This window comes from Sylvia atricapilla, chromosome 1 (assembly GCF_009819655.1).
Source record: "Sylvia atricapilla isolate bSylAtr1 chromosome 1, bSylAtr1.pri, whole genome shotgun sequence".
Lineage (NCBI taxonomy): Eukaryota > Metazoa > Chordata > Aves > Passeriformes > Sylviidae > Sylvia > Sylvia atricapilla.
This window is the reverse complement of record NC_089140.1, coordinates 118116366-118259889: the sequence shown is the minus strand read 5'-3', so window position 1 is coordinate 118259889 and position 143524 is coordinate 118116366. Positions and strand designations below refer to the sequence as shown.

Below are 143524 nucleotides of genomic sequence, written 5' to 3'. Positions count from 1 at the left end.
AAGCTCACAGAATGGCTGAGGTGGGAAGGGACCTGGAGGACACCAGTTCAAACTCTTGTTAAAGCAGGGTCACCACATTGCCCAGGACTGTGTCCAGATGGCTTTTGAATATCTCCAAGGATGAAGACTCCACAACCTTCCTGGGCAACCTGTGCTATAAGCTGTAGTCACCCTCCTTCAGAGTGAAAAGGTTTTTCCTGATGTTCAGAGGGAGCATCCTGTTTTTCAGTTTGTGCCATTGCCTCTTGTTCTAGCACTGGGCACCACTGAAAAGAGCCTGTCTCTGTCCTTGTTACACCCTCCACCTTTTTATCACTTCATGCCAAGATATTGTGTTGTTGTATTAATCACCTTAACAAACTTCCAGGCCTGATTAGTGGGGGTGGGTGATGCAGAGAGCAGGAAGAAATATTTCAATAGCCTTTTGATGAGTTGATGTATAAAGAGGCAAATGAATGATGTAATTTCTACTAATTTTTCACTGGAATCCATAGATACTTGGGGTTTAAAAACAAGAACAAAGAACTTTGATACCACAAATCTCTGTGCCAATTAATGTTTGTGGTTTATATCAGGCAGGCATTTGATGAAATAAATAATAGCTGATGCAGAAACTGAAGTGCTAATTTCTCCTCTCTCGACTGAGTGCTCTACACATCTGATTAGATGCTCTCATGTATTCTTTCTGTCTATACTTGCTTCTCTCTGCCTTCGGAAAGGGCTCTGGAGAAATGGTGTGTAGAGCTGAGAGTGGGTCACTGAGCCCAAGTCTCCCACCTGCTGACTGATTGTTGCTTGAACTAAATTACTGGGAAAAAATGAGGAAAACGCTCCTCTTTTCTGTTTTTGTGGGGTCCTTTATGTATTAGGTCACACAGAGATTTTCTTCTTGAATGATTCAAGTGCTCTTGAGAAAACAGACAGCTGTTGTAGTTCCCAGGAGGATGCAGACAGGAGCCAAGGAGCTGGGAATTAATTTTGCTGGGGCTGGATGACCTCTGAGAAGACCCAGATGCAGATTTTACACTGTAGGTGTATGTTCAGTGTAGCTGCCCTCAGTGTTAGTCCTTACACTAGGAACTTGCACTAGGATCATGGCTGTAGTTTTTAGTCCTCTCTGGCACAGCCACATCTCTGAAAACAAATGCTGGGACAAATCCCATCCTACTTTAGATGGTTATTAGATAACCGTTTTGGGGTTGAGACCAGTTGTATGGGGTTCAACAAGGTAAACTGCAAGGTCCTGCATGTGGATCACAACAATGCTATGCAATGCTATAGGTTTGGGGCAGAGTGGCTGGAAGGTTGCCCAGAGGAAAAGGACCTGGAAGTGCTGGTCAATAGCAGCTGCATGTCAGCCAGCATATGCCCAGGTGGCCAAGAAGTCCACTGCATCTTGGCTTATATCAGGAATAGTGTGGCCAGCAGGACCAAGGCAGCAATTGTCCCCCCATACTCAGCACTGGTGTGGCTGAATCTTGAATCTTGTGTTCAGTTTTGGGCACCTCGCTGCAAGAAGGACACTGAGGGGCTGGAGCATGTCCAGAGAAGGGCAATGGAGCAGGTGAATGATCTGGAGCACATCTGATGAGGAGCAGCTGAGGGGGCTGGGATTGTTTAGCCTGGATAAAAGAAGGCTTGGAGGGACCTTCTAACCCTCTTCAGTGAAAGGAGTTTATAGTGAGGCAGGAGTTGGTCTCTTCCCCCAGGTAACGAGTGACAAGACAAGAGGAAATGTCCTCAATTTGTGCCAGGGGAGGTCTAGATATGGCACATGGAGATGCGGTTTAGCTTTAGCTTGGATGCGAGTGTTGGGTTAACTGCTGGGCTCAATGGTTTCAGAGGGCTTTTCCAACCTTAATGATTCCATGATTCTATCTAGGTTCCTCTACAAAAGATGGAAGGCACCTCTACAGAGACATTTGTCCAATTCACGTAAAATGAGCTGAACTGCCTCTGGAGCTTCTCTCTCACCACTGCTGGCAGAGGGAGTGCAGACAGGTAACCTGCTGAGCAGGTCACCTGGAGTGAGATTTAGGTTTGATTATAACCAAGTGCCTACAAGTAGGACACTGTGGTGCTGCCTGGTGCCTAAACTCCCTCAGAGATGAAATTCCTCAGAGAATCAAATGCATTTGCCCAGGGCTGGTAGATGTGCTATAGGACCTACAGCAGACACAAACCCTTCTGAAGCAGCAGGTGGTCAGGAGGGGTACACTAGGACATCCTGAAAGCATAACAAGATGTCCATCCTTAGAGGAATCAACCCTCTACTCAGAGCAGACGGTGTGGTGTACTGTCAGGGATCTGTGTAAATCCTTCTGAATTCTGGGGGTTTGGCAGCCTGGGCTCAGGACCAGCTTAGATGTGGTTAATCCTGTGGGATCACAGGCCTCTTGGCTAATGCTTGTTTCCATTGCCATGCATGCTCAGCTCCTGTTTCCTAGATGCTCCCGAAAAGTGCCCAGTGTCAGCAAGGCTTCCACCCTGCCTATCTTGCCGCTACCTTTAGATCCCAGCTTCTCTTCCAAAGCAGACCCGCTCTTGCTATTCTCTGACACTCAAGGTAGTGATTTAGCCCACCAAAATGTAAACAAATTCTGTCTGGGCAGATCTTTACCTCCCCTGACTGTATTGATTAAAGCTCTGCTGGCAGTGATGGGAGGTTCAGGCACTTGTCTCCCATGGCAACATCTGTCACAGCTAAATTTAAGTGTCTGAAACCAAAGATGAATTTCACTGGGGGCAGCCCTGGGCTTGAGGCACTTCTCTGTGGATAGCTTGAGGCTGGGACAGTGTGTTAGTCCATAGTGGGGTCGGGGTCAGGATATGGGGGTCAGTGGGGGAAACTGTAAACATGGCCTAGGATGGCCAGGGTGTGTTCTGGCCATGTTCTCCTATGGACATTGGAGATCCTGTGTTTGCTGTGCTGGCACTGAGCTGGCCTGATGGCAGCACCCAGAGCAGGGCAGGCTTGCTGCTGTCACTGCAATTCTCTGTAGCTCTACAGCTCCTTTCCCAACCATCCGTGTGTGCCCACTTTAAAGCATCTGAGCAGCAAATTTCTGCCCCAAAAATGCATCTACTGTTCCTTTTGAATACAGTGAAGATCAGAGCAAAATCACAGAATCTGCTTTCTCAAATGATAAACTTGTTTCAGACATATTTTGTTGTTACTGACATAAATGACAGTATGTCATAAGGGCATGTACTTGTTTGATGCCCTGTGTGTGTATAGCAGTGCATAAAATTGGAATTCTACTGCATGAGGATTTTTGCAAAAGAAGTACAAAACCTACCATCAGTCTGCATAATTTCCAGTTGTATATTTCTGCATCATTAGTGAGATTTTGCAACAGTTCTCTGATGAAGATGTTCCTAAAATAACGGTATGGATCCTGCATCTTATCCACAGCTGCTTCAGGGGATGTGTGGGAAGTGTCAACAAAGACACTAGGTGGATTTGAATGTCTAATTAGTGGAGTGGAAATTTTGTTAATTGTTTGCAAGAGTGCAACTATTCTAAAAAATGTTTAAGATAAATCTTCCATATTTAGGGGTTTTTTTTTTTGTGTGTCTTGTATTATAGACAAGAAAATGGTAGTGAGGAAATTGGCTGGACATCCACCAAAGGCACTTGCTTGACTATGAGTGGATCATCTTACTCATTCTTGTGTATAGAAGAGTATGTTGCTTTTGATTTTGTATTAAAACATTTACTCTACCTCAGGGTCCTGCTGTCCTTCCTTGGAAAGGAAAATAAAGGCAGCCATAATTCAAGAAATAAGACAAATGAATCAAAATATGTGGGTATTTGGTCAAAAGATAATTCCAACATTTTATGTAGGTGTATAAGCCTCAGTTTGTATCTGTAACATAGTGTCATTCTCTTTTCCTTCCAGATGTAGATGCTGAAAGACCTGACATTTAGCTCTTTTTCAGAATAGGGCAGTTTTGTAAGACAAGTGAGGTAATTTTTGTGGGTTTAGGTCAGGAAAAATGATAAAAGTCTTCACAGCTAACTTTTCCCAGTGAATGGGGTTTTGCTTAAATGATTCAATGATGTAATGATTTTTCATATTTTTTAAGCAGTATTTACAATTTTTTTATATTGAAGAATGTGCAGTATCTTTTGAACTTTTTTGATTCCAATCGCATCAAAACTAGTCTTCAAAAGTGGTTTAAATTAATGTTTTCTGCTGGGGGGTTGCGGAAGACCTATTTTTTAATGCAATTTTGTTCTTAATTGCTAGTTTAAATAGAACTTTTTCAGGTTGATAATCTCTCCAGTTTGGGTGCAAGTCTTCATTTAGGCTTGGTTGGGTTCACATTTTCTGTTAGGTCTTGTGCAAAGTTTTATGAAAAGATTTGCAAGATGGCAATAAGTGAAATGATGAAGTGTTAGAATCAAGGTAAAAAAATAAGATGCCTGGATTTTGGGGGTGATGGCGACATGGGTGAGCTAAGGGTAGAAGAAATCAGAACATAGGTTACTTAACTGGCCTCTGGCCAGTGTTTCCCTGCACCTCCAGGAAATCCATGAAAAAGGAGTGACCCCAACTAATGTCTGAGATAGACCTGAGTTCTATCTCCCACTTTGGGAGAATGTGACAGACAGCGAGAGCTCACATTTTTTAAAAGAATTAGAAGATTAGTAAGTGCCAGAAAATCTGGAGAGACCTGAGAGCACTACCTGCAGTTTCAGGTGAATGAGAATTTATCACTTCCCAAGTGTGGTGTTTCCTCTTTGTTGGTATTGGCTGCATTTAAAAAAAGTTAATTTTCATGGCATACTTGGCACTGTTATGTAGCAGTCATGTTCAGTCATGCTGCCTAAGTTTAATTCAAATTGAATTTTCTCTAGCTGGTCTTGAGTATAGTTTTATGTGTTTGCTCTTCCTATTCCCTAGGGTGAATTTGTTTCCACATCTCTTGGGTGAATGGAATTAGATCCATGCTGCATCTCTTCATTGAAACAGCAGTTTATATCCAGTTGCCTATTATACCTCACATGTAATTACTTGTCTAGGGTAAGAGGGAGGGTGTGGAAAGACAGTATTACTTGTACAGTATTACTTATGAGTGAGTCTCCAAAATGAGTTTTTCCTAGCCTTTTCATTTCTTGATTTCTAGTTCTCTTCTGCAGTTTGAGCACAACCTTTGACGAACTGCTGACACTGCTGACAGTGTGACCATTCATTGCTCTGACAGGTCCTTTGCCTCCTGGTTACTTCTCTGTATTCTTTGCTTGTGGAAACCCCCTTCTTTTCCTTTGCAAAAAGACCTTTCTGGTTGTCTTGCTGTGTTTGGCTGGAATTTGAACAATAATCAAAAAGGTATTTATTCCTAACCAAACTTCTAATTATTCAGTTAAGAACTGCCAGCTCTGCCCCCCCCCCCCCCAAAAAAAAAAAAACCCCAACAAACCAAATAAAAAACACCACTAAACAAAACCCCAAATCCCCACAAATTTTAACCCCCCCTATACTCAAAGCAGGAAATGTATTTCAACAGTCACATAAGCTAAGGGAAGGTTAGAATAAAGTAGGGGCCAGGTAAAATATACGTTGGCTTTGAACAGAGGTGCTGTGTGGAAGGTCTTGTGGGCTTCATGCAGTGGCAGTTTTTCTGTCATATAATCCAGCATACTCTGTCCCATGAACAAAATTGACAAGAGCATGCATGTGCAAGAGGTCAAGAGATTGGATGTAGCAGGAAGGAGCTGCAGTACTTCAGGAAAGGGAGGCAGCAGGTCATGGACTGCTAGAAAAGTTTCTCTGGTTTCCAATCTGACCCTGCCAACATTTCTATGTCTTTTGTAGAAGATGGATTAGTCTTGAGGCTGCCTGGCTCTAACCCAAACATTCTAGGCCAAGTGCCCCTTGCTATACATCATCTGCAGGGATATTCAGAAGGTCAGTGAGGCAGGCAGTTTGATACCTGTAGTAGCCTCTGGTCCCTGATTGCAGGCTCCCAAGTTGAGAATCCCAAGGATACTTGCTGTGATGTCATGTCAGGGTAAGGAAAGCACAGATCACTAATACTTGGGATTGTCTTTGCAGGTGGTTAGGGTTAGCAGAACTGTGCTGATTTACAGTACAGTACTTGATAATCTGATGCCTAATAAACTAGAAAAAGACTTGCATTGTGACAGGACAAGACATTACAGACAAGTTATTTCAGGGGAAATTCTGTTTGGATACACAAAAACAAAAATCATGATGAGAACAGTTAAACATTGGAAGAGGATGCACAGAGAAGTGGTGGCATCTCCCTCACTACAAGTGAGTTCCTCAAGCCTTGACTTGGTGGAAACTTTGGAAACCTAATCTGAAGCCTTGCTTTTGAAAGGAAGTAGGATCAGATCTCCAGACACCCGTTCCCGCCTTGGTTTCTGTATGTTTTGCAGGCATAATATACAGAAACATTTGTCCCTCTTTTGAAAGAGGGACAAAACTTTTAAAAATAGAAGGAACAGACCAGGAGTAAATCAGACCAGTGAAATGAAAAGAACAATATTGCTGTGTGACTATAAGCGTGGAATGAACTGTAGGTAAAAACAGACATAACTGCAAAGAGTAGGATTCAGAATTAAATATGACACTTCCCTGGTTGTAATAAAAATTATTACCCGAAATTAAAGCAAAAGCTGCTTGATAGACTTGAGACTCCTGCATCATCTAAATAGTCTTTATAATCTTCTGCTCTTTAGATGCTGATTCTGTCATGGCTTATACTTGCAGTTGAAGCAAGAACAGATGAAAAATTGAAGAATGAAAGGGATGCACAGAGAAAAACTGCCTTCTTCCCATAAAGACTATGTATCATGGAAGCCACTTTTGATTATATTGTCCTATCGAGCATGTTGAGTCCTGTATTTAAAAATAGAAATCCCATTAATAAAGATAAATAAGTGGCATGTTTAACACAAGCAAATTAAATGTATAAGTCTTAAGCAAAGATCCTGGTAACAATGTTAATTCATTAAACTACAGGTGGTCTCTCTCTCAGGACATTATATGAAAGTGTCACTCATTAATAATCTTTTCCTGTCACTTTTGAATTGAATAATTTATAGAGCTCCTGTGCATTTCCTCTGCTGATTAACCAACTTGCTATTACATACTACTGCAGGAGGTAGAAGTCCTCAATATTATCAAACCTGAAGCAATTTCTGATTTACCTGGATTGCATCCTGTTCTTCATGTTTCATATTACCTTACTAGTAAACTACAGCTGATACAGGCTTAGATTTAGAACACAAAGACACTTTCATTTTAAAATACAAATGATTTTAGAATTAACGCTTTCTTCATCTAACTGACAAATTTGCAGAGTAGGATCTCAGGTAGGTATAAACCTAAGCAACTGCTGTTTAATCTAGTAGATCAATGACAGCTTATTCCTGCTGAGTGACTATCCATGGTTAGCTTACAGCTATAGTCACAGGCACAGCATGAGAAAAGAGTGGGAAGTGAGTTGTTAGTGGAGGCCAAAGGCAATTTGTTATTTAAAAGTTCAAATGCATTTGTAAAAGCCCTGAAGTTCCACCCTCCTCCTGCTGATGGACCTACAACAGTTTAGAGCTCTAGAGTGAAGTCAATGGCAAAACCACTGTGGGTTTCACCCATGACCTAATCACTGAATTACAGTTTAAATGGTGCCAGCCATTGTTCTGTTGCCCTCCTCCCAGTTGTTTGTTCCATTTCCACTTCCATGTGCAGTTGGCTCCAGTTTCTCTTTCTGTAGCTTCCTCATGCCAATTTGAGACTCACTGTCTGTAGGTCTAAACAACTTCACAGCATCTACTAAATAAAATGTTTTATTCTACCACATCCCCAGGCATTCTGTTCCAATGCTTTACAACCTTTGCTGTGAAAAAAAACCCCAACAACCAAACAAAAAACCCACCCACCCAACCACAAAACCCCCCAACCCAACCAAAAAACCCTCATATCTAATCTAAACCTTCCTTGTTTCAACTTGACAAAATTTCCTCTTGTGCTATCATGTGTTACCTGGGAGACCCTCACCTGGCTACAGCCTCTTCTCAGGTAGCTGTAGAGAACAACAGGGTCCCTTCTGAACCTCTTTCGGTTAAGCTTAAACAGCCCCAGCTCCCTCAGCTGCTCCTCATGAGACTTGTGTTCCAGACCCTTCACCAGCTTTGCTGCCCTTCTTTGGACCCACTCCAGCATCTCAAATGTACTCCCTGTAGTGAGAGGCCTAAAAGTGAACACAGGATTCGAGGTGGCCTTGCCATTGCCAAGCACACAGAGGTGAAGATGTCCCAACAGCTTACCTGTTTTCTCCAGCTCTCACAAACCCATCTCATGAGAATTTTATCTTTCCAGCCTTCCAGGGCCCTGAGCACATTCCCTGATCCAGTGCTGGTAAACCCAAGGGCAGTTCCTAGCCCTGTGGTCATGGAGATGATGTGACCAGAACTGAACTGCTCTGGGCATGTCTGACCCTGTTTACGCTCCCTGGATCTGATCTTGACCCTTACCTGTGGGCTGACATCCTCTCCCAATGTTGGCCCATCCCCAGGGAGGTGCCCAATGCCTGGAGCTGAGGCTACCACAGTGTCCCCTGACTGCCCTGATCTTGTCTGGGGCTGGACAGGATGGGCTGCCAGGGTCTGTGCTGCTGTGCACTCCCACTGATTCCCAAGGAGAGCCCAGATTTCTAGTGCCCTGGCAGTCCCCAGTTGTTATCTTCTATGAGCTCCATTGCAGATAGACGGGAGTGGGGACCATGTACATCATCCTCCAGGCCCACCTGTATAGTTAGGAGCAAACAGAATACAGTACATAATAGTGGTTATTATGCAGCCTGAGCACCCTGGACCTTCCTCTTCCCTCATCAGCCCTGCTCAGCTTGGCAGAGACCCTGAAGTACCACTGTCAAACTCGTGAGTCCACTTGTGACCGAAAGTAGATGGGGAAAGATCATCCCCGTCACCTCTTTATCAACAGCAATGACACATTGTAGGAAACTGCTGTCTGTCTCCAGCAAGGTGGCAAAGAAACTCATGAATTATTTATAAGCTCAATTAGTTGACATGGGCAAAGAGTGGTGAGGGCTGTAAAATAATTACTTATTGATTTCTCTTTTCTTCTTCAAACTGCCTCATGATTTTGGTGTGAGACAGCAAAAGCACGAGGGCTTGGGAGCCTGGTTGCTGTCCCTTCTGGTTACAGTGCAGCTGGCATTACAAATAATGAGTCTTCAGCTCTGGGCATATCCAAATATTGGTGCTGGCATAACAGACAGAATAACTTTATTTCCTACAGCACAGATGCTGTTACCCCATTATTTTCTACAGGCATGTTAAGCAACAATCAATAGCTCTCTGTCAGCTTATGGCATTTGGAAATCTCTGGGGACTACTTATGACACTCATTTGTTTTTCACACTTGCCATTAAATCGTATCCAAAATGCCCCAGACCTTCAAAAGGTGGCTACATCCTGGCAGCATATTAAAAGGGATTTTTGGTGTGTATTTAAGAGGTGACTAATTCTTGTGCATATTGATACTAATAAAAATATCTACCCAACTTCAGAATATGACAGACTATGACACCCTTACAAAGAACAAGGAGGGGCCAGTAGCATACTTTAAGATCATTCAGGATTCTGCACAACTTCAGTAGACTTCTATAGCCACTTAATTTTTGTTGCTATATGTAGAGGTTTTGTTGTTGTAGCTAGTTAGCAGTGTTGGTTATGGTTTGTATCAATCCCTAATTCATGAGGTCATCATATAGGAGACAGTCTGAGAGTGATCCCTGCTACTTGCTGGTGATGGTAGAGATATCACAAACACTCTTTTGTTAATTTGTCACCATAGGCCACTGCACTTGGCTGTGGGAACTCTTCACCGAATCCTTTAATTAGCTCTTTTGAAATTTAAAGTAAATTGCAAAACAAATAAAGACTAAATTATGAGCTATTTCAAATAAATCTGAAGTTTTAAGAACATTATTAGAAGTAAAAAAATCAAATAATCTTGTTAAATCCTGTTAGAAACTCATGTCCTAGGGTAATGGTGTGACTAAGAATTTGTATTATGGCTCAGGACTTCCTGCGTTTTGAAGCACAACAGTTCTTGAATGTTTTGACTGTTGTCAAACTACAAGTTAGAAAATGACATTAGTCATCATAGTCTATGGTCAGGAAAACGTCAGGTCCACTGAAAATCATTTCTAAGCACAGAAGAATATAGAGACATTTCTACCACAGGACTAGCCTGGTGGGCAAAAGTGGACGTGAAAAGCACTGACATTTAAACCTTGAATCAAAGTTATAGGTTTGAAGAGAGGAGCAAGATTTACTTTGGCTGGTGACTACCACCTCTTCTACAACCTTTTTGCTGGTTACTCAACTCCTAGATTCGAGTAGCATAGGGAAGTTTGCTCTTCTGTACTGGTCAAAGAAGTGTCCTGATCAGATTCTGCAACTTGTTTGAGTAAAAGCCAGCAAGGTGGACTCTCCCCACTGGCTTTACAGCACCAACTGTGCCATTTTTCTTGATGCTATGGTTGGTGTGGTGCAATGAGGAATGACCACCTTGTATCTAGCTCTTGCACTAACTAACCACTGACAACAACAGGAAAACCAAGCTTAGGACCTTCTGTGTTTGGTTGATCCTGATTAGCAATTAAGTCCCCACCCAGCCATTCACTCTCTCCTCTCCTTCACTGGGATAGGAGAGAGAACAAAAAATGTAAAAGCTGCTAGGTTGAGATAAATACAGTTTAGTCAGTGAAAGGATGAGAGAGATAGAGAGAGGAAAAAAAAATAATGTGAAGGATAATCATCCCAAATGTGCCAAGTCAGTCTCTGAGCAATGGCTACTTTGGAAAGTAGCCATTTGAAAACTGGTCTTTCCAGGTTTTATTGCTGAGCATGAAGTTACATGGTGTGGAAAATCCCTTTGGGTAATTCAGGCCAGCTGTCCCAGCTGTTCCACCACCAAGCCTCTTGCCCACCCCTAGCCTGCTCCCCAGGGGGCAGAGGCAGGAACAGAGAAAGCAATTCTCAGCAATAGCTTAAAGACTGATGTGTTACCAACACTGTTTTAGCCACAAATTCAAACCACAGTGCCATGTAAAATTCTATGAAGAAAGCTAAATCTATCCCATATCAATCCAGCAGAATTTCATACCCGCACTTGCCTGTGAAATGCCTGGACTGAGATTCTCGTTCACCTTTAGCTCTCTTGTTCTCATCCTGCAGGGTGAAGTCACAGCTGGACCAGAAGCTGGAGCTATGGTGGGTCTGGATATGAGCTTCCTAGAAATCACATTTATTCTTGTCTTGTCTGGTGACTTGGTAGTGTCTGTGATCTCTCTGGACTCCCACAGTGGTCCTGCTGATGGTGAGTGTCACTGGGAAACAACCCTGGAGAATTTCCAGCATTTCTACCAAAGATAGAAAATGACATATTAAAAAAAGAGCAGAGTACTCTGGTAGAAGCCTCAAATATCAAATGATTACAAAATTACATGATTAGACTGCCCATACAATCCCTGTATGGAGGATTATCACAGTCTTCTTGTTTGCCCTATGATTGTCTTCTGTTTCAGGGTCATACACCTCTTTTATCATGGACAACTTTAATTCAAGCATTTTCTTAAGTGCTTGCCTGTGCAACATTAATGTTCTCAGCAGTTTGTATTTAATGTGATGTGGGTAAGCTCTGGATATTTGCAAGAGATTTTTACACTTTTTGTTTCTTTCTTTTCAATAAAACATGTTTTCAGGAAGCAGAATTGAAAAGCATTGTGTTAAGTGGGGTCAGAATGAGAAATGTCAAGATCTTATTAAAAAAGCATTCATGGTCTGGCCATTCAGCTCAGCCAGTAGGTCTAGTTTTTCTTGCAATATGTTTGGGAAGTGAGCTTCTTCAGAAAGTAAATGTTAGCAGGAAATTAGGGGAAAGTTTCCAGCAGTTAAGGACTCTTATGTTCAAGTGTTATTTTGAAAATATTTCTGGCTAAGTGCTAACACATTTTCAAGTGTCATTTAACAGGTATGATGGCATTTCATGTGGGAGGTGAGCGTACACCAACAACAGCACTACTCCCTCAGCATGACACATATGTTCATTTTGTGTGCTGGAACAGTATGGTTTTATGGGCACCTTGTCAATACCTACATTGGCATAGTTTACAGAGTAATCCTATGAGGATTGTAAATTTAATTACTGTCAGAGTGCTTACAGGAATTTTTGCACGTCAAATCAAAATAGATAAATAAAACAGTAAGACAAACTTTTCAGTAGAGGCACTTTCTTACCAGCAGTGGCTCCAAGTTCTACTGTTGACTGCCTATCAGCTACGCAGCCCCCATCTGTGGACCTGGATGCAGAAGTAAAGCCCAACCACACCAGTGGACAGGCCAGTTTTTGCCAAGTTGCAGGAACGAGGTAAACATAGCTGCTAGTAGATATGTCTGGTCTGGAAGGGGAGTTCTGGCTGGCTGAGGGAAAAGGTCAGAGCCTTCAACATGACTGTCCACCAGGTGCTCTGTGGTGGGTGTTTGACAAAGCTTAGTGTACCCCTGAGAGGGATTACGTGGCTTTTGGAGGAGAGCTTTCCCTGGGGTCCTTCCTTTGTTTTTCCTGCAGTGGCAAAGGACAATCTTTACATCATTCTGCCCACTACCTTTTTTCCTCAGTCCTTATGTTTACATCATGGCCTTTTTCTTCTTGGCAATTCTTATGCAGTTTAGCAGCTCGTAGTAGCAAGGTGTCAAAGGGCACAGCAAATACGTAAATTTTACTTTCTTCTGTTCTGGCTGTAGGATTTATCCTCTTAGCATTGGCCTCTCTGGAACACCAAAGACGCAGTAAGTTTATCCATTGACTGGTAAGTTTATGTACTTTTATCTGTACCAGAATTCTGCTGCTGTTTAGGTAGTTATAAACCACGAGAGGCTTTATTAAGTTAGTATAAACACAGCACTTCGAACAAGCAAACCTTTGTAATAGTTAATGCTTCTAGCACACTGTATAAAGTAATATCAAAAGTGACACTGCATAAATATTTTTCCTCCTTTCTTGCTTCTAAATGTCTTTGTAATTTTCTGTGAAGTCAGAGTTCTTGAATAAAGATGCTGTAAAAATAGAGGTGTTTGCTAATGTTCAAAATTAGGGCTGCATGACAGCTGGCAAAATGGGGAACAAATTGTGTTCAGGTTGAACCGCGTGTAATTGTCCTCCTTTGCTTTTCGTGGAACTGAAAATCCTAAACATGTGGGTGGCTGTGGCTCCTGTTTAGGCCAGTAACTGAAGGGCAAGAGCATTCCCTACCACAGGGTGGGAAATGCTGGGTCAGCTTTAGCCTCTTCAATGCAGTTTTGATAGCCACATTTCTAAGTGTCTCAGAGATTGTTTTAATGTGTGGATTTTTAAGGTGGAGAAGCAGGTGGGAGATGGTGGGAAGAGATAAGTTTCCCAGTCACTCTTGTCCTTGTTATCCCCTTGTGTACGAATAATGAAATACCAACACAAACAGGAGACAAACCCAGATGCCCTGTCACACTGTTGGGATAACTTGTCACTTGGCTGCCCACCATAGAAGACTTTGCCAATCAGGCTGCAGCCTTTATCTCTCCAATCACTTACTGCAAAAACAGACCAGCCTGAAAAGAAAAAACTGCATGGATATCCTTTGCCTTCTTTTTTTAGGCCATTTGAGAAAAGTACAGCTGAAGGATGTTCATGTCCAGTGGTGGCCTTATTAAGGGTAAGAATTTCAAGAAAAGCTCCTCTATTCCCTTGTGGGCACTCCAGCTACCTCCAGTAGACTGCTCTTGGATAGTGCAATCCCAGCTGGGAGCTGTACAGGACACTGGGCAAACATATGCAGAAAGTGACTGATGTGCCTCATGTTTAGGCTCATAAGAAAGATGAAAATGGAAGGGTTTTCTTTCCCTCTCAAAAAAACCAAACCAAACCAAAAAACTCACAAAACCCCCAAAACAACAACCAACCAAACAAAAACAACCCAAAAACCCCAACAACCCCCAAAATACCAAACTACCCACTAAAAAAAAAAAGTAGTACTAAGCAGTTAAGTTATATTAGGACTTTTCTTGCCCTCTCCATTCTCAATTTCTTTCAAGGGAAGCCTCATATTTAGGACAGTCTTTGGATTCACCTTCTGTCAGACAAAGAAGATAACTGCAACTCGGGTGTTTCATATCCGAAGAAGAATCTTTAGAGATCTCAGTCTAATTGATTATACACCAGTGTGCAAGCACTATTAATAATTTTAATTTAAAATAGTTGGGCTGATTGACCCTTTCTCTCTCAGAAGTGCCAGTCCTCACCGTATTTTTTGCTGTCTGAGAGGTCTCACAGACTTCTGCTGAAAGGGAGCACCACACCATTGTATGAAAGGAAAGAAAACCAATGACCTTGAGATCAAGAAAGTATTTTTATCTGTTTCAATGGATTTTGCACAAAGCTTCATGGTAAGTGATGTTTATGTATCACATTTATGAATGTTTCACCATGTGATTTATGCCTGAAATAAATATGCTTAAACCCTGGCTGTTATACAGAATGAAAAGTATACCACACTGATTTTTGTCTCTCTTAACATAAATTCTTGCTGATTATAAGCCTAGCGATATCACTGGTACTATACAATACCGCAGAAGATGCAGAAGAATGAAGAATGAAACTCATGGACTGATTTATATTAGCTGAGGACAAAACTGGCATGTTTTATTTTAACAGTTCAGATGCAGGAGTTCTCCTCATCTTTAATTAATAAGTGACTTGCATTGAAACATTCACCAGATGAAGCCCCAGAGGAAAATTTGAATAAATCTGTTATTGTTTCTATATCTTTGCCGCATAAACATTTGATGATATAATATCTTCTGTCAATTAACATTTAATACAGAGAGTGCTAGTATATTTTCTTTAAATAAAAATTTGCTGTTATCTTTTAAGGATTAACCCATTTAATTTTCTTTCTCATCATACACTACCTTATTTCAGGTTATCTTTTTTTAAATTTTTATTTTTACCATATATTCATTAGCATCAGAAGATACAAGGCATAAACTAAAACATTTCACTTACATTTGGTAAAATAAAAAAGGAATTATAAATATTTATCAGCATATTTCAATATCTTTCCAAACAAAAATGTAGAAGTTCATTTTTTAAAGGGCATAGTAGTGAAATGCTTGTATAACAGCATGAATGCTGCTGGCCTAAGTCTACATTTCATGACTTAATGTCTCTGGCTTTGTTTTCCTTCTCCTTGCTTTCCCCCCCAAGATCTGGTCTCTTTTCTGCATGGTGATCCGCAAATGAACTGTTCTAGAGTGAGATACCCAAAAGATGCAGGTGTTTGAAAATTCAATATCTTGGAACTGACAGGCAACATCAGCAGAATTCTGTATGCTTGACCTCAGGGCAACAGGGGCTCCTAGTTTGAACTTTGTAGGTGTTAAGACAATAATAGTCAGCAAGCACAAATGTAAGGAGGGGAGTAGTAGAGTCGTGAGGAGTGAATAGGCATGCTAAAAGATCTAGGCAAGAGGATTTTAGGAAGGTTCAACTCAATGTGACTCAGAAAAGCTCACAAGGTAAGTTAGTATTCCTGATGAGAAGACATGAAATACAATCTAAAGAGGCATTCATTGACTTACAGTTTCTACATGGCAATGAAAATTTGGATACCATCCTTCTTTGCAAAACCCAGTTTCTGGTCATTTCTTTGGCAAGCTTGGAAAAATCCTGGTGTTTGGAGTAATTTTAATTGAGCATACTAATAACCTTTGACACGTGAACAGAAACTAGCCCCTGTGAGTAAGGATGTTTGGCTCTGATGTTCAACAAGGCAAAATTTTTTGAATGCTTTGCTTTTTCCCTTGTATACTTTGAAAAAGCTGGTGAGGCCTTTTGTAAACACTGCATATCCTAATACTGGTCAGGGACCCGTCAAATAATCTGAATAAGTTGCAGACCTATTTTTTTGTAAAGTGCTGTATGCTGGAAGTCTGTTAATACCATACTGTTGTTCAAATATCAAGATTCCTGAATGTCGTGATGATGGGTCAGGAAGAAATGGGACACTGGGTCTGAATAAAGAGTCAGCTAGGGAGGGAGTCCTAGAGGATTTATTCACTTCAGGATATGCTGAGTCACCTGCTTGATTTCTGTGTGTATAAGTGAGAACAAAGTCTTCCCAGTATCTTAAAAGGCAGATCAGTGCTGAATGTGCCCAAGGAAGCTGAGAACCTTTGTGTTTGGGTTGGAAGAAAAACAGCAAGGATTTGCACAGACCGCAACAGATAGGTAAGTTCTTCATCCCTCTAACCCTAGATGGGAAAGAGAAAACCATTAGACCACTGGAAGATGTGACAGATATATTTAAAGTAAAGGTCACTGATTTGATTTATTTCTGTTGGGGACTGAGAGCCCTTCCTTTCAGAAGTAGGTACTGTAAAAGTCAGCCTCAGCCTTTCAGGTATAGGTGTAGCGCATCATTCTGAGAAAGGTCAGAGCAAGCAACAGTTCCTCTCCTTGAAAGGTATCAAGAAAGAAATAGGCTTCTATTAAACTTGTTCAGCAAAGTTTTGCCTAGAATTTGAGAAGAGTATGTTCAGATGTAAACAGGAAGTTTTCCTCAAGGGAAAATTCTCAGTCTTTCAGGTGTTCTTAGGTGTGGGGAACCAATCTGTTAGACAAGAGCTGTCTAATGATAAACCAGAGCTAAACCATTTAAAAATGAGAACTTAATAGTATTACTAAAGTTACATTTATTTTTCCACCAGTAAATGAGTGTGAAACATTTTTAAATTTTTTAAAATTAAGATGGAGCCATGAAAATTAAGAATTAACTGTGCAGAATATTGTCAATTTGATGGAGCTGGAAGAGTTTTTTACTCCTGCTGTAAACTAAATATATATTTAGTAGTGCAAGTCATTAAGTATGGAGTACTTTCTATGTCAGTGGTTAGTCTGTTTATTTAAAGTCATAATTCAACTACTGCCATTTTGTAACATTAAAAGTAATGAATGATATTAAAATGGTAGTCTGGAAATGTGCCCACAATCTAGTATAAGCACGAAAAAAAAGTTATGAGCATATGATTCAGAGGTACAAAAATCAGTTTAAGAAAAGTGTATCTGTCAACGAATAAGTGCTTTTTTAATATATAGATTTTTAAATATTGTACACAACATACAGAACCATTATGAATTGGTTGTTGTTAATTAGATTTCTATGTTAAATACAAATGACATTCAAAAGCAGATTAAGAATCTTTCAGGGACATAATTTGTAACCATACACCAGTAGGTTTTGAGTGCATCAGACTTCATTTGCTGGCTAACTGTGGAGTCTATTGCAAATCCAAGAATAATTTAAGGGATAGAGTGAAAGATTCCAACTAACTTATATTTTACAGATATTTACATCAGACAGAATATTTATATCTGTATTTATAAATATAAATAGAAAATTCTGGCCCAATAGTCTCCTGTTATTGTTCACCATTAAGGAGTAAAATCACATGCTGTCACTGGACTGTTGAGACAGAGAATCTAGCATTTTTTCTGTTTGCTTTTCAAACTCAGCATTTCTGGCAGTATGAACCATAATGTTTCTATGATTTGCTGATGATCAGATTATGTCAGAATTAACTTAGAACTAGACTTTTAACTGGAAGAGGAGCAAGAAATCCATGGAAGCATGTTTGTCTGCTTGATGGTCAATCTCTTGTCTCAGTGGAGTTGATTTTAGTAAAGCTGAACTTCTCTTTTGTCACATCCTTCTTTTTGCTTCAGACCAACACACATTCTGAATGAATGATGTCCAGAGGTGCTATCCAAGCCTGCCCAAAGCCAGTTGTTTTGGTGCAAGATTTTTTCTGGTGAGAACTCATCCACCACAGAAAACTGCAGCTCCTGAGCCATCGTGGTAGAGTTACTTGTCATCTTATTAATGACAAGATGATCCTGGCGTAGTTGCAGGTGCGCTGATGGAGATGTGCAGGTGACTGGAGAGGTGGTCCTGAATCTGGAACAGAAGTAGGTAGCGCTTGGGCCAGGTACCTTGCATAAGGCCAGCATGTATCTGGTCACTTAATGGGTGTCCCAGGATTTGCTGCTGAGCTCTTCCGCCTCCCCAGGTCTTTGGCACCTTGTTTCATCACTTACAGCTTGTCTGAGGGGTTGGGTTAATTCAATCAATTTACTTTGCAATCAGTGGGCACGGGATCTGAAGGAGCTTCAAGATACCGAAATCCTACAGAATTTCTTTGGAGGTTGGGCATCTGCCTCCCACAGGCTCTTTTGAATATCACTTCCATAACTTCTCAGGCAGATATAAGGGTGGAGGGAGCGGAGCCCAGAATTGGCTAAGAATTGCAATAATAACTTAAGTAACTTCAAGTGAGGTAAATACTAAATATAAATTTCCAGTTTGACACAGAATCCACTGACAGCACCATAATCTCAGATCCTTCCATCATGCATGATTATAAGCACTCATTGGCATGAGGCACCTATCTGTCACATTTATAGTTAGAAGCAGTGGAGGCAGCTGACATCTGACAGGGATGAGGCAGACCTGACAGGCACCCCCATCTTGGCTTGCTGCTCCTCTTCCTTTCATTCCTGTCTTTCAGAGGCTGGTACAGCATCTCCTCCCTATGGCACAGGCTCTGCTTGCCCAGGTCTCACTACCACTAGAGGGAAATGTGCCTTTACAGGGTTGTTTCACAGCCTTGCTGCTTTTCTCATGGCAGCCATCAGGGCATGGGTCTTTGAGAGGGGCAAGTGAGTTCTGCCCACATTCTGTCTACTCATGGTCAGAGACTTCTCTGTTTTCCCTTTAAGAACTCAGTAGAAGGGGAGTTTTTTTTTTTTCTGAGCACAAGATTGGGAATGGAGATTGCTGCAGCCTTGTATATTTACCAGTTCAAGAATACCATAATCCTTCCAGACCATGCTTGGTGCTAGATCTCTGGTAAGAGGAGCATGTAGTCTCTGAGCTGGTTAGCACTAAAAAAATCAGTCCCACACTATTGTAGGAGAAGAATAGCTGAATAATGACTAAAGAAGTGTTTTAGACTCTGTTTCTTGTTTCCTTCCTTGAAGAGGATTATATCTGCCTGCTCTTTTCCTGGCAAAGCTCACCTCTTTCCTCACACTTGTTTACTGCTTTGAAGTATCACCTTGGTGGAGGTCATTGTCCATCCACACCCACTCTCATGATTCACAAAATTCTGATCAGCAAACAGAGAAAAGAATCAATCCAGAAACTGGTGGTATCCTGTTCCCTGAACACAATTAATAACATTATAAGAGTTTCTAACTTTGCTCAATATACATATAAAATCATCTATAAAAATACTTCAACAAACCAAAGGAGGACAGTGAATACAGTCAGTAGTGGGTGGATGAATGAATGATCAAATCAACATTCATCTTATTTCTAGGATGTCCTCTAATTTTTTTGATAAAATCTGCTGTGAAGATGACTAGGAATTTGTAAGAGTTGGTATCACTCTATTAGACTGGAATCTAAAGCTGAGAATTGTCAATAAATTTTGTCTTTGATACCTAGCAGGCAACTGTCTTATTTATTCTCTGAGCTATGCTGTAACCATGACACTTTTATGGTCTTCCCATTGCTGAAACAAGGAAACAGATTCCTCTTATTTTCTTATACCAGCATAAATCTAAAATTACATTACTGTTGAAACCAGTGGCAGAATCTGGCCTGTCAACATTTTAAAAACGGCAAGGAATAGAAAAGAAATCTGTTGCTTCTAACTTTAGCAGAAGAACTTTATCTATCAGGCAGCTTCTGTAGTCTACCTGCAGTTGATTGATGTTAGCTTAATAATGATGATCGATTAGATCATCAGTGTCATCCTTAGAAAGAATGTACTTTAGCTAATGACATCAGTTGACTAATAGATTCCTGTTTAAATGTCAAGGGGCCAGAGAAAGACACTCTGCTAAGTACTTACATTATACCTTTTGAAAAAAATCACAAGAGTCTGCCTTGCAAAGGACTTTTGTGCCATAGTTATAAGCCTTGTATTTCCTCTACTACCCTCAAGCAAATGCTGCTCTTAGTTACTACAGTGTAAAGCTGAGGGTTACTCCATTTGTCTTCAAGGTTTGGATCAGTCTTTCTAGACACCACAAGGTATAAATCACTAAGCTGTCACCTGAATGTTTCTTTCCCTGCTGTCATTACAGAGGGCACATATCCAGCCCTGAAAGCAGAGGTGTGGAATCTGGCTCCTTTGCCCACTGTTGCCTCAGAAAAAAAATATTCTGGCATAAATTTTTCTCTTCTAGTCTGCTTTTGGATAAATTCAAATTCCCTTCTTCAAATTGTATTCACTTCCTGTGAGCATTTGGAGGCTATCTTCCATCACTCTTGCTGTAAACAAACTGATTTTCACCTTTGCCTCAAGCAGGAGATTCCAGATAGATTTTACATTCATGTTACACACCAGTTAATGACTCTAATCAGCTATATTATGCAATGAAATATCCAAACATAACATCCAATTGATTTTAAAATTAGCATTCAAGGAAATACTTGCTTCATGTGGATTTAGAATAGGTAAATATGAATGGGAATGCCATTCAATTACTACGTAATTTATGGATTCCTTATGGAGAGGTACAATTTATGACAAGATATGGCTAACCTTCAGCTAATACTAGGAGGTGGTTGAATTAAGGGCACACTATTCTACATGAAGATGTGTAATTGCACAATAGAAAAAAATCTGTGCTTTGAACCCAAAACAAAATCTACTGAACTGTGAACAACCCATTTTATTTTAATGGTAAGCCTAAAAACCTTTTTATGCTGAAATTTAATTAGCAGACAAATTTATTATTTTTTCAGAAAATCATTGCAACTGTAAAAGTAAGGTGCAAAGCTGATAGAGGCAGCATTACAGATACATATGTTGATTTCATTGTTCCCAAACATGTATGCATTAAATTTAGTTGCCCACTTGGCAACAGTCGTATTTTTATAACTGGAATTTGAATGTACTCAAGTGAATGTATTATTTTCACAGCTCTGGCTCACTTGAGTCAAAAAACTTCATCAGAAGTTGACTACAGCTGCTTCCTGAGAAAAACAAACAAACCAAAATTACTGAGCAAGGATATTTGCTTAGAGATCATCACAAATTTAATTGCTGCTGACATTCAGCTCGCTTGACCATGCTCCTTCTAGAGCAGGCTGATCTGAGAGGAATGTTGCAGGCAGTGGCAAGGAAAAAGTGAATTAGCAGTGATGATTCCCCAGGGAATCAGAGGAGAGTCTCTACCCAAAGCATAATCTTTAGCTGCCACTGAGCTCTCAAGGAGGGGGAGAAGGGTTGAGAACTTTGTGAAGAGGAGACACTCTTCCCTGTTTATCACTGACCAGGGCAGGAGAGAAAGGAATCCAGGGAAATAAATATGCAGGACAATATTCCATCATGCCAGCAAAAATCAGGAGGATGAAACACAGAGGACGGTGTGAGTATTCATAGCATTTAATTTTACCTAAATAACCTTTTAATACCTTAAGTTGATAAGGAGATTCAATGCAGGCTCACCCCAAAAGACTTTAATTGGACTGGACCCTCACTGGCAATGCACAATCTGCAAATGCCTGAATTAACTCCAAGGTTTTTCAACTGGCTTCTTTGGCCCTCAGTCATCCTCCATCACAATTTATGATCATTACAGACTGGTGCTAACTTTTCTTTCATCAAACCATCTTGCATAGCTGGGAAGGCAAAGACAAAGACAATCCAGGGCTGTGACCTTCTTGGATGCTGAGGAGGATATTTTTGTGGAGGCATGTGCTCTTTACAGTGCTATGTAACCTGGAGAGACCTGAGAAAGTTTTGAATGAACTAGAAAAGCTCATTTCTACTCCCAGAAAAGCTTAGGTACAGCAGTAAGACAGTAAAAGGAGGTGTGGGAATTTTGTCCTGTGTGTGACTCTGCCAGTAGAAGATGTATTGCTGCAGGTTTTCAGTGCTACCCACTCTTGGGGGCTATGGCTCTGATCTGCTTACCCAACTACCTGTGCAAGTGCTCCTACTTCAGGGAAAATGAGCAAAATAAATCCAATCTGATGTTTAAATTTAGTGAGGATTGTTTGGTGGTGTTTTTTTTTTTTTTTTTTTTTTTTTTTTTTTAATTGACTTGGCTAACACAAGCAGCTCTGTGGGCAGCAATAGAGAAACCATTTCCGTGACCTCCCAGTCTGTAAGCTGGGTAGTCATGGAAAGTGCTGAGCTGTACCCACAGGAATGGACTGCAAGGAGCTTTGTGTCTCTGACTCCAGCATCCCCACATACACAGACACTCTGTGCTTTCTATTAGAGAAGGGCTGCATCTCTCTAAAGATTCTTCATGGTAGGTTGGAAGAGTTCAAACCTTATTTGTAAGAGTATGACGTATGGCTCATGTGTGTCTGACTTCAGTGGACATTGAGCTGAACCCAAATCCAGCTAGTTTGGATTCAAAGATGCTGAGATTCTCCACAACACCAAACTGCAAGAAAAAACAGCTCTGTACTTGATGTTGCTCAGGCTCTGCTGTGACCCAATAGAGTTCAGAGAGGAGACAAATTACCGCTGTGAAGGTAACAACTCAGTAAGTGGTGTGAGTTTGAAATTCAACCAGCTATCATTATGAAAGCGATTACAATGTAGCTTAAAAGACCTGGCAAAGAGCTATTATCTTTGTAATTTCAGGATAAGGAGATGCATTCATTGGTTCATTGCATGTTTAACTGTTTGCTCAATTTCACCTTTATCTCGCCTAGGAAATAAAAACAGACTGAGAATGTCCTTTTGCATAAAGAAAAACAACTAGAAAAGATAATTTCTATTGCTGTCTATCAAACTGTTTGTTAATTTAAGTCTTTAATAGAAAATCATACATTGCAACCACCAATCTAGACCTATATAATATATGAAGAGAATTTGGTATTTTTAGAATGCTTTTCCAATTATAACTATTTTTTAGCATTTTATTTCCGAAGATGAAAAATTAACTCTTAATAGTGGATTTTGTAGAAGCATTATTTTCAAATTTCCTGCTCAGTGCCTCATGCTGTGACTCACAGTGTGCAGTTGTATAGGTCACATTAGACTCCTTTCTTTAAGGAAAACATGATGTTACATGTGTGGCCCAGTGGGATGTGTCAGAGCACATGAGGGGTCATGCCTGAAATGTGACAGAAATAGTTCTCAAATTCACTTAAAATCTAGGGGCAAGCAGCAAAGTGCTAGACAAAGCTGTCGCATTATGTTAATGGTACTAATTCTTATGCTTTTCTATAGCACCTTTAATCCTGAAATGGGACCAGCTCTGAACAAAGTAATAGTTTTCTGTTTTAGGCATGGTATAACAGGATTTTTTTCCCCTGTAGAAATAATTAGTGAAATTGAATCTCTATTTAGTGACCTATCTTCATTTGGTCTAAATCAGAAAAACTTGTGAGCTTATGAGACTCTTATGTTTATGATTTTCATTTCACTTGATGTGGTACTGTCACGGTGAGTTTTGCTTCAGTAATAACATGAAAAGGAAGGTACCACCTATGAATCTCTCTCCCTGAAGAAGTTCAAAAGTTGTCAGGACACATTACTGGGCAACTGACTCTAAGTGGCCCTCCTGAGCAGAATGGTTGGACAAGATGTCTTCCAGAGGCTCCTTCCAGCCTCCATTCTCTGCTTCTGTGAAATCAGCAGCAGTACATTGATCCACAGCTGTATGTATCCTGAATCTACAACTAAAGGTACTTTGAATTTATTTTTACGTTTAGATTCTCTTTGATGACCACCAGCCCTGTGCAATTCTTGGGTTAGGTATTAAATACCTATTACTGTGGCTTCCCAAGCACTTTGAGCAATGTGTTTGACTGCTTGCAAGTTGATTTTCTAGAGAGTAGCACCAGTGACAAGAAAAAGATTTGGGTTAAAATAGACTGACAATAACCGTATTTAAATTATTCTCCCTCTGAAACTATGAGCACATGTATATACATGCATTTCATGAATTAATAAAAAATGTACTTTTATTTTCCTAAGCATAAACACATATTTCTCCATAATATGCTTTATGCAAGTGGTTGCTGTCATCATCTCAATGAGACTTTATGGTTAATATTTAATCCCAAAGTTTCTTACAAAAGAAAGGAACCCATTTTACAATATTGCATTCTGATAAATCTTTGACCAAATCTGCTTAAAAGTCTGGACAAAATTTGTCTTTACTTGAGTCCAGGCCTGCCCTGTTCCATGCATGCTATAGATTAGTTTCTGTATGGGATAATTAACTGTTTCTAATTACTTGTCTAGATAAACCATTACAGGTCTTTTTTCTCTCAGTTGTGTTGCAATATTTTTTTCCTCTTTACTTGCACTGTGACAACAAAATTATGTACTGTGCTTGTGTCGTGAGTCTGTCCAACAATATAAGCATTATTGTCTTTATATTTAAAAATTTCACTCAGGATTTCTAAATACTCCTTAACACAGCAACTCTTAATGGGAACAGTTGTCAGATGAAGATTATTATCCCTAAGTTCTGTGCTTATTAGCATTTAGCAGCCTCTTTGGAGTAATTAATTGTCCTTTCCTTTTGAAAATCTCCATTGTTTGGTAAAACTGCCAGGTTTTTTGAAGTGTGGGACCAAAATTCATTTGATCTTGTTGCCTAAAAAAAAAAAAAAATCTTTAATTTCCTGACTCTTCTGTGAGAACAAGCGTGGTTAAAAAGGGCTGATTGCTCTTTTCTAGTACTGCCATTGGAACTACGTTCAGGGAGATGCAAGTCATCATTTCTTCTTCTCCTAAGCTCTTCTAAAATGTCACTCTTGACATATACTGTATATACACTGCAAAGTGTGCCCAGACCCCAGATCTAGGCTTTTATCCAAACCTCTGGTCTGGCCAAGTTTTTGGGGTTTATTGCACACAATCCACGCACATTCTTTGCTTCTATTCTGGAGCATTAGTTCAGAGAGTTTGGTGCAAAGGAGTTATGGAAATGTATCCCAGAGTCCTTAATACCCCTTCAGTAGAGCCACTTGAAGGACTGGCTCATGGCAGAACCTGTCTGCCTGTCAGCCACCTCAGCCTGAGCCTGCCTCTGGTGTGTCCCAGGCTGAACTTGGGCAGGCATGTGTGTCCCAAGGGAGGTAACTGGCTTTACTGGGCTCCCAGCTGTCTCCTTGCTGAGACGAGGAGATGGAAGCATTGTGTGCTGCATTAAAATTATTTATGTGTTAGCAAATAGATGTGTTCATACAGCACAGGCTCAGTGGGAAACCACCTGGGCCCATGCCCAAGGAGCAGCAGCCAGAGCTGTACCCCAGTTTATAGGTGAGAAAGGACCAGTGCAGGCACATCTGGCCAGGAGGCAGGGAGTTCTTGGGCTACAGACTGAGTCACCAAGAGGCTCCTGTCTGACCAGTCTGGCTGCCATGGGCTTTGTAGTTTTATAAAGCCAGGTTACAGAGTCAAGAAAGGTTAAATCCCAAGCAGAATACATTCACTCCTTTTCAGAAGCACAACAGGCTTTGTGAATAACACTCCATCCCAAACCCTTGTTTCTGTTTGTTCCCTACTCCTATCTATATTCAGAAGAAAAGGGAAGCTAGCTCCTTAAAATATTTATAAAGCATTTTGTGCAACTAGTCTAAGTTCTAAATTTAACTTTCCCCCTAAAGCCACAAGACACTTTTGGTAATAAATTCACTCTTTTTTTCCTATTTGGGAAGGAAAAAAATTGTTTATTTTTAACTGTTCAGTTCAGAGGAAAAATTATAGCATAGTGAATAGCAAGTAAATTAGCTATTCTCTCTATTATCCAAACCAGCAGGTCTTCTATTAACAAGGGCGATTTGTGGCCCCTGGATTACAAAATCAATCAGGCAGTTCATTTTTCTTTAATTTCAGGGAATTAAGTAATTATAAATGAGTGAAAAGCTGCATGTAGGACTTGTATTTACCTGTGCTGCATTAATTTAGCTGATTTAATACCACTTTCTTGCTCTTTATAATTTATTTTTTGAAGCTGGGGTTGCTGGTTTTGTGTAATTTATCCCAGATTAAGGACAGTTATTAAAGACTCTTTCCAGCAAATCTGATCCAGACAACACCTTCATTCTTGCTTTAAGAAATGTGCTTAGACAGCCTGACACTCAGCCAAATTGGGAACACAGGCTGGGAACTACTGCATCTATTCTGTTTTGTCTGCAAATTTAGTGGAAGATTTTGATTTTTTGATTGGGCGTGTATGTTAGCATATGGAACAGCGAGTGGGTCAGCTGGACAGGGAAGCTCAAATGAAACCTAACACGTTAGGTTTAAGGAGTAAAGGAGTTAACGTGTCCCCTTTCTGAGTCTGGGTTTTATTCAGTTGTAGTGGAAAAGTTTTAGTAGTACACAGCAGAGGCTACAATTGTGCACCAGGTGGGACTGAAGAGAAAACATCCATCTCCATATTTTGCCTTTCTAAAAAAAAAAGACATAATTGAATTTTTCTTTACCAGTAAGTTTTGACTATCTGATGGCCATACACAGGAAGCAGGAAACCTTGCATTTGATTTCTTCTAGGCCTCTTGACTGCCAATAAATATTTTCTGCATGTCAACCTCCAGGTTTGTGATCCCAAGACAGGAGCAGCTACATGTGTGTGTGCACATTGAGCTCATTTTTAGAGTGAGTGCTCTTAAGTGGTGTCAGATCCAAACCGGTCAATGCAGGGAAGACAAGAGCCTGAGCCTGGGAAAAGAGGAGTGTGAAGAAATGATACTACAACCATTGGCTTTACCAGCTCCTGCAGCCCTAGAGGCACATGGAGTTCTGCAGAATTCAAAATTGGTTTGAACTGTGCCCTAGTCGAAACCAGTTTCTTGGAGAAGGGGAAAACTGAATATCTGTGAAGGCATGTTGGTAAGCTCTAGGGTAATTGAGGGTCTGTTTTATGACATAGGTGCAGGACTAGAACTCTTCTTCATAAATTCAAGCAACAGTCAACCAGCACCGCTGGATTTTATTGTTCTTGCTTTGAAGATTAAAAGAATTGGGTGGCTGAGATTAAAGTATACTTTTACTGTGTGAAGGCATACAATCCACCTACTCAAAGAATTAGATGAGTCATTCAAAAATTCAGTGCATCCATACATTACTTTTTAAACACAAACAAATTCTGAATTAACCATGGCAGCGAGTTCAAAAAGACTCTAAGTGGGCACACACTTATGAGCATTTGGTTGAAAACATTTATGGTGAAGCTGACTCGGTACCATCAAGGGCAAAAAAATTATGAAGATAGGTGTTAAAATGCATAATGAAGATGGTTTAACAAAGATGATAGGAAAATAGGTTTGAAGATTTAAAGCCAGAAAACATCTTTGGATCATCTAGCCTGAAACCCTTTGGCATCACATGCAGGCGCAGGACACGCAGATCATCCTCATCTCTACGTTGAATTCAGCAACATGTTTAATGAAGGACCTCCCAGAGATACATTGAGTCCTGTTTTGAAAGCACTTGAGAATTGGAGTGCCTTGATCTTGGCAAATCAGTCTAGGACAATGGATGCCTGGTTTCCTGATAAAAAGGGCGTGTCTGCTCTGACTGGGAGCTGTGTGGCCCATGTTTTCCTGCAGTGCCAGCTCTCAGCAAGGTGAGAGTACCAGGGGGCTGCATACCCTCAACGAAGTGTCTAAATCAGGATGTGCAAAAACCTGTGCTCAAGATTTTGGTCTTGTTAATGTCAGCAGCCTGTTGTCTCTGTGATGAGATACAATGTGGTTGATGATTTGGAGACCTTTACTACCCTGTTCACACTGTTCTCTTTAAGACAGTGCATACATGGACTGTACTGCCTGGGCCTCATCTGGAAAAGAAGAAATTTGGTTGCACACGTTCCAGCGCTCTTTCAGCTCTGCTGCTTCATCCTCAGGATGACACATGTTGCAGGTGATACAATGTTTTCTTCCAGACCTCAGGAGCAGACTTGTTAGTCACTGGAGAACTCAGCACAACTCAATTAAATTTCTTCCACTACTTAATTGACATTTAGTCAGCAGGGAAGCAAACAACACCAGCAGAAAACAGTCCTTCCCTTCAGTTAAGATCTTATGAAACTTCATAACATTCCAACTGGCCAAATGTGGGGAAGAAATGAGGAAAATCTAATTAGACATTGCATGGCCTTTCCTTCAAGATTAAATGTAATGAATTTGTGGTTACAGCTTCCCTTGAGGATCCTCCTACTCATGTCAGGCCCGCAGAAGTGTTAAAACATCTGTGACAGAATGGTGCATAACATAATATGTAATCTGTGTCACAAGATTGGGGTTTACTCTTTCAGCCAAAGAAGGCAATGTGTCTGCTGAAGGCTTGAGGCTCTGAGCATCTGCAATAACCTTAATCTGTGAAAGTGAGATGGGCATTGGACAGCCATTGCCACAGCAATGTGAGGCCCTCCTCAGCTTTGGATGTCATAGGAGATTGGTCTTGAGAGCGATGCAGGACAGCGTGCCTGTCTTTGGGAACACCACCTTCTTACAAACACTTTCCAGCACTTACCAAATAGCACCATTCTTCGAGCCATTGTGGTTTATTTCCAAACAATCCCTGAAATGATGCAAACTTAAGAAAGTATATAGCTGTCAGAATCCTACTGCCTCTTAGCCAAAGTACTGGGATGTTGGGACACCAAATGTATGAAATCTCCCTTTTCTCCAGCATACAGAGGGAGTTAATCAAGAAACAATAGATGAAACTTGACTCTAACACCGCTCTCAGGGATATTTGGCTTAAGCATTGTATGGGAAGTTGGTCTAGTGCAAGTTTCTTTCTGGTAGACTGTGCACTGATAACCTACCAGAGGTGAATTGCAAAATGGATGCTAACAACAGTTAAAAAGAAATGTGTGCACACTCCTTGTTTGTTGGGAATGTAACATGAGGAAGGAGAAGGAAAGAGCTTTCACCTAGTTTTCACCATACCTAAATCTCATATGGTGTCATTGCACAAGATGGTCCATGGATTTTTATTTTATTTTTCAGATGGATTGACTGGTTCTTGGTAAGTAAGTTTGAAGAAGATTGCTCTAAATGAAAATGCAACACATAGTGCAAATCTGGTTTTAAAAATCTTGTTCAAAGAGATGTTATGATTACCTTTTCAAATGAGGAGATGCATTCAAGGATTTATAACTTGGGCTTGATATTGAGTGTTTCATTAATGGTTTGGATGATGGAATAGAGAATATACCTGCTAAACCTGCATATGACTCCTATCTGGGAGAGGCAGCGTGAACAACAAAGAATTGAAGTGTTCTTAACAAAATTTTAACAAAAGCTTCACACTGGGCTAAAAAGCTACACCCCTATAAGCAAACCTTTATTTTTAGGAAGAAAAAGACACAAACAGAAAATGAGAGTCTTCAGTAGGCATATTTCTACAGAAAGAAGCCTAGGAATTGCAACAGATCTCTACAGAACTTGTGTGACATTTTTTTTTGGATTAAAAAAAAGGCAGATAACATGTTGGAATATGTGTCAGTGTGTTTTACTCACTCATGATATGTCTTGTGTCCAGTCTCGTGTCCACCATCCTGAAAGAGAGATGTAGAGTCTGGAGGAAAATAGTATGGGGGATGCAGTCCTAGGAAACAAGGTGTCTGTGGGTAGATGAAAGCAACTTAGAGGGGTTAATACAAAGAAGATGGAATGGAACACAGTCACAGTCTGCAGCTAATGTTTTGATAGGATGAAAACTCATGGGCTGTGTTGATATTGTGGTTAGGTCTTAGGAAACCTTGGTGATGGTTAGGAAAGATTAATGTGAGAGGCTGCTGAGTTTCTGATCCTTCCTTGATGCAAGAAAATGATGTGGTGTTTCTCAGCCAGAACCATCAGACAGGTGAGGCTGTGTGGATGCGCAGCTGGCAGCAGCATAGGTGTCCTACTCACCTTCTGCTCCGCCACAGTCCACAAGGAATAATTTGTGGTGTGTTTCATATATTCTACCTTCCATTTTCACTTGGATTGAGCTTCCAATATCCAGGGTCCTAAGTTTTCCATCTTACACTTCCACTGCTTGCCTCTATTTTAACTGCTAACAATTTGTTTGAGAATACTTTTCTGTAAGAGTTCATTATGGTTTCATACCAAATAGGAGTTTTTAACTCAGTTTCTGAGGATGAATTAGCAGCAAGGAAAAAAAAATTCTATCTTTTACCACATTGTTTAGAAAACACAGTAGGGGAAGGCCTCTAGCATTCAGATAAGAGAGAGCATAGTAAGCATTGGTGCCAAAACTGATGTTCACAGTGCCTGTAAAGCAGGTAGGGCTGCTGAGTGTGTAGGAATCAATAATGGAGCCAAGTTGCACTATGCAGAAAGTGGCAGTTAAGAGTAGTCCCTTGAGATAAGGACATTTATGGTGAAAGCCAGGTCTGGCTGAGGGGAAAAACAAGCCTGAAGAAACTTGACTCATCTTACATTATCATAACTTCAGCCCCAATGGTCTTCAGCTTCTCACAGTGATACTGATTAAACTCTTGTCACACAAAATATTGATTTCAACTGAATTATTGCTGTTCAGACAATACAAAGGAGGCGGTCTGTCCCTATGAGTGTAGAAGGTCTGCATGTCCTCCAGAACATATATAGATGTAGCCTGTCCTTGCAGCATTGATTATTGTTTCAATACATGCAGGAACAGGAAAGCATTATGCATGTGCATTTCCCAATGGCTAGTTTCAGCACTAAAGGGAGAAGTAACATTTGCATTCCTTAAAGAACTGATTGAGATTCTAAAAACAGATTGGAAACTTAATGGTAAGAAAGGCACAGCTTGAAAGTCTTTACTTTTTGGCATGAAAGTGTGGACCAGATTGACACAATCTGTGACGTAGTTTCTAATGAAGCATTTGTAATGAGACATTTAAAGCAACTCAAGAGGCCTCTCTATCCTGTTAGGGAAAGAACACAAGGAGCACATATTTGAAATTCATTCAGCAGTGAATACATAAGCTGATCTTGACATGAATTTAGAGTAGAATTCAATTGTAGATAGGTGCTTGGGGAAGAAGTTGCTTGTAGAAAAAAAATGGGGAAGAAAAGAGAGAGAGAGAGAGATATAAATTAAGAGCTAAAACAGTTGGAGGAAACTCTTGGGAAAATTACCAAGAAGGGAGAGAGAGGAGTTTCTGCTTATTGAACTGTTGAATCATGGAAGTGATTTCAGTTGGAAAACTTTGTGCTGAAATTTCATGCAAAGACAAATTTGGTTTTCTTAGTAGGTAGGTGGGAAGGGTGAGACCTTCTGATTTCTGTTTCTAATTCACATCTTGTTTATCCCAGGGAGGGAGGTGTTTTTCATGCTCACTAACACACTGTAACAAGCCCTTTTACAACTTCTGATGTAGCTGGGGTGAGTATGAGCTACAGATTTTTTCCTTGGTGTTTAAATGTTTATTAATTAGGCAACTCAAAGCGTCTCCCTAGGTCTGACCTTGACCCACTAACATCTGTTAAAATCATAGCTTACCTTATTTCCCTGCTGAAAAACACCTGTTTCCCTACAGAACATCAAAACAAATGAATGGCTGTGCTTTAGTGGTCTGACCTTGATTCTGTAGCTCTGTTCTCTGATCCTAAAATATTGTTATTCCTTGCTTCCTTTGTTAATTAGTTAGGAATTAATTTTCCACCTAATCCGCTTCTGTAGCTTTTTGAATATAAAGTGTTTATTAGTGCCAAATATTGCTGTTACTGCTGATCAGGTTGTTAGGTAATAATCAGTAGCTGAAATAGGACTTCCCAGAATGAGAAGCAAGCATGGCAGTCTTCCATCTTCTCTCCCATCTGTGGAATGGCTGAACGGCCCTGAAGCACCCACACAATACTCTTGTGAACACCTTGCTGAGGTGTCTACAGCTAAGTGGCACAGATTAATTCACAGATGCATTTTAATACCCCATCACAAAATTAACTTTTGGATGCAGTAACAGCTATGGCTTTCAGTAGCGTGAGTCACATGTGCCACTCCACAGCTGTCCTTTAGGACCATAATCCAGACATGTGAGAACCTGAAAAGACTAATGCTTTGGTCCACATGGCCTGACTTTTGACCCAGTTTCTAATATTTCCTCTTGGCTGGCTGTTGGCCTTCAGAGGTGCTAATTGAAAACACCAGGCAGGAGGAATTAGGTGGAAGCTGGGCCGAGTGAACCTGGGCATGGGCTGTCTCCTGCAGCATGTGAACGTCAGAGAAATGTCTGACTATGAAAGCTGTCATCTTCCTCAGTAGTGATGGGCTGACAACTAGCATGGGCACGAGGGAAATTCTTGTTCTGGATACACTTTTGGATTGATTTTGCTGTCAGGATCTAAGTCAGGAGGGCATTCCCAACTCTACCCTTCAAGACTGGGTCTGCAGCATCTTTTGTGTCTGGGCTGATGTTACTCTGCTGAGCTGTGTGAGGGAAGGAGCTGGCTTTATGTTGTCAAGTGTAATAAACCCAAATGTTAGTATGAATTTGCTAACAAATGAAGGTAATTGGGCTCTTTAGGCGGGAATGAGATGACAGCTTTTACTGTACTTCAAATATCAGTCCCAATTACTGTAAATACGATCATGATGCAAAACATTAATTAGGAAAATCTGAACTGTTTGAAAAGTAGAGTCCCATATGAATGATTAACTACATGCAAAATATTGTGCCTGATTAGAGGCATTCTACTGAGACATCCATCTGTGAGCTCAGAAAAACCTGGTAGAAGGCAAGGAGAGATCACAGTGCTGAGGGACTGGCACGGCTGAGACAACCTGGAAAGGGAGTGTGCCACGTGTATTTCACATAGGGTCATAGGATTTCTGAGACAGGAACATCTATTTACCCTCTATTCTTCACTGTAAGCATTTTCAAAACTAATATTTCAGGTTTAAAAAAGTCAGGCACCAAAACACTACATGGCTTGCTCACAGCCACTGAGGACAACAGGACCAGAGAGGAAATGACCTCGAGTCTTCTAAGTCTAAACCTTAATCTAGTTCTTATTCCTTACCCAAGAGTGGAAGTGGCTGTCCAAGAAAAGGTGGGAAATAAAACTTCTCGAAAAACACAATGGTGAGCAGGAAGCCCAGGAACTACAACATTTTCCCTAGGTCACCCCAAGTGCTATTTCTGGAGCTGGTGGTTCTTTTGATCCAGCATTAACAAGCGTGCATTAATTGCTAGTTAAGGACTCACATGAAAACACTAGCTCAGGTATTTCTGAGAGAATAAACACATCCACCAGTTGTCTCCACTCAGTCGTGGGCAAACCCTAAATGGTGAAGAACATTCTACTGTAATAATACATACATACATACATACATATATATATATATGGCTTTTCAGACATAATTCAGTAGCAGAATTAATTTAGGCAAAAAAAAACAAAAGAAATAATCTCCTAATCTTATGACTTAGTTTTATTCATGTGTTCTTTGGCAGAGAGAGGGACCATGAGAGCTCAAAACACTTTATCTGTTGTTTTGTGTCTTATTTGAAATGCATTGGTCTTCTCAGTTAATTAAAAATACTAAATAACTATGCTATTGCTGTTTTATTATGAAACTTGGGTATATGTTGCCAAAGGGGCTATTTTAAGCAAAATACTCTGTTGTAGTCTAAATGTACTATTGTTCCCCGTTTGGACAAGTGTCCACAGCAAATGAAAGAGAAAAGCTCACAAAATTGTGTTTCTTTGTCAAAACCTTGGTGAAAGAATAAAATGACAAAGGATAATTGTTCGTACTTTGGACTCCTTTTTCAGGAAGTTCTCAGTCTGAAAGCCCCCTCTCTTTTTTTGGTGGTGATGCCACATTCATTGCTGGTAGAGCTGCTCACCACCAGATCACCCACTGATCCAGCTGGAGCATGAATATACGCTCCCATTTCTGTCAAATTACTCACATCACGTGCCTTGGTATTTATACTGCCTCCATCTTCTGTGCCAGCTTTTGGGGGAACAGATGATACCCAGAGCAGCACAAACCCCGCTGGTACAAAATTAACTTGCTTTTGAAGAATTTTGATCCAGCAGCACTTTGCACCAGGTGGCTGCAGCACTTTTGATCCAATACTGGCAGGCGCCAGGTCAGATTTGCAGTTCTTGGAGCTGTGTGCCCAAAGCTTGCTCTGATCATGGCATGAGCTTTTCTGCTTTTCTTTCTGAGCAGCTTTAGTCTTCTCAGCCTCTTTCAGAATGATAGCCTTCCAAAGCCAATGTCCAATAAACTTCCCCTGCTTGTTATACTGGTATATGGCATTATTGGTGAACATTTTGTGCACAGAAAATAGTATTGCTTATTGTCTGATTCCCTAGAGTACTACAATTGATGCTTACATTTATCCCAAAATGGAAGGTGGCCATTTGTCCCAAAGGAAATGGGTCTAGTGCATAACAATGCAATATTGTACAAATGATATAGGACTATAACAATGACAAACTGTGTAATGTCCTAGCATTTGAATTTGTTATCTCAGTATGCTTTTTTTATGGCGAAATGAAATCAGGCTTATTCATGAGCAACTTATGAAAATTTTACTTCAAGTGTTCAATCAGCTAATTGTTTAGGAGCTCTTGAAGAAATTCCCCAACCATTGACCATGACACTACATTTTATTAGCTACCTCTTGTTGATTCAGAATTAATAGTCTTTCATGATCTATTTTCATAGATTAAAGTTGATGAAGGAGGTGCAATTGCCCAGACTTTAATGGAGTTTAATGTGGAAAACGCACTGTGAGCTTCTAGAGGAGGGTTCTTTTGGAGGCCTTTTAAAATCAGTTGCTAAAGGGTGGTGCAGGTAACAAGTCATAAGCCCTCTTAGTTGATCATTGAAATGGCAATTCACTGCTCTTGTGGTCTCTTCTTTGTTTGATTTGGATATGTCTGTACTGCAAACCTGCCACTGAAACCTTATTCTGAGTTTCTTTCAGCCAAGATGTAACTGCTTTTCCTATCATTGCTCAAGTTTCCACTGCAGCATGGAAGTTTCCCTTTGAGGATGGTGCATAGAGGGAACAATACCAAGAGGATTGATTTCTTAGTTCAGTCATTCACCAGCAGGTCAAGAAAAGCCTCAGCTATGGCAGGTGCTTCTGTTGATGGTGCTGTAACTCACTCTGGCATTGTTCTTGCTGTCTTACTCAAGGTCCTTAACCTGAAATGCAGTGCAGTTCACTGTCACTGAAAGAGCTTCTGGTACTTCATCCCTGAAGCAGGACATTGTCACTGATGAAAGGCATGGTGTTGTGTTCGTTTTAAGCATTATTTGACCCATGCATATTTAGTAGTGTGTGGCCCTAGTGCTCAGTTTAGGGACCATGAGATGAGATTAACTCATGAATATTTGCATTTGAGGTAGTTGTTCTCGTTATATTGATAATGAGTGCTTCTGGATGTACGGTTTCAAGAACTTTAAGAAATGAGCAGGAGGAATTGAGGATGATTGCTTTCCAGAACAGCTAGCTCTTAAAACTACAAAATTAGGTTTCAGTCTTCCTAAAAGCAGAGAGCTGAGAGAGAGTAAAGCACAAGGAGTGCAGCCATCTTTTACCTGAAAACCAGATGGAATAGATGTTTGCTGGGTGCAAGACAGCTGACTTCTAGCACCACCTCTTGGCTCCCACTTGTAGGTATGGGAAGATTCCAGCCAAATAAATGAATATTGGGAAATCACAAAGCTTGACCCTTTTTTTTTTTTGGATAAAAATCCTTCTGTTCTTCTCTTTTTGGAAAGATGTTATTTCCTTAGCTAGGGGCACAAAGCAAACAACCTGCCAGACTTACAAAGCACTGTTAGAATTTCTGGTATTTCCACTGGAAATCTGAGCTGTGGATGATTGTATTGTTTGTTATGTAGAATCAGGGCTTCTACAGTCCTTTATAAAATCAATTCTTTCCTTTTTCAGTGTAAGAGCAGCAATGTCAGATCAAAGATATCTTTCATAGGAGAAAAGGGATCTTGCCAGTTTTACAGATGGGTTGTATAGCTGCAGTTCTCTTTTTCCTATCACAGTCATGTACATGTTAGGATCCGTTAAGGGGCTTGTTTATTTCTAATGCAGATGTCATTCACAGACAGAGCACTTCTCAATCAATCTTTGTCCAGACAGGTTCACAAAATAAAATTCTATTAAAATTCTATTTCATTAATCACAAAACCTGTCTCTGGATTGCCAAGTCCCTAAGCCACAGACTGCTTGCCATCAGAGCCTCTGAGCACAGAGCTGCATGATCAGGCCCTGGGACATGGAGTAGAAGGCAGAGAGAGATGTTTGATGGGAGGCTCTGGCAAGTGAATGACAGACCCGAGATAGGGTAAGCACTGTAAAAGTTGTTACTTCTTCAGCACTCAGAAGCATGATACAATTGAAGGCACATTTAGTTTATGGCTAGTAACTGAAGCATCTGCTAGTTCCTGAGGGAAAATCCAGTTGAGAGAGACAGTCTGAGATTGGTGTCCTCGGTAGTGAGGGGCATGATACTGATGTAAATTGCAGAAGGCCAGGTTATTTAGAGTGTAAAATATGTATATGCTCTATCTGAAACTGTGCTATCAAAACATTCCTTTATTTCACCAAAAAGATGTCCAAACCTTGGAGGTCTGAAATCAAACTGAATAGAACCTCTAGAATGCTGTGGTGGAAGTGTATATTCAGATGGGAAACTTATTTCTTGTGGCTTCAGTCATAACGACCGATAGTGTGTAAAGATATTTAAGCTGTGGCATTCATTCTTTGGAGCATGAGGCAGCTCTGCTTCAAGCTCTGTGTGTTATCTCAAGCAGAGTCATGTAGAGAGACAAGGTTGCACTTCAGGATGGGGTTCAAGATTTAAAATCTGGCCTTGATCCCAAACTGGACTTTATTTTCACTCTCCACAAAAGAAGAGTCAGATAACGCCTTGTTTTCCACCAGCAGATTTGACTCTGCTTGGTATTGACTTTAATGGATTTATTAAGGGATTATCAGGTACCTAATTTTTGGAATGAAGACCTGTTTTGAGGGCACAAAACTGGGATACCTACCCCTTAGCTAGGTATGTAGGACATGTTTTTTATTAAAGTTTGTCCCCACATGTCACTAAACAGCTGAAGGAGGGAGGATATGTGTCTGTAGCAAGAGACACAGTACCCAGTTACAACACCAAAAAAACACCCTGTTGGCTCAATTCCTTCTGTCTCACAGTGGACAAGTACCTTCTTTCCTTGCCCCTTGGAGGACCTCCTTGATTGTTTCCTGGGTCTAAATAGAGCCCTGCTGGAAACGTTTGGTTGGTTGTGAATCTCTCAATTCCTTCTTGTTCATTTCTTCAATTTGAGATTTATTTGTTGGTAGAAATAGCAAAAGGATCCAGAGAGAAATCCTGCCTTTTAGGCACAGTCACTGCGGTGATGAAATTGGAGGGTATCTTGAGTCACAGATATGTGCCTACTGCATTGTTCCTGCTGACATGATAAAGACATGATTGTGCTGTTCAATCACCTGTTGCCATTTAGAAGAAGCCAGTTCATTCACTGATGTCCTTATTTTCCAGTTCACCAGTTTCTTCTTATTGGCATCTCCTTCCTATTGCTATTCTGCACAAGTCAGCCAGCCTCCATCACACAGCTCTGCCAAAAGATCTGCCAAGACAAATAGGAGGAGAGCGTGTGCTTTTCACTTTGAGGCCAAAAAAAGTTTAATTACAGTCAGTGTCAAACCCCTAGATTTCTGGATGCAAAATTTCATCCCCTCTGAGTCAAAATTAGTGCCTTTTCCCATTCAGGATCATGAATACAGATAGGACAAACAAGGAACTGAGATGTACTCCCTACACTATACCCAGGGATCCTATTCCTTCCCCTAGTAGCAGAGAGACCTTTCTCGCTTTCATGCCTAGGAGCAATTCTGACTAAGCTCCAAGTGTTTTTTGACAACACCTCTACTGGGTGTGTTTCCAGGTCCCTTGGAATCCAAATCCCATGGCAGAGGCATTGCTGAGCCCTTGTCCTGAGGTGGCATCCCTTGGAGAGTCAGATGAGCTGTCTGGTTGAGCCACAAATTTTTATATCTTCCCTAGGGACAAGATACTTGTAGAAAACTGAGGAGAGACAACCTTAGGGAGTTTATTATCATTATTCACACTGCTGTTTTACAGCAACACTCAAAGGTCAATTGCACTCACTGTTAACACCTTAAATTTGGCTCCTCTAAAATTATTTTTCACATAACTTTCACTGAAGGAACTGGAAAAGCCTTATAGGGACATTCCCAACCTTTGTATGCCCATATATGGGGCTGACTAAAAAGATACACTATCAAATCAAGTATTGCTTAAAATGAAACCTTATTTACTGATTACAGTTCTGATGTTATTTTTTAAGGTTAAAAAAAGCTTTGGCTGCTGTGGTAGCAGCTATCTTCTCCTGTTTGAAAGCACCCTAGGAGGAGTTGTAGCCTTGAGGCCAACTGTTGTAAAGAGGCAACTGTGATTCCCCACTTCAGTAACTAACTCAAAGATTTCATCCTTTCTCTGTCCTTTACAATGATCTAGGTTATGTCAGAGATGGCTGTTGAAGAGCTCTTGGCATTTACCCAGATAGTTTAGCCAAGTTTCAGTTTTACTGGTGATCCCAAGGCATGTACAGCAGCACACAGTGACAGAGTGCTGAGCCTCTGCTGCTCCAAACCCATGTACTTGCTCTTGCACAGAGATATGAGCAGCAACCAGCCTCCAGTAAGACTCTTACATGAGATGTAACTGCATTGTCAGAGCAGTGTGAAACAAACTTAGATAGTCCAAGCATCTCTGTGCCCATTACCTTGCCTGTAACACCCCCATCCTTCATCCTTGCTTGGATCCAGCATTCAAATATGTCCTGGTGCTGTTTTAGCCCAGTCTGTGGGCCTTGATTCTGGGTAGTGTTGGGCTATCTCAGTACAGAAGGCATTTCAGTGCTAAACAAAATCTGTTGTATAAAGTTATTCATTAACTTCTGTGGTAGTATTTGCTAAGTGGTTTGAGATCTGCTTCCTATCAAGTGGCCTGGTATCAGACCTGATGTCAGACCACTGGCACCACTGTATTCTGGTGAAGAAGAAGTCAAAAACATAGTGCTTAGGAATATTAATAACCTATATTACTTTATTTTCATATCCACGAGGCTAGAACAGAAGGGTTCTTCATGACATCCTCAGGCCAAAGATATACCTGCTTCTAAGCTTCTTGGAAGGTCCTAGCAGTAAAGAGGCAACTAAAATACTTCATTGCTACATGCCTTTGCTCTTCCAGTATCAGGAGTTATGAGTAAAGTCATAACTTCAGATTAAAATTTTCTTATGATACTGACAAAATAATATGTGGTGATGTATGTGTGGCAGTGCCATCCATAGCCCCTGTCGTGACATCTGTAATGATGAAGAAGCAGAAGAGAGAAGGAAACCATGCAGTGAATCAATTCATTAAATGCATGCCTTGCAATTACAGAAACCCACAGTGATGTGGGGAATGGGTGAGAAATATTGGTATTTTGTCTGGTGGAGACTCATAAATTCTTCATTTATTGGCTGGCAAGATTTATGTTTTTATTCTATTACTTTCATTCCTTCACCCAGTCTTTCATCTTGGCTGTATCAAAACCTACTCCAGACACTGCAGCCCTGAATTAGGAGGACCAGAGAAAAAGTCCTGCCAAAATCCTACGAATAAACTGTAGTTTTGTATTAGCATTGTCTTCTCACAAAACCGAAGTGTTTTCAAATAAAACACCATTGGCCTCTGGCTTAGAGAAATGTTTGTTGATCTTGTACACCAGAGATGCTGATGAAAACCAACTTGATGTTCCCAGCTAATTTAATACTACTATTTACTATAATGTACTGCTTGAATTGCAGCAGCACTTAGGATTCCTAGTCACAGACTATGGCATTGCTGCGCTAGACACCAGGCAGGCATGGTACAAAAAAGAAAGTACCTTCCCTAAAGAATTTGCAGTCCCCGGCATGAGTATGGTCATTACAAAGACAACAATCCTTTTTTCCAAGAAACGCCTCATCTTGTTCATTATCCCTTGCAATTAATCTCATGGGGCTCTACTTCCAGCAACATGCACCTGTTAAGTACAGCCTAGTTGGAGCTTAGAGAGACTTTGATTCTTCTATTTTTTAATGAACAACAAATGGTGCATTAGAGATGTTTGCTACTTCAAATATTCAGACATCTGAATTTCTAATTGTTTAGTATTAGTCATAACTTAAGTAGGACAGAGCAGGTTCTATATATAGCTCGTTGCCCAGCCATTCAAGATAGATTGTGTTTGCATTTCTTCCCATATTTCCTCACTTGAAAGGAGTGAGAAGGCAGTTGCCACATCTCAAGTACTCCAAATTGTTCTTCCTTCATCTCCTTTTCCCCCAGATTTTGAGACTTTTTTCAAAATCATAATATTTTTGAAGATTAGTTCTCAGTTCTTATGGTGTATTTGGGGATTCTCAACTCTGATGATACAGCTGGATGATGTCTTTAAGCTTGAAAATTAATTTTATTTTTTTAGCAACAGTTGAAATCATAACAAGATTCCGGGAGCAGGAGTTGCCCTTGGTATCACAGAAGTCCTTTAATTTCACTGATCACTTTCCCTCTCCAGTCAAGTTTTCATTTTTCAGTCTCCTTCCCATGTCGTATACACTCCCACAAGTGAATATATCATGTGTTTTACATTACTGCTTCCAGCTCTGGGGTCCTCAGCACAGGAAAGACATGGACCAGTCGGAGTGAATCCAGAGGAGGACCACTATGATGATCAAAGAGCTGGAACACCCCTCCTGATGAGGAAAGGCTGAGACAGTTGGGGGCATTCAGCCTGGAGAAGAGAAGGCTGTGGGGAAACATCAGGGTGCTTTCCAGTATCTAAAGCGGGCTGATGAGAAAAATGGGGAAAAACTTCTTAGCAGGGCCTGTTGCAATAGGATGAGGGATAATGGTTTTAAATTAAAAGAGGGTTGATTTAATTTAGCTACAAGGAAGAATTTTTTTTATGATGAAGGTAGTAAAACTGGACAGGTTGCCCTGAGAGGCAATAGAATGCCCCCTCCCCGGAAACCTTCAAGATCAGTTTGGATAGAGCTCTGATTGAGTGCAAGGTGTCTCTGCTTATTGCAAGGGAGTTGGACTAGATGACCTTTAAAGGTACATTCCAACCCAAACTATTCTGTAATTCTGTGATTATGAAGAAAATCCTGGCTCACAACAAGCACACATGGTGGAAGTTGTGCAATTGAATGAGGGTTTCACTTCCTGAAAATTCAGACTCTAGCATTTACTCCATTACCTTCTTCTCCAACAGGAGAACAGTGGGCTGGCCATTGAAAATAACATAGATCCAGAAGTTTGCTCAAATCTCTTCTGCCTGGATGCTGGAAAATGCCACAACAGCTCAACTGTGCTAAAATATTTATCTTGAATTTTCTATTTTCTAATGGTGCTCAGATCCATTACCCAGGCTGCCTGGTTCCCCCATGCTTTGTGACATGGCTACAATGTCAGAGCAAAATGCACTAAATCTTGCTGCTGACACTAATGGCTGATGACAGGCCTGGTGCTGCACATGATAAGATCAAGGCAGGGTCCCTGGTGCCAGGGGTGTGTTTGAAGGCTGAAGCCATGGCTTTCCCATGGGGATGTCCCAGCTGGAAGACATGCTCTCATGGCTCCTGGTCTTTTGTGGACAGTTCTTCACAGGCTTCCTGGAACAAGCCTGCCAACAGCCATCCATTACACGGTTACAGCATTGTGGGCTCCCCTCTGTGCCCCTCTCCCAGCCCCAAGTTAAGGGTCAGTTCTGGGCTCTAACCTCCTGGGACAGAGATGTTCCCAGGGAGAGGCACTGTGGAATTCCCCCCCCCCTGCTCTCCCTGAAGGTTCACCCTGGTTTCCTCTACTTCCCCTTGGCCAGTGGTTGTCGCCAGTGCTGTGCCCAGTGCCTGCCCTCCCCTGGCTTAGCAGCCCCTGTTTCGCTCACTGCTGTCCATCATATCTGTGCCTGTCCATAACTCTGCCACTCTGAACTGAACCTGGCTCTCTTGGTGCCTTGTTCCAGATGCATGCCAGATGCAAACCCAAATCCTTGTCCTTGCCTCAGCCTGTAGGAAGGACAGACAGACAAATTGGGTACTCAGCTAACCAGCAAAATTTCTCTCACAGCCAAATGTACCCAGACACCAAGACAACCAGGAATATCAGTTGCTTGGCACTCCTGGGTCATGCCTGTTGATGGATTTCCTTCTTGCTACCAAGAACTGTGAGATTAGTTCCTGCAGCATTATCATTAAGAGCATAGAAGGCTCACACATGTGCCTGTGCAGCCTTCTCCAGCCCTTGTTTGAGAATAAGAATAGCAGCTGACAAGTCTTGCGAGGTAAATATAAAGGTCAGCTGTTGCCTCCCTGGATGAGGGCTGTCAGGAGGAGAGAGGCACAGCACTTTCCCGCCTGAACATTTCTCACAGCTTCTGCAAGTCCTTTCCCTGCTCAGAAGAAGAGAGCAATGCTGTGAGGCCTCCAGAAGTGCTTTCTGGTGCTGTCCAAGAGGGTATGGGAGCAGCTCCTCCCCGTGTTACCCTCGCTGGTGGGAATATCTCCCTGAACAGGCAGGACTTTGGGTGAAAGGAAGGCTCTGGCTGGGGCAGTAGGTTCATGCTTGGGATTCCTGAGCAGTGCACACTGCCCCTTCTCTGCTGGGGGTCAGGCCATCCCTGCAAATCCACTCGTGTGTGAGCTGCTGGGAACGGCTGTGCTCCTCCCAGACATGGTGGAACCAAGAGGATATTCCTGAGGAATTTTTCCTCCTGCTGGGATCCCCAAACCCCTAATATTATGTCTTGTGAGCAGCCATCTAGGATCAAGAATATGAATTCGTGGATGAAAATAGTCCTCTGGTTGAGTTAATGAAGTTGGTCTCAGATAATGCAAGATTCGCTCTTGCTTTTTACACAATTCCTGGACAGATATCTGATAAACTTCTTCACCCTCTAATGCTGTTTTTCCCACTGGGAATTTTGGGAAATTAAAGTGCTTTCCTCTCTCTCACACAAGACTGTAGGAAAATCTGATACAAGTTATAGGTGGAGCTCTGCTGTAAGATTGAGGTGCACCACAGAAAATCTCTGTGACAGGAGCATGTGACTTCCTTCCTGAAGCAAGGTGATTGAAAAATGAAAGAGAAATTAGAAGTGAAGGACAGAATTTTGAAGGCTTCTGGGGTCAGAAGCAAGGGCAGATAGCTGAAATCCTTATCAGTTTCATTCTTCATCCTGATCTACAACACAACTTTTTGTATTTAATCGATTTATTTTGATTGATTTTTATAACTCACTTTAATTGAGGTTCTCTATGATTATTCTAGCAAATTCAGTCTGTTGAGGAATAATAGGCAAATGCATTTTGTTCTTAAAGTGACTTATCACCTTCAGGCATAGTAAGATACTCTGAATTTTTCTTTTCTTTTTCTCTCAGTTGTCCTAGAATCCATAATATTTATAACTATCAGATATAGATTTCTTTGTATCAAGACTAGCAAAAGGTGAAATGGAAGTGTAATGTACACATGTGTCAGTACATGATTGCTGCCATCTCAGAGTGGATGAGATGAGCTGAGTTCACCTGAAATAGTCAGACTGTAAGATCATATGTCTGATCACAGGGATCAAGAATGATGGGGATCACATGAAGGAGTATTGTGAGATGTGGAAATGTTTGCTGAACTCAGCAATGCAAAAAATCCTCACTGCCTTCTGACAACGTGGTAATGAAATATTGCTCTGTGGTAGAAAGCTGATCTACACCTAGTGTGTGTCCTTCCATGTTTGTAGTTGGACATCTTCAAAAATACCTGGAGTAAGAGCCATACCCTCAGTTTAACACCATTCCCTCTGTATGACCGTATTTAGAGCTGTGTGATCTCTCTGCTATGGTCAATCAGTGAGGAGGGATTCTTCTCGCCTCACATTGCTGTCTAAGAATTCAGTGACCAGGCAAAGGTGGTTGTCTGCACTCCCTTTATAGACAAGGGAACAAGGTGAATGTCTCCAGAGACCTGAAGGTTCTCTATTGCAGTGGGGTGCATCATGCTCTGGGCATGCTTTTGCTTTCCCCTAGCTACATCAGAGTAGCTGTAATTGCTTTTCAGTAGGTGCCTGAATTTGAGATCACCAAGGCTAAAGGGAAAGAGCACTCAGCCCAAGTCAGGGGAGAGGAAATGGGCCTCAATAGTGCTTTTTATTTCTAGACAATGTTATTTTGTGATTCACTAAAATTTCTGTTTGCTCCTGATGTTTGCAGAGTGAGTCAAATATGAACACTTTTCTTACAAAAGGTATGCTAATCTCAAACTATATCACTAAACAAAAATCTCTAATCCAGGTATACCTGATAGCCTCCTTGTCTTGCTTTTTCACCCCTCTGGTGAGAAGCCAAGATTTCTTCTGTTGCAATCTCCTTCAGGAGTGACAGCTGACATTTCACTCAGAAACTAGTGACTCTGGAGAAAGGACTTTTATATTCCTAGGCAGTCAGTTCTGCATTTGAAGTGCTGAGGGAAGTACTTTTTTGGTTTATGTATCTGTGATATTTTATATTCCTCATTATCAAGGCATCCGACTGTCTCACAGTGTTCCCTGCATTGCTGCAAGCCCTCTCACACATCACTCAGGATCTAGGAGGAAAGTGGAGTAATAAGACCATGCTGGCTTAGAAACAAGCTTTTGTGAGACGCTGCAGACCATGCTCAGAGCCAGGGGTGAGGAAAAAATGGAGGAGAAGAACCTGGCAGGTTGTACAGCTCTTGTGAAAACTTGAGGACGCCAGCCTGCTTCAATGTTGCTATACCTGGATTTTTCCAAGAGACTGTCTGCCTAAAGACAAAGAGACCTAAGTAATACTGTAAATTATAAAAAACATAACATAACCTGTGCCATTTCTCACTGGCATCAATCTTTTGGAGAAATGCAGCTCCGTCTTATCCAGATCTCACCCCTAGCACCAAAAAAATATATTATTTGGATCAAAATTTTTTCTTTACATTTATGGTCACATTATTTTAAGAGGTTTTTGTGTTCTTAAAGAGTATGCTAAACATAAAAATGGAGACACTGTGATAAAACCCACCCCAGAGCACATCTGAAGGGTTTGAGTTTAATAAGTACCTCTTACATTTTCCATCAATTGATTGAACTTAGCTCGTGTTTCTTTGAACCTCTTGTTCTCACTGAAAGCTGTGCTGACATGCTTTAAAAGCATACAAATAACTGCTGCTGTGACTTGCTACACAATATATTCTCTTCTGTAATACACATTTCAGTTCATGAATGCCTGAGCAAAAAGTGGTAATGAAGAGCTAAATCTCTGCTACTACTACTTGTTTTTCTATTTGTTTCTTCATGATACACAAGATCTGATTCTTTGGCACTTTGCCAAAAGCATCCAAGGCTGGAGCTAGGTCTAACTAAAATTGAAGTTTAGAGCATCTCTAAGGAGATGCTCAGAATTGGGCTGTGGCCAACCTCATATATTACATGGTTTTAACTTTGTTATTTTATTAAGGAAATTGAGTTGAAATTTATCATTTACTTCTCATCAATAGCATGTGACTGCCTATTCTGTCCCAAATCCTCACCACAATGGGAGACACTGGAGTGAGTTTATTGCCTAGGCAAGATAAAACCAGTAGGTTTGCTGTAAAGTTCTCCAATTTAAAGGGAAGGATATGATTGATGTTTCACCAGAGCCAGTGGAGAAGGAGGGCTGAGAGGCGTTGGCAAAGATGATGGAAGCAAAATTGGAAGAATACATGTACCACATGGAAGGGATGTTGGGCAGAAGTGATTTCTATAGGCAGCACTTCCTCTTGAAGAGCTCAGGGGGCAAGAAACCCAGGTTTCTTATATTAAATCAATTTTATATTAGTCAAAACATTGATTTAATATGGTCTGGAGCCTGAAGACATACTGGTCATGGGAGAACACTTCGAAAAACCTCCACGTGGGATTAGAACAGGCGGGAGAGGAGGGCCTTAGCTGAGAGGGCAAACTGAGAAAGCACACGGCCATGGCGTTGAAAAGGTGGGGCAGATCAGCTAGTGGAGTCGAGAGGGGCAAAACAGAGCAGTTGTTGCCTCCACACAAGCAGTGGGAAAGCGATGGAGAGGAGCAGGGGCCAGACCGCGGGAGCGGGCGCCGGCAGCGCGGAGCCGGGGCCGGGACGAGCTGGCGGGGTGCCAGCCGTGGCGGGGCAGAAGATGTTCCCTGCCCCGGCAGAGGCTCCCGGGCGGCCCTGGCGGCTGTCTCGGCCTTCCCCGCCACCCCCGGGGCCTCTCCCGCCGGCGGGGTCCGGGGCAGCTCCGGTGCCAGCGCTGCCGCGGGTCCCTCCCGGCACCGGCACCTGCTCTGCCTCTTCCCCGCGGGCTCGGCTGAGCTCTGCCCGCCGTGCAGGGCGAGCGCTGCCCCGGCCCGGGCCGACCCCGCCGGTGGAGCAAAGACGGGACCCACGCAAAACACGCGCCCCGCGGAGCCTCCTGCGCAGAGCCGCCACAGCCGCAGGGCGGGCTCGGAGGCCGGGGGCCGGGAAAGACCGGGAACGGAGAAGGGGATTGCTCGGGATAGCAGCCTCGGCCCCGCTCGGGTCCGGGCCCCTCCCGCGGGCCGGCCCGTGAGTGGAAAGTTTCCCCGGAGTGACCTCTCATAGTACGCGCCCGCTAGGAAATCTCATTCAAGTATTTTTGTCAATGGGGTGGGGGGGGCATCCTGCTCCCCGGCCCCCGGCCCGGCTGACGTCACTGCAGAGGCGATAAATATCTGTTGATATAATTGGACGTGAGATTTGGGGTTGCGATAGCGAAACTCGGCCCATCGCCGCTCCGACGGGCCCCCATGATTTATTCAGCAGTAGATCGGGGCACGCAATCGGGCTGTCAGGAGAGCGTCAGCTTATTAGGCAAGTTCTGCGTGATTCCAGGAGAGGGTCTAAGCTATAAAAATCCCGCGCCCCGGCTCTGATTAGTACCAAATCTGATCCCAAGTTCGCCAGGAGCCGCCTCCGAGGGAGAGCGAGAGGAAGGGACGCCGGGCACCGCCGAGTGCCGCCGCCGCCCGCCCTGCCCTACCGCCGCCACCGCCGCCCCAGGTAGGTGCGGGGCCGCGCCCGGGCGCGCAGCGGATGCGCTGCCCTGCGCTGAGCGGGGCTGAGCGCCGCGTCCCGCGGGATACGGGGAGCTGTCCTGGCCGGACAAGGAGCGGGAAGGGGAGGAACGGGCGCTCGAACCCCACAGCTCGTGGGGAGAGCCTCCCCGCCACAGGCACCCCACGTTTCCCCTCGCCCCCGGGTGGGTGAAGAGGCGCGGGTCGCGAACATGCGTGCACCCTCCGCAGGGGCTCAGCCCAGCCTGGTCCCCGGGAGCCGCTGCCGGCGCAGCCCGGAGCCGCCCCGCGGGGCTCTTCCGCGGGGTTGTTCTGCGCGGAGCGGCCGCCTCGACGGCGCGGATGGACGGGCCGGGGAGAGCGCGGCCGGGGGTGGTGTGCGGGGCGCGGAGGGGCGCGGAGCGGCTCGTTTCAGCACCGGGACAGCGGCGGCGGGGACGCCCCCTCCCCGGCCGCACGCCGCCCTCCCCGCCGCGGCGGCTGGGCTTTGTAACCCAACCCCCGTCCCCCGTCTGCCCCCGCAGGTTTGGGCCTCGATCATGAAGATCCCGCTGCTGGTCTCCACGGGAATCCTGCTGGTCGCCCTCCTGCCCTGCCAGGAGTGCAGAGCTCTCAGCAAGAGCCCGGCGCCCGCCCCTGGGGCTCTGCACCAGCCAGATTTCTTCCAGCAGCAACAGCCGCAGCAGCAGCAGCAAACTCTGCCCGTCCTGCTCCGCATGGGAGAAGAGTATTTCCTGCGCCTGGGCAACCTTCACAAGAGACCCGTTGGCTCTTTCTCCGCCTCCTCCAGCAGCACCAGCCACCTACAGCCCGAAGCCTCCGCCAGCAACTTTTTCCGGGCGGCGGTTCAACAGCTGCAGCAGCTGCCCGAGCGCTCGCCGGGGAACCGAGAGGACGGCGAAGCCGAGGGTGAGGCCGTGGAGAGGGAGAAGCGATCCGAGGAGCCCCCTATTTCTCTGGATCTGACTTTCCACCTCCTGCGAGAAGTCTTGGAGATGGCCCGAGCCGAGCAGTTAGCGCAGCAAGCTCACAGCAACAGGAAACTGATGGAGATAATCGGGAAGTGAAACGGCCCCTCCCCGCCTTGCCAAAGAGATTCCGCAGTTAGCACAAGAATAATTACACCGTCCGATGTACCATAGTGCTGCTCTGATGTCATCTCTTTATTTTTATATAGCTTTAAACCTAGAAGGGTGTACTCCGAACAGCCTCTGTCCCTTGACTAGCATGCACAACCGTGTACCAAGTGCAGAAACACGAGTGTCGTTCGTAACCTCCCCTACCTTTATTTATTTCTCCATTTCCCAGTTATTCTAGTGCCATCGCTAAGTAGGGATTGTGTGAGCAATGGAAGAAATGGTGCCAAGAAGACAGAAAACTTTTCTGCTGGGGGCAGGGAGGTGGGAGGGGGAATCTCTGTAAGCTACTTTCAATCCACTTTTTTTTTTTTTTTTCTGTAAACATTTTCACAATAAAACATCTTTTCAGCGCTCGGTCGATTTGGTTGTGTAAGAGAATGTTTAATATTTATATTTTTAATAAAAGCTGCAAAGTAAAGATGCCTTGATAGACTTTCTTGCCTAGACAGCCCGAGGGCTGCTCCGCCTCTCTCAGCGCACACCGGGGCGGGGGCCCCCTTCGGCCGTGGACACCCAGAGCGGCGGGGAGCCCCGTATCTCCCCGGGGGTGTTTCCCCGCCGCCCCGGGGAGCTCCGTCTCCGCGGGCTCTCCCACAGGCGCCCCCGACGCCGCCGGCCCCGGACCGGGGCTGCTGCCGCCGCCCTCGGCGCAGGCTGCTCCCGGGAACGGGGTGTCGAGGGCAAATCGGTGGCCCCCAGAGCTGCCGAATCCCACCTCTGCAGCCCCCCGAGGGGCCTCCCCGGCTCCCGACGCTGTGGCGGGGATCGGGCAGCCTCCTCCCGCCGGGCAGCAGCGATAGGAAAGCGATGAGGCGCTCCCTCATCTCTTTTGCGTTTTCGCATCCTCCTCGTACCCCAAAAGGGCAGGTTCCTCCCTGCTTCGGCTTTCCCCGTCCCGACGGCGGTGCCCGAGCGGGGTCACTCCCGAGGGGTTACTGGCAGTGGGTGTGGAGAAACTTCCCGCGAGAAGCTGAGGGAAATTTCCAGGACGACTGGGAGAAAATAGTAAATCCCGAACCAAATCCCGGGGAAAAGCTGCTCCAGCAGCCGGAGGCGATGCGGTGGCGGTGCGGGGCGGTGCTCGTTCTGCCTGTGCGAGTTCCAAAGCTTTGCGCGGAGCTCGCCTGTGCAGCCCTCCAAAACTCTCGCAGGAGAGATTTCCAGCGAACGTTCTCCAGGGCAAGGATACCAACGAGGGTTGGTGTCACTTGGGCCCGTAGCGACGGGTGTCCAGGACAGGGGCTGACCCCACACAGCCTGCTAACCAGTCTGCACTGCCAGCTCGCCAGTCCTGCTGGGGCAGAGCGCAGCCTTATGGCCCCACACCGGCCCCTGCCAAAACAGTGCACTGCGAGCCTGGCTCGGGGATTTGGGAAAGATCCACACGTAACCCTAGTGCAGAGCTTGACACCTGGTCCCCTATGGCACCAAGCGCTCCCAGAAGCCTGCCAATCTCTTAAACACTACTGAGTGTTGACACCCTACTCTCAGTGACAAGAATCACCGAGTGGTGCATTCAGTACAACTTGTAGAGCCTCTTTTAAGACGCAAATTTGGTTTCATTTGATGGCTCAACATCTGCAATGCACACAGAACAGGACAGTCAGCATCTATCTGCCTTTTCTACAGCACAGCACAGGGGCTTTGAATTAAACCTTGAGTGAGTACCTGTGACCACCTTATTGCACTCTAGTTTCATGTAAGAACATGTCCCCTTTGGTACACACACACCAATGGCTGAGAAAACACAGACACACGTTATGGCTGGACAGACTGAGCAGCACTTCAGCAACTGCCCCACACAGAGCTGTGTGGGGTCTTGGAAAGTGCTTTTGATATGTATATCTTCCTCACTTCTGCCACTGGGAATCTTCCTTACCAATAATGTGTTTCTGTGAGCGTCATCTGCTGTAGTTTAGTGGGAAGAGCAAGTGCAAAGGGAGAAATGGCAGCTTCCTTCTTCCCTCCCGTGTTCAGCCTCCGCAGCCTGGGAGGCACCAATACTGCTAGACACAACCCTGACTTGGGGCTGCCAAGGACATGATAGTGTCACTGAAGTCACCAGCACTGACAAGCGAGGACGCAGGAGGATACTGAGGAGAAACACTGTGTTGGCAAAGGATGCTACTAGAGAGTATCATACCAGCATTTTAGCTAAGAACATTGGTGAAGTGTTTACACCTACATGGTGATGTGCCACCAAGTGAGTTACAAAACTAGCAGTGCTCAGCCTAAAGCTTGTAGTGATGCTGCTTCCCCTTTGGAAGCAAGAAATTATTGGAAAACACTCTGACTACAATACATATAAGTAATCTGTCCCCATGCTCCCCTCCCTCTCAGGTCTGTCAGTTCAAGGGTGTGATATGGAGGTCAGCTGAGTTCCTAGGAATGAAACCTGCTCGGATGTCCCTTCCCAAGGCAGTTTCTTTGCTGACTGCAGCCAGGCTGCCTGCGCTCATGGTCCTTCCGAGGAGAAGCACACCAGAAGCCAGCCAGAGTGAGTCATCACTCATTCAGTGAGTTCAACCAGGAGAAGGAGAAGACATGACGAGCTGGCTCATCGCCCCTCTCACTGCTCATGGGCGCTTCCTCCACTCGTCCTTGAGGGCATGGTTCAGAACCAGTCTGCAAAGGAAGGGAAGGTTGATAAATGGAAGAGGAAAATATGAATTGCATTCAAATCCGTAAGATTTCACAACGTGCAGGGAAAGAGAATGAAGTGGGAAAGAAGGGAAAAGGCAGGGAGCATGGGAATTTGGGAAGCTAAGACAAGACTTCTAACACCAAAAAAGTCAGAGGGACTTTTGCCATGACCAGTGTCTGAGGAATGATTATGCTGGGTGAGTGTGTTGATCTGTGCAAAGGGCTTAGTCCTGATTTGGACCTCTGGATTATTATTGCACTGAAGATGATAAATGCCTGTTCAGAAGTGATCCTGAGCCAGCTTGGCTCGTGTAGCTGGGCCTCCAGATTGATGTGAACCAGAGCCAAATGTTATTGCCAGTGCATTGCCACTCAAAATGATACTTGTTCTGCTGTTATGAAATCTGCTTTGGAAGTGTCTTTTTTTTTTTTTTTTTTTTTTTTTTTTTTTTTCCCCTCCTTTAAAGTCTTCTAATATTTATTTCACTTCAATTTAACTCAGATGAGGAACAGGAAATAAATAATAGATATAAATACAGATAAAAAGATAAGTTCAGTTTACAGCTCTTTTTTTTTTTGTATAGGTATCTCACAGTAGAAAAAGGAATCTGGGCATGTATACTGTAGCTGCTAATAAAAGGAATTTCTAAAATTAGTTGAATGTTTAACAGACCAGTGCAACAGGCAGAAATATTTTACTAGTTCCAGATCCCTTTGGCAATGAATGATGACTGCTTTGTAATAGTATCAGAAATCCTATTAAAGATAAAATATATAAAAATGGGTGATTTGCTAGCTAAGGAAAGTCTTGTGTCTTCATCATTAAAACCACAATTTAACTTGCAACATACAGGATTTATTTTTTTATCCTTTGTATTCCTAGATGCACACATATGTTATTGTACATTCCCAAAATTAAACCAGCCATGCTGACAGTCTTCTTTGTGCTGGGTTTTAGCTTACTTTGGAAACCTTAGCAGGGTCTCAGAAGAACAATTTGATGTCAACATACCGCTCAATAGAGGGCAAATGACAAAGTAGTATCCTCTGAATTCCAACATCTCAATCGTTTATAGAACTGTCTTAAAACAGAAAGTTACTAAAGCAGTGCTGCTCATGGACACATCCAGGAACAAACATTGAAGTGGGGATGCTTGTGAGGAACTGAAGCATGGGATGGATGATTTTCCTAAGCATTTCTGTAAGTGCTTACTGTTAAAGTGTACTACAAGAATAAGTAAGAGCTAGTGGTGTGTTAAGTATAAATTGACTATTGGGCTTCATTCCAGTTACTATCTATTTAAGTGCCACTAACAAACAAGAGAGTATGAAGGTATGAAAAGAAATACATCCCTGTTTCTTTATTCATATCTAATTAGGGTTCACAGTGCCATTTTTATCAAGATCCTTGATTGCTCTAAATTTAAACAGCCCCTATTAATTTCAGTGAAATATTATCTGAGAAACTGCTTTACTATTTGAAATGTGGACCGATTTTTGACTTAGATTCATATTTTCAAAGCAAGGCACTCATTGCAACTTACAGCAAAATCCAAACAAGGATTTTGCAGATGAAAACAGCTTTTGCTTGCTAACTTTATGATGTCTTTTATTGAGGCCACAAGCATGGTGAAAACATGGGAGAAACAGCTGCCTACTTGAATGCAAAAGCTGATTTCCAGCAATGCTGGTGAGAAGGGCTGTCTCCCAGGGTCAGCAAAAGTATGGTAAAGATTTGGGCCCAGGGGGCCAGACCCTCAGCTGAAAGGCAGGTAGGTAATTGAGGCCTGTTATAGAAGATCTGCCTCAGCCCTGGAAAGTGCTGACTGCAAATCTTTCAACCTGATTACACTAAATACACGGCTAGACTTTCTGAGTTATAAGGCATTTGGCACTCTCTTGATCTTGCTAGATGCAGGAGTGTAGGTGGTTTATTAGTCTTTCATGATGCTGAAAATTTTGCCTTTATTTTTGGAAAGGCAGTCAGAGTGCCCAGACTAGCTAAAAGTAATTTTGAAACTGGTTGTAACATTTTGTGCACCAAGCCCTCAGCAGTATGTGTAAGCAGGAATGGGACAACCCTCCTCACTTCCCACCCTATAAAGGAATAGGACTGGCAAGAGGTTTAAAACGTTTAAAACACAATTCTTGCTGCCTTTTTTTTTTTTTTTTTTTTTTTTTCCCCACTTTGACCCACACTGGTACCTTGCCATTTCTCTTCCTGTGAAAGCAAATCTTCCTTTAGCACTTCCACTTGCTATTCTAACCAGCCACTATCCAAAAATTTACATTAAATCAAGATTAACTTCGAAGTAAAGAACTATATATGAGTTTAAAGTTATGCTGAGTGTTTCATAGGATTTGAACCCAATATATAAGAAGAAAGGAAGCACAAAGCAATGACAGAGTGGCAAGCTGACTGCATTACCCTGTTAACCACTGCTGCTGGTATGTTTTAAGCAAAACAATCTTCATCTGCATCACTGCCAAAATGTATTTCATAATGTGTTAACTCCTTCATATTTTGCTGTGATGACATCTTCCTGTGTCAGCAAAACAATGTTGGAACTCCAACACATTCCCACTGGGTTTGGCTGGATGAGGCATTTTGCTCCCTGTGCCTTGCCGCGCTCAGCAGGCTGCTAGTCTGCAATACCTTGATGTGCCTTTCCAAGACAAATCATTTTCCATCACACCCAGCCAGGAGTGAAGCAAGCACAAAATTGACAGTAGGGCCATTACTTGGCTTTTAGGCTTGTGTTTTCACACCTGTGGCACTTCAGTGTTTGTCTCTGAATCATACAGTGACTGAGGTATGCTCTCTTCGTGTAAGACAAGAAACCGTCAAAAAGGGCCAGCAGCAATTTTGTCCACGTTATTGAGTCCATTCCTTCCTTGCCAACAGCAGCCCACACAACTCAGAGTTATACAGTGTGCTGGGATTGTCCAAGACAAAAATTACAGCTGTAGATTTTGCAGAAAAAGACCTGTTTTGAACCAGGCTGTGATTGTGAAAGACAGAATGCAGAAGCAGGTCACTGGGATTAAGGCATCTGACCGCTCTGTAGGTCCTTGTAATCTCATGCTGGATTACCTTGCTCTCCCTGTTACTGCAACCCTGCTCTGCTCCCAGAGGAAAGCTCAGTGCTGAGCATGGCACAGCCCTTGCCACATGCCTTTAAGACACTGCAGATTCAACACTTCATTGTGTCTGTCCATTGCTATTAGGTAACTTGTCAAGCTTCTACCTGAGCTTTATCTTTGTCTTGGAGATCTCATGGGTAAAACTTGTTTTTCACATTACCTAGAGTAACAAGTCCCAACCGTTTGGGTCTCTAAAAGTAATAAGGAATAACTAAAGTGTTTACCTCAGATTACGTTAATCACAATAGGCCAATGCTGAGAGAGTGCTGAATACTTACACTTTGATTTATGTTTTCCCCTGTGGTGTCAAGTGACATCAGATAGTGCTTTCAATAAGCACCAGGAATTTTCACCAGGCCAGCTCATGAAGTGGGGAGAGAAGTACACCATGCATGACTGATGATTGGTTTTGTTCCTCCCATAAGCAAAGTCCAGGCTGGACTTTACATGCCAACTCTATGGAGGTGCTGAGCAACCACAACTCCCACTGAGCAGCCATTCAGCACTCCTCAGCATCTGGCACGCTAGAATTTGCATGAATAAACAGTATAAGGATCTCAGAGTTGAGCCTGATGAGTCATTTCAAAGTTGCAAATATTCAGCATCTTTCAGTATTTGCTTCCTTAAGCAGTGCTCTACTTAAATCTGTGTAAGGTTCTTGTAAAAGGGTGTGGAGATGAGGAAAGAGGTCAGTCGGATGGTTTGTCACAGCATTTTCATTTATTAGGTCCCAGCAGTTATCCTATTTATGCTAGGAAAAAATATGTAGACCTTTTAGATATTCGAAATACTATGAAGTCTACACGTTGTTTTCTGCTTTACCAGCACTAACCTTCATAGCCTTTAGGTACAAAGGCTGGGATCTGTATTGACAAATTTTAGTCATCCAGAAACAAAATACCCACTCAAGCAAACCTCATTCATCCCCTTTAATGGAAGTGATTAGAGAAAGGCACAACAAGAGGGTGATTTGTCCCATCCTCAAAGAAGTGGTTTGCTCTCTGGAGGTACCTGTTTCTTTCTACTGATTCTACAAACACTCTGGGTGACTGGCTTAGACTAGACCTGTCTTTTAAGCAATTATACCGGAAAGAATTCAGCCAAGTATTTCAGGATATCAGAAAACTCCTTGATAGCGATTCAGAACTTTGATTGCAGTATTGTTTTGCAAGATCACAAACTCTTAAATTTAGGAAGTGGGGAGGAAAGGTGAAGAGCTGAATATGGCTTCATAATCTACTTTAATGCAGATGGATGAGGTGGTTAGTTACAATCTATATGAAGGTTGAAGGTTTTCTGGAGCAACAATGCTAACCAGAGCAGGTTCTGCCCCTTGAGTCCCCATTCACCTCTTCCTGCTTTGGTTCCATGGTTCACTGCCCATTTGCATTGCTGCAGCTCTTTGAAAGGCTGTGCTAAGAGTGGGAATGTCACTGGAACGACAACAATTTAATTTTTTGGTTGGGTTTTTGTTTGTTTGTTTGTTTGTTTGTTTTAGGGGGGGGTGGGGTTTTTTGGTTTTTTTGAGGTGAAGGAAGATATTTTTAAACCTGGGTCATTTGAATGATTTGATTTCAGCACTGCTAAACAAACAGCTGCCTCAGTACAAATGCCCTGTATGTGGTGGCATCTGGGCAGCAATAAAAGGCAGGGCCATTTGGCAAAAAAAACCCCCAAAACAAATCAAAAAAACAGAACAACCCTGAATTACCTTTGCTGCCAGAGGAAAAAATGGATCCACACCCTTAGAGGCACATGAACTACCCAGTGCCTTTGCTGCCTCCTCTTGATCCAGCAGGGGAGCAAGGGTGTGGATTTGTTAGAAAGTGTGGGTCTTTGAGAGAGAAGCAGTGAAAATACAGGTTTCTTGCTTCCAGGGTTTCAGTAACCTCAGAAAATGAGCTAGAAATTAAATTTAATTCCCATTTTTAGCTGGCTTGTTTAGAAACAACCCCAGGTGTTGACAAGAACAGGCATGATTAAAAAACACTAGCTGGTTGCAAAGCAATTACAGAATCTGTAGGCTATGTTTGTCTGCCTCAAATGTCAAGTGTTACACTTCTGGCACTCAACCCTGCCAGGCAGCGGAAACAAAGGGAGCACAACAGGTTATTTTTAAATAGTTTAAACTTTAGTTCAAGCATTTTGTTTTCATATTTTTATGCAGTCTAGCTCCTTCAGCATAACACCTGGCAGCTGTCACAACAATATTGTTTCAAAGCTAAGAGGCTGCTTATTTTGCATGGACTTTTTTTTATCAGTAGGAATCAACAGAGCATTCTACAAAATATTTGCTGCAATTACCTGCCACAGAAATACATAAGGTAGCAGGCAAAATTATATGCACAGACAAGCTCCATCAGACACAGTCATATCACCCTCTTAATAGTGGTCAGTAAAGAATTTTAAAAGTCCATTGGAAGGAAATGCATTTCTTCAGTAGATCATCACTATATTACAATCAACATTATGTGGATAATGTGTTATGCAGAGTCTCTTACATAATGATCTCAAAGCAGGAAAATGATATACCAGAGGAAAACAGCCCAGCTGGCTTATTTTGGTGTAGGTTCTACGCATCTCCTGCAGGACATGGAGGTCCAGACACTTAAACCTGTAGTGGAAACTGCATTAGAGCATGGTCTGGGAGAGCAGTTTTAATTCTCACTAATTGGGACAAATGAAATAGAGTTCTCTTATATAAGTCACCTATTTTTTTCATGACTCAAAGAAAAAAAGGCAGAAATAACATACTTGTGTAATGTTTGGCCCATTGATGCATGTCATTGATCCAACTTGTTATCGAGAGTAATTAAATACATATTTACATGGAACCTAGTCCTGCTACTGTCCAGGAAAATGAAGGAAACCCAAGAGGATAGTCTTAAAAACATGTGAATATTAAGACTGCATGATCAGAACAGTCCGTCCTGCATCTATCCACATCATTCTTTGCTCCTCTTGGAGTGAAGGTTTTTTTGGGACCTCCTGATCAATCAGCCTTTTACCACTTCTGCTCACTTCCAGTGAGTGGTGGTCACGTAGTAAATGCTGGTCACGTAGTATGTGCTGGTCACCAGTGCCAGGAAGCTACTCATCAACACCACCTCTTCCCTCTTCCTCCTACTGCTGCTTTGTCACACAAATAGATATGACTTCAGATTAACAAGTTAAATGTGAAGTAAAGATCTTGCAAGAAATTCTCCGTGGCAGTAATCAATCTAATCCATGCTGTCAAAACTTTGCTATTAGCCTTCAGGGAGGAGTAGCAAAAATAGTAATGGTTTAATGTCCTGTCTGTCTCTGTTAGGCAGTCTTTCCTTTGACTAAAATGGACTTTTTTGTGTATCAAAGCTTTCTCTTCATATGCAAATGGCACTTTTGGAAATCTAATGAATGACACAGAGTGATGGTTCAGACTGTGATTCACCCTGAAGCTCCATTCATGGGATCAGATAACAGAGGCAGCATAGCTCCAGGTGTGTAGACATACACCTCCCATGCTTGGAGGCTCACCTTGTGCTGCTCACATTGTGAGTGAGTGACTGACTGGGGCTCTTGTAAGCGTGCAGGGGGTGAGAGTGGTGTGTGTGAGCTGTGGACACAGCACAGCTTCTCTGAGAGACAAAACCAGTGGAGGTGCAGGAAAAAAAAACAGCTTGTCAGCTAAAGCAACTTGTTGCCATTCCCTAAAGCCACCACATAACAGAAAAAGAAAATCTTGGCCGCAGTTACAACATTTTTTCCCTCATCAGCTGTTGCTGCTACCACTTTTTCTTTGTGTGCTCATTTTTCCATGTCTCCAGTTGCCTGAATCTGCTCCTTACTGCAACCACAGCAACTGAAGCTGTTATCCAAGCTATGACTCTGCTCCAAAATTGCTCAGTGGGTAGCACTGTGATTGCCCAGATGGATGTCTGTCACGTCAAATCTCACACTGTAATCTCTGCTTGCCCGTTAGCAATGCTGGGCTGCTTGCACAGCACTCAGCCAAGTGATGAGCAAGATATTAAATCAAGCTTCATTCTGTCCATCTCACACTGTTCTCAGGTGAAATCCAAAGAAGCTGTGATAAATTCTGCTATTAGAGCTTTGGATTCAGTCACAGTTACTGACCAGGTATTGACAGGGTATAGAGTACAGATCACAGTCACTTCACCAGAGGCAAGCCTGGAACTGACCTGCATCTGGGCAGCCACCAGCTCAATATTTTTTTAAAAAATTATTTCTTTTATAAAATTTAATTTTTCAATTGTGCATAATACATTTATAAATATATAAATTGTGCATAAATATAAAATGTATTTTAAAAACAAATCTTTTGCCAGATGTTGAAGAGGCTCATTACCACTAACATGAGAAATGACAGCTAAATTTTCTCAGTTAGGCATTTTGTAACAGAATAAGTCATACAGCAAGTGTTTCATAATGAACAAAAAACACTTCTGTGTACAGAAGTGCTGAGCCAGGAGTGTTCTGAGTGACTGATCTGTATTTTGATCACCACCTTCAGTGGCTGAGATAGACCCAGGCAGATTTTATAGGGTGCTCTCTAAATTGAAAAGAGCAATGAGAAATTCAGATCACTTATCCTCCAGGACTGTGAGAGCCTCATTCTCTGCTCAGTCAAAGGCATGAGGTCTGTGTTTGACATCTGTAGCATGGTTTGAACATTGCAGCACCTCTTGGCTGGCAGCCAGGGATAACAGGGTTTTTAATTAGTCACTGGTCTCTTACTTAATGACCTGAAGATCATTGCAAAGATGCCAGGAATATATATCACCTGAAAAGAGATATATCAACTGAAAAGAGACACGAGACTGAATCATCACTGTTTGATATATCTGCCTCCCTATTTTCCATTCAATTTTGGCTGCAAATGCAGCCCCCCTGGTCTTTATTTTGAGTGCATGGTAGGTGGGCACTGCAGGGGTGCTGCAGTCCAGCCCCTTGCCTGCTCACAAGCTTGGAAACCCTGCAAGTGGAATGATTCCCTATCCAAACATTGGGGCTTAGGCCCAGTTGACTGATTACCACCAGTGGGATTTTCAATCACATAGGCTGACTTAAGGGCATTTAAATATTGATCCATCTCTGATGGTTTACAGGACTACCAGTGCTGCTTTCCAGAGGTGAGTGAATGGCTGCACTGAAAGCCTGGGCTGTCTCAAGGCAGTAAGATAACTAACCAAATATTCCACAAGCAGATGGTTTGTGCTGCTGTGACATACATCTACTGTAATGTGATGTAAACCAGCAACAGTTCAGCCGTGATTAAGAAACATTTTTTGTTTACATTTTATTTTCTTTTCCAGACTCCTTAACAATGAGCAGAATGAGTGATGCTTGGAGGAGGAGGCTGAATGGAGGTAGAATCCAGTATTTAAATGAGCTGGTCACTGAAAGACAATGTCTACGTGAGCCTGGCTTTGTATTAATTTCAACAGGAAAAATAATTTTGTCCAAATTGTCATTGTGGAGATCCTTTTACTAGTAGCAGATTGAAAAAAATGAAATATCCATAAATCAGATGGTATCTATGACTCACCAGACAAACAGCAGAGCAGACTACTTGAGAGAAAACTTCAGGTGAAGTATTTGCTGCTCATACTAATTATGAGAAACTGTTGTCTGAAATCTGGTCTTAATGCATTGCCCTCACGACTCATCACTGCTGCCTCTGAATCACCCAGATAATTCTCAAAATTAAGGGAGAGGGAGGTGTTAAAAGAGGAACAAAGGAACAAAAGAGGAATCAAGACTTTCTTGATTTCCTCTCTATGTATTGCCAAACTGAGGGGGGAAAAAAATTCACCTGAAGCACAAAGTCGAGATACAAAATGGAAATTTACAGACAAATTTTGCCACCAACTGAACATCAGCCAGAGTGGCCACAGACATAGCTGCTATCACTGAGTCCCAACTCTCTGAGTCAAACTACAGAGCAGCAAAGGTAGAATTTCTTGACTGCTGAGTTTCTTGCACCTAGTGTTTGTCCTGTAGTTCAGGTATAGGCTGAATGCTTTCCCTCCTCCCTCCCCCTGCACCTTCCCGTGTGAATTTTAAGAGATGCTTAGGAAGAAGATTGAAACAGAGTTTGATTTGAGCTTCTGTACCAGCTGATTAAAGGCTCTCCTACAGAAAGCTCAGCTTCATGGAGAACAGATGACTCTTTTTCATTCAGTCAGACCTTGCAGATTTTTAATGGTATAGGAGTAAACCCATCAATTTTCTACCTAAGGAAAGGTAAAATACAGGTATACCAAGATCTAGGTTGCAAATATCAAGTTGATTTTTGCTGTCTGCATTACCGGATCTTTCATTAGCACTAAACACCCCTGTTGCAGGGAGCAGAGAGCCTTTGGAGCAGCAGCTGGTGTCCTGGAAGAGAGCTACCTGGGCCATGATGCTAACGTGCAGCTGATGCTAACAAACGTCTTGTTCTGGGCTGGGGGAAACTGTGGGAAGGCTGTGTTGGGTGGGCAAGAGAGAATGGAGACCCTTTCTTAGCACCACTCCTGCAAGATCCAGCTTTGCAAAGCTGACTTCTCCTGAGCAAGAAATCTCTCTTTGAACACTGGCTTAAAGTAGGTGCAAACATTCCAGTGCCAAACATTTAGCACTGTGCTAAAATGTGGGACCATGCCTTTTATACCCTGATGGAAAAGTGAAGGTGTGTGAGCGAAGAGCACAGCGTAATCTCTTGGCCTTATTTTGGTTTTCAATGATCTTATTTTGTCCATGTTGTCTGCATATTGACATGACAACCAATCAGCTAAAACTTGGCTAAATACTGACCTCTCTGATGTGATTTAAAGCTGTCTTGCAGAGAAAAATTGAAGGATCACCAGCTGAAATTGAAATACTCAACAGCAGGGCAAAGAGAACTACAGTACATGAATACAGAGAGGACTGTCCTTATGGTAATCCTGGCAGATGGCATAAGGTTGCAAGCAAGTAATAGAAAATTTTAAAACTAATGAAACAAGATTAGCATAGGCCATTCCATTAGTATTTCTCCTCCCAAACAGTTCAGTCCTGATTATATTTTATATCCTCATGGAATTAAAGCATTGTACTTGCTGGCTGCAAAAGAAAATTAGATCAGGGCTACTGTTTGTGGATGATTAACTTGCATTTCTTTTCAGATTAAATGTATGTGCTGCAGTTCTTTGGACCCACAGACAGACACTTTTCTTATGGAGCATTTGAGCAACAGAATGCAGGGTCCAGTACTTCATCTTAGGTGAAATAAAGTGGGTAACCACAGACACAGACAAACCAAGACTTTCATGAACGCTCACAAATTTATATGGTTTCACTGCATGAGAGATGATGCTGACAAAATACGATTGGGGAAAGTTGTGGGACTCCGAGATCTGTTTCACCCATGCACTGGAAAGTGCTCCTTGCTTATGTCTGTGTCACCTGCCACTAATACATCCGTCCCCATGGTGGCAAGGCAGTTCATTGATGCTATTCCTGCTCCCCATGTTGTAATAATTTGCTGCTGGTTGTCATCTCCAGAGGCTCAGTTCCCCCAGCTTTAGACAGCGAACAGGGGCAGCTGGGTTGGGAGCAATGTCACCTCCTGCACAGCAGGCAGGTGGAAGAGGAGCCAAGTGAGAGGCAGCAGCTGCTGCTGAACTCTCTCTTACTGGACATGCCTCTCATTCTCCGTCAGAGGCAGAAGCAGCCCGTGGTGACCACACTGCTGACTTAGGCACTCCCTGAAGAAGGATGAAGCTGTCTGATGCAGAGTTATCTATTTTGTTCACGCTGAATAATCTTCTTCTGGCCTTTCTTACACCAAGCAATCTGTACACCTGTGGGCTGCAACCCCTGCTGCCTTATCCCCGCTGCTACATTCTCCCACATTCTGGAGGAAATTTATAGATGCATCAAGAAAATTTCTCAGAGTGAAACAACCCTTAAATAAAGTAAATGTTGGGAATTAATAGGGGAACTGCTCTATTTGCTGCTGAAAAACAATGAAAACCCTATTGGTGCATTCTTTTAAAAGAGCCTGAAAATAAATTCTATACTCCTCTTATGATGACAGTCATGCAGATTGATATTATTATTATAAATAATTATACAGTTATTCAAAGTAATTTTGTTATTTGGCTTTCAGGGGCTTATTACACAAAGGAACAAGGGCAGTGACCTGATCTTTCATATGAAAGATGAAGACACATAAACTGTCTAACCAGCCACTCCACTATGCATGGAGAATAAAACCATTTTTATGCAAATAGAATCTGAGACCAAAATGTCTTTTGCCTTCACCTGTTTTCTACTTCATTATTAAATAAATAATAACGATGTCACTGGAGACCACACAAAAAGAGGTCTCAAATGGTAGAAACAAGAGCTTTCTGCATTTGTCTGCTTTTAATTTCAAAAGGTCTTCCGAATTAAAAAAAGAAAGAGGGGGAAAAGAAAGCATAGTACACTTCACCTGCCTGATTTCCCAGGAGTAAAAACAACCTCTATGTCCTTTAGTAATAATACAAAAAATTTAAAAAACAAACACAAGTAAATGAAGATTAAACTATGATCTGTGAACTTAATTGAGATTTGCATTGTCCAATGCTCTTCAAATTCAAATTACTACCAGACAGTGAATCTTTTTGGTTAATTTATGAGACTAAAGTTGATAATGAGACTAAAGATGGTAACTTCTTCCCTCTCCCTTTTTATTATCTAATGGAGAGATATTCTTCAGTCATAGTGCTGGAAGTTCTGCACATAAAAGCTGAATAATAATTTGTCATTTTTCATAGATGCTCCGTATCACGTACAGTTCTGAGAAAACAGTGCAGAAAGTGAGCAGGGAAAACCAATCATCTTTGTGTTGAAGAATAGATCAACACTGGATTTGTCTGTCATTTGAGCAAGAAACCAAAGGTTGTTTTGAGTCAGAGGTTTTTTGTTTTCAGTAAATAACATTAAATATTCCAGTCATAATACAGAATTCTCTGTGGATCAGTCCTGTAACACCAAAAATTGAACACACAGGTATGTCTTACCTAAGAGGGGCATGAATCTGGAGCTGGAAGAACTAAATAATGGATATTGTTTACCAAAAAAGGGGTTACTCCAGAAGAGATGTTATGGAATAGTTAAGGTTTAGATTGCAGAGTTTGTACTTGGGACAACTTCACTTGGTAGTGATGTTCTTAGTCCTTGATCTTGTGGATATTTCAGCTCTTAATGTGACTTAAGGAGAAAAAGCCTTTGTCTAAATTGGGTGGGATTCTTGCAAATGCTGCATTTCAGGGCCATAATTGGTACTCCATGCTGACTGGGAATGTGGGAGAGATAGCTTTGTACAGCTGACGTGGGCCTGAAGGGAATGTGGGGTGAGCTGGGCTGTGTGTGGACCCTTTCCACTATTTCCATGGGGACCTCTGGAGAGTGGGGCTCGAGCCATCCACCCGAGGGAGCACAGATGATTTGCTTGCCATGGTAATGCTGGCAGCAAGATTATTCAGGGGATTTGCTTTCCTGACCTTAACCCCTCTGATGGCAATCATTAGTCTCCCACTCTTCCTCCCATATATTTTGGAATGAACAAGCTCGGTGTTCTTCACATCTGTCAACCAACAGATTCTCCATTCTGCTGGTCATCTGAACAGCAACTGAAATACAAGCCCATACATCTGCAAGAGCAAATGTCTCTTTTAATTTTGAACTAGGGAGATGCAATGCTTAACCATGCAGGAGTAAGCTGAAGGGTGCCATTTGTGAGGAGGAAGAAATGATTTAAGCAACTCGTATTGTAAACTAGCATGATGCTTTTGGATGGGAAGAAAGGGAAAAAAATCCTTTAAATCTATGTAGGAACATCGCCAGATACACTACTTAAACTGTTAGTTAATGGTAAAATGAAATATTTCCTACCCAGGAAAGTACAAATCATGTATTGAATCAGATTCCAAAGACGATGTAGTATGATAAGAAATGCCAAAAGTGTTATGCAGAATGCTAACTCCTGTGAGAAAATAAGAAGAGTGCTTCACCAGTGTTGTCATCACATGAACTAGTCATTATCACCATGTTCTGTAAAAAAGCACTGTTTCCACAGCACTTTTCCATGATACACTTTAATTAGAGGAAGGGAGTAAATACAGTGGTGTGAAGAACATCAGCTGGGGTTTAAAAAAAAAAATAAGGCAATATAGCATTTCAGAGTGGGTTGTGTAAAACCACATGCAGGAAAAAGACAAAGTTGAAGTTCACATACTTGAAAATGATCACTGCCCCGCAACAGCAGTCATTTCCATTGGGACATAGACATGTCTCAGCTCAGATCTTTAAATCTGACCACAGCATCATCCCATGGCATCACCCTCACTCTGCTTTTTCTATTCTTCTGCACTTTTCTGCTTCTTGTGCTTTCCTATCTCTTGCTCTGTCTCCAGCCCATTGGCAATCCCATCCTCAGCTGTTTCCCCTGGTCCTTTCTCCCACATCACCAGAACCATCAGCTACTCTTCTCAACATTGTCCTCCTTCTTCCAAAATGCCAGTGTCACCTGTCATCTGGGAAAATATCAAGATGCAGCATCCCCAAACTCACATGCCAACAGGAACTGACACCTTTCCTATGTGCCTGTTTTTGCTCCTGGTACTCAATGAGGAAAGCTGGCTACCAGGCTGCCATTGTTTTTCAGGCAGCTGCACACATAAAACAAAAGTTTTGTTTCTTTTCTTGTTGTTGGGGCTGAGGGACATGGACCACACTTAGGCAAGCCCCCAGGAAATTATTAACCTAGTACAGAATTCACCTACCTATGGTGAGGTTAAGTTGCCTGGTCATCAGTGTAACTGATAGGAAGAAACAGCATCAATAAATTTCACTGTGAATTTACTTTTTGCCAGCCTAATTCAAATATACTTAAGGAGACAATGTCATAGTAGATTTGATAATTTTAAGGTACTTTTGTTTTTGATTCCACTCGAATATTCTCAAATCAAACCCTGACTAGAAAAATAGCCACTGAAATTTAGTGGTCAAATGTTGCTTTTGTTAAGAAAGTCGGCGAAGTCAGCCACCAAGTTCAATTGTCACTGATTCCAGCAGAATATAAGCCCCCCTTTTTTCATATTTCTGTGAACTTCTTCTCCTAACTTTTTGCCTGGCACATGATTGTTTATCTCTTGTCATACAGTCTGTAACTGTTGACTATATACTTGCTTATGTATTCTATATAGTCATCTCCAGACTTAAAAGAAACAGCATTAAATACTTAGCACTCACTTTTGCTTTCTCTCTCACCCACCCACACACACATAATCTCCTCTCATTGCACACATACAGGTAATTGCTCTGTTAAAACATGCAGCTAGAACCTGTAAATTATGATGGTTTGATTTACAGAATGCTGCTCAGAGGCTGGACAACCAGCAACTGGAGCAGGACCTAGTGCAGTGTGCAAATCCTTGCACAGCTCCCTCAACTCTGTTCCTTGTATCTTTGGCCCATGTGGAGTTCATATACATGTGAGGAGGATTATTCAGATTCACTTTATACCAACTCTAATATAGTCATTTTAAGGAAAACATTCTCCTGTACTCAACACATCATGCTGCTATCCCATCATGCTGCTGAATGTCTAACACTGAACTGAAACATACTATCTTCATGCTCTGTTTTAATCAAGTCTCAAGAATCCTTGGAGCAAACCCTCTGCTACAGATCTGGACCCAGGAAATGACACTCCGTACTGAGAGGCAATCAAACACACAAGAAGGCTCTGGGTGTTTGCACAACTTCGTGTTCACATGGGGAAGCACTCCAGGTGCAGCCACAGAGCTGCAGAAGGTGAAGCCAAGCCACAATGCTCAGCCAGCCATGGTAGGACAGCACACACACAGACTGTCAGCAGGTGATGAGAGTAATCTCATGCACAGGATTTCTCTGCCACTAGCACATGCAAATATCTGATGTGCAGAGGCATCACGGGCTTCTCCAATAGCTCCTGTGTGTGAGTGACTTGGATAACAGCTGGCACAAGCAAGGTGCACTGGCAGGTAAGCACAAGCAACCACCAGCATGCTGCTTTGAAGCTACAGTGAGCCTGTCACATAGTGAAACCATCTATGAATCCAGTGGATCTGCTGAAATGCCGATTTGTGCTGGTTTCATATTTTTTGCGATTGTTCTTATTCTTTAGCATGCAGAGGAAAATGAAATAACATTTTCCTTAACAACTGCTGTTCCCGCCTCGCTGCACGTCACAGCCCTCTGGGGTGACATCGGGAGCACTGACCTTGGACATCGCTGCAGTGGCATTACTTTCCTTACCACTCCCTGGTGCACTCTCCTCGATTGTTGCTGCTGTCGGGCCTTCTGCCTTCTTTGCACTTGTTTCCAGAGAAACAGGAGTCCCTACTTTCCCCAGCCCACTCACCGGGGTTGAGCTTGGACTGCTGGGTTGCCGTGACTGGGACTTATACCAGCTAGGGTAAAACAAGGGGTCGGTGGTTTCTGCTGGGGCCGGCACTTGAGTGTCAGGCTCGGGAGTCTGTTGAGAACCACTTGGTGCCACAACAACATCCTTAATCAGGACAGATAAAGAGAAGAACAAGCAGAGTGCACCACGTTACCTTCCTGCTGTAGTCACATTGTTCTGCATGTTGTGTTTGTTAGATATCACTGCAAGGCATATCTTTGTCCTACTAATATGATCTGGAAAACTTGCAGTCAAAATGCGAAGCAAAAGCAGCTATATTGAATAACACAAGAGAAAGAAAATAAATGAACCCAAAAATGGAACAGGAGGGTAGAACTAGCTGGGAAGGGGGTGCTAACTGAGAATGGAGTGAGCAAGGTGTTCCTTAATTCAGATGAACCCTCAATTCAATTCAAAAAACTTAAGAAATTCTGCATAAGAGCCTCATGAACCCATACCAGCCATGAATGACATGGGTAGGCACCTTCAAATGGCTTGTTGGGTTTTAGGTCAAGAGTAACACTTTTGCCAATGAGTCTGTTGATATGAGCAGTCAGAATAAAGGGAACACTGGAGAGAAGCTTTTGCCCAGGAGCCTTGCCATCAGTGCTGTAAGCCAAGCACTGCTGCTCTGCCAGGAAGAGCAGCAGGCAGGTGAATTACACCTCTCTACCTGCATCAAGCTCTTTGGGTTTCTGTACACACAGTCTCCTATCACCACTGCATTTCTGCTTTGCCTTTTTACACCAGAAGGCAAAAACTCAAATACAGGTATCCCCCACACCACAACACCCTCATACCATGTCTGACTCCACGCCTGACTATCTCCTAACAGTATTTTACAATTTCTAGAGCAGCATGCTGTACCCTTCTCGCTTTAGCCTTAGAAAATAGAGAATTCATGTTGGTGGGCAGAATTGCTTATGTCTAATTCTTGTCTGCATAAACCCCAGCACCAGTTAGGGAACACAAATTTAGTTAAGTCAGTGCAAATCCTCAAATTTTATTAAATCAGTAAAGCCTGATTTAAGGAGCATCTTCACATGACCGGTGAAAACACACGTTTTTAGAGCAAAGAAAGAATTACTTTACAATGTTTATTTTCACTTGTTTTATGTGGGGAGCTTGCTACAATCAAAGATCCTTTGTGTGCTTTCTTGTTTTCACATGGGCCTCCTCAAATATATTCACAGCAGCCTTTACCCCCCCTCAGCAAGTTCACTGAGTAAATTGTGTAAGAGGAGAATTTGCTAAGTTAATGGTATGCAAGGCAAACTAAAGTAGCACATGAAGTATATTTTTAATGTACATCTTTTAGAATATGCAGCAATTACGGTCTCATTCTAATCATATTCCCTAAGAAAAGTGTTGGCCTAAAATATTCACACCCTGAACCTGTTTGCTGTTAGGTTGTAAAAGGCAGTTTCCTCTCCTGTTTAGTGTATGATATTTCTGCATCTACCCAGTTTCCTCTCCTGTTTGGTGTATGATATTCCTGCATCTACCTAAACATACCTCAAGGATGATCAGAGCAGAAGGCAGCAAGTGCCTTTCACAGAAAACAGATTAAACGTATAATCTAAAAACTGGTGGTGGAAAGCTTCCTAAATCCAGAGGGAACACCAAATTCTCTTAGTATAAATATTTTAACAATCATCTCCTTTATAACAGTTAGTCTGAGTTAAATCACAGCAAGCAATATTCACTATTTATAACTTATGTATCCCATATATACCTTAATTTTTCTAGAAGCTAATTTTTTGCTTATCAAGTGATACATGCACAGGTCAAAGTAAAGTTGCATATATGCATACAAGGGCAATAAATAATTTTGCCCTCCAGCGCATCGACTCCCTTAGCCCTGCTCCTGACTCATGCTGCCCAGAGGACATGGGAGCATTTTCTGGCTGTGCCAGGTGCACTCAGCATAGCTGGCAGGGCAGTGGGGCAGTGGAGACATTTACCTGACCAGCTGGGGCAGCCAGCACTGCTGCTGGAGTGGGTTCAGCCGGGGGCTCTCCCCCTGCACTCTGAGCTTCAGGGTCCTGCTGGGGTGTCTGTGGTACTCTCTCTGCCCCTTCCTCTTCCACCTCTTCCTCCTCTTCCTCCTCGCCTGATGACTCTGTGTGGACTTCACCCAAGCCTTCACCATCCTCTGTCTCCTCCTCTTCTTCTTCTCCCTCCTCCTCTGATAGGACACGTGTAAAAGGACAGGTTGAGCACCATGTGAAAATGGCTCCAGTCTAAAAGCCATCTGCAATTGCACAGCAAAGTCACTGACAATCTCCTGCTTGGCAGAGAGGGTGTTGGTGAGGAGCCTGCTCACACCAGCCTGGACTGGGCACTGCCATGGAGCTGCAGCAGGAGCTTTGGGGCAGGGAAGACACTGAACACACATGCTGGTTAAAATCTTAAGCTGGCCCTTTCCATGGGAAGGAGGACAGAAATTCTTGGCAATGCAGTAATCGTCATGAGGGATGTGCAACACAGCCCTGAACATTTTGGGGAGAGGTTACCTGGAATCTGGCACAATCTGTCATGAAAAAAGTCCTTCTTCCAATTCCAGATATATGTTTGCTTTAATGCCATTGAAGCTGTCCTCATAATTCTTTACCAGGTCAGGGCTTTGCAATGCATGACTGGAGGTACGAGATACCAACATGCCTTGGTCAAACCATTGCTTTTGTGCCATCTGACATACCCTGAGGTCTGCAGTCATGGCTCAGGTTGTTTCCAGGGGGAGGCCTCTAGCACTGGATTTTCTTAAGTATAATCACACTAGTTATCCTAAAAATGTGCAGGGCCATCCTAGCATTTCAGAGAAATAAATCTGGATTTGATTATAATTTATACATAATGCTCTGGTTACATTTTGGCCTAGAGAGAAATATCTGATTCAAGGTTTCCTATTCAGTATCATCATGGGAATCACATAGAGCTGCTATATAAGAAAGAAATTTTTGTGAAATAAATTACATACCTCTGTCAAAATCAATTTCTCGTATGATTTTTTCTTCTCTACTGAGGTTCACTGTGAATTGGCTCATATTCTCATACCCATCCTCTATTTTTTCCATCTGAAATCCTTTAGAAGCTTCAGTAATTCTAAAATGGAGATTGGTTATTGGCATTGTATTTGAAGACAAATTTATAAATTCTAAGTGATTATAAAAAACAAGAGTCTCAAGTTTAAATACTTACTTTTGTAGCAATGTTTTGGCATTCTGTGAAAACAAAAAAGAAATAACTGACTTCTCAAATTGTTCCATTTTTTCAGAGATTTTATACATTGAGAAATAATTCTTACATTGGCAGCTTTTAAAAGCATTAATAAGGATTTCATAACTGACAGCCATGACATCTAGGAATGAGATGGAACTTGGATGGTAATTAGTATACAGCTGAATAAACTTTTTAGTTCTTCAAAGTTGTTTTAATTAAAATGTGAATATTATGGGAAATACACACAGTTGGTAAAAAAAACTCAAATGGAAATATTTATCTTCTTTTATTTTGGTTGGGTTTGTTGTGGAAAGCATTTGTTCTGTTACCCTCTTTAGTCACAATAATTACATCCTTGACTATCCATGAGGGCATCCTTTTGGAGAGACAAAATTATTTTTGTCTCAGGAGAATATTGTACCCTTCAAAGGCCATTATTTGATGAAGATAAGTGTTGGTTGTTTTATTTTTGTTTTGTTTTGTTTTGTTTGGTAGAAAATGCCCTTCCAGCCTCTAATATAGAGGAATTGTAAACTTGTAAGACAGAAATCCTAATCCTAATGAATTCCTTGGACAGGCTGCTAATTCCCTCCTCATCTGTCTTAAGTTTATAGTAAGAAAACAGAAGAAAAAAAAAAGGTGTAAAGGTGTAAAAAATGTAACTTTTATGTAACTCATAAATCATTGAAAAGTTAATAATTTTGCTAGTTTACAAGTGAAAACTATAATTCTCTGAAGTTCGTGTACACATAAGCATATTGTTCCACCATGATATTGGTGGGAAAATAAAGATCTGGTGGAAAAGATTAAAATTCCTATTTCTTCTATGGGGATCAGAAATTCATATACAGGATACTATATTTTGGTGCAAATCGCAAATGTTTGTGTTCTTCATTTGGATACTTTTCACAAAAAGAGTAGTTATTTGTCTGAGCTTATTTGTCAGGTGTTTTAAAAATGAGTTTGTATGAATGTTCACTTGAAGATAGCCAAACTCTGAATGGGCCTACAATTGAGAAATGTTTAAATACTATATCAATAAACCCATCACTCTTTTTGTATCTCTACTTATAGACTTTATACCTGCAAAAACACGGCCATTTCTGGTTCTTCCATGAACTGGATTCCTGATTCAACCAGTTTTGACACAGCTTCCAAGTGATCCGCATACTTCTTCATCAGGGAGCGGACGTGTTCCAGTTTCTCCTCTTGGGTTCTAGTGATTATTTGTGTCATCTCATTTTTTCTTTCTTCCAGTACAGAATAGAGATAATCAAATTTTTCACACAACTGTTCTTTCTGTCGTTTGCAGCACTCCTGTGAATCATTTGGTTTATGTTAAACATGTTATGTTCTTAAAAGGGTTTCTATTTTTGCAGTTACTTGGAAGCATTTTTATCAAAGAAATTCCTCTTTCTGAACAGTGCAAAGGATTCTGAATGACCCCAGAGACTTTTATAATTTTCAAAGACCAAGCTGTTGGAATGAAAGTTTAAAAACTCTTCTCAAACTCTGAGTTTCAAGCCACTGAAAGCCCCCAAACAGGTTATTGTATAACTTGTGAGTAGGCTAAAAAAAGTAGAAAGGTATTTATGGTTTCTATAGTGATACATCAAAGTCAGCAGAAAGAGTAAAAGCTCCCACCGTATTAGCAGCTGGGTCCATTTGCGTGGACAGAATGGTTTTAAAAGGAGCCAACATCTCAAACAGCTCTGGAGAATTTTCTTTTTCCACCAGAGTACCTGGAACAATCCTGGCTGGGCATGATTTTCACATATGCCCTCTTAGACTCTATTTGGACAAGAGGTGTCCATTATATTCCATTTACTGTGCACTGAATGAGGTAGAGGTTCTGCAAAGAAAATGGTGTGTGACAGAGGCACAAAGACAAGAAGGAGGAATCAGATTCCAACTGTATGTTCAGGCACTGATTTCACATCATTTCTTGAGACACTTCTATTGTCCCTCCAACCAGACAACAGCATTTTTCACTGAGTTAGGAGGATGGGTTTGATGACTGCTGCATTTTTAGAGCACTCTCTAAAAAGAACAAACTGCACTTGTAAAGGAGGATTTATGGGGAGGAAATGGGGAACAGATTATATATCATGTCTGAGGTCTACCAAATAGAAGTACTTGAGTCATCTGTGTGCCCCTGGGCATAACCTTATTGTGGTTAGACCTGGTTGTGGATGGTGGTGATTATTTAAATCTCTTTCCTAGTAACAGAGGCTGAATCAATTCTTCATCTTTGTCCCTTGAGGCATAATGCTGAGATTCTGGCAGCATGGGATTATTAACAGTCCCACAGAACTTTTGGTAGTGATAAGACTTATTATTCACAGCACTTAGCCAGAGAGAATCCCACTTTTTTCTTGACTTCCAGCCAGAGCTCGTTCATATGAGTGAATAGGTGACAGTCTGTATCATTCAAAGGAGAAAGCCTTTCAAAGATCTACATTTGGCTAAAAATCACTGTCTACACGAGGGCAGAGAGGGGATTGAATGCACATCTTGATTGATGCACTGACCCAAGTATCCACCTCTGCTTCTCAATGAGGAGGGCAAGGCTAAACAGGCACTCCTTGCAGGGGGTGCAGGCTTGTCCTGCCCTTCTGGGAGTCCTTGTCACTTCCCAAGAATTTCTGATTAGTTCAGTTAAGGGGTGGGGTTAAGGAAGTTTTCAAACCAAGTGAGTCATGTTTTCTGAGTGTCCTTCTGTGTTCAGACCTCAAATAATCTTCTCCCACTCCTCTCCTAGCTCTCTCCCTATGAAATTGCATTCAGATAACTTGTAAAACAGCCTTAATTTAAGGACAGTTGTGTGCTATCTTTGTCATCTGACACAAAGGACGAGTGTTAGGGGAAGAAGAGCAAGCAAGTGATAGCAGCACGCCCTGAGGGATCTTTCCCTAAGAACTAATAGATAATATTTCTTGCCAGCAGATATTACAGAGTTGTGAACCTCAAGAGTGAGAGTGCAAAACAGGTTTCTAACTGCAAATGTTGAAATACTTCTGAAATATTCTCTTTCTGCATAAAAAGTTCTCATATGAAGTCTCTGCCTGATGGAATTACTGTAATCAGATTCTGCGTAATGAAAAAGGTTAACAAATACATGACTTTGCATTCTAAAAAGTTCTCAGCCTTTTTGGTTTTTTAAAGCACAGCTACATCAAGAAGAAAGGAGTCCTTGCTTCTAAGCATAAATCTCATTGCTTGTTCCAAAGGACCTGTATTGACTGGCCTATGGTCTTAGCATTTGTAAAAACACTGTAATTTTTCCTTTGTTGTTAGGCTCATTTACAGAGCTAAATAGAACCTAATTATTGATTATAGTTTTCTGGTATTTAGCATTTTGCATTATTTCCTCAATTTTCAGTATAATATGTGAATTAGGTCTACTTTTCAATCAGTTAAAAGCTGTACAGGTATTTTTCTGGTTTTCTGGTTATTAAGGTTGGACAGGAGCAGTGGCTAAATGTAGAACTGTGGGCTGTTACTTATTCCAGCTAGAAGTGAAATGATCATGTATTTTCTGCTAAAGCAGGTATTTACTGTTCTCTGCAAAGTGTTAAGCAGAAAGAAGAGACAATCCTGGATTGTATAAACATTTCTGAGTTCCAGCTGTAGTTTCTCATCTTCAAGGACAAACTGATGTCAATTCAGACAAAGCTCTTGCATAGTAGGAAATGCGATTTGCTTGAAATGTAACATGGAAGTGCCAGGGTAAACTCTGAGATCTCTATTCTGCAATCTTTGACTTTAAAGGTGAAAAAACTGATAAAACATCTGAAGGTAAAATGGCTGCATTTTCTTTGGGCTTTGACTTTAAAGGTTAGATTTTAAACTGAGTGGATGACTCTGAGGAAGGTAGTTTCAGAAACTGTTGTATTTTTTTTAGGTATTTTTAGCACAGTGTTTTCTCCATACTTCAGATTAGGTGTTTGAAGATTTGTTTCTGGCTCAGCTAGTTCAACTTAAATGAGTGTAAGCTTTTTCTTTTGTATAATTCAAATTTCTGCAGTTAACCTACTTGAAAGGCTTGTTTCTGTCTGCAAAGTCCTGATAGCAGCCAATTTCATCCTTGCAGTGTGAAGGCTTCCCAACTACAAAGTTCTGACTGCCGTTAATGTGCTCTCTCTTTTACTTGGGCCAATGGTTTCGCGTTGTTTGAAAAAAAACTCAGACATTTTCTGTTCCTTGTTGCTTGGAATTGTGTACATGGATCGTGCAATTGTTTTTTTGGTACTAATTAGAATCTGTACATCTTGGATTAACTTCTTTTTCCCCTACCATTTTTCCTTTCTGCTCCAGCTGTGAAGGGTCAATGTAATTCTAATTGGGCTGAGAGGGACGCAACTCCTTCACTAGATGCTTCATCAAATTCTGATCACAAAATCAATTCATATGAACTCGCTTCAGCCTATTGTTCTGTGATGCTCAGATTGGTCAAAGTTGATGTTTTTATCTGCTTTGCTGATGTAAAGCTCTCAGAGGAGGTGAAAGTCACTTCTGTTATTGAACAACACAAAACTAATTCCAACTCTTCCAGAGTGAGGCCTTCACCAGAAAGTCCAGTAAGAACCCAAATTCTTCTGTCCCATGAGCAACAAAACAAGACTCCTTAAAGGACAGCACAATAAAACACTGCTACCTTTGCAAAAGGCAAAGCAACCAAATACAGAACAAGAACTGACATACCTGTGAACCATGCTGTACCTACCCTGTGGCTGAGACTAAGGCTCTGCTCCCTGGACCTGTCAGACTTCAGACTAACTGGTTTTTCACAGCTCTAGAATCTGATCCTAGATGTTAAATGAGTTGGGAGTTACTGGCATTTTGGCAAATCTGCTTTTAACTTCAGTGAGATTCTATTCCACTAAGAATATTGAGCAGGACTTGCTGGTATGGATTATCCTTACCCTGTATCCTACACCATATAGCAAATGTCAGAGGTGCTGAGCAGGATGGTCCCTTTGGTTGAGGCACTACATCTTGATAATGTACAAAGCCACGAAGAATGGTTTAGTGAAACAATGAGGGAATGCATTTGGGTCAAGTGAGGTAATGGTCATTACCAGAAATTTAAAAGATGCAACGTCACACTGAAATAACAGCATTTAAAGAGGGGGTACCTACCTCGACTGTCTTGCAGGTCTCCTCCAGCTGCGTGACAATCCCTTGCATTCTGTCATTGCTCCCCACCAGGACTGCAATGCCATCACTCAGCTCAGACTAGGCAGTAAGGAGAGAGCAAGCAGAAGGGTGTTAGGCGCTGTCACATCGCTTCAGGGTTCGATGCCACACATCTAACAGTGGGGACCAGGGGACAAATAAGCCCTACCCAGGATATTACCTCGTCTTTCCACCAGAACTGAGAAAAATTGGAGCTTTATGTGCCCACAAGATACCTGCTTGTATTTTGACATTTGTTTCCTCCCTCAACACACTATGAAAACATTGACATTTTTGAATTTTTAATGGGGAAGAAACTGTGGTTTGGAAAGAGGGAAGCACTCTGTTCTAAGAAGTTCTTCTAGATGCTTTTGTCTGAAGTGCTGTTTCAACAACCCCTAAATATTTCCTTTGGGTTTGTTGAGAGAAAAGACTCTTGAGGATTTATTTTTGCAGTGTCTGGGTCTAGCCACACCACTGTGGTATTTCCCTGAGGACTGTAGCTCTTGGCCTTTGAATAGAGAAGGGGTGGCCCATGGACCTGGAGGGACCAAGGTGTTACAGAGTCCCTGGCATGCAGGCAGTGGGGTTGGGGCTGTGGTGAGAGGGAACAGGAGAAAAGGAAGAGAAGAAGGTAGAGGCTGAGCCACTGGCATGAGGGAAACGAGTGGAGGAAGAAAATAACCTGTGTGGGGATGGAGATGATTGTGAGGTATCCCTAAGAGAGAGACAAAGAAGCCAGTTCTAGGAAACTTGGGGACAGTGCTGAGATGTGCAAGGCGCCCTTGGCACACCACTGTAGTAACAGAGAAAACTCTGTTCATGGCCTCCACAGCTCTGTACAAGATCCTTGGAAGCATGCATCCTGCAGCCTCCAGGTTATGCCTCTCATCCTGGCCATGACAGCCCCATTCCATGGGTACTCTGGAAAGTAAAACATGGCTTGCAGATCTCCATGCAAAATGGAGTGACTAAGGGCATGGATCCAGTCCAAGAAACTTATCCTTCCTCTCCCACCTTTTTTTGATTGAAAAGGATGTTTTTAACTCCTTTCCTAATGCAATTCCTCATTTGTAGTTTACACACACACATGCATCTGTGTGACAAAGTTGGAGGCTGGGATTGCAAACTTGGCCTGTCTGATTACTTGCCCCACTGGGGCCCTCCAGAAATGAGCTGTTTATCTCAGGAGGATAACCCAGTGAGTCAGGTTTTAAATTAACACTGTATTAAAAATAAACAAGTCTTTTACTGGTGACAGCAAGGGCAGAAGATGTTAGGTACATCCTGTGCTGCCAACTATTGAATATTCCTTCATTCACTTGCAGGAGGAGGTTTTTCACTTAACTTTTCTTATAAATGGCATGCTTAAATATAAAAGTGTCTGATAGATAACTATTTGATTTGAAATGGTTTGTTCTCTTTCCAGTTCTTAGTGTTGGAAATACACTTGTTTGTCTGATCTAAAAGCGTTGCAGAAAAGGGATTAGGAACTCAAAGGAGTGATCCTCAGGTCCCAAAAATTGGGACAAATTTTAATATCTTTCTGTGTGATCTCTCATAATTTTACTTTCCTGTGTTTCTAAACAGTTCCTATAGATTTGTAAGAGCCTTTCAGCCACACACAACAGTGGCAAAGGCAACCCCAGAGCCTTTTGGAAACTCACAGGAAGCTCATAGGAATACTTTCCTGTTAATGGTCCTGTCAGTTTATTCAAGGACTTTGGGAAACAAAAAGATATTTACCTTCTGTTGCTGGTAAACATTTGTGAGAGGAGCAACCTGACAGTCTTTGTGGGCACCAAAGATTTTGCACAGGGAGCAGGTGGGCATTTCACAGTTCAAACAATAAATATTAATTCTCTCATCTTCGTGCTCTTCACACATTGGCTGGTCACACTTCCTGTCAGGTCTGCAAAAGAAAACATTTGTTTAAAACAAAGATGGTGCTCACAAGTTTCTGATAACAACAGAGTGTTAGCATGAAATATGGTACATTTGAACAGCAGCACCCAAGGTTGACTGAATACACAGCTTAGACTTAAACATGCCACATGGGATGACTGAAGAGACAATGGTACAGCTTAATGTCCTGACACAATATGATGTGACAATACAGCAACATGACTTCATATGGAGATTCCCATATCAGTGAGGAATGTGACTGGGAGTGTGACAGAACACTTGCTCATATTTAAAAATTTAAATAACTTCACTAAGCCTGGACTCAGACTACTCATGTATTTTAATTAGCATGTTATCTAACATCTGTCTGAAATATGAAACATATGTAATTTCTTTCTGGTTCATCATGCAAATTGCTCTGCGCTTGGCTCAATGCAGCAAAGCTGTTATGATGGAGGCTAATTTTAAGCAAGAGTTGTAGATGCTGATGAACCTTTAGGCCCATAACTCTAAATCTCTCCTGATGAATTTGTGAGGCCCTGGTCAGGACTGTCAATATGAAACAGCACTGGGTCCTTACAGACTTTACATTAGGCCACCAACCAAAGCAAGGTGTCACACTAATTTTGGCCAGCACAAAACAAAATGTTCCACACATTCATGGTGGTGGGTTTTTTTGTTGTTTTTTGGTTGGTTGGTGGGTTGGGTTTTGGTGGTGGTTTTTTTTGTTTGGTTGGTTGTTTTTTTTTTTTTTTTAAATTCAAGAGTCTCCTGGGATTTAAAGGGTTCATAAGGAAAATCTGTAATCTCCCATATAACATGATATACCAAAATAAAACAAGACAAACACTTCTGAAGAAAGCCTGTGTTATTTGGGTCAGATTTCCAGCATTTGTTAAAATAATGCACTTTGTCAAATCCAGCACTGTTTCAATGCTAGTCAAAAGAGGTGTGTCTCCTCTATAAAAAATGCTTTACATTGTTTGTGGATTACTGCAAACAGCCCCTAATATATTCATGTCATAGTGCACCAGCGCCAGTGCAATACAATGAATTTCAAAGTGATTAATTAAGCCTGAGATAGCAGCTCTTCCTGCAAATATTTACAAGATCCGAGCCAGAAACGACTAGAATTTTATTGGACACTGGAATGTGTCCAATACCACTTGCATGAAAGACACATTACATAGAGCAAAAAGGTGACGGTGTCAAGCGAGTTCAGCCAGAAGCAGCCAACCTTCAAAGGTGCCGTGAAGAGCTGGAAGCAACCTGGCAGAACTCCCTGAACTGGTGGGGCCCTGAAGACAGTGTCAGAAGACTAGAAATAAACAGATTTACAGTCTCCTCCCCAGGCAGTGCAAAAGGAGAGATTTTTAGCACACCACTCCCTGACTTCAGATGGGATCCTCTAGATCTGTGTTGGGGTAGCAAAGGCCAAACCACAACCTCTAAGTTTAAAATGGAGATTGCCTCTGAAATAGGAGATTCAAGAGTAGCTGATAGGAAAGTGGCTGCATGGCTTTAGTAACAGAAAAGATTCACCACAGCTGTGCTGGTGACCAGAGAAATGTCAGGTTGCTGAAACATCCTGATAACTTTGTGGTCTCATTTTTGGATGCTTCTTTTTGAGATGCTAAGCCTGTGTTTGGCTTTCCCACTGAAATTTTGTTTGGACCACAACTAAAGAACTGACTGGGTCCTGTTCTGTACTGCCCAGGACATGAAGACATTGACATACTGAAAGGAGTCCAGAAAAGGGCCCTGAAGGTGATTAAGGGTCTACAGCAGGCCTCCTGTGAGGAAAGGCTGAGAAGCTGGAACTTTCAGCCTGGATCAAAGAAGGGTCAGGGGAATCTTAACAATGACCCTGATCATATCAATACCTTTGGTTATCTAAATACCTGAATGGAGGGTGTAATGAGGATGGAGTCAGGCACTTTTCAATGCCAGGACCAGAGGAAATGGGCACAAACTGAAACATGGGAGGTACCCTCTGAAGACCAGGAAATACTTTTTTAACTGTGAGAGTGACTGAGCACTGGCACAGGTTGCCCAGGATGGTTGTGGAGTTTCCATCCTTGAAGATACTCATTAGCCATCTGGACATGGTCCTGGGAAACTGGCTCCAGGTGGTCCTGCTTGAGCAGCAGGTGGTTGGACCAGGTGACCTCCAGAGGTTCCTTCCAATCTCAACCATTCTGTGACTGTGATTTGGAGAGGCAGTGCAAAGTTGCTGGGCACATAAAGAAGCACACTTTAATTAAGAACATAGTAAGCTCTTAGGAAAAATGCTGTTAGAAAGCATGCTTTCTGTAGGATTTTTTTCAAATCCAAAAAGGTCTCTACTGAAATCCTGAATCCAATTTTAATAGTGTTTTTACTGAGGATCCTAAGACAGCTGTAGCCCTTCCTGTGGCATCACATCACCTGGTATCTGCACCTGGTCAGGGGATGGAGAGGATCTGCATGACTCAATGAGGCACAGTCAGGTCATTAGTGAAGATATGAAACTGCATTTGCCACAGTCTCAGTCTTGGGCATACAGTGCTAATGACTGGCCTCCACTTGACTTTGTGCTTCTCACCACAACCATTTGAGTCTGGTAGTTTTTGGTCCAGTTCACTTTCACTTTCCACTGCCCACTCTAGGCCTTATTTCCACAGTTTTTCAATAAAAATGTCACAGGAGACAGTGTCTAAAGCCTCGATAAACAGCATCTACTGCTCTCCTCTCATGCCCTGAGTTAGTCATCTCACTATAAAAGGCTATCAGATTGGTCATTCTGATTTCCTCTTCATAAATCCATGCTCACTATTTCTAATCACCTTCATGTCATTTATATATTTGGAATGGTTTCCAGGAGGGTTTGCATGAAATACTTTCTAGGGACCAGTGTGCATGACTAGCCTGTAGTTCCCTTGATTCTCCACCTTGCATTCCTCGAAGATTGGAGGAACAGCTAATTTCTTCCAGTCCAGCCCACAGGAAACTGTTCCAATTACCACAGCCTTCCAAAGATTATTGAGAGTGACCTTGCAATAATGTAAGTCACCACTTATAGATGCCTCCCATCAGGATGTCCAGGGTTGTTTTTTTTTATATTCTCTAACCTGATCCCCCTCCACCAAAAGTGAGTCTTCCTTGCTCTAGACTTTTCCACTGGTCTCATGTACTACGATTCCATAAAATTCAGCTTAATAGTAAAGTCTGAGGTTAAGGTGGCATTGAGTACATCAGCCTTTTCTACGTCCTGTGTTGCATGAGGCCCTGCTCTGTTTAGTAGTGAACTCACACTTTCCCTAATCTTCCTTCTGCTGCTGATGCAGCTGTAGAAACTCTCATTAGCCTCTATGTCCCTCATCATAATCAGTTCCAGGTGAACTTTGGCTTTTCTAATTTCATCTGCATGTCCGTAGGGAGTCTTCTCAAAACCTTGCTGAATCAAACTGTCCATCTTATTTTTGCTTTTTGTTTTAATGTTTTATTTTTATCGTGTGTTCCCTCTTAATCAACACCGGCATTTTGTCACCATTGCTTGAGTTCCTGTATGTGGGGATAGACCATTTCTGACCTTGGAGGAAGGTGGTCCTTGACAATCAGCCACAATGATGGACCCTCTCAAAAGCAATGAAAAGCCCACCAATACTCAGGGTAGAAATGAAAAATGAGAAGGCTATAGAAGTTCATGTGGACATAAGGATTCCTGTAGCTCTGTTACACTACTATCATGAATGCCCAGGCCAAGAAAGCTGTTAGTGCAGGTGAGCTTGGGGCTTTGTCTCCTGGGGAGCTGGAGAAGATCCAGATGATCTCACTCCTCTTTCACTGCACAGCTTGTGGGGCTCCTCCTCCCTTGGTGACCTGTGATCAGGGACCACATTTCCCTGGCCCAGCCTGTCTGAGATCCCCGGATGCTCCTGCAGCCTGTCCTAGAGAGACACGTCCTGCCTTGGGAGTTTGGGCTAAGACCTCAGGGGTGTCAGGGACAGAAACTTCTGGCAGTGGGGCCCTGCAGGATGTCAGCCCATCACAGAGCCCATGTAGGATGCTCTCAGCACAGCCTGGTCCCTGCTGCACACTCTGCTCCATCCGTGCTCAGGGCTGCAGGGACAGCCTGTTCCTCAGGCTCTCCCTGGTGACTGCAAGGCAGAAGGAGTGCTTGACCCTCCCTGATCAGGATTCAGCTGGTAACAAAGCCCAAAACACCTTTTCATCTGGAATAGCCAGCTGAGATCATTAGAAACTGCCAGATTTCACGAAAAGTCACAGCATCCTGTTGCTACCCTTTCCTGGTGACAGCAGGGATCTTGATGTTCCTCAGATAGTTTAGGTGATCAGCGGCCTACAGATTTTCAAAGACTGGTTTAATTTTTAGCCAACTCAATTTCCCCTGTTTTCAGTCGTTTGCTGTCTTTTAAAGCTTTTTACAGGCTGCCTCCTGCTTGAAGAATTCCTCCCTTGTGTTGCTAACGCATTCTAAATTGGGCAACAGGCTATGCTGCCATCAGCTGGAATTTGATGAGCAATGGGATAAAAGACCATATGATGTGATACTTAGTAATAGGAGGGGCTGCATATGAGGGCTCAGGTGGAATCTCTCAAACTCAGTCCAGCTCCTGCCCCAGTTTTTATTAAAAAATCCCCAATTCTTTAATTCAAATAGAAAATCCAATTACAAAAAAACCCCAAACCCAAAAAACCCCAAGCAACCAAAAACCCAACAAACCTTTTGAAATAAGCTATTTTTGCTGAAGCAGGAGTCAAAGGTTGCTCTCCTGCTCCCTTTATTCCAAGTTCATGTGAAATGCAGATGGGAGCTGGCCTCATTCTGGCATATGAATTTATAGTGAATTATACCCACAGGAGAACTCCACAGAGAGAGGCTCCTGGAAATCACACATGCTGCCAATTTGGAGGGTTATCTTGGGAAGAACAAGGAGATAAAGATCACATCTCACCCTTCTTCCTACGTATCTCCACCAGACCTCAGCTGTCAGGATGGAAGAGACTGGTACAAAAGGAAGAAGTGGGGAAGACTTGATTTCCCTTGGCTTTTTGCTTTCAGTGGGACAGCACGGGGAAAAGCCATGAAAGATCTGCTCACACTCTCAGGGGAGCCCAAGGAATGTTAGGCAGAGGGAGATAAGCAGCTGAGGCCCACAAAGGGCCAAATAGTTCAGATAATGCTGCTATGCATTTCTGCTACTATCTAACCCTGACAATACCTTTCATTCTAAGGACATATATGAAGGTTAAATAAGCACCTTAACAGATTAAATGAACAAACCTTTTGGACAAATATATAAGCAAACCTATGTTTCTTTTTTTTTTTTTTTTTTTTTTTTTTTTTTTTCCCCGCTTCTCCCATTTTATTCATCATGTCTTTTACTTCTGTGGAATTAAAAAAAAATCTACTAAAACTATTCTTACATTTCTACTTAACTGTATTTTGTTCCAATTCTCTATGAACTACACAGGAAAGAGGACCGGCTTTTTTTTTTTTTTGCCTTTTTTTTTGTTTTTTTTTTTTCCTTTTTTTTTTTTTTTGAGTTAAATACAATTGCGAGCTCAAAAAAAAAAGCAAACCTGAGGACGACATGAGGCCACAAATGTCCAACTTATTTGCACAAAAGCGAAGTCCACCATCACAGCTTTGTTGATTCATTTCCTCTGAGATTTTCCTGACTAAAATAATATTTGAGTATCAATGACACACACAGGGGTAGCTGACCTTTACTTGGCATGGAGCGCAAAGGGCAGTAGAAAGGACAATTTTAAGCCAACTTCGTGCTCTCCAGGGCTTTGGATCTCCAACTTATGCCCAGCTGCAACAGCCCTCGGAGGGATTTAAACAGCTGAGAATAGCCAAAGCCACTGTCAGGCTCCAAAGTGTTCTCTCTGCTGGTGACTGTTCTCTGCTGGAGGAAGTGTCCTCAGCCATCCCAGGGACTGGGTTCTATTGGTTGTGCCCACCTGCACCAGTGGTGCCATCTCCCTGTCCCTGGGAAACCCAGCTCCTTGTTGCAATGGGATCAGAAGCATAGCCAGGATTACACCATCCAGGTGAACAAAACACCTTGCCATATAGAACCAAGGCCAAGGATCCATGCTGCTGACAAAAAACCAGCTTCCCTGGGTGAGAGCTCCTTGCTTGGTGGCCTGGGGCCAGGTTAACTTCACCATGGTATTAAAGAATAATAGAATGGTTTGGGTTGGAAAGGAGCTGAGAGATCATGTAATTCCAACACCTCTACCTCAGGCAGGGACACCTTTCTCTAGCCTAGGCTGTGTGAAGCCCTATCCGTCCTGGCCTTGAAGATTGCCAGGGATGAAGCGTCCACAACCTCTCTGGGCAACCTGTGCCTCACCACCCTCACAGTGAAGAATTTCTTTCTATATCTAATCTAAACCCACAGTATTTCAGTTTAAAGCCTTGTCCTATCACTTCATGCCCTTGTCAAAAGTCCTTCTCCAGCTGTCCTGTGGGCCTCCTTTAGCTACTCCTTTAGCTAACTCTTTTAGGAAGGTGCTCTAAGGTCTCCCCAGAGCCTTCTCTTCTCCAGGCTGAACAACTCCAACTCTTTCAGAGGAGAGATGGTCCAGCCCTCTGAGCATCTTTGTGCCCCCCCTCTAGACTGTCCAGCAGGTCCATGTCTTTCTTGTGCTAAGGACTTCAGAGCTGGATGCAGTACTCCAGGTGGGGTCTCATAACAGCAAAATAGAGGGAGAGGATTATCTCCTCTACCTTTCCCCATACTAAATTCTCTACAGTGCTACCATGAATCCATTCTATCCCAAGGAACTAAAGATGAGAAAACATTTTTCTTTTTGTGGATCCATTACACATCAAATGCAAGAAATTACCATTCAAGAGTAATCTTACTTTTTAGAATTAACCCATTCCTCTGCCCTGAGGTCTTGATTCTTGTGCACAAACACACAGCTCTGATAGGTATTGTTTATCACTCTTCCTTTTCTTTTATGGACTCCTAAATAAGACTTGATTAGGTTCACATCCCAAACTGACAGGAATGGAGATATTTTTAACAGAATTTTCATTTGGCATTATGATGCAGGGTACCTTCTGAGTGAAATTCAGTTTTCTTCTTGTTTGCACTGTCTGCACCTCAGGATTTTCTAATAAGATTTGAAATCCTTTCCCTTCTTTTAGTATGAGAACGTGCAGGTTAAAAAGAAAAAGGAATTGTCTGAACTGTTTTTGCAATAAATTATGTAAACCAAGATACTTTTCCCTTAATCATGTGAGTAGCTGTGCTGACCTCAAGGGCCTTGCTTGCACAGGTAAGTGTTGCTCCTGTGAATAAATATGGCCCAATCCTCTGCTGTAAGTGGAAGCAGGGAAGCTCAGCATCTATTTGGATACAGTTCTCTGTCCCCAGTGAGAGCTGACTTCACGGTGCAGCAGACAGTCAGGCATGGCAGCACAATCCCTTTCTGCTTTTCCAACAGACAAAATGACTAAATCAACCTCATGCATGTCCTCTGGAGGACACACACTTCCTTGTTACCTTGTGGACTCCTGCTTGTAGATGTCGATGATATTCTCCACCAGCAGGTTCCTCTGCAGCCCGTAGACTCCATGTCGGTCCAGGACCACCTCGTGCCTGCAGGAGGGACAGCGGAAGCGGCCTCCCGACGCCACAGTGGTTCCTCCCCTGGTCGGCAGGTAGGGGTTGGAGGCCTGTTCTTGCCAAGCAGCACAAGGAGAGGGAGGTACGGCCATGAAAAACCATGAAAGCCTCTTCCAAAAGCACCAAATGGTAGGAAACCATTTGTCACTATCCCCAGTGAGAGGGCAATTCCCACATGTCACCCCTGGGAAAGCACCTGGTGACTGCTGGGCGAGGGGCCAGCTCCTCAGCTCACGTTTGGCCATGTCACCACAGCCAACAGGTGGCACTTCCACCTGCTGTGAGCCCAGCCCTGGCCCCTGGATGCATCAACTTTGACTTTGGCCTTAAATTGCTCCCCCACCCTGTCTCACCGACGGTTAAAACTGATCTACCAAAACATGTAAAAAATATTCTTTCCCATTCATTCCAGCCAGTCCTTGGAAAGCAGAGCTCTCTGTGAGAAGAAACCTACCTGGAAGATGTCACTGGCACACTTCCGACAGAGGTTGTGCTGGCAGGGCAGGATGACCACTGGCTTGGTGAACATCTCCAAACAGATGGGGCAGATCAGCTGCTTCTCCAGGTTATCCATAGTTTGCTGCTCTTTGGAGAACGACTTGTAGCTCAGGGAGGTGCTCATCCCTAGCTTTTCCTGGGGCACACACTCAGGGCCACGGCCTTGTGGAGAGGTGTTGGGGTTAATTTCCCTTGAAATAAGTCCAAGGCTGTGCTGCGATCAGAGGCTCTCTGTTGCTGGGGCTGGAGGACATTGTTTGAACGAGGGGCTGAGCAGAGCCGGGGCTGTTTTTAGCAGCGCTGCGTCAGGCGCTGCCGTCCCGCCGTGCCCATATATGCGTGTGAGAGCAGGACAGGCTGGGACAGGTGACAGCTGCCAGGGGACGGGGGGAGGCTGGAGAGGCCCTGGCTCTCCTCACTCACACATGGCAGCCTTCACCCCTTGAGGAGCTGCGGGAGTGATAGGGAAGCAAAGGCCATCCGCTCCCTTTCCTTATCTTTGCGGGTCAGTGGAGACTGAAGGGCTTGCCCCAGCCTGTGCAGCCACATCCTGCAGCCTAATAGACCTTCTGTTGTGGGCAAGCAGCCGTGGCCACAAGAGGCAGGGTGTCATTTTGCCTCCGTGTTTTGGCAAGCTCCAGGATGCTACCTTTCCAAGGTGTGAAGCACATGTGGTTACCGGAGAAGACAATAGGAGCAATGGCTGCTCCGGAGCTTGAACATCTCAGGGTGTAAATATCTCACCACCTTGAAATCCAGACAAACAAAATTGCCTGCCTATAACTGTGCTTAAGTTTGTTCTGGTAAGATTTTGGTCTTAGGAGATGTAACATAAAAATCCAACATGACTATTTGTGTCATTAGCTTCATGAGCAGGTTAAATATGCATGAAAAATATTATTTGAGTTTCCTGATCAGAAAAAACAGAAGAAATACAGTGTGAAAGACTTTCACTTGTGCTGCTAGAGAATAGGTACTAATTGTATATGCTTTCTCTCTGACAGCTTAATTCAAATACTTTTTAGTTTTGGGCACTGCTGTGTTTATATCTGTTTATTAGACGCTGATATCTCTTTCAGCTTGGCATTTGTTCCAGAGTTATTTTTAAAAGGACAATTTCCCAGATAATTTGTGACATGTGATGCCTGATCTTAAGGGAAAGCCATCTGTGCTTCTACTTGCCAATAATTTATCACACAACTGTACAAGCAATAAATATATCATCCTCAAATTTAAGCCCAAGTCCCTGCATTACTGTATAATATCACTTTGCCACCATACTGTACATGTAATCAGAATATTTTCTTCTCTTTTAGTCAATAACTACAATACTTTCTCAGTTCAGTGTCTTGTAGAAAGCTTTAATGTTTATTCTGCCTTATGACAGTATAGGGCTTGCATCTGAAAAATGCAGTAGAGCAGCTGAATGAGTGCCCTACACATCCAGGGGCAGACCTCAATTCTAAAGCCAGACCCTCAGTCTGCATGCAACACCAGTCTGGAAACTGTGCATTTTAGTAAAATATAAAAGTCAAGGCTTTCATGGATTTCTGCATGAAAATGAATACTATCCTCTGCATGCAATTGTAATAAATAACATTGAATTAAATGTATTATTGACTTACTTTATTTTCAGTGCCTCACAGGCTTTGTAAATGTTTGAGTGAACTCCCGTACTCATTTGCAGCTCACCAAGCTGAAAATTCCTCTGTGTAGACTTACACACATTTGTCTGCAGTCCCACAGAAACAAATCGATTTTTCTAAGTGTTGCATTCAGGGGAAATTAGTCATAGCTTAGTTAAACGCACTTGAAATCACACCTTTGTTTCGACTGCCTGGTGTGGAGTAGAGCCTGGAGTCCAGTGGGAGAAGCTGCTCTGGCAGCTGAGCTGCAGACAGCTGGGGATTTTGGCAGGGCTGGCAGGGAGCCCTCCCTAGCAGCAGCAAGAAGATATTTCTCTTCTTTCCCTCCCCTCCATAGCCGGGTCAGAGGTGACTTTTGCATCTGGAGGAATCTGAATGCCTCATTCTTGCCCTCCTAACTTTGAGTCAGCTGCCCCTTGCATAGCAAAACCTGCTTCAATAACGGGCCCTGAATTAGATGAAGAAAGCCATCCTCATCAGGCAGGGCAGGAGCTTCCACCTTACTGCACAGGCAGAAACAGAAATTCTGGAGGGAAAAGCTGAAGGCTAGAAATGTCAGCACACAAAAATACCTGAACATGCTGATGTAGGGAAGGGAGCCTTCATGGCATGCAAAATAGCCACGCTGGCCCTTTGGATTATGAACTGAGGTACCTGTCAGGGTGTAACATGCTTCTGGGATGTGATTCTAGTCAGTTTATACCTACCTACAGTAACCCCCAGAAGCCATCTGTTAACTGGCTGAGTGGGACATCTGATGCATCTGCAGAGGACATCTGGTGGCAACAAAGTGAGGGACAGTGTGCTGCTGGTTTTCCCTTTTCTGTGTGCTGAAGCATGCTAACATGGAACAGATAACAAACAGCACAACCAAAAAGAGAACTCAAAAAACAAAGATAAACCCACCTTCTGCAACCAGGCCTGAGCTGAAATATTTTTCTGGCAGGAACATGTAGTCCAGACATGTGAAAAATTAGTACAGTTTTTTCTGACAAGGTATTATGAACCACAGCAATAAATTGTAGGTAAAGAAATGCAGAGGCTTGACTACACTTGCAAAGGCAGGATGAGAAGTGCCAGGAAAGCCACATATTGTATGACCACTCTGCAACAAGGAGGACGAGAAAAGCCAAGTGTAAGACATTGAGGAGAAACAGAAAGATCCCGCAGATGGTCTTAAGCAGGGACTGCTTAGGATAAGGTTCAAAGAACTTGCACTGAGAAAGAGCCTGGCACCCTCCTGTCTCTCCCTGGCAGGTCTGTCCCCCTCCTCTTCCTCCCCTTCGACTCCTGCAGGGGAAGACCACCAGGACACACAGTTGTCCATCTCTGAAGAGTCACCAAGTCAAGCCATCTCTCAAGGGACAAAGGGCAGGAGGACTTGCTTTAACACCCCTCCTGGACAGAAAATCTGGACGTTTGCCAGTCACCACCAAGAAGAAATCTTTTTTTATTATTTCAGTATTGCTTGTCTGGGAGTGTTACCTGGCTTTGTTGACATAACTAGAACACTAATTCCTAAATATAGGCTTGCTTTTACAGACATTACTTCTAACTCCTCTATTTGCAGCCGAATAACAGCTTGCAGCTTGTGGACTGATGGCCTAGAACATTTAAAGCTGGCTGTAAAGCATTGGGTTTAGGAGAGGGATTTGGAAGAGGAAGGAGAGGTTGAGTGATGCCCAGGTTCAGATTTCAATGTCATAATGGCATCTCTGGGTTTTGCATTCACAGAATTCCCCTCTGCAACCTCTTATCTTGTACCAGAGTTGTGAAGCTCTTGTGTGTCACTCAGAAAATCAGCCCTGTGTCTCTCTCTCTCATGACTGGAAAACAAAGAGAAAAATCATATTTTGTCCAGAGGGTGCTGTCAAAAATATGCTCCCACATGACTTGCTTCCCCAATGAGCCTGCAGAGACAAAACACACTCTGCAAGGAGCAGGCTCCTTGTCCAGGCATCCTGCCCTGGACACAGTGGGTGGTAAGAAGCATCCCGGTCCATGGGATGACAGTGCCTTGGCCTGCTGCCACCCCACCTTCTGCCTGTCCTGGGGCGTGAGCAAGCACCCCACCACCCAGCCCAGGAGTGGGCAGACCTCTACACTGGCAGCTGCCTAAAGCAGATGGGAGCTGCCCATCATTCCCTGGGCAGGGATCAACACCCACCTCCACCCTGCTGCCTCCAGCAGCTCCTCACACTCCCGAGGCTGATGGACTCACCTGCAGGCTTCCCACAACAGCCCAGCTGCTGGAAGAGGACAGAGCTGGTGGGTGCCTGAGCAGTACAACATTCTAACAAAAATGAGGCGGCTGTCTCCAATTCTGCTCACCCAAATGTGAGACTTAGGGCAAAATAATGATGCATCCTTTTCCTCTTCCCATACTGGTAACTCTGCTTGTTGTCCGGGCTGAAAAGATTTACATTTTTAGCCAAACATTCCTCGGGGAGGCTAGGGAAGGTCCTCAATCAAACTCACCTTTTGCCTGTGATCATTTATCTTGCCGTGAACAGTCCCTCAGGAGTGGGTGGCAAGCACTGGCATTCCCACCTATCTTTCAAGCCAGCATGTTGCAGAGACTGAGATTTCACTTACACTGGCAACAGCTTACTGAGCCGACAAGCCAGATATAAGATGAAGCCCTCCTACCTAAACAAGTGCCAACTGCAAATTATATTTTGCATTTCATGATTTTATTGTGATCCATACACACTCCATGATAAATACTGAGACTACCCTTGTGTCTGACTCAATTTATGCAGCCAAAGAGAGCCTTTGCAACAGAAACAAGTGCTTTCAAAAACAGTTGCCTTTTGAGACTGACATTTTTTCCACTCAACACATATATATCTATATCTATCTATATATATATATTTGTCTTTGTGTACCTCATATGTGATGACAGGCCATATGCGGTCAGTATTTGGAGACCTTCTAAAAACAGTCTGAGGATTGGTTTCAGATCTCCAGGAAAACAAAGACCAGCACAGGAGACAATGACATCTTTAGAAACTTTCTTTTGCACATATGAAATCACAGCAGAAGAGGAAAGCTCAAAGCATTTCCAAGGGTGAGTCACTGGGAGCACATCAAATGTATGGGACATGAGATTTCAGGGACAAACTACAAAGACCAGACAGGGGGAGGATGTCTGCCCTTTTATTTTTAATAGAGGATGGACACTGCCCTGAGCTGAACTGTGCTCAAAACCAGCCTTCTCTGGGCTTATCCATGCTCAACGACCTTCCACAGTTTGCAGGAAACCGGGAGAAACATAGCAAAAAAGGGTATATTAATTAGATAATAACTTCTGTTCCAAATGAATCAGTGCTACCAACATTATAGCAGACAAATTATAGCAGACAAACCTCAGAGATTTGGATTAAAATATCCTGAAACAGAGAGAATCTGTGGACAAACTGCATCAAGGACTCATTCCTGCATGCTGTGGTTCTGCCATCATTGTGTCACCAAGATATGAGGTCACTGCCTCACCTGTGTGCCTGGGAAAAGGAAGATCCTCTGGCTTCCTTCTGCCCTCCAGCAGTGCCAGCAAGCCAACATGAACCTGTCACCCAGCTTTAGGGGACACAGAGAAACAAAGCCCTCCCAAAATAATTTCCTCAGAGTCCACAAGATCAGGATGTGAAATGGTGTTCAGGCCATACCCTTCAGGCAGGCAGGGTCACCCTGCAAGATGATTTACACGAGGCATTTATCATGCTCCTTGCAGTTATCTGCATTGTCTAAAGTCTCAAAATCAGCGAACCTGCAAAGACTGGATGTAGGAGAAACAAACATGAGAGAAACAGTTCATCTCCCCAGATCACATGCAACTTTACAAACCCAGAGATTCCCAAACCCTTATCCCCTCCACACATCACTGCAAGAAAGAGATCCATATTTCACAGTCAAGGCATACAAGTCTGTCCAAAGGACTGGAGGAAGTATTGCATGTGGGAAAGGAATAGTGCTTCACTACTGTCTACCTAAAAATAGGTCCTTTCCAGGGCTAGGGACAAGTTTCACAGATAAGAGGAACAGGCTTGCTTTTCCACACCCCCAAACATACTCTGCAGTGAAAATGAGACATGAATGAAGAAAGGACATAAGTAAAACAAAACCAGTTAGAAAAGAAGAGAGGACACCAGTTAGAAAAGTGGGAAAATCCCACTTCCTTTTGAAAATTAAGCAACCAAGTAGTTTAATATTTTAACACAACCCTCAAATGCAGCCCTGACCCTTTCCCCTCTACTTTGCTACTACAGCATCCCATGAGAGCCTGTTTGTAAATCATTGCTCGATGTCTCACCTACTAGCAGAAAAGTAGGAATGGTGAATCCTCCCCACGTACCTGCATTTTGTGGAATAACAGGGATATTTGCTTCTGGAGTGCAGAAGTTGGTGCCGTGGCAATGGGGAGGAAACAGAGGTGTCTCAGCAGGGGCAGTGCTAGGGGGCCTCCTAAGCATACCAGAATTTAAGGAAAAGGGTATTGCAGAGCTTTTACAGGAATTTTGACTGGGTGACAGATATGTTTTCTGCTCTGGACTTAACAGGCCATAGCACTCCAAACCCCACTGCTGCAGCCCCAGCTCTGTCAGGAGGAAAGGAAAGTGATGTTCAGTAGAGAGGGACTTGTGTTTCATAGCACAGATCCAGCTCAGGCTTCCCAGCTGGCATCAGTTCATCACTTCACAGGGATACAGCCCTGTCGCAGTGTCAGGTTTCTCCCTAGCCTTGGTCTGCTTGACATAAGCCACTCTTGATGCTATTTCAGTATGCTCTCCATTGCTCAGCTGGCAGAACACAGAACTGTGGATATTTTTTTTTTCCAGGACAATGCTCAGGCCCATAGTTCAAAGGAGAGACTGATTTTAAGTTTGTACTCAGCACAAACTTCATACTACATCAGAGACCTGCCGAGACTCCATCCCAGCTCCCCAGGACGGTCTAGGTAATGTTCTCATCCACCCCCACCTTGAGGGTCATTCTTTCAAGACAGAATAGAGATTCAGTGTTTGAAGATAGACGGCCAAGTATTTCCATATTACAGCTAAAGAAAAATACTTTGCGTGGAGGCAGGAAGGTTTTCACACAGTAAGTTGTTACCAAAACCAGGGAAGTGTCTGTTTATCAAGTGGCTGGTGTCAGAGGTAACAAACGTTCTTGGGGTTTTTTTCCATTTTTTTCTGTTTTCCTTTATTTCCTGTTGCTATATGCCCTGCAAATGCTTTCAAGGCATACAGCAAAACCAGCATGACTCTTCATTCCTGAGTACCAATGCCTTTTTTTTTTTCCCTTTGGAAAGTCGATAAGAAGAGAAAGTTTCCCTTTTGGCCATTTTTCAGTCAGGTTCTTTCACCCACTCCTTCACATGAGATTTTTGTGAGCATAGGGGAGCACAGCATTTGAGAGAGAGATGCAGGCATTTGCAAGGAAAACAACTGGAAAAGCCTTCAAGGCAGGCACTTTTAGCTACAATCAGGAATGCCATCCATTGTGACATTATGTTCATTGTACCCAGCAGCTGTTTATTGCATTAATGTCCTTTTGAATTATCACTTCAGTAAGCATCTCAAGCACGTCGGCCCATGTCCACACATGTGGTGTTGCATCACCCTCTCCCCACACCAGGCTGTTCCCTAGGAGTCAGCCCTTCTGATTCTGGCAGAGTTCAGGGAATGCGAGGGAAGAAAGGGTGCACAGCAAGTCCTTTCACCATAGAATAACTCAGATTTTGTGTGTCTCCTAAAAAGCCTTGACCTTGCCATGGAAGGGGCAGCTTTGCAGTTAAGATTTGTGTTTTGCCTGTGCTGACTGAGGATGCACATATCTCACTTCACAGTTCTACACTCTGCAGTCAGGACTGGGCAATATGAACCAATAGTTCATGGCAATAGACAGCACCACAATAGTCTGATACAATGATCTGGGTGGAAGACAGAGAGTTGGCACTGGCTATCTTTCTCTCCTTCCAAAATTCTCCCTCTGATGAAGCCAACAGAGCTGCATCACAACAGAGATGCATCATCAGGCTGGAGGGTGACATCAGCCCTGCCCCCAGCCACCGGCACTGAGGGAGGCTGCTCCAGCACTGGATGTAAGGGAAGGTGTGTTGCTGTAAGCTGAACGTGCTCCTTTGTCCCACCACTGTGGTCAAGAAGCCAGGAAAACAGGGCCCCACTGGCCCCACATCCTGTCACTGTCACCCTTTGGATCAGGAGAAGACAAGTGGGGGAGAGAACAGGGCACAGGGAGGGCTGGGATGTGGTGGAAAAGCAGAGCACAGGATCAGTGCCAGAGCTGCTGTGCATTTCCATTGTCACAGCATTTAGAGCTGCACGGCTAAGGAAGCCTGCAAACAAGGAGAGGTGATGTAAAGACAGAGCCTCTGATGGATCTGCTTTCTCATGTCACTTGCGTTACCCTTTTTATAATGCTGTGGGGTCAGCTCCCTTCATCTCTATCCTGTTGTAGGTGTGCAGACAATCTTACTTCAGATAATCCTTAGGTAAGAGGTGACAAGCCGGAGCAGTACATGACCTTGTTCTGATGCTTCTGATAATTCCAAAGCCTGTAATGCAAACATGAAGTGGATGATAATAGATTTATGTAAGAGTAGACTACAAATCACATCTCTTCCAGTTACCCACGTAGTATGGCCTTGGTGCTATTTCCATCCCCAATCAGTGCTATGAAGCACTTCACAACAAGCAGACAGCTTTGCAGCAACATTGTTTTGTGCAGAAATTTGTATTCAAGGCGCCTTTTAGACCTTGGTTCCCCGTATCCCACAGTGATGCATCTGCTACTTGCCATCATGCTGCTGGGACTGGGGCTCCTGTGAGATCCTGCTGGGAGTTTCTCTCAGGACTGCATCTCTTATCTTTTGATAGCTCAGCTCCCAGGGTTGAGGGCTGCAGTGCTTGCAGAGTAATTCTCAGGCACTAGTTCTAATTACAGCTCAAAGGACAGGGAATTTTGGCAGGGGGAGGAAGATTTCTACTCAACACTAAACTTCTGATTAGACCCCTGACACATTGAAGAGCATCAGGAGTCATATCCAGAGCCTTTGTCCCATGCCACACTAGTGTCCACAGCTGCTTTTGTCAGCAGAGGATGCCTCTGCCACCCCTGACCTTCATCAGAGGTACTCACCAGGGACCTCATTCCTGCAGGGAAAATGGGGTAAAGCATGGCTATCACTAACCTTTAGCATTCCAGAGAACAGGGCAAGGAGCCTAACATGAGCTACAGGCATGCCACAGGGTAACAGTTCACTGCCACCTTCAGCTAGCAATGTCAGCAGGCAATCAGTAATACTGAAATCTCACTTATTCCAGAAGAGATGAAGTGAGAATGAAAATAAAATAATAATATAATCTATTTTGGATGGATATTAAAGCATTTGTCATGGAAATAAAATAATCCATGACAAATCCATTAATATCCATCGAAAACAGATTATATTTATGTAATACTTTAAAAGACTATGCAGGTTCCTATCCTTCCTGATCTAAATTGGCATGACCTCTCACCCATCATCAAGTATTTAGGTGATATTCCTGAGAAGGGGCAATGCTTCCTTAGAAGCCTCCTCTGCATGCAATGTCTCAGGTTGCATTCACTGGGGTACTCCTGATATGTCAGGTCTCATAGCTAGTTTCTTGGGCTCCTGGAATGTGTCCAGACAGGATGTTCATTCCCAGAATTAAAGTCATCCATCGTTCCCTTTCAGGGAAGTATGTTTCTTTAACGAGCCAGGTGTCATCCAGTCAGGCAGGAAGAAGGTGCCAACTCTTTCATCCTTTCTCTGGTGACTTGTTAACATATTCCCATTCGAAATGTTCTTTACACCTGACCTCACAAGGTACATGGAGATGGAAATTGAAAAACAGAGCTTCTCAAGAGCCAATAGGGAGAGCAGGAAGCTTCACCTTTCTTCATCTTGGTGTTCTCATTTTCAACCTTACCCTCAATTTACAGCTTTCTTGGGGAAGCATGTCCAGCATGTGGGAGGCAGGAGAGCTTCTTGTCTCTGACCTAAGCCTGGTGTTGTCTCCACTCCTCTCTCCACCCCAAATGCTGTAGGAGCCATGCAGAAGGGCAGAAAGTTGCTGAACCATTTCCTTCCAGTTTAGGGAGGAAATTGTGCTGCCAGCTGGATAATGGGTATCTCTGTGTGGTCCCTGTATGAGGCCACTTTGTAAGACTGGCAGGAGAATGTTTGCTGAGGGAAGTGGAAGATGCAAAGGGAAAAAGACACAAGGGGATAAGGAAGGAGACTGTGTGTGCATGCAAAGCAGTAAGTTGCAGGATGTCGTCTGCATTGAACAAGTCCTTTAAAAATGATTTCTCAAGCCCAGCACAATGCTTCCACCTCCTCTGCTACTCCTCAGCACCACGGCAACTGCTTCTAATCCTTCCCATATCAATCTTCATTTCCTTTATCCTCTTCCATGAGGGGGTGAACTGTCTGGGCCCTTTCCCTGAAAAGACAAGTCCCATCAAACAGGGAACAGCCTCTGCTTGAGCAGGCAGGGACTGCTCCCCTTCTATTCCCAGCACTAGCTTGAAGCAACACATCCCGTCCAAACCAAGGCTAACTAGGCTCACGTGCCTTGCTATATGGCCACCAGAATAATGATAGCAGGAAGGGCAAGGAAGAGATGCTAACATTATTACAGAAGGGAAAAAAAATAAAAAAACAAAGGGAGCGGGAGAGAGAGAGAGAGAGAGAAAACAGTGGCATTGAGACATCAAGTCAGTGCCTTTCCCATGACAGCACTCAGGCTTAGCACTGGAGCCAAGGTATTGTTAGCTGGCCAGGTAATGCTAAAGGAATTAAATAATTCCTATTTTTGCCAAGAGGAAAGGCCATTCTGTCTCTTGAATAGGGAAGAAATAGGAAGAGCTCTATACCAAATCAGTGAAATTTGCAGGATTGGAAGAATTTGGGGTTTTAGCAGAAAATTTTTTAGAACATTAGAAGTGCTTTGTTCCCCCACAAGGAAAAGCTTCTTGGTCAACTCAGCCTGAGTCATAAGGTGTGGAGGAAGGTAGGCTGTCTGCTCCTTACTGTGTCAGGCAGGCCTGCAGCAAAATGCCTGGATATGAGGGAATAGTCCTGCTGATTAAATCTTCAAAGCCAGTAACTGAAGCCTGGTTTTCTCTCATTTCCCCACCTACCTCTTTTATAAGTTTATCTGTCTTGGCAACTCTGAGTATATGTTTTATTGTCTTTTTGTCTTAACCTGTCTTACGTTAAGCATGATTTCAGTGTAATTGGATACTAATGACTTGTTCCTTGCCAAAGGATGTGGTAAAACTCCACGTAGAGCTTGGGGCACCTTACCAGCACTCTGGGTTGCCAGCTTGCTCTCCACGATATCCACAGCATTGTCACAGCAAATATCCAAAGCAATGTCCCTTCCTTCAGCTGCAGGCCCCATGCTGTCCCCCGGACAATAGTGAGTCAAGAAGAAGTGTCTTCTAGAGATGTATTACCCCTTCTCATTTCTACCCCTTACATATATTCATTCCCTTATTGGTCCACTAGCCTGAATTCCCAGCTCCAGCTCCAGCTCCCTCCAGGCATTTGGTTTGCTTGCTACCTGACCAAGGCTTTGTCTCAAACCATTAGTCTCGGTTGCAGCCCTCTCTATGGTTCAAACAGGGCCCATCTCACTGGGTCCTGCTTTCTGAATTGCCAGACACCATGATGCAGATGTTTTGGAATGCAGCACATGCTGCATTAGGCAAAACGGAGGAGCCTTGTTTGCTCAGAGAAATTCTGTTGGAACTAAGCAGAAATCCAAGAGGCTATCCTTCTCTAACATCAGTCTTCATCCCATCACAGAGAGAGGTAGCATCCCTGGGATCTCTGAGCTCCTACATGGAGGCCCTCTATCCTGCCTGGCCTATGCAAGAGGTGGATCATCTCTCTGGCTGCCAACTGGAGGAATATGTGTGAGCCCAAGATGCCCACGTAGAAAAAGGCACCATCTCCACCCCTGCAAACCCTTGTTTGCAGTTACGCCCTTCCTGTTGTTTTAAACCCATCACCCATTTGGACATGCTCACCCCCTTTCATTCACTTTGTGGTTTTTCTGGTTAATTCAGGGAGAAAAAAAACCATTTGCAAGAGAGAAGCTATTTGCAAGTCTTTGCTTATGATGAATCTGCTCCTCCAAGTTTATCCCCCTGCACCAACCTGGGGCAGTCAGGAAGATTTGGGCCTCATCTTCACTACCCACCTTATTTGCACCTGCACAAAGTAAAGGGAGGATAGATGAAAATGGAGAGAGATTGGACATATCAGCTCTAAAGTGAGCTGTCTGTGAACATAGACAGTGGCTCTACCTCTCACCTGCTGAACACATTCCCCACTTCTCACTCCTTGCACCCACTCCATGCCTTTTTCTTCATTACCTCATCACAGCACTCCTCCTCCAGGCTGCAGTTTGGCAAGCACTTTCAAGAGGCCGAGCTGCCCTGGCCAACAGGATAGGGCAGCCTGGGCCTCTCACCTGCCTTGTGCTGCACCTGACTGCAAGGTCTCATCCCCTCATTAGCCCCATCTGAGCTGATTCACTTCACTGACCATTGGAAAATTACCCACCTTGCTGGATTATCAGGCTGACTAAGGCGCCTGGAGTGCCCACAGACAACTATAGCTAGGACAAGGGCAGCTGTGTACTTGAGAGCCGTGGAGAAGAGAGGAGGAGAAGTGGGACCTCTTTACTTCGGACTAAAGAGCTGCCAGACTGGCTCACCCTCCTTTCAAACTTCATCCTCAACTTCTTTATTACTATCCAGAACATAATACCTTCAGTACCCCACAAGAGAGTCCATGACTTGAAGGAGCACTTACAAGCAAGCCAAGCCAAAAGCCATCACTTATCACAGTAGTCAGGCAAAATCATTGCTGCCTCAAAGCTACAGTAGCAGTGCATGCTCAAATAGGGATGTGGTAATTAACATCTGACTCCAACAGCTCCCAGCATTTTCCATGGCAGCAGGTTCCCATCCTGCCTCTAAGGAATGGAAAGAAGTGCCATTCATGTTCTTTCTCAAGCTCCCTAATGTACAACACTGGTTAACCATTTTAGTTTGGTTTTCATTGGCTTAATGAAACTGGGGCTGAATACGCAGGTTTTTTCCAGTATCCTGGCTGTCTCTGGTACAGACCTGTTCATAAAAGCCTGAATGGACAACTGTCATTCCAGAACTCAAATATCAAAGGTTACCATGGGAAAGAAGCTTGCAGCCCACTGACATCAAGTTATTATCAGCGATAGATCAACACATTTGACTGCCACAAGGTAAGCAAAGGGCTTAGAAAAGCAGACAGCAAGTGTCAGCAAGAGGTCCTGAAGCTGAATCCAAAATGTCATAAATCCTGGTCTCTGCTTGGAAAAGCAAAACATGTTTTGCATGTGACTGATGAGTAAAAACTGGAAAACAAATTCTGTGACCTCATGGCCTTTGTGGAACATATCAAATGACCAAGACCACAGTCGCTGAGACAACAGTTGCCTTTGCTGAAGCCCCAACGTGATGCTCTGTATGAATTCCGAGGCAAAGTCCGTTTGGACAGTTCAAAGTGCATTGTCTCTGGCAGCTGAGCTGTAGGAAGAAATTGTGGGGTAGAGACTGAGAGTAATTCAGAGGTCGAGGCAGGAACCAACGTACCAACGTGAGTTAGGTGTGTTGTCATGGCAGAGGTATTGATGTGACAGTGGCGTGAGGGCTGCCTGGAAGATGAGGTGCTGATGCTGTCTGACTGCCTTCAGACACGTCCCTATCCCTCAGAGCAGATCAGCTCTGCGTCAGTCCCAGCCCTGCAGGCCCTGTCTGTCTGATCTGGGCTCCTTCCCGGAGGCAGGACCAGGCAAGGCTCATCTCCTAGAGATCCATGGAAGCAGCAGATTCCACCAGTTGGGATTCCTCTTCCAGACACCGGGGAATGGGCAGGCTCTGCTGGGTGCAGATGGCTGCTAGGGGCAGGGAGACAACAGGGTTTACAAGTGAAGGGCCATGGCACATCTGCCAGAATTTGGGAACTGGATAATATTGAGGTGTTTTTCCTGCTTTCCTTTCAGTGTTGATATTGCAGCAGATGACATAATGGGACTTATTCTCAGCTTGCATTTGCAAAGTTCTTCATCACAGGGAAGCAGTATCAGATACGGAGCTTGGACACAGATATTGGGATTTCCATTGTGCAACCGCTGCATTTTGGTGGTGCCAGACACCAAAAGCAGCGTCCCCTGGGGTCCCTACGGGAAGGTACAGGGCCACCCTCATGTGACTTCCCCAACAGCTGGGGGCCAGTGGCGCAATGGATAACGCGTCTGACTACGGATCAGAAGATTGTAGGTTCGACTCCTACCTGGCTCGTTCTTTTCGGTTTTATACTTCCTCCTACCTTTCCAACTCTCGTCTTCCCCGAAGTTCCCACCCACCCTTGCACGGGAAACGGGAAAGCCTGGGTAATTAAAAACAGACAAACAAGCGGGTTCAGAAGCTGCACATGTGGGTTTGTGTTCCTTTGTGTTGATACGCACACATGGTACTCAACATCCTTGAGAATTTCCAAGTGGTTCATTGCCACCTCTAAACAGACTAATTTTTGAAAAGGCTTTAGTACATGGGTCTTTCCCAACCCTACAGGGAACATCCAAGACTCAAGTCTTTCCAACATCTTCCAGTTTTCCACTGTCTCGCTCCAGCTGGGCTGACCGTGGAGGATGCTCATTTACCCAACTCCTCCTGCTGAAACGAGACAGGGGAATGTCCCAAGGAGATAAAAATCATGTCTTAAGTGTGCACGATGTGAGCTGAGAGAGCTGCTGATAGCTGAGTGGTAGCTGGGTGACCCTGAAATCCCACTTAGAGGTCAGGTGAAGAGTAGATACAAAGAGAAGCATGTGCTTACAATATTCAATATAGATACACTGACAAAGAGTACCTTAGTAAATGAATAACAAAATTTCAGGTACTAACAAAATCAGGAAAGTGCTCTCTTGTTTCCAGTGGTTTCCCACCTTTGCAATCAGCAGATCATCTTGGCTATGCATGTGCCACCTATCTCAAACTGCATCCATCAGGAAGCACCTTGTTGTGCAGGAATATTTTCACCATTTCTCCTTTAAAATCCTTCAGGCAGATTGAACCTTTTTACACTTGTGCTTCCATGAGATTTATTCTGTTTTCCCTTTCTCTAGCAAGAGACAACTTTTGTTTGAAATACAAACAAATCTTTTCTTACAAGACAAGACCTGAAAATTTTCTTTCTGTTGCAGCAGCCGCTCCCCCTGTACCCATCAGCCTATTTCAAAGCCCCTCATCCCTTGTTTGCCTGAAGTACCCTACTCTGTATCAGTATCACCCAGTGTATCAGGGTGAAATGTTGTATGATTGGGGTTTTTATAATCTCTGGCATCTTTCATTATTAAGTGATACAAACACTTGAAGTGATACAAACAATTGAATAGACTACACACAACTGGCCCTTGCTGGAGATTAGATACCAAAATAATTATGCACTTGCAGGTGACTGTCACTAATAACTTGCACCTAAATGAAGTATTTTACAAGTTACACTATCAAGCAAACAATGAATAGTTTGCTACTGCAGTGAAAAACATTTAGTACCTTTAGATCAATGAACATGTCCTAGGAGAATGGGAAGCTGAGCTGAGCAGTCACATGAATGTAACAGGCCATAGCTCAAGAGGTAGAATAGTTGCTTAGCATAAAGTCCTGAGACCAGGACATTTTGTGAGGGTTTTTGGTTTAGTTTTGGTTTGTTTTTTTTTTCCTTTCCTGGCTTTTGTTCTCCCTCAGGTGTATTACACTCTTACACAGAAATGCATGCATGTCAATTCTTTCTGAGTGGGCGGGAGAGAAAACATATCTTAGAGATGGAGACAGAGGGAGAAAGGAGATGATCTCTTCTCTTGAAGAAAATCTGTGTGTGCTTTTATTTTGTGAGCTATCCTTAAGGAGAAAAGAGTGGCCACTGAATCAGTGAAAAGGAACAAAGGAGTTTAAAGATGTTTATACAGGAAGGTGTCAATCTTGGGAATAAAATCTTTGGCCCTAGATAGAGTCTGTTCTATGTCCCACACCAGGGAATGGCACAGGAATGTGCCATTGGATTGTGGATTCAGATTTGACTGCTAGTGGGTATGAAGTTATGTAGATAACAAACATCTATGGAAACGGATGTCTTTCCTCAATTTGTGCTGAGATGCCTCTGTTCCCTAAAAGGTAGGTTTTCATGCCTGGGTTCCTCATGGGACAGTTCCTGAGAGGGATACACTGCACCATGCTGGAAGAAAAGGGAGAAAAGGTTGTTGGTGCCTGTGTGTCCATACACATATGCACAAAACTATACCAGTTAATAAACAGGTATCTGGGGCCAGAGATGTAATGCACAAAGAGAAGCAATGTGCAAGTCTGACTCCTGCTGAGCTTCATAAATCTGTTTCCTTGTTGATAGTCCTGCTTGTACTATATTCCCACAGAGGAATATAGTACAGGTCTTCCTTGCTCTCAAATCTGAAATCTACCCCAGAAAAACACTCCCACACAGAGAAAAGACTCACCCGGGGTTCTGTTGAAGGAGAAAACTTCACTTCCATTCTCCCCCTGCTATGCAGACAGATTTGGACACTTTCAGACACGTTTACTCTCTCCAAGCCAGGAGCTGTTGCCAAGCTTGCTTTTCTGCACCCCACGTAGCACCTGTAATGGAAAAGAAGACTTGAAAAGGAAACAATAGAACACAGGAGAGAAAAAAGCAGACTATGAGTGCTGGCTCTCATATTAACTATGGCCTAAGCAAGTCCACGTCTGTCTGCATTAAACTCCTTCTGTGTAAGGACTTCTATGACCCCTCTCCCCCTGCTCCATATTCTGCTAGAACATCCCATGTCACCCTTTTTGGCACAACCAAAGGGCCAAACATCACATCTGTCACCTTAAGTGAAGAGATGGTGGCGGACTTTTATCCACTCCTATCAGCCAGGGTGCTCACAGCCCTCATTTATAAGGATTATGTGGCATCACAGAAAGCCCAGTTAGTACAGATTGTTTGGCATCACTTAAAGCAACATGCAAAATGAGGAGAGACTGTCCAGAGAGGAATATTAAAGATCACCATGGGAAAGAAGATCTAACAAAGCTAGCTAAGACTGAACTAAAAATGTTTGATTATTTTTGGCTTCACATAGGAGAAGGACAAATATATATTATTGAGATGGGATTTCATTAAGTTATATAAGTATCTCAGAGGTGGGTACCACGAGGATAGTGCCAGACTCTTTTCTGCAGTGCCCAGTGAGAGGAAAAGGAGCAATGGCCAAAACTAAAGCACCAGAAATTCCAGCTTAACACGGGGAAGAACTTCCTTACCTTGAGGGTGCCAGAGCACTGGAACAGGCTGCCCAGGGAGGTAATGAAATCTCCCTTTCTGGAGACATTCAAAATCCACCTGGATGCATTCTTGTGTCAACTGCTCTAGGTGACTTTACCTCAGCAGGTGGGTCTCCACAAGTCCTGTCCAATCCGAACAATTCTGTGATGATGAAAATATATTATTTATTAAATGTCATTAAATAACAACTGTAATGTTATTAAACATAGCTAAGAATATTATGGAAAACAACAAAGCACTTCCAAAAGCATCACTGCAGCACATCTTTCAGTATTTACTGCAGGGCAGGTGGCAGCCCTTCACAAACCTCTTGGGGTTTTTTTGATTCCCCCTCAGGAGGGGGAAAAAAAAAAAAAAAAAAGTGACTTGCTTGTGTATCACACGTGTTTGTAAACGGCTCTAGGAGAGTCTTCGTGAGCGGGAGCGAAGCCGCCCTCTGATCCCAGAAAAAAAAAAATTGAGCGTCTCCTTCGAGCCGGAATCGAACCAGCGACCTAAGGATTCCCGCGGGGCGCGCCTCTACAGTCCTCCGCTCTACCAGCTGAGCTATCGAAGGGACACAGCCGCCGCCCCCCAGCGGCCGCAGAAGGCGCCGCCCCGCCCCGCGCGCGGCTCTGCGCATGCTCGTGGCGGCGCCGGCGCTGACGGGGCCTGGGGCGGCCGGGGCACGGTGTGGAGCCGGGGGCGCGATGGCCGCCTCCGCTCGCTTGGTGTACGGACAGCGCAGGCTGGACTCCTGCCTGAGCCGCAAACCTTTGAGCGCAGCCATGCGTCGTGAAGCAAAACCAGGGCTGTTTAGAGCAGCACGCACACATCGTTTCCAAGTGTTAGCAGCACTCATGAGCTAGCGCAGTTAGTTATTCATTCCGCCGTGAACCACTGCTTGTGGGAAATTCGAATCCACACACTGCTGCGTCCGGTTCCGCGGGCCTCAGCGCTGGAAAGACACGGAGCTGATGGAGTGAGTCCAGAGGAGGGACACAAAGTGATCAGAGGGTAGAAACAACTCTCCTGTGAAGTCAGACTGAGAGAATTTCAGTTGTCCAGCCTAGAGACAGCTCCCAGGAGACCTCAGAGCACCTTCCAGTACCTAAAGGAGTTCCAACAGAGCTGGAGAGGGACTTTTTTCCGTGGGCATGTAGTAACAGGACAAGCGGTAATGGCTTTGAGAGAGTGGGCTCAGACTGGATATAAGGATGACATTTTTTACAATGAGGTTCATGAAATACTGGAAGAGGTTACCGGGAGAGGTGGTGAATGTCCCTTCCCTGAAAACACCCAAGGGCTGGGCCTCTGAGCAGCTTGGTAGAGTTGAAGATACCCAGTGTCCCTGCTCATTGCGGGAAGGTTGGAAGTAGGTGACCTTTAAAGGTCCCTTTCAACCCAAACCATTCTGTGATTTGATAACTGGCTACTCTGAAGCTATGGCATGATCTCAAATGTAATCAATCTAAGCTCTGGGAATGCCTTCCTCACCTCTCCTGCTTGCAAGCTCTTTATACACTGCATAGCCTTTATGTAAATGAAGAGTATTTGGGTTTTGTTGCAAGATCACACACTTTTCATGCAGCTGCAGAACAAGGATGTTCTTGTACTTCTGAAGGCTAAGGGATAATTAGAACAGAAACAACATTCCTAATCACAGCAGCATTGCTTGCTGCCTTCAGAGACCTCCTGGTTGTTTTCTTTGATGTCGTCTTGTGGGAGTAACCATAGAGTATCAGGCCAATGTGGAGTAAAGTGCTCCCCTCCCAGGGCCAGGTTTCTCCCCATGTAATGTAATGGTGTGTTAATTGGGTTAATTTGGGGGCGGAAAAAAATTGAAAAATTTAAGCCTAGAGTGGTGTTTTGCTTGGGGAAACAGCACTACCAGGCAGACAAACAGAGTTAAATCATAGAATCACAGAATTTGAAAGGGTTGGAAGGGGTCTTAGAGATCATTCAATCCTAACCTGACTGTCAGGACAGGGACACCTCCCACTGGGCCATGCTTGCTTTGTTCAGGCTTTATCAGGCCTTGCTCAAGCCTCATCCTGCATGGTCCTGAACACTACCAGAGTCGGGACCCCACAGTCTCCCTGGGAAGCGTGTTGCAGTGTCTCACCAGCCTGACAGCAAAGAGTTTCTTCCTAATCTCAAATCTAAATTTCCCTCCTCATTTTGTACCCATTACTCCATGTCCTGTCACTCCAGGTCCTCATGAAGTATGGATGATGAGATCAGATAGGGAAAAAGAAGAGTAAAACAGAGCAAAAGAAGTGGAATTTAAGAAGCCGGGATGGTGGGATGAGATGGAAAGCTACGACCGCCTCAACGTGCGACCAGGGCCGAGAACGGGAAAAAAAACATATGCGAGCCAGGCAGGAGTCGAACCTACAATCTTCTGATCCGTAGTCAGACGCGTTATCCATTGCGCCACTGGCCCCGCACGTATTGTGCCCTCACCCACCATTCTTTATACCCAAGAGCGATGGGCGCGGCGCCCCGCACAGCCCCCGACTGCCCTCAGGGCCCGGGCCCCGTCCCGCCCTTCCGCCAGGGGGCGCTCCCGGCGTTCCCGCCCCGCGACGGGCCCTAAGGCCCGCCCGAAAGCGGTGCGTGCTGCGCATGCGCAAGGCCAGCTGGCTACAGTCTTCCTGCGCCGCCGCGGCGTGAGTGGCAGGTCCCTTCGATAGCTCAGCTGGTAGAGCGGAGGACTGTAGCGGTTACGCCCCACGGGAATCCTTAGGTCGCTGGTTCGATTCCGGCTCGAAGGAGACGCTCAATTTTTTTCTGCCCTCTATGAGAAATGCTTTTAAACAATTTCTCTTTAACCTTTTGCAGATACGGTTGCTTTTCTCGAAGAGTTCCGCCCGCATCGCAAACCGATCCGTGCGCTGTGTCTCTCTCTCAGGAGCGGCTGTTCCTGCGGGAGCAGGGAATGCTGTGCCTAATGCAGGACTGCCAACACCTCCTGAATTTCTAAAGGAAAACAAGATGTGTGTTCATACTCCAACGTGCCACAAAGCAAGTCAGTGCAGGAGAATACCGGCTGAGATCCCTTTGTCTCATCGCAGTTAATTAGGATGTTGACATTCTGAGGGTCATTTTTCCAAGCCTCCTCTGTTCCAAATGTCTAGACACTGTTTTTACAGCATAAGGCTGTATCTACATACTGCCACAAAAAGAATACATTTTCTTATCGAGCCAACTGAAAGTGTTCAAGTCCAGGCTGGACAGGGCACCTCCCTGCTCGTGGCCAGGGCTTGGAACTGAATGATATTTAAGGTCCCTTCCTACTAACTCATTCTAAGATTAGCATGTACTGACTCTCTCCGTTAGTCAAAATCTGCATGTCTTTACCAGTATCTATCTATTATAGATGTCAGCTACCACACAGTTGTCCTGTCTTACTGCCTTCCCAACCCTGGGATGGGTGAAACTGGCCTGAAGGACTGAGTTCTCTCGTGTGAAACTCGGTACCCATTCATCTCTCAATGAAAGGAGAAGTTGGATGTGATGACTGAGCTGACTTCAGTTTGTGAAGAGAAGGAAGGGGGTTATGGTTATCTCTGGTCTTTCTCCCTGGTTTGTAACATAACAGCACACTCTTTCCTCTTCTACAGGAGATGATAACACAGAAAAAGAAATCAGTAATTTTAACTGTGCTCCGTTTAGCGTGATTTTCAATGCTTTTTAATGATTTTACTCTACAAAGAGGCAGAGATGTAATTCTTTTTGACTGAAATCATATCAGTATTGATTCTTATACAAGCTAGACAATCAAATTAAGTGACATGCAATTATATCTGAAGTTTTTTGTGTTAAGCATTGTGGCTTATCCCACAAACTTGTTGTGGGGAGCAAAAGTGCACAAACTACCTAAATAACTAGTTACATGGTGGTACACCTAAATTGTCTATGCTGCCTCTTGTGTTTGGTGTTTTAAGTGGATCTGGGTATGTTTTAATATCTAAGCATGCAAAGGAACAGATCTTTGAGAATACATCTAGCCAAAACAGTTGCTCCTTGTCCGTTTTCAATGCTTGGGCTTTTGTGGTTGCAGAGACTGGATACCAGCCTAGTGAGAAATATTCCTGTCTTGTAGCACACCCAGATTATCTGGCACTCTGTGCTGGCCCTCAAACTGCAGAGTGAGGTGCTGGATGTCTCAGGATGTCTGCTGTTGTCCTCAGCAGCGCCATTGTTCCACTCTGCACACACCTTTTGCTGAGAGAAACTGTTCCATATAGATGCTGATTCCAGTAAACTACCATGTTACATCACTTTTTGACACTGATGATTTTTTTTACAAGCATTCTGCATTAAGTAAAGGACTTACAATGTGTGGCCATAGCTCTGGCTGTTTTGCATGAGCAGGCACATCTGCTGCAATCCAAGAGCTAGTTCCTTTTCGGGGAAACCCTGAGTTGCCATTTGACACTTGCCAGAGTGCAAAGCCATAACTTTGGACAGCTGTCTCAACAGCTTCTCTAGCTGTTACCGGAATGAAGCTGCTAGTGTGGCAAGGTGAAGGGAGTGCTACAATTCATACATACAACCTTTATTAGTCAGGGTGATTTACAGCCAAGGTGGGTTTGAATACATGGAAGTTTACATATAAATAAATGTAGCAAAACAGAGAAAAAAATTGAGAATCTGTACATTTTGAGATTTCTGGGTGTGCAACTGAACTGTACACAAAACCAGATAATGTTAGCATTATTATGTATTCATGTTAGGAACTTTTCTGGAAAGCAAACAAAGGAGTAAAATCACATTGAAGAGCTAAGTCCTGAAATCCTTATTCATCCTTTCTCCACAAGTCCTCAGAACAGCTGATCTTAACATCAGTGAGAGACACAAATGCTCTGGTACTTTAAAAACTAAGTTTCCCATTTGAAATTAAGCCATGAGTTCAGCCACTCAGATCATTAAGCTGCAAGTCCTGGACAACTCCCTCAGAGGCTTGGTCACTGGTTTGTTTTGAGGTGTTTTGCTAACTGAGATAATGCGTTATGGCTCTTCTGTACAGAACCCTGTGTCTGTAAAAGGGATTTACAAACATGCAGCAGCTTGTCCATCTTTGCTTCACACTGTGAGATCGAGTCATAAATCTTTCCCAAGAAGAAGCTCGCATTTAGAAAGTATAAATAAGAACAACATGACTTGCGGTACATCTCAAGCCCATAGAGAAAATTTCCTTGATTTTGGTGAACTTTGGCTCTGGCCCTCTAGACCCATCAGAGGTGTTGCATCTGAAAAAATTCCCCAGTTGCTTGTGCTATTATGGGATTTACTTCTTCCTCCCTGGCTGTAGGCCTTCTCTGTAGCTGTTGTTGAAATCAACGGTGCAATTCTCAGTGACTTCCGAGGCAAAAGGAGGATGGATTTCATGTGGGAAGGGATTCCACATGTAAAATGTAGCTTTACACCAGACTTTTCTCTCTTTCAGCTCTCTTCTGGAAATAGCCACTAGGTAACATTTGGACATTTTCACACTAAATTTCTCTAGCAGACAGTGAAATTTAGGAAATTACTTCACCTGCAGATTTGTTATGTATTATGTGCTCTCCCTGCTCCTTCACTGGGGATAACATCCTATGCCAGAACCAACACCCTGAAAAGGGGAACAGTGAAAAAAGCCAAAAGAGGAGTGTGTGTGCTGGCGTCCACAGCACCATACCCAGTCTCTGGGGTCTGTCCATCTCACAGCACCCCAGGGCTGTCTGATCCATCCCCTCAACAGGAAGATGTGCAGCACTTGGTTGCCACAGGAAAGACATGCCTCTGGGGTCATGTCTCCTCAGTGGCAGGATGGTGTCACCAGCCCCCCTCTGCTGGCACCACCGGGTTGGATGGACACATCCTCAGTGGGCAGGTAGGATGCCAGTCTGGAGTTATGTACATTTGAGTGGTTTCCAAAATCATTGCAACTGAGGGCAAGAGGAGCCTGTGGATTGGAGGGAAGAGAGTGCCTGTACACAACTCTGGCCATGCCAGGCACTTCCCTCGTTTTTGAAGCAGAAAACCAGGGCCATTTCTGAGGGCAATGTGCATGTTGGCTGTCCCCAGTGAGCAGATATATAACCTGAACAGGAAATAATGGTCCTGAAAATATCCTTCTGTTATGGGACTTTTTAAGAAACACCGAAAGTAGTATGTCTTGACTTTGGAGTTAGAGCTGGTTCTATAAAACAGCTTCTTTTCCCATATATTTAGCTGAATGAGATTTGATGTCAAAGGTGAGAATAGAAAGAAGATAATGTTTCACAACTGCGGGATCCAATTTTAAGCAAGGGAAGAACACTTTTAGATAGTTATATATTCACCAGCCTGTATAATTTAGTGGAATATTGTGACCCCCTTTAGACCACAGCATGCAAAAATAGCAAGTACACAGAACTGACAATGATTGGTGTAAAATTATCAATAAGGAGAAATTCAGCTGCTTCAGGCTTAAACTATGTCAAATCAGTGAGGTGCTAAGCTTAAGATCTAAAAGATCTGAACATACACTTCATTCCTGCCTCTTTATTTAAAGTCATGCCACGTGCTCTTAAAGCCCCTGTGCCTGGCACAGAAGAGAAGTTTCAGCCTTACCCCAATGAGCTGGTGAGGAGGACGGTCACTCCTTTGCTGCTTGCGTTCCCTGCCAAGACCTTGCTGCTCCCACAGTCCCAGTGCCTGTGCTGGTGTGCTGGCTCCCAGCCCAGTGCCAGCAGGGCAGTAGGGCCACACGCCAAGGGCAGGGTGGAATAAGCCAGCTGGCAGAAAGCTCTTGGCAGGGGACCAAAAGGAGGAGCTTTACCACAAGCCTGTGGGAGGAGGATAGAGGCTCTGGGACAGCCCAGGGACGGCCTTCCACTTCCAGTAGTCTTTACCCTTTGCCTTTGTCTCATGGGTTTGCAGCAATTGCAGGGAAAGACACAGAGCCTATGTGTGCTTCTAGGTGAGGCTCCTGGATTTGGAGTGACCTGCACCTTAACAACCATCAGAAAAATCTCCTAGCACTTTGTCTTGGCTCAGGATTTATAATTTATAATTGCCAGAGCTGGGTCCCAGCAAGCCACTGGCTGCCCTCCAAAGAGCACCTCTTCTCTGGGAAGGAGAACCCCATCTGTCTTGCCACCAACTTTCTCCCTGAGACCTGATAAAGAGCACTTCTGGGGCTCCCTCATAGGAGTGTTTCACATCCAGAAAAAGTGCTGCATGCAAGGAAAACTCCTGGGGCAGGGAGAGACAGCTAGTGTGTCCATAAATGGACTCAAGACTGTGTCTGGGAGGTAAACAGATGAGGGCAGGGAGAAGACCAGCTATACCAAAGGGAATATTATTGGAGGGAAAGATGATTTGAAGCTGTGAGAGACCAGCATGCTCTGTACAGGCCATAGGTATCTCCATGCACACAGTGCAGGCAGGTATCAACAGCCTATTGGAAGTAGCATAGAGGGACATTCTGCCTTGGTAGGAAATTACTCTCAGGTTACTCTTGATTAGCCAGAAGACAGCTATGAACACAGGCTGCAGAACTTATCACGTGGTTTTCTCACTGTGAGAGTCAGTGAGAAGCCCCAGCAGACCACTGGCCTGCCCTAGGACTCCGTGCGATAGCTCCGGTGGCTGTCCCCAATCAGTTGTGTCTTCTCCGTTACGTTAGTCGGCTGAAGCGTAATAGGAGTTTCTCCATCTAAATTGGAGAGGATAACAAAGATTACTTTAAGAACCCTTCACTTGCTACCAAAGTCAGATTTCTTGTTTGCACCACAACATTTCATTCATTGTTCTGGTTACAGCTTAATTTGGTTTCACAGACAGTTGTGTGGGTACCAGACTGCCCACACCAAGCCTCCAAATGCCTACAAATACTCCTATTTTCCATACAATAGCAGATTTCTGGGTGTTGCTGCTGCTGTTAGACTGGACTTTTGCTCTGCCTGGTGCTTTGCAGAGCTTTCAGGCTAAAGGTTCCTGCCTGTTCTAATAGCAAGTGCTTGTTCCTACAAATGGCTGAATATAATCAGTGCTGTTGTGAGTCAGCAAGCACTAACCTTGACAGTGTTTATGAGAATGGGACAGAAATGAGTCTTGAGGAAGGCAGAGTTAACAGTAAAGAAGGAGGAGAGTTAAAATGAAAAAATGCGTGAGCAGTAATAGTAATACACTTGAGAGGAGATATATCCTGAAGGATATATCCTGAAAGCCAGCTAGTTAAATAAAAATGTTAAATTGAATTTGAAGTCTTATGTAATGTATATGCAAGAGGACTCTGGGAATAACTGTTTTAATGGATTTGGAACTACCGAAACTTCATATTATCACTATATAAATTCTTACTGCTGTGTACTTTCTCACTCCGTGCAATTTTGTGTTTGCTTTTCCAATATATCTATAAAAAATTAATTTGTTGTAGAGTGGAGGGAGGTAGAAGTGAAGTCTTTACAGAGTTCCTTGGTGCCTAGTGTGTTCTATCTGATAAGGAACAAGGTTTGGCTGCCCTTCTCCTGGGCCTCTTTCAAACGCATGTTTTTTGGAGGGAGAGAAGTACTCAGGTCTCAGAGACTGACTTTTACAAGTTCAGCCATCTTTGTGAAATGTTTCATATGAAAAACTTTGGACTATCTATATCTTGATACTAACACAGTCTTCACAGTAATTGAATAAAAATTATTACTTTTTTTGCCAAATGACCAAATGTTCAGCAAAAAAAAATCTCATCTGACATTTCCTTCTGTTTACATGACAGTTGATGGGATGAATCATGGGCAAAAGATGTAATGTACAGGAGTAACTTAACCCAGAGCAGGAATCTAATTGCATGCCATACGGCTTCCACTCAGTGGGGGTAGAACAACTTTGACTCTGTCAAGGTGAAAGGCAAGAATGATTAAATGCCAAGCAGCTTCTCTGTATGGGCAATTCCATATTTAGACACAAGGTCAAAGACAGACATGTTTCATAACTTCTAAAAGTATATGAGTAATTAATGCTTCGAGCTCAGCTCAGGCTCATATTAGTTTGGCAGTTCCAATCCATTTTTAAGTTGCTGTGTGTTTTCTAGAGTTTTGAGCAGCATTCACTCCCACCCACTTGTGCCTTCAAGTTGTTCATTTTCTGGAAGATTGTTGATGGAGGGCAGAGATTAGCAGTTCATTTTGCCATGATACCCAGGTGTGCAACAGGAGAATAGGACCCACTGCAAATCTGTTGCGTTGCCTCCAGCTGATCTGCAGACAGCTCTTAGCTGACACTCTCACCAAGCATTTTGCTGCTTGCACCCTTTTAAGATTTATGATAGGGTATTTTAGCAGAACAGGGACCCATGGCATAATAAACTGTACAAATATAGTCTGCTAATGGCAAGCTGCAGAATGGAGGTGAGGCAGAATTCACAGTTTAAACTGCTTTCTATAGATAGCTCCTGCTCACTGTTCGCCTACATTTGTATCATATGGAGTGTGGAGGAGACAATGAAGTGATAAAAACTTATTGCTTCTGAGTTGGGAAAGTATTTTTCTACTCAGGTTCTTTTATTCTTTTTCTTTTTCTTTTTTTTTTTTTCTGTCCCAGAATTCATTTTCTGTAAAATAAAAGTTGGTCTAGAAATGCCTTGCTTTGTTCTTACAATAACTGAACAGAGGAGAACAGACTGCGCTGCCAAACTGCTTTGAGTGCATTCTTACAGCCTGAAGTACAAAGGCAATCCAAATTCTGATACCACCTCCTCCGGGAACACAAAAGTTAACAAAAATTTTGCCATCAACTTCAGTGGAAGCAAAATCTGTCAACCTGCCCCATGTATGTGGGAAAGTGATGAAGCGTTGCACGTGTCTGTGCTGCAGACGAGCAAGTGATACTTCCCTCTGCCAAGTGCATTTTGACAGGTTACCTGTAACATCATGGCATGATACCACAAATTACTTTATTTTGCACCTTTCTAATGTCATGTTTGATCTGAAACACTAAAAATGTCATGTTTAAAATGTAATAAACCAAACATAGCATTTAATTCTTGGTCATTTGCTCTATATTAGGTCAGAGTTTTCTGCTACAAATCAAGAGTTATGAGGAGAAATTGTTGTAAGCTAAGTATGTGCCAGGGCTTGCAAACCCCTAATTTCCTTTAGTTCTCGTGGTCATGTTACCCCTGGAAGTACAGGCTGTAAAATGAGGCTCTCAAGGGAGACACTGAACTAGCTGAGCACTAGAACTAGTCAAATTTATTTGACTAAAATCTTCTTCTAGAGGAATATAAATTCCCCTAGAAATTCTCTTTTGCTAGAGAAATAGCAGTTCAACAGAATTGAAGCTTTTGGCATGATTGTGTTGATTTCACTGGCAATTCACTTTGCTGTTACATTTTAGGGAATGGATCACTGAATCTTTTGCTTCACACTTCTTTCTTTTTCATTAATAATTATATTTTATGGTATGTTAGTTTGAGGAATAAAATCAACTGCGTAAAACCTTAATTTTGTTAATGAGAAATGTGAGGAACTGTAACACTGTTATAGTCATGTCAGTTTGATAGTTGAAGTCTAAATCTCAACTCTTTGGAGCAGCACAGCCAGCACCAGGCAGCTCACACTGAGCACAACTGCTAAGGGCTCAGTCTCAGAGGTTTTTAGCATCAGGAATTGTGATGCTTTATCAGTGATGTGTTCCTCAGAAAAGCAATGACTGATTAAAAGTATTTGGATAGTTTTTAGTGTGGCCTCAGCAAGAAATTCTGGTTAGCAATACTGTAGATGCTGGGGACAGCAGGAAGCAAAGAAATTAATTACTGGTTAGAATGCTCAGTTTGTGCTCAGAGGGCATGCAAAGAACTTGCATCCTAATAGAATCTCCTCTTCCAAAATTAAATCCTCTGCACAAGTGATTACAGTTTGTTTCTGAATTACATACAGGAACAGTTCTGTTATTTACCTAAAGGAAGGCATGAGTCTCAATTTCTATGGCTCAGCATTCAAAAATGCATAGTCTTTGCTATTCTAAAAGTCAGCTGTGTCTTTCTGGCCAGCATGTCTGAAGTTGGGGCAACAAGGGAAGAAGGAAGGGAGGATGCACGCTTTGATCTTGTTGTAATTCTTTTTTTTTTTTTTCTTTTTCTTTTTCTAAATGCACTGTCTGTTTTCCTTTCAGGTGCAGAAAAGATGCTCATGTTATCCTTTGTCACAAAGCTTTTATTTTTATTCCTTGCTCTTTTTAAAAATAAAGAGAATTCTACTTTACTGAGACTTGCTTGTTTTGATTAGGAGGAAAATGTAACTGAACAGGAGAGTAGGAAAGGTATAAACATCTAGCTTTCTTCAAACTCTACCTATATATTTAATATTGTCTTTCAAATACTTAAAATATGAAAATCCACATTGTGTTAATTTTTCAGACTGGTACTTTGCTAAGCATTCAAAATTAATATTTAAAATTTGTCTCAGTGAGACTCGCTGGGAGTAAAGGGATGTCAGGGGGGCCTAAAATTAAAGAATACCAATATCTTCTGGTAGCTGTGCCAGAAGGAGAGAGCAATTATTTTTGTGCCACTGGGGAATTTTATGCTGGATTTTGAGGGAGAATTTAAATTAAAAATAAACCAAATTAAAAATAAACTAACAAAATGGGCAGAAATTAGACACTCTGATTCTTCAAAGTTCTATCCTTCTACTTCATACTTGGCTTTGGTATCATAGACTCATGAAAAGCAAGACCCGTTTTAGATTAGCACTTTTCAGGTGCCTAATGGGATAGAGTTTATTAGGTTTGTCTCAAATAAGGTATTGTGGTTATAAAGTTTTTACTAGTAGTTTTTATTGCCTTTGCAGAGACTGATCAAGTATGATCAGTTTTTAAGCTGACTGTGCTTACCTTGATATGCCTCTAGGCAAAATCAATTTAAAAACACCACCACACGTTGGTGTTACAGTTATAAAAATAGCATTTGTTTCAACTACTACAAGTGTTTTGTTACATATTTATGGAAGGGTAGATTTGTGTGAAAAGTTGGGGGGGAAAAATTTCTTACTGCTAAGGGAACATGACATTTGCAATCTGGCAGTGCTATTTTAAGCATAATCAACGTAAGAATATAACACTATAAGATCTTCCATAACAATGGAAGAGAAAAAGAGTGAACTGACTTCTTAGGTTCTTCCTCATAAAAACCTCCATAATCTTAATCATAGATTATATAAATTTGCAACTGAAAAGTGTCCTCAGTCTTTCCCTGGTACCTTAGGTTCTTTTTGCTGGAGCAAGGGTCACTGCATTTCTCACCCTGTACATATCTATTCAGTCTGAGATGTTTCTGCTTCCCCTGAATATGAAGGCAAAACTGCCCCTCTGTGGCACACTAGGACAGAGCTCTTTGTTCAAAGCACGTATGCCACACTAGTGCCAAATTAAGAAATCACCTCCATCAACCCTAGGCATAGCCAAAACCTGAACATGCAGCTGGGGGAATGCAGCAAAGCCAAAAAAAGAGGTTGACCTGCTGTGAAGGTCATTTTGCTGCCATAGGCCCATGTTCTTGGCTTCTAAGTTCCCTGTTCCTCTTGCCCCTAAGTTAGCGCTTGCCTACTCCTCCATGAAGCACCCCAGAGAATTTAATGGGCCAGGAACTACATACATTTTTGAGAGGATTAATTTGCACCTGGATTTTATCCAAGGCCTGGGTAAGGTAGAATTGGTACTGCCAGTGCAGAAGAGAGTGAGCAATTTGAGGGCTCGATGGGACAGGGACAGGACCATGGGAGCTCCCATGCATACTCTTCTGGGTTACTGCACAACCTTACTGTTGGAAACTTTGCATATTTCTTGAAGCTTTCTCTTGAATGGATACAATATCTACCACAAGTAGGAATAAATTTTACAGAACTAAAGTCTGAATGACAGCTTATTCAGGTCAATCTGATGTGACAGGCATCAGTCCAGCAGAGCCTAATATATGAGGATCCTGGGTCATGGGATCTAGGATATGAAAGAATGTGGGCTTGGGGACTAGAGGGTGAACATTGTCTCTTAAAATAACCCCTAAGACTTTTATTGTGTGTCTCATATATGTATAGATATAGGAGCTATTTAGTTGTAAGTGCCATAAGTTTGGTTTTGCATCAATACATAATTTGGGAAGTTCCCTGGGTTGTAGTCTTAGCTAGAGTGAATTGGCATGTCTCCACTGAAGTCTGGAAGCAGCCTCAGCGCTGTGAGCAGAACACCTGGACTACAGGCTTTAAAGATTGTTTTGAACAGCTTTGCCACATGGTAAGCCCCTACAATACACACCTCTTTCCATGTCGTTCTTAATTTGCTCTTCCAAATCTTCTGGAGACACACAAAACTCCTGCTGTTCCCCTTCGGGTGCCTTAGGTTTACACTTTCCACAGCAACAGTTGAAGCAGCAGCAGAAGCAGCAGCAGAGGTAGCAGCCCGTCAGCAAACCACAGACTGCAAACAGGCCCTGGGTCAAACACAGCGGGATGAAAATCCTGTCAGCAGTGACCTTCTTCAAACTTGTGGCTGTCTCTTACAGCTGAAGGCACAATGTCAGAGGAACTCTGGTTCCTAAGTGCTTGGCACTCAGAGGAGTCCACCTGAGTCCCAGTGCCTGAACAAGGGCCAGATCTTCCAAAGCCCTCCTCACCCACAAGCTCCTACTTGTTACTTAGGACCACATCCACAAAGGAGACACCAACCAAAAGGCCTCCACATGCCCAACATTTCAAAGTCAGTTGTTCTGCTGATGGCCCTCAGAAAAACCCTCCAGGCAGTATGCAAAACCCCACCCACCTTAAAATGACTCATTTCCATCTTTAAAATGACTCATTTGCCCAAATCATTTTTGCAAACACTTATTTACTGGCAAGCTCTTGCCAATAACAAAGCTGAGAGAAAAAGAAGCAGAGACCCAAATGCATCCCACATAATTCTGGGCACTGAACTGAGGCATCTAGTTTAGGACTGTAGCTGCTATGGACTCCCCACACAGTCAAAGGGAAGTTAAAAGCCCTTCCAGGGGGAAATTCAGCCATAAGAGTATTTGAATTGCCCATTGTGGGTGTCTCTCTCTCTTCCCATTAGCCTGTGCAGGACCACACAGATGACATCTCCTAAATTATAATCCTCAGACTGTGGTTTCTTGATCTGGGGACTCAGGTAGCCAGAAGTTACCACCTTTGCTCACTCTTGTCCCCATGGCACAAAGCATAGAGGCTTCAGGAAAGCCAACACAATTGCCTGGGGCCATGACCAGAGATCTTACTAAGAGTCAAGAGCCAGAAAATTTAAATTTACAGAGCTTTCTTCCTTCAGACGAAGTCAGTGCCTGGGTTCACAGCACAGCTTTCCAGATGTTCAGGTGTGCTGCATCACAGCAATGGGACCTGTTGGAGGGGAGCCTTTAGGGTGACATTGCCAGTCTGTGCTCCATGGGGATGTGACAGCAGCCTGACTCCTGACCTAAGGTAGATCCAGGATTACATGGAGATGTTTGTGACACAGAAGTAATCTCCATGGACATCTCTTCATGGACATAGTGGTATAAGAGCAAAGAAAACACAGTGACATTCCTGGAAAGCAAATCAAAGCTGACGTGCAGAAATAAATGGAAAGAGGGTAGATTTAGACTAGCTATTAGGAAGAAATTCCTCATTGTGAGGGTGGTGAGGCACTGGAACAGGTTGTCCTGAGAAGTTATGAGTGCCCCATCCCTGGAGGTGTTTAAGACCAGGTTGAATCGATCTCTGAGCAACCTGGTCCAGTGGGAGGTCCCTCTGCACATGGCAGGGGGGTTGGAACTGGATGATCTTCCAAATCAAACCATTCTATGATTCTCTGAATGTGTGGGTAAGAGCAGCATAGCTTTGTGGCCACCAGGTATATGTGGAGGTACAGCTAGGCTTTAGCATTATAGTTATCCAGTCTGTCCTTTGCTAACTAGTTGTTATATTCCTAGGACAACGTGCTGCTGAGGAAGAAAGCAAGCAAACTTACTTTCTTGACAACAAAATGACTTGTTGTCAATTGTCAAACTATTGACAACAGAGCTATGCAAATAGTATTATGTATGCATGTCTGAGCTAACATCAGTGGGGGCCAACTGGAGCATCTTTGAAGATAATAAGACTATTTATATGCCTAATACTAATATAAGCATGTATCTAGAGTGAGCAAGGTAGTTTTAAATTAAAAGAAGGACACTAATTTTTGTCTTAAAATGCTTTCCTTCTAATGGACACCCAAAATGGTGCCATAATCCCTGAAATAAGTTATCTGACTGTTTATCATTTATGCCGTAATGGAAAATATATCACCACAATGTATAGCTTGAAAAAAAATACAGAATGAAAGTGTTTAGAGGGGAAAACACATTGAGTTTATTCATGATACTGTTAATGTTTCAACATTTCTTGTGCTTATATGATTATAGTTATTTAATCAAAAAATCAGTTTACTGATGTCATCAATAAACAGTCTCCATGGTAGAGGGTGAATTGGGTTTTGCTAAAACAGTTAAATAAACAACCCCTATGTCTGCCAGTGGAGAAGCAATTCCAGTTCCCATTACCCATGTCTGCATGTTCCAAGTTTAATATGCCTGCTAAAAAGTCGAGCACTCTGAAAAAGGACTGTAATTTTCATTTTTCATTTCTCTTTTCATTTGAGTTTCCTTACTGCTAATGATAAAACTCCTCACAACTGTCAGATTTTCCCAGGATGCATGTGCCGGGAAGAGAAATGTTTGCAGTCAATGAGGAAGATAACAAGCCAAGGCTATGGTCCCTACTGTCCTTCACCAGAATGGAGGAAATCAGGAGTCCAGAGGTCATCTGCAGATGATGCCTCAGACTCAAATAGTATTGTGATGACCAATATAAAAATTTCAAATTGACCCAGCACTTGTGCATGAGTTAAAAATAAATGAGAAATAGTAAGCTCATCTTGTAAAAAAACACTTGGCCTCTTAATACTTTGGGAGTGGTAGGTTTTGTGTTTGGGGAGACATAGAGAGACCACCTGTGATAATCCTCAAATGACTCTATATACATATTCTGACATTTTTTACAAAATTCTTGAAAACCAGTGATTACTTTGCTCTTCAGCATTTCTTGTCTCACCTCTGGGATAGAGCTTGCTTGAAGCAATCCTCACATTTCTCCTTTAGTTGTTAGGGACTTATTAGCTTATCTCTGTACTCCCCACTGCTCTCTTTATGAGTCAAAGCCACAGTGGTTATTTCTGTACCTGATTTTATGACCCCAGCAGATTTTATACTCCATAAAATCTCCATTAAAGATCACCAAATAAAAGAAAAATAGCAGGGGAAAAAAAGTGAATAAATTATTTTTGCCAAAATCTGTTAGGGGCATCAACACCGTTGCCTTCTTCAGTGCTAAGGCCACCTAACTGTGACAAAGAGGCAGAAGGAGAGGGTGGACAGCAAAGACAGGGGGGATGATCCATCAGGAGATGACAGCAGCTATGGTGCGGTGTCCAGCCTGCAGCAGGAGGCAGCTAGAGCAGCTGCAAGCAGGCAGCCTCCAACCAGCCTCTGAGGGGCAGCACCTTTGGAAGTTTAATTCAAACACCAGTACTTTATTCATTGGTTTCATGCAGTGTTCTGCATTTGGGCAGCTTCTGGCTCATCCTGATTCAGAAGTCAGATTATGGTTTCACAGACCCCCAAAGTGCCCAAGTGACTTCCCAGCTTAACAGGGGAATGTGGGGCAATGAAGCACTGGCCTGTTCCTTGCTGAACAAAGAAATCTGTGTTCCACAGTTCTCAGATAAAAACTGTCATAGCGTGCTTGCTTCAAACAGTACAGATCACCTTCCTATGTATTCCAGCTCAGTCCAGCAGAGTGCTTTCCTGTGCTTCTGTGGCTGGAAACAAGTGCGGACTGCATGGATTTTACACATTTGCAATTCTGTTTGTTGCATATCTGTAATATTTCAGTATTTGCAGAAACACTTGAATTTGATATGTGAAAATATCAGAAGACACCAACATAATTAGGGAACAAATGAACCCAACTCCTTCAAGACTAGAACAGCCCCTTATGTGATTCTTCTTGAGCAATAGCAGGGTTTTGATGTATCATTCTCTTCCTGTCCTACTCTCTTCCTCCATTCCACTCTTCTAACCTTTTGTCTGAGTTCCTTTCTCTCACTCAGTCACCAGGGCACGTATATAATGCTGTATAATGCTGTAATCACAGTGTTATTATTATTATTATTATTATTATTATTATTATTATTATTGCTTACTTATGTTGTGTGCTATATATAGCAAAAAAGACAGCTAAAGTTGTACTGTAGTAATTTATTAATTGGTTGTCACATAAATGGGACTACTTGTATTTGAATAGTGAGTCATTTTTATTTAGTCATTACAGAAAAGAAAGTCAAAATTAACCTGGAGCACTAGATTCAAATCTAATTAATGTCTTAAACTGTTACAAAACATGAACTATAATTATATACCAGGTTTAAAAAAAGACAAAACTTTCCATATTAGTGCTAGTCTGACCTTACTTTACCATCTGCCACTGTCGATTTTCCAGATAATATTGTTTTATTAAGTTTTTAGTTTAGAGTTAGATCATACTATTTTTAAGCCTGTAGAGAGATCGTGTTTTTCAGGGAGTTCCTTGTGTATGTAATTGTCAGCGTGCATTGTAACATTTGATTTCCAAAAGAAAATAACAGCTTACCTTTGCCCACCAGCTTGAGAGCATGAAGTAGGTGTTAACATTTTCCTCACCAAACTGTTCTGCCACATAGAGCCCTAATGATCCATACTTGTCATATATGTTTCGCTTGGACAGATCAGTCAGGGTTGCATGAGCATTGTTGATCTCTTTAAATTTTTCTGCAGCCTCTGGATTGTCTGGATTCTTGTCAGGATGATATTTCAGAGCCAATTTTCTTAAATATGAGACATGAACAAAAAAAAGAGGGAAAACAAGTCATCTGTATTTGTGCATGTATACAGACAGAAAACATTACAAAAAACTTTTTCAGAGAGTTATAATAATTCTGAACTGTGTGTTCAGCCTTCTTTTTTCCAGCTCTGATGTACTCAGTGGAAGAAAAGTGACACAAAGGAACCAAACATGAAAGTTTTGATGAAAGAGGTGTGCCTATTACACTGAGAATGAACTTTGTGTATTGATACCTAGTCAGCTACTGTGTTAAAGCAGACAGTGATATATGATGAAAGCACAGATTGCAATATGATAATAAATCACAGGCATTTGTTGCATTATGACTGCCAACTCATTTACATCATTTAGCAGGTTTTAGCAAAGATAAAGATTTTTTAAAGGTTGTTTAAAAACATGATGATCACACTGCTTATCCAGGCAACTTTATTTTCTTTATAGTGAAGGAAATTCTGTATTCAATTGCCTATCAATAGTAGCTACATTAAAATATTGTAAACAGTGTCTGTGTTTGCAGAAGCCCAGACAGTGATGATGGAGAACAGTTAGGAGTTGCAATAGAAGGAGAGCATCTTTTCGAAGCACAAGGTGGAAAAGCAAAATGACTTAATCCCGGTTTCAAGTGCCTGTCTTTTGGCCTAATTCCCCACTGCTGCACTTCTGAGAAAATCCTTAAAGCATTTAAAGGGAATTGTCATAGGAACCATCATAGAATGGTTATTTTCATAGGATCATGGAGTGGTTAGGGTTGGAAGGAACCTTAAAAATCATCTAGGTATGCCCCCTCCCATCATGGGCGTGGACAACTTCCACTAGACCAGGTTGTACAAAGCCCCATCCAGCCTGGCCTTGAAGACTTCCAGGGATGGGGAATCCACAGCTTTCCTGACCAAGCTGTTTCAATGCCTCATGACCCTGACAGTAAAGAATTTCTTCCTAATATTCAATCTAGACATATCCCTTTTTAGTTTAAAGCCCCTTGTCCTATTCATTCAAGTCCTGGTAAAAAGTTCCTTTTCAGCTCTCTTGCAGGACCGCTTTAGGTACTGGAATGTTCTCTAAGGTCTCTCTGGAGCCTTTTCTTATCCAGGCCAAACAACACCAACTCTCTTAGCCTGTCTCCATCTCTCTGATCATCCTCATGCCCATTCTCCGGACTTGCTCCAGCAGGTCCATGCCCTACATATCTTGGGGTGTCCAGAGCTAAATGCAGTAATCCCTGTGTGGCATGAGAGTGGAGTAGTCTCAACTAGTTTGGGCTGCTTATGTCATGGGAAGCCAAAACTAGAACAGTGTTTGACACTGCTTTTTTCTCCCTGACTGTACTCAGCACTATGGCATTTGAGGACAGGTACAGCTTGAAAAGTCCTGTGTATGACTCTTGGCTCACTGCACTGGGGAAGCACAGCATCGAGAAAAAACGGTTTGCTTCCAACCATCTTGAAGCATGGTAGTGTGAACTCACACACACTTGCAAAACAAGCATAGACAGAAGTGTATATTTTCAAAAATCACCACTCCCAGTAAAGAACTTGCAGTCTCCAGGACATTTATTTAATGACTAGTGCTGACCTCTAGTGGCTCTAAAGTGATATAGTAGTGTTTTAAGCTGATTGAATCACAGCCAAGATATGTTTCATTTTGTAAATAACCTCTCAAAATATTTTGAGAGCTGGCCATAATTTCTATGACCAAAAATACTATTTGTGGTGTGAAGGCAGTGTGCCTACCCTTCCTCTAACAAATTCAACCTCAGACTAGAATCATACTTGATTTCCTTCTGAAGTCAAAGTACAGGTTACTCCTCCAGTACTGCTTTGTTCCTGAAGACAGTTCCTGCCTGGAAGACATTCTGCCAATATGAAGATTGATATGAGCCTGGGAACAGCTTCTGCCACCTATCTCTTCAATTCTGTTGAACTCAAGTCACAGAATCATAGGTCATAAACAACTCCTTAAACATGTGTCTAGCATGTTCAGTCATATTTAATACACTGTGCATATTGCACCTTAAACACAGAGTTTTGATCATGTTTAACATGTGCCCTAAACACAATAAAAAAAATAAATATGAGAAATGAAAAAACAAGCTAAGTCTTGCATGACTAATGACATTATGTGTCATCCAAGTATTTAAGTAAATTATGCAATCTATCCCGTTTCTTACCTGAAAACAAGCCTCAACAATTAGGTAAGGTTAAAAAAAAAAAAAAAAAAAAAAAAAAGGAAGTATCACTTTTGAAAACCCATGTATGTTTGCAGGCATTGGACAATCAATTTTCAGCCTTCCTTTTTTTTCCCAGAGACCCAAAGACATCTTCGGTCTGACCTACATCCCAAACCATCTTATAAAAAATAAGAATTTGAACAGAATGTAGTTTTAAAGAGAGGGAACACATTAGTTCAAATGTCACTTTACATGGCATTGTTTTAGACTACTAACAGAATAACTCTCAGCAATTAGCGAAAGACAATTTATGGTCTTATTTTGATTTTGGGACAAATGTCTTCACTAAAAAGAGTACATTACCAAAATGATTCCCTGTGCACTGAAATGACATATACTAATTGGAGATGATTTAGCAATGGGAAAAAGATCTAGATATTAGCAATGCAATTCATACGAGCGAGACAAAGGACTCTGCTAGGTCCAAAGCAAGAAACAATAAGAATAAGGAGAAAAATTATGTGACACAACACAAAGTAATAGCTACATGGTAGTGTGGGTACCTGTGGGTTCCTGGAAAAGTGACATTCCCAGTTATGTAATAAACAGGGCTCATTATGACAAAAAAATAAGACAAAAAAGTAGACAGTGAAATGACAAAAAGGAGTTTGTAGGCTACTTCCTGTGCCAAAACCACGGGTTTATGTCCATTCATATTTTTCTCGTGGTGAATTGCCTTCACCACCATAGGATCACTGCCCACTACAGCCCTCCACAGCAGCAAGCAAGTTTGGGAGAGAAAAGTGACAACAAACAGAGAAACAGCTATCCCACAAGATGAATAACTGTGCCTTAGATAGATAAGGCACACTTGTGGAAATGAGGTCAGTGAAATAAACTCAAGACCTCTGTCACTGGGAGGCTTAGGCTGAAAAGAGTCAAGTCAGACTCTGATACAGGGCCGGGTCTGATCAGGGTGCTTTTGAATGAAGATGGCATTGTTTTGAAAACAGGAAAATATGTTCAATAGGGTCATATATGACAACACTATGAAGTATCAAATATTATGAGCAATACATCCCCATGCTTCCTTCGATAGCTCAGCTGGTAGAGCGGAGGACTGTAGGTTCCCTTGCACGGCCATCCTTAGGTCGCTGGTTCAACTCCGGCTCGAAGGAGTCATCTTTTGCCTCTGGCACTCATCCTGCACTGCCACTGCTGCCATTTCTGGCCCTGCCCAGGAGGCTTCCCTTCAAAGGTCTGTCCAGGCACAAGCTCTTGCCTGAGGTTGGGAGGATGACCAGACAAGGTATTTTTGTGAACCCTTGGGCAGGGGATGGTGGTTCTGAGCTCTGGAGTTGGCAGGGGTCACCTCCAACAGGAAGGTGAGTGAGTGTGTGGTAGTGTGAGAGTGAAGATCATTAGGGGGGGGCTTAGGCTTTGGTTTCAGGGCATCCTGGTGCAGGGCTGGGTGCCCGGGAGGGGAGAGACCTCCTTCAGAGGTCATAGGGTGGGGAATTAGCTCAAGTGGTAGAGCGCTCGCTTTGCATGTGAGAGGTAGCGGGATCGATGCCTGCATTCTCCAATGTTTTTCATTCCCCTTGTGTGGAAACAGGGCCCTTTGTCAGGGATCCATCTATTCTCTGGGGGCTGTGGGGAGATATATGGTGTGCCTCAGATTTACAGAGGAGGATGACATCCACGGTTGTATCAAGACTACTGTGGGCAGTTTGCCAGAAGAATTGATCTTTTCCCTCTTTCCTTGACAGTTCTCAAGTATTAAGCAAAGTACAGAAAAGGACATTAATAGTATAGAGAACTCTCTGGAAGTCTACTCAGAATTTCAAGGAATTCTCTTTAAAGATAGGTTGTTGTGGTTTGAAAACATACTAAGTAAGAGGCTCTAAGTCAGAAATAAAATTTAATGAGAAGAAAAGGAAAAAAATAAAATAAAATAAAATAAAAAAAAATAAAATAAATGCAACAATACAAAAAGAAAAACCACTGACAGAGTCAGAATACAACCTGATCAGGGTGATGGAAGCAGTCCAGATGAGATGGTCTTCCTGAAGCAGTGATCTCGTAGAAAGATCTGGTAGCTCCAGTCCTCTGGGAATCCAGTGGGTGAAGGCTGCTTCTATTGTCCCAAATACAAGCTTATATCCAGGTGAGAATGCTTGACTCCTCCCTGTGGGGGGAGCATCTCACAATGGGATGATGAGTCATACAGGGGGTCCTTGATGGCCCATTAAAGAGAGATAGCTCCCGGATGGAGTTATCTATGAGTCATGCACAAGGCATTGATGGGCCATTAACTGAAGATGGTGATAGAATACATCCTAAACTACAACCCAGGACATAGGCTTAGGAGAGTAGAAGCTTTCAGTTTGCATAAAGAGATGTTCAGATGACTTACACATCATGTTCCAGCACTCTGTTACTGAACACGAGAATGGCTGTCATTTTGTTTTTTTCTTAAGCTTGAGCAGAGGGCTGAAGACAGCACAGTGAAAGGGAATCAGGGGAAAATGCACCAGGATATGGGTAAGCTCTGTGGGGCCGTGAGGAATTCCATCTGTAGAAGTTGACATCCAAGGAGCTTATGGAGCATTTCTGTGGTTTATATGACTGATAAGTTGAACAAGGTTCTGTGATGTTGGAGCTGAGGCTGTTTGAAGAAGGATGTGGTAATAGAGGCATGATGGTGCAGTGTGGCTGGGAAGAAATGCTGTCTGAGTGTGTGCTGGAGAAGGTCTCCCTGGGCATGTCCCCATGCTTCCTTCGATAGCTCAGCTGGTAGAGCGGAGGACTGTAGGTTCCCTTGCATGGCCATCCTTAGGTCGCTGGTTCAACTCCGGCTCGAAGGAGTCATCTTTTGCCTCTGGCACTCATCCTGCACTGCCACTGCTGCCTTTTTCTGGTCCTGCCCAAGGGGACTCCCCAGAATGAGCTGCCCAATCATGATCTCTTGCCTAAGCTGTGGGAGACATCTGGCCAAGGCAATTTTGGTGAAACCCTTGGTCAGTGGATGGTGATTCTGACCATGGGAGTTGTCTGCAGCCACTTCCAGCAGCAGGAAAGTGAGTGGATGAGTTGGTGGTATGAGAGTGAGGCCAGTGAGAGGCCCAGGCTTTGGTTTTCAGGGCATCCTGGTTCAGGGCTGGGTGCCTGGGAGGAGAGAGGACCTCATTCAGAGGCCTTAGGGAGGGGAATTAGCTCAAGTGGTAGAGCGCTCGCTTAGCATGTGAGAGGTAGTGGGATCGATGCCCGCATTCTCCAATGCTTTTCATTCCCTTTGTCTTGACCTGCGCTGCAGAGAGAACAGTATCAAGGACTAGCCCATGGCAACATGGGCTGCAAATTGAAGAAACAGATTCTCTTACTTTGTTCTTAGTATGATGGAAAGGATCCAGATTATTGAGCCCATCCTTGGGCCTCCATGTATAAGACAGACATTGACCAAGTGCAAAGAGCTCAGAATAATGCCACCGGAACACATGGAAGTAGGTGCGCTTGCTCTTCGAGGAGAAGTCGTTGAATGTGGCTTCATGCAGATCCTGAAGAAGGAAGGTCTGTGTGGGAGATAAGCAAGCACTTATCAAAATATCTATTAGGAGCTTATTGCTTCAGCAGTTAGGCCTTTGACTGTGCTGATAAATGGAGGAAAGAAAAACAAGAGGCCACAACTGAAGCAGCAGAGGTTCCAGTTTTTTCTCCTCTATGAGAGAATGAAAACCTAAAAAGAGTTAGTGTCGCAAACACTTAGTAGCAGAGGAAAGGACTGTTTCCATGCCGATGAGATATGGTGCAGTTAGAAAAGAGCATCCTCTGATGCAGGATAACACTTTCCTTGGACCAACTTCCTTACTTTGGGTGACTGTCTCTAAAACCAGGTATGAGACAGCATTGCACTTGTCTCTCTGACATCTGTGAAGGGAATCAAAACCATAAGGCTTCCCCCAGTCTCTTGAAAAGTTTGAGAATAACAAAGTGTGCATGCATGAGGGCTAGGCTATAAATAACACAACTGAGAGGGGTTGGGTGTGCAATCGCCATCCAAAGGAACTGGACTAGGGGCAGCACTGGAATTCTCACTGGTGATCCAGATCTCTTCCTCTATGCTTATCTTCTTCTCCTCTTTCTTTCTTCTTCTCTTCCTCTTCTTAAAAGTTTAAATTGCTGCTCCCATGGGCTGTTCAGAAAAGTTTAAATCATTGCTGCCATGGGCCATTCACCTTATTATAAGATTTAATCTTATTCAACTTATAATAATGTCTAAATTGCTGCTGCCATAAATGAAATTTTCTAATTGATTGTTCAGCATAATTTTGCCTTAATTTACCCCAAAGGTATCCTGAATGTTAGTTATCCCCAGGACTGCCCTTTAGGAACCTGACGTTTTATGGCTATCCCAGACCAAATGATCCAGGACCTCTCAGCATCTGACACCTCTTCAGGTTAGTCAGGTGGGAGAAGAATGTTGCTCTGGAGTGCTGTGCAGTCTCCATGCTTGGAAGTTGGCATGATCTGACTGGCTGAAGTCTTGAGCAAGATGATGAGATCCCTCATCTAGGGCTGCTTGGAGGAGAAGGTGGACGTAGAGATGCCTTGAGGACTCATTGAAATTGATTGCTTTGAGAACACAAGCATGGAGGCAGAACAGAGAAAAGACTATGATACTCTATTGGTATCTGCTGGTATAGTGAAGAGCTGCTGGTTCTCTCATGTGGTGACCATTACATCTTATGTGGGCATTAAGTGCCTGAATAGGCCCTCACCAGCCTCATATGGGGTTTCCACCTCCAATCGTCAGCACAGGAGTTCTCTTTATGTTCACATTTGGGCCTTCACTTTTTTTCTGTGTTAAAAAGCAGGAGTCCTGGTCCCTAGCCTAGTAATGGCCAGAGCCATAGCACTATCAAGGCACAGAAACCTTGGATCCAAACCTGATGTGCAGATGAATGTCCTGCATTGATCTAATCCCTGGCTTGTCAGTTTGGACCTGCCTGTCAATCACTGGACATGATCATCACTGTGATCTCTGCAATGACTTCCTTGCTTGCAGTTGGCACTCCCTTGTCATGGTGGTAGTGCTTTCTGTTCTGGATGATTGCTTTGAATGAGCTACCATGGCTGTGTCTGTCTGGGCCAGGGGTTGTAGGCTTGAGAAACAATGTGAAATAAGTCAAGTCTTTCCTATTTCCTGCAGAGGAGAGTCATGTAAATACAAGGGAGTGGTGTGAGACTGGAATGATTGGATGGGTGTGTGATGAATGTCTGAGGTATCATAAACATATGCTCCCTTTGATAGCTCAGCTGGTAGAGCGGAGGACTGTAGGTTCCCTTGCACAGCCATCCCTAGGTTGCTGGTTCAACTCTGGCTCAAAGGAGTCATCTTTTGCCTCTGGCACTCATCCTGCACTGCCACTGCTGCCTTTTTCTGGTCCTGCCCAAGGGGACTCCCCAGAATGAGCTGCTCAGCCATGAATTCTTGCCTGAGGTTGAGAAGATAACTGGCCAAGCCACTTTTTGGTGAACCTAGGCCATGGGAATTGATTCTGACCATGGGCATGTCCACAGTCATCTCCAACAGGAATGTGAGTGGATGAGTTGGTGATATGAAAGTGAGGTTATTAGGAAGCCCAGGCTTTAGGTGCAGGTCCTCCTGGTTCAGGGCTGGTTACCTGGGAGGAGAGAGGACCTCATTCAGAGGCCTTAGGGAGGGGAATTAGCTCAAGTGGTAGAGCGCTCGCTTAGCATGTGAGAGGTAGTGGGATCGATGCCCGCATTCTCCAATGCTTTTCATTCCCCTTTGTCTGGACACAGGACCCTTTGCCAGGGCCTGTGGGTGCTCGTAGTATATCCAGAATGCAAAGAGTAGAATGACATCCAGGTCTGCATAAGAGTAGTTATGACATAACTACTGTTAGGCATAACAGTAGGCATGAGAATAGAGTAGGCATAAGAGAGATTTCTCCATCCTTGCTTGACAGACATCAAATGTCATCTAAAGTATTTGCTCTTGTTTTGAGATCTTCTATGCAGGAAAACAGTCAAAGACAGCAACCTCTGAAGGCTAGTCAGCAATCTCAAGGAGTGGAAAGGTTGTGTGTGGATGGGCTGAAGGGAGAGGATGTGTTTAGCTTAGAGAAAGAGAGGTTCAATGGGCTTGCACATGACCTTTTGACTCAGAGGACCTTTCAGAGCAGAATGGTCAAGAGGGCAAAAGACAGCACAGTGAAAGGGAACAAGGGAAGATGCAGCAGGACATGGGTGAGTTCTGTGTGACCATGAGAAGGGTCCACCTTCTTATGAAGAAAATTATGTCCAAGGAGTTTATGGAGCATTTCTGTTTGTGGTTTAAATGGCTGATGAGCTAAATTGTTGAGCAGGGAGCTGTGATGTTGGAGCTGAGGCTGTTTGAAGAAGGATGTGGTAATAGAGGCATGATGGTGCAGTGTGGCTGGGAAGAAATGCTGTCTGAGTGTGTGCTGGAGAAGGTCTCCCTGGGCATGTCCCCATGCTTCCTTCGATAGCTCAGCTGGTAGAGCGGAGGACTGTAGGTTCCCTTGCATGGCCATCCTTAGGTCGCTGGTTCAACTCCGGCTCGAAGGAGTCATCTTTTGCCTCTGGCACTCATCCTGCACTGCCACTGCTGCCTTTTTCTGGTCCTGCCCAAGGGGACTCCCCAGAATGAGCTGCCCAATCATGATCTCTTGCCTAAGCTGTGGGAGACATCTGGCCAAGGCAATTTTGGTGAAACCCTTGGTCAGTGGATGGTGATTCTGACCATGGGAGTTGTCTGCAGCCACTTCCAGCAGCAGGAAAGTGAGTGGATGAGTTGGTGGTATGAGAGTGAGGCCAGTGAGAGGCCCAGGCTTTGGTTTTCAGGGCATCCTGGTTCAGGGCTGGGTGCCTGGGAGGAGAGAGGACCTCATTCAGAGGCCTTAGGGAGGGGAATTAGCTCAAGTGGTAGAGCGCTCGCTTAGCATGTGAGAGGTAGTGGGATCGATGCCCGCATTCTCCAATGCTTTTCATTCCCCTTGCCTGGACACAGGAGTATTTGGTGGGGGTCCCTCTGAAGGGTTAAGGAAATCTGGGAAGCAAACCTGTGAACTACAGTAGAGGACAGCATCCAGGATTTCTCTAAGAGCAGGTAGGCCTCTGGATGGAGGGAAGGTATTATCTGACTCTCCTCTTCTCTGAATAGAGGCCTTTTAGAATACTGTGCCTGTTATATATAGGTTTACATAGGTTTTGGCTACAATAGAGTTAATTTTCTTCCTAATATCTGTTTTGGATTCAGAGTGTGAATAATGTTGGTTATATACTGCTGTTATAATTCTTGGTAAGTAGAGTTTATGCAAAGCCAAGGACTTGCCAGCTTCTTGAACAATTCCCATCAGCAAGGAGACTGGAGGGCACAAGAAGCTGGGAGGAGACACAGTTGGGACAGGTGACTCCAGCTGGCCAAAGGAATATTCCACACCACATGACATCAGGCTTAGTATATACTAGGGAGAAAGATGGCTGGGGGCCACTGCTTATAAATTGGCTGTCTGGGCATTGTTCTGCAGGTATTGAGCAATTGTGTTGTACATCACTTATTTTGTGTAATCTAATTCTGTTATTGCTATTGTAATTGTTATTGTTGTTGATATTTCCCCTTTCCTTTTCTGTCCTTTCGACCTGTCTTTTTCTCGATCCACAAATTTTGCTTTTTTTTTCTCCTAGTTCTCTCTAAAAAATCCTCCTGGGAGTAGGGTGTGTAGAGTTTAATTGCCTGCTGTGTTAAACCACAACAGCCTTTTTTGGTGCCCAACATGGGGCTTGAAGGGTTGAGATAATGACAAATCTGACAGTGTATGTTAAAACAAATTTCTTGTAAGCATTCATTATATTAGTTTAATAGTAGTTAATCCTGATGTTGATTTATTTACTCTCAGAGTCGTTTTCTCTTTCTCAGGGTTGTGTTAAGTAATGTCTTACTTGCTCTGTACGTTTCCTGCTGTGCTGTTTATCACCTTTGGGGGCTGGGTTAAGGCTATCGTGTTGTACTTTGTAACACTGGCTTATGATATGATAAAACTGATGGTCACAAGGCTAATCTATTTGTAATCAAGTATTGTTATCTTCTCCATACTTCTAGAGCCATCTATTGGAAACCATTCCTAATTACATCCTTTATTTTTCCTCCTAGAGCAAATCTGTGGGCTCTAGGAGGAAGCCAATACACTTCCCATATCTTCCCCTCCAGGGTAATTACAATAGCTCTTGAAAATTCTGAATATAGTCAGGATGTTCAAACCAGAATGTTCTTATTGCTATGTCTCCTGGTTATATTTCAGGCCTTGTTTAGACTTAAACAACATCAAAAATACCAGCTGATGGGTCAGGATGCTAAGATTGAAGTGGATAAGGTGGATCTGGACTGGTAACATAGGCATGAACTATTTATAACTTAATGGGCCCAGGATATCTCAGGCCATCAAAGAAGAAATACAACATATACATCACCTCCTGATTGAGGGGTGGACTTAAACATGGACACTGTCCATGATTACCCATGAATGTGAAACATGACCTGAAATAAAGCAAGCCAGACAGTTAAAGCCTCTCTCTAATGGAGGACAGTGGCTAAAATATTAACACAGGGAAGTCTGGCAGATTGATGACATCACATTCCCACAAATGTGCCAATGCAAGCACCAGGTGCTTGCACGCACAGAACTGTAGAATTATTTAGGTTGAAAAAGATCTTGAAGATCATTAGATCCAAGCATTAACCCAGCACTGTCAAGTCCACCACAAAATCATGTCCTTAAATGCACATCTACACATTTTTTAAATACCTCCAGAGATGGTGACACAACCACTTTCCTGAGCAGACTGTTTCAGCGCTTGACTACTCTTTGCTTAAAGAAATTTTTACTAATATCTGTGGTGGGACCTACAACCAGATGGCTGGAAATATATTCTGTGCCTCATGCCACTGGCTGGAATACTACCCTGGGCCTTGAGAAACAAGGTGAAAATGTCCCCAGAAAGAACTGAGTCAGACAGTGGTACTTATTTCAGAAGCAACCTCTTAGACATTTGGCTCAAACAGCATGGTATTGAATCTCCTACTTCCTACCATGCACCAGCCTCTAGAAAATTGGACAAATGAACTGTTAAAGACTACACTGAGAGTAATGGGTGCTGGGACATGTTAACATTGGAATACACATTTAGCAAAAGTCACATACTTAGCCAACACTAGAGATTCTTCTAATCAAACTGGCCCTGCCCAATCAAAACTTTGATGTACTTTTACAAAAGTGAAAAGTCCCTGTAGTGCACATAGAAATTATGCTGTGAAAGACAGGTTGGTTTATTTCTATTTCAGGTAAAGATGAACCCATCAGTGATACCGCTTTTGATCAAGAACCTGGGTGCATTTGGTGAGTAATCCAGAAGGATGGAGAAGTATGATGTGTACCTCAAGGGGATTTGATTCTGTATGAGAACAGGCAGTGGTTTCAATTGTATTATATTAATTGCTATATAATAATGTGTAACATCTTTGCTATGGTTGCTATAGGCCATATCAAAATTATTATAATAAATATTTAGCTTTATTAATCTGAAAAATGAATTTTTATTAGACTAGCCTAAGTGGAGCAATGATAGAACCAGAACTGTCTTTAGAATGCAACAGTCCAACATCACACATCATCTCTCCTGCCCCAAAGGACTACCATTAAAGAGGAGCCCAAAGTCATGGACTAAACAAACTCAACCAACATTTTAGAGGAATAGTCCATAGGCTAAGGGAATGATATCTGCATATGTATACAAAAAGACCAGAAAAAATACATTTGAACATGTGAGACCTTGGCATGACATAAGTGATATAGAATAAGGCATAGATACAGACCTGGTTTCAGATGGGATTGAGTTGATTTTCTTACTAGTAGCTGGTATGATGCTGTGTTTTAGATCAAGGAGGATAATAATATTGGTAACATTCTGATGGTTAGTCCTTGCTGAGCAGTGCTCATTGTAAGTCCAGGACTTTTCAGCTTCTCACACCACCCCATCATCAAAGAGGGTGATGGGCAAAAGGACTTGGGAGGAAACAGCCAGGATACTTGACCTCAACTAGCCAAAGAAATATTCCATACCATATGGTGTCATGCTCAGTATATAAATTAGGGGAAAAGATGGCTGGGAGCTGCTCCTCAAGAACTCACTGGGCATCATTCATTGACTATAAAGCAACTGTATTGTGCATCATGTGATTTGTTTATTTTTGTTTATTAATATTAGAGTTGCTATTATTATTGTTGGTATTATTAATATTGTTATTTCAGTTGTCATTTCAGTTTCCATTTCTTTTCTGCCCAATCAAATCATCTTTTTCTCACCCTGGGAATTTTACTCCCACTCTGGGGAAGGGGGTGAGGGATCAGCTGTGTGATGTTTAACTGCCTGCAAAATAAAGCCATGACAGTGCCCAACTTTGTGCTTCTGTGTAGAAGACACACATGGACCACGTGCAGTGTCCTCAGAAAAAGGCCATCAGGATGCCTGGGAGCACTTGATTCCACACACAGCAAAGAACATCAATGAAATGGAGGAATCTCAGTGGAGGGCCACCAAGAACCTCAGAGTGGAAGAACTCCTGTACATGGATGAGGGAGAAGAGTGAGAATGTTCAGAGTATTGAAGGAGAGAATCAAAGGGCTTAGGCATGACCTTCATGCCTGTAGGAGATTATAGAGTAGAGGAAATGCTGTTCTTTACCGGATATTTGAGCAGAGGCCTGAAGACAGCACAGTGAAAGGGAATCCAAGGAAAATGCAGCAGGATATAGGTAAGATCTGTATGGCTGTAAGGAGAGTCCATCTGTAGATGATGACATCCAAGGAGCTTATGGAGCATTTCTGTTTGTGGTTTGCCCATGACAGATGGGCTGAAGTGTTGAGCAGGGAGCTGTGATGTTGGAGCTGAGGCTGTTTGAAGAAGGATGTGGTAATAGAGGCATGATGGTGCAGTGTGGCTTGAGAAAAGTGCAGGGTGAGGTCTCCCTGGGCATGTCCCCATGCTTCCTTCGATAGCTCAGCTGGTAGAGCGGAGGACTGTAGGTTCCCTTGCATGGCCATCCTTAGGTCGCTGGTTCAACTCCGGCTCGAAGGAGTCATCTTTTGCCTCTGGCACTCATCCTGCACTGCCACTGCTGCCTTTTTCTGGTCCTGCCCAAGGGGACTCCCCAGAATGAGCTGCCCAATCATGATCTCTTGCCTAAGCTGTGGGAGACATCTGGCCAAGGCATTTTTTGGTGAAACCCTTGGTCAGTGGATGGTGATTCTGACCATGGGAGTTGTCTGCAGCCACTTCCAGCAGCAGGAAAGTGAGTGGATGAGTTGGTGGTATGAGAGTGAGGCCAGTGAGAGGCCCAGGCTTTGGTTTTCAGGGCATCCTGGTTCAGGGCTGGGTGCCTGGGAGGGGAGAGGACCTCATTCAGAGGCCTTAGGGAGGGGAATTAGCTCAAGTGGTAGAGCGCTCGCTTAGCATGTGAGAGGTAGTGGGATCGATGCCCGCATTCTCCAATGCTTTTCATCCCCCTTGCCTGGACACAGGCCCTTTGCTGGGCATCCATCTGTCACCTGTGGAGATTTATGGTGTGCTCTGAATTTACAGAGGAGGAAGACACCTAGGGTTGTAGCAAGAGTACTGTGGGAAGTGGATTTGTAGAGAATTCTCAAAGTCTGACAGAAGGTTCACATAGTATGTCTGTATGCAGACTCTGAGATAAAATATGCTGACTTAGAAGGCCATGGAATAGAAGAAGCATTGTTGAGAGAGAAATTGTACTAAAAGCAAGTTTTAAATTACGACTTTGCAAATAGACATTTTGGAGAAATAGAACTATGAAAGATGTATTGTAGTAGAACCCACGAGAGGTATTTTCAGATGACTGGGTTAAAAGCATTAGCAGCATTGTGTGGCAAAAGCTGTTAGGCCAAAAAACGCTTACAATATACTGTAATTAGGAAATAGCTCAGCTTCTTATTTTGATGGCATGAATTGTAACATCAGTACCATCTCACCCTTCACATGAGACTGAAAATAGAATAAAAGTCTTTAAAATGATTCTCAGGAGCCCCATCTCTGAGTCAGAAAAAGGCATAATCCGACAAGTATTATGGGCAGTTTAACAGAGGAAATTATGTTCTCCCTCTTTCCTTGACAGTTCTCAAACAACAAGCCCAGTAGAGAAAAGGACATCAATGAAATGAAACAACCTCAGTGGAGGGCTGCTAAGAATCTCAACGAACTGACGGATTTCTCTTTAAGCATTGGCTGAGGAGACTGGGCATGTTCAGTTTGGGGAAAGAGAGGTTCTGAGGACTTTGTAGTGCTTAGGCACAGGTTACAGAACAGAGGTATGGCTATAATTTTGTTTTGTCTTACACTTGAGCAGAGGGCTGAAGATAGCACAGTGAAAGAGAATCAAGGGAAAATGCAGCAGAATATGGGTAAGATCTGTATGGCTGTAAGGAGAGTCCATCTGTAGATGATGACATCCAAGGAGCTTATGGAGCATTTCTGTTTGTGGTTTGCCCATGACAGATGGGCTGAAGTGTTGAGCAGGGAGCTGTGATGTTGGAGCTGAGGCTGTTTGAAGAAGGATGTGGTAATAGAGGCATGATGGTGCAGTGTGGCTTGAGAAAAGTGCAGGGTGAGGTCTCCCTGGGCATGTCCCCATGCTTCCTTCGATAGCTCAGCTGGTAGAGCGGAGGACTGTAGGTTCCCTTGCATGGCCATCCTTAGGTCGCTGGTTCAACTCCGGCTCGAAGGAGTCATCTTTTGCCTCTGGCACTCATCCTGCACTGCCACTGCTGCCTTTTTCTGGTTCTGCCCAGGGGGAGTCCCCAGAATGAGCTGTCCAGCCATGAGCTCTTGTCTGTGTTTGGGAATACTACCACCCCAGCAGTTTTGAGTGAACCCTTGGGCAGGGCATAGTGATTCTGAGCACTGATGTTGGTCACAGTCACCTCCAACAGGAAGGTGAGTGGATGAGTTGGTGGTATGAGAATGATATGAATGGCTGGCCCAGGCTTTGGTTTCAGGGCATCCTGGTTCAGGGCTGGGTGCCTGGGAGGGGAGAGGACCTCATTCAGAGGCCTTAGGGAGGGGAATTAGCTCAAGTGGTAGAGCGCTCGCTTAGCATGTGAGAGGTAGTGGGATCGATGCCCGCATTCTCCAATGCTTTTCATCACCTTTTCTGGACCATAGGTGTTGTGTCCTCTTGTGGGGAGCCTTGGGTAGATTCAGAGGGTGTTTCAGAAGTAGAATAGGCTATTGGCATAGGCATGAGTAAGCCATTATCCCTCCTTGCTTGATAGTAATTAAATGGCATGAAGAGCACTGTATGCATTTCCTAATAAAATTCTTAATCACCAATGTGCTGTCACAGAGGTGTTGACCTTTTGGAGCAAGTCCAGAGGAGGCACACTATGATGATTAGCAGGATAGAGCTCCTTTCCTAGGATGAAAGGCCAGAAGAATTTGGATCTTTCAGACTGCAAAAGAGAAATCTTTAGTATGTCATAATTGGAATCTTCCAGTGCCGAGGGAGGGTCTACAAGAAAGCTGGAGTAGGGTTTTTGACATGGGCATGTGTAGTAGTTTGAAAGTAAAATGAGTGAGAGGCTCCAAGTCAGAAATCAAATTTAATGAGAAGAAAAGGGGAGACAGGTTAAATAAAATAAATGCAATAATGCAAAAAGACCACTGACAGAGTCAGAATACAACCTGAGCTGGGTAATGGAAGCAGTGATCTCATAGAGAAGGTCTGGTATCTCTGGTCCTCTGGGAATCCAGTGGGTAGGGGCTACCTGTACTGTCCCAAATCCCAGTTTATATCCAGGTGAGAACACTTGGCTCCTCCCCCTGGGCGGAGCATCTTACAATGGGATGATGAGTCATCCAGGAGGTCTCCTTGATGGCCCATTAAAGAGAGATAGCTCCCGGAGGGAGCTTTCTATGAGTCATACACAAGGCATTGATGGGCCATTAACAGAAGGCACCCCAGAGGGAGGGGGCCTGGAAAGAGCACTGCTCCAACAATTGGATTCATCAGTTCATGGAGATGGTGATAGAATACATACTATACTAGAACCCAGGACAGCAGGTAGCGATAGGACAAAGCGTAATGGCTAACAATTTAAAGAGGCAAAGTTTAGATTAGATATTACAAAGAAATTCTTCACTGTGAGGTTGGTGATGCACTGGAATTTGTTGCTCAGAGAAGCTGTGGATTACCTATCCCTGGAAGTGTTCAAGGCCAGATTGGATGAGTCTTTGAACAACTTGGTCTAGTCTGAGCGACCACAGGCAGATGGGGTCTAGATGATCTTTAAAGTTCCTAGTTCTAGATGGAACTAGATGATCTTTAAAGTGCATTCCAACACAAACCACTCTATGATTCTATCATTTTCTTGTAAGTATATATCAAACAGGATCTTTTGAGACTTCTGAAGAAAAGAAATCCAGTATCTATCTCTCTGCATATTACTTCACTGTCAGACAAGAAAGCATAAGTCAAAGTACAGTTTAATTTTTTATGCAAAAAAAAAAGGTTCTAAAATTATTTTTGTGTTATATTGAAGATAAACAGATCTCCTTTGAAACTCTGCTGATTAAAAGCCCATTAGCTTTACTCCCTGATAGATTAGATTGTGCCAAACTCCAAATAAAATCACAGAGTCATGTCTGTCATGTTTATGAAAAAGTAAATTTTGCTCCAGGCTGTGGTAGTATAATTAACAGTGACTTAATTAATAATGGCAGGAAACTCAGAATCAGGTATGGCTGGTTTTATAACTTGTACTAAAGAATACTATTTCAGCAGCAGATTTTTGGATTAGCATAAATTAAATTATAATTAAAGAAAATCTATGAGACTGACTCATCATTTTATCTTGCAAATATTTACAGCTATTCCATTAAAAGTGAATCCCTCTGACATTTTCACTTTAGTCAGAAGCAGCCTTTTTTTTTTTTTTTTCTCTAATTACTAATAAAGATGGAGGAAGCACCACTGTCAGTTTTGCCATAGATCACTGTGCAAGTCATCCATATGCATGCTCAGCAGTTACTTGCGTTCTACATTATTCCATGACAACTTTCTCCTTTGGGAATTGTCAGAAAATTAAATGTAAAAGCAACAGGGAAACATGAAGTTTGAGACAGAAGATGATTTCTAGAACCAGACTGTACTATGGGGACAAAGAAGGTGCAAGTCATAAGTGAACTTGATACCATGACATGCTTTTTTCCCAGTGATATAATTACACAAGACAACAGAATCATGGGATGGCAACAGCTCTTCTTCCATTGTATGAAGAGTTTGGACCTTCACTACTTTTGACTCCTGAATATGTGCCTCTAGGAACAGAAAGCAGGAGAAATGCAGGAGGACAGAGTCTTGCCAAAATTCAAGCCAAACAATGATGCAAGCAGATTGATTTTATAAGCCTTTTTGAGTTCATATATATATTTTTACATTTGATAGGAAAAGTAAGCGGTCTTAATTTTGCCTACTAATACAGTGCAAACAACGGTACCCAGAATGATGCAGAAATAAGTTTTGCAATATTTATTAAACCTGCAAGTACATGTCTGACATATTTCATCATCAAGAACATCTAGTTCACACATGACATAGAAATTTCTTTCTCTTTCAACAGCAGCTGAGCAAATTTAAGGGCAAAATTACCCATAAAATCTTCTGGTCTTACTTCTAGGTTTTGTTACATTTCAACAATAAAATATTTGCCACCATTTTGATAACTTGTGTTTGATTCAAAATATTCTTAATGTCTTCTCTTCTTTTTCAATAGAGAAACCACCATTCGTGTGCCAGTATTTTTCAGTACTTGGTTACACTCACAGTTAAAATCATGTACCTCTTTTTCAGCTCAAATAATTTTCAGATCCCAAGCACTGCTTTTGGTTATGCCTGCCTCTATAAAGTGAACAACTATCTCACACCTGCTTTTGGTTATGCCTGCCTCTATAAAGTGAACAACTATCTCACACCTAGCAATTTTCCCCTTCAAGAACATTACACACTATAATCAAATAATCTATCTTTTTCTTTTCTGACAAGATACACTGATTGAACTCCTTATGTCTCTTACTCTAGTTCTCAAATTGTCATTACAGCACTTGCCTTGGCTTTACTTTTCAACATACTTCAGGAACGATCCTAACACAAGAACTGGGTACAGTATTCAAATAGCCCAGGTTAGTTTATCCCACCTCTCGCTCGCTTAGATTAAAACATTTCAGATGAATCACAGACTCCTTGTGGGACAAAATCAGTAGATTCACATTGCATCATCTCTGATTATTTTCAGACTCACAAATTTAAAAAAAAAAAAAAAAAAAAAAAAAGGATTGTGACAATGAATGTCTACTGTGAAGGTAGGTAACTCAAAGGTTTTACCTTCATAATCCTGCCAGACAAATAAGCATTTTTAGACCTGTTGCAAACCACATTTTACATACCTGTAGGACTTCTTAATCTCATCATGTGTTGCTCCCTTCTCTAATGCCAGGATTTCATATAATGCTTCACCTGATGTTGACAAAGCCCGTTGCCTTTGTTCAGCCATGACAGCAGTGCATTACCAAAGCTGCTAATGTAAAACATAATTTAAAATACCAGGGACTGCAAGTATATATAGATAGTATTTCTTATCATTCATTTTAATAGATTTTTATCAGGCAGCAAAAGGTTAAAAATATATAAAAGTGAATCTAGAATAAAATCTTCTCTATATTATCCTCTGTCCTTAAATATATTTAATATATTTAAATATATTAACAATCAGAAAATGGCAAGCAAAAACCAAAGAACAGAAGGTTTTGTATTGCATAGCACTGTTTGTATTAAAGGCTCGATGTTGCTGTCACTGAAATAAATAGACAAATTTGCTATAGCATTAATACCCAAATGTTGTAGTTCCACCTATTTGTGTTTGTTTACATTTTTATTTTCTAAGTCATAGGAGAATTATTCCACTATTTCTTGAGGTTATTGACTTCTTACAGTGGGATAAGAACTTTGTACTTTTCAGTATTACTTAATGCAACAAAACGGAAAATTTTTGTTTTCTCAATACAAGGGTTCAGGTTCAGCCTAACAAATTTAGGTGCTAAAATTGTGATTGAATTTAACTCTGAATCAGACTTCTTATTTTGTCAACAGGCATACAGACTCCAAGAATAACTGGCCAAGCACTTTCTCTCTATTATCTCTACAGTGTGCTCAGGATGAGTCGAGTATTGTGTCCAATTCCGAGCCCCTCAATTCAGGAAGAACAATGAGGTGCTGAAGCAGGTTCAGAAGAGAGCAACAGAGCTGGTGAAGGGTCTGGAGCACAAGTCTGATGAGGAGCAGCTGAGGGAGCTGGCGATGTTCAGCCTGGAGAAAAGAAGGCTCAAGGATGACCTTACCACTCCCTACAACTCCCTGAAAGGTTATTGTAGCCAGGTGGGGGTTGGCATCTTCTCCTGGGCAACCAGTGACAGGACAAGAGGACACAGTCTTAAGGTGTGCTAGGAGAGGTCTAAGTCAGACATAAGAAGAATTTATTCACAGAAAGAGTGATTAGATATTTGAATAGGCTGCCAGGGAGGTGGTGGAGTCACCATTCCTGGAGGTGTTTAAGGAAAGACTGGATGTGGCACTGTGTGCCATGGTTTAGTTGACATGGTGGTGTTCAGTCATAGATTGGACTTGATCTCAGAGGTCTTTTCCAATCTGATTGATTCTGTGACTCCCAACCCATGACCCTGAGAACCAGTGGAGTGAATCTGGACCTTTGTGATGAGAGTAGATACCAAGAATTGACCCTGGTATTATAAAAGTAACTTCATAAAAAAATTCTGCATGGGAACTACTGACAGCTATCAAGGTCCTATCTTATTTGAGATACAAGACCTAGGACTGAATTAATGATAAATTTAACATGATACCCTTACAGTATAGTGCAAGCATAGACTGTCAGATTTAGTCCACTTCAGATCTAACATTTGTTCCTTCCTTTATAACAAAAGAGAAGTAGACAAACCAGTGATTCTTCATTGAGTGGCTTGACTACCTCCTTAGAGTGTGTAGTTCATCCTTTTGTATTTAAAGAATGAAACATTTTTAAACTAGATCTAGCTAATGCTAGGCAATGACACAAAGAAACTCAAATAGCAGGAACTCCTTCTAGCAGCTTTTCAGTACTTAGAGAGGGCATATAAGAGACCTGGAGAGGGACTTTTTACAACTACATGTAGTAATAGGACAAGTGGGAATGGCTCTAAGCTGAAAGAGGCTAAATTTAGATTAGATATTAGGAAGAAATTCTTCACTCTGAGGGTGGTGAAGCACTGGAACAGGTTGCCCAGAGAAGCTGTGGCTGACCCATCCCTGGAGGTTTTCAAGGCCAGGCAGGATGAGGCTCTGAACAACCTGATCTAGTGGAAGGCGTCCTTACCCAGGGTAAGGGGTTAGAACTAGATGGTCCCTTCCAACCCAAATCATTCTAGGATTCTACATATACCATAATTTAAACCACAAGATATAGATATCTATGAATCATGTGAGAAAGATACAGCTCACTGATGGCAGAGCTGCCACAACAAAACTCTCACCACAACTTTCTTGCTTTAAATGTTGGGCCTCTCTCCAAATGTTGAAAAGTGATCACAGAAAAAGTGAGCTGTAACCCTAGTAGTAAGAAATATTTCTGTAAACCTACTATGTTAGGTAGGACTACCCTCTCTTTTATTACATCCTTCTCATTGCTGAGCTAGAAACACTATCATGACATTATTCATATATTATTTAATAAGCTACATTTTGGTTCAGAACCAACAATGTAACACTTTTAAATTCTTTAGCATTATTCAATATGAAAAAGAAAATCAAATACCACGTAAGTACACAGAGAAACATAATTCATGTAGTAATTCTGGCACATAGTATTTACTTTGATGTCTTCTTTTTCTGATCAACCAACTCACAATTAAGGGGCCTTTGACTTGATAAAAAATACCTTTCTACTTTTAAGTGTTGTAAGTCCCTCAATTAAATGTACTGAATGTTTGGTTTTAAGTTAACAGTTGTAGAATGAAATAGCATGTGAGCATCTAGATATTACTTTACCACCTGCAGTAGTTACCATGCTTTTCGTTCATGATGGCATGCCTAGAGCATATTTAGCATAATCCTGGGATCTATCCTGGCACTGGAATCATGCAAGGCACATGAAGCTTGTTAATGCACAAGATAATAGTAGTAACCATGCGAAGTTACAGATATACAGCATTAGTTAAAAAATCTGTGACATAATGCTGATCAGCTACATGGCAGCCCTGAAGCATAAACCAAAATTAAAGTTAGGATGGATTTAATTTTGAAGAACTACAAAGTCATGTAATTTGTACTTTCCCATAAAATAATTTTAATAACCTAGTCAGCTATGGAAATTTAGACTCAATAGCCTAATCAGTCTTTTAGTGATTATATCAACTTGAAGCTTTAACTTCAGCTATTTAAAATTATTTCTTAATTATTTAAAGCAGTCCTATAAAATACTAAAGCGCAGTGAGACAATACTTTTCTAGGAAATGTTAAACTCTCCTTATTAAGGAAGATGTAACAGTCACAATTTTAGTACTAGATACATTTCTGATGGCTGAAATTACATTAGAATCCTATTTTTGAGCTATGTATTTTTGTTTCAGTAGAACAAAGAAAATAAGATGTTGTTGTCTCCCATGAATGACAATGAAATTATTAAAACACAATCTAAATTCTGGTAACAATTCCACATCTCCTAAGAAGATGGGATCCCAGTTAACTTCAGCTCTTTCTGTGCCAATTTTATACTACCCAGCATTAAGTATCTTACACAGAGGTTGTAAAAATATGCTTTTTTTTCTTACAATACCCATAGATCATTCGGATTAGTGCTGAAAAATAAGGCAAAGTTATTCAAAGAACATACCTGCTTCAAAAAGTGATGGAACACAGTCTGGCATGTATCAACTCACAACATTATGAGTTCAATACCTTGATGTCTTTATGCCAATGTCATCCCAAAGGAAAGAAGCAAGTGCCACCAGAAGCCGTGTTCCACAGAAAGCAGCTGCTGCTTTTCATCCTTCACCATCAGGGTTAAACAGGTCAGAGGAGTCTGATTACTTCTTTTGTTGTCCAGTATCCACTTGGTTATCTCTCAGGAAGATCTATGAAAGAGCAAATAAAATATTCATGAGTCTAAAAGCTGATATATCCAAGAGTTAATGACACCAAAAAATTTGGGACAACTGTGTATTTAGTTAGCTGTTTTTCTGTGCTTTACTCTTGATGGGGTATTGAGTTTGTCTTTTTTTTTTTTTTTCCCCATGAAAATATATTAAATTGTTTTAAATACAAAAACCAGTCTCTTGCTCTAAATTTCACTTCTTTAAGACCAACCATGGCTTAGGTTTACTACACAATCTCTTCCAAAACAGGATTAATTGAAGAAGTCCCTTTAGGACTTAGTCCTGAGATCTTGTAAATTTTTATATTAAAACAGAACATGTAGGATGTTAGATTTTATTTTGGTGGAGTTTCTCCTCTTACACCATGAAACCCTAAGAGAGCCATTCCTTTCCATTTGAAATAGAGAAAACTATAAATGCTAGAGACTTAAAAATTGGAATTTTTCTTCGTATATCATCCTTGGAACCAAACAGTTCATCCTTTGTACTCAAAATTTTCCTAGATAACCCAAGTCCAAACCATATCCTTTGTACTGTGTACTGGCTGCCAGACCTCTACACACCTCACACCATCCACCATCCCCTCTCCAACAGAATGGGAAGAGAGGATAAACTGAAAAGCTCATAGATCAAGATAAAGATAGGGTGATCCCCTACACATTACTGTCATGGGCCAAACAGATGTAACTTGGGGAAAATGAATTTAATTTATAACTAATTAAAAGATATTTAGATGATAAGAAACCAAGACAAAAATTGAAACACCTTCCCCTCACTACCCTGTTTCCAGGCTAAAATTTGCTCCTCCGTTTACATCTATCCCCCACCATCCATGAGCAGAGTCAGGAAGACAGGAATGATGGAATAGTTATGTATAGTTATGTATATATGATCATATAGTATATGA

At 42.7% G+C, this 143524-nt stretch overlaps 3 protein-coding genes and 10 non-coding genes across 13 annotated transcripts; 9 read left to right on the top strand and 4 right to left on the bottom strand.

The window, feature by feature from the left end:
* Window positions 1-47798: 47798 nt before the first annotated feature.
* On the top strand, window positions 47799-48828 carry CRH (corticotropin releasing hormone). The gene has a single exon (XM_066332008.1). It carries the CDS (start codon window positions 47818-47820, stop codon window positions 48343-48345), a length of 528 nt encoding a protein of 175 aa, XP_066188105.1. The 5' UTR covers window positions 47799-47817; the 3' UTR covers window positions 48346-48828.
* Window positions 48829-49932: 1104 nt separating this feature from the next.
* Window positions 49933-85387, bottom strand: TRIM55 (tripartite motif containing 55). The gene is made up of 10 exons (XM_066331966.1): window positions 85076-85387; window positions 84499-84671; window positions 76811-76976; window positions 75029-75124; window positions 70970-71203; window positions 69866-69888; window positions 69645-69769; window positions 68629-68852; window positions 66482-66769; window positions 49933-51042 (listed from the first exon to the last, which is right to left on the bottom strand). The coding sequence occupies exons 1-10, from the start codon at window positions 85241-85243 to the stop codon at window positions 50923-50925; spliced, it is 1617 nt and encodes a 538-aa protein (XP_066188063.1). The 5' UTR covers window positions 85244-85387; the 3' UTR covers window positions 49933-50922.
* Window positions 85388-99097: 13710 nt separating this feature from the next.
* Window positions 99098-99170, top strand: TRNAR-ACG (transfer RNA arginine (anticodon ACG)). Its single transcript has one exon. It is a non-coding gene; the product is annotated as a tRNA-Arg (tRNA).
* Window positions 99171-102679: 3509 nt separating this feature from the next.
* Window positions 102680-102769, bottom strand: TRNAY-GUA (transfer RNA tyrosine (anticodon GUA)). Its single transcript is given in 2 exon segments — window positions 102680-102715; window positions 102733-102769. It is a non-coding gene; the product is annotated as a tRNA-Tyr (tRNA).
* A 1796-nt stretch (window positions 102770-104565) lies between these two features.
* Window positions 104566-104638, bottom strand: TRNAR-ACG (transfer RNA arginine (anticodon ACG)). The gene has a single exon. It is a non-coding gene; the product is annotated as a tRNA-Arg (tRNA).
* A 240-nt stretch (window positions 104639-104878) lies between these two features.
* Window positions 104879-104969, top strand: TRNAY-GUA (transfer RNA tyrosine (anticodon GUA)). Its single transcript is given in 2 exon segments — window positions 104879-104915; window positions 104934-104969. It is a non-coding gene; the product is annotated as a tRNA-Tyr (tRNA).
* A 4818-nt stretch (window positions 104970-109787) lies between these two features.
* On the bottom strand, window positions 109788-138965 carry DNAJC5B (DnaJ heat shock protein family (Hsp40) member C5 beta). The gene is made up of 4 exons (XM_066333970.1): window positions 138859-138965; window positions 119898-120111; window positions 115471-115645; window positions 109788-109882 (listed from the first exon to the last, which is right to left on the bottom strand). Exons 1-4 carry the CDS (start codon window positions 138963-138965, stop codon window positions 109788-109790), a joined length of 591 nt encoding a protein of 196 aa, XP_066190067.1.
* Window positions 123385-123473, top strand: TRNAY-GUA (transfer RNA tyrosine (anticodon GUA)). Its single transcript is given in 2 exon segments — window positions 123385-123421; window positions 123438-123473. It is a non-coding gene; the product is annotated as a tRNA-Tyr (tRNA).
* Window positions 125074-125162, top strand: TRNAY-GUA (transfer RNA tyrosine (anticodon GUA)). Its single transcript is given in 2 exon segments — window positions 125074-125110; window positions 125127-125162. It is a non-coding gene; the product is annotated as a tRNA-Tyr (tRNA).
* TRNAY-GUA (transfer RNA tyrosine (anticodon GUA)) lies at window positions 127597-127685 on the top strand. The gene is given in 2 exon segments: window positions 127597-127633; window positions 127650-127685. It is a non-coding gene; the product is annotated as a tRNA-Tyr (tRNA).
* On the top strand, window positions 128822-128910 carry TRNAY-GUA (transfer RNA tyrosine (anticodon GUA)). The gene is given in 2 exon segments: window positions 128822-128858; window positions 128875-128910. It is a non-coding gene; the product is annotated as a tRNA-Tyr (tRNA).
* Window positions 133388-133476, top strand: TRNAY-GUA (transfer RNA tyrosine (anticodon GUA)). The gene is given in 2 exon segments: window positions 133388-133424; window positions 133441-133476. It is a non-coding gene; the product is annotated as a tRNA-Tyr (tRNA).
* Window positions 135054-135142, top strand: TRNAY-GUA (transfer RNA tyrosine (anticodon GUA)). The gene is given in 2 exon segments: window positions 135054-135090; window positions 135107-135142. It is a non-coding gene; the product is annotated as a tRNA-Tyr (tRNA).
* Window positions 138966-143524: the final 4559 nt, after the last annotated feature.

Excerpts from the sequence above, each read along its gene's own strand:
- CRH (XM_066332008.1), top strand. The coding sequence starts at position 47,818 with ATGAAGATCCCGCTGCTGGTCTCCACGGGAATCCTGCTGGTCGCCCTC.
- TRIM55 (XM_066331966.1), bottom strand. The coding sequence starts at position 85,243 with ATGAGCACCTCCCTGAGCTACAAGTCGTTCTCCAAAGAGCAGCAAACT. Across the intron at positions 84,672-85,075 it reads GTGCCAGTGACATCTTCCAG|GCCTCCAACCCCTACCTGCC; the intron begins GTAGGTTTCTTC and ends TGGCAAGAACAG. Across the intron at positions 75,125-76,810 it reads ATGTTTACCAGCAACAGAAG|TCTGAGCTGAGTGATGGCAT; the intron begins GTAAATATCTTT and ends CTTACTGCCTAG.
- DNAJC5B (XM_066333970.1), bottom strand. The coding sequence starts at position 138,965 with ATGGCTGAACAAAGGCAACGGGCTTTGTCAACATCAGGTGAAGCATTA. Across the intron at positions 115,646-119,897 it reads TCTCAAGCTGGTGGGCAAAG|GGCCTGTTTGCAGTCTGTGG; the intron begins GTAAGCTGTTAT and ends TGTTTGACCCAG. Across the intron at positions 109,883-115,470 it reads TAAGAACGACATGGAAAGAG|ATGGAGAAACTCCTATTACG; the intron begins GTGTGTATTGTA and ends TCTCCAATTTAG.